General features: G+C 42.1%; 6 protein-coding genes across 9 annotated transcripts; 1 reads left to right on the forward strand and 5 right to left on the reverse strand.

Moving 5' to 3' along the window:
- Window positions 1-2,033: 2,033 nt before the first annotated feature.
- Window positions 2,034-21,146, reverse strand: LOC113144912 (NLR family CARD domain-containing protein 3-like). The gene is made up of 6 exons (XM_026331224.1): window positions 21,096-21,146; window positions 17,534-17,762; window positions 17,177-17,229; window positions 3,400-3,617; window positions 2,354-3,277; window positions 2,034-2,263 (listed from the first exon to the last, which is right to left on the reverse strand). The coding sequence occupies exons 1-6, from the start codon at window positions 21,144-21,146 to the stop codon at window positions 2,071-2,073; spliced, it is 1,668 nt and encodes a 555-aa protein (XP_026187009.1). The 3' UTR covers window positions 2,034-2,070.
- A 4,396-nt stretch (window positions 21,147-25,542) lies between these two features.
- On the reverse strand, window positions 25,543-37,902 carry cdk15 (cyclin-dependent kinase 15). Of its 2 annotated transcripts, XM_026293436.1 has the most exons (13): window positions 37,672-37,902; window positions 37,054-37,185; window positions 36,718-36,812; window positions 31,650-31,729; window positions 31,480-31,574; window positions 30,994-31,056; window positions 30,383-30,506; window positions 29,897-30,017; window positions 29,708-29,801; window positions 29,559-29,622; window positions 28,976-29,024; window positions 28,600-28,742; window positions 25,543-25,655 (listed from the first exon to the last, which is right to left on the reverse strand). In XM_026293436.1, the coding sequence occupies exons 1-13, from the start codon at window positions 37,867-37,869 to the stop codon at window positions 25,543-25,545; spliced, it is 1,371 nt and encodes a 456-aa protein (XP_026149221.1). In that variant the 5' UTR covers window positions 37,870-37,902. The 2 variants fall into 2 exon arrangements, with proteins under 2 accessions (XP_026149221.1, XP_026149213.1); XM_026293428.1 differs by lacking the exons at window positions 25,543-25,655; window positions 28,976-29,024 and having other exon boundaries at window positions 28,623-28,742; window positions 37,672-37,875.
- Window positions 37,903-48,830: 10,928 nt separating this feature from the next.
- snapc2 (small nuclear RNA activating complex, polypeptide 2) lies at window positions 48,831-66,270 on the forward strand. 2 transcript variants are annotated; one of them, XM_026299178.1, is made up of 7 exons: window positions 48,831-48,886; window positions 49,026-49,277; window positions 58,773-58,943; window positions 59,192-59,327; window positions 64,139-64,780; window positions 64,881-64,969; window positions 65,546-66,270. In XM_026299178.1, exons 2-7 carry the CDS (start codon window positions 49,062-49,064, stop codon window positions 65,771-65,773), a joined length of 1,482 nt encoding a protein of 493 aa, XP_026154963.1. In that variant the 5' UTR covers window positions 48,831-48,886; window positions 49,026-49,061; the 3' UTR covers window positions 65,774-66,270. The 2 variants fall into 2 exon arrangements, with proteins under 2 accessions (XP_026154963.1, XP_026154964.1); XM_026299179.1 differs by lacking the exon at window positions 58,773-58,943 and having other exon boundaries at window positions 48,866-49,277.
- A 2,348-nt stretch (window positions 66,271-68,618) lies between these two features.
- Window positions 68,619-83,647, reverse strand: LOC113121775 (uncharacterized). 2 transcript variants are annotated; one of them, XM_026292568.1, is made up of 5 exons: window positions 83,482-83,647; window positions 82,802-82,963; window positions 81,915-82,003; window positions 80,245-80,360; window positions 68,619-68,796 (listed from the first exon to the last, which is right to left on the reverse strand). In XM_026292568.1, exons 1-5 carry the CDS (start codon window positions 83,640-83,642, stop codon window positions 68,722-68,724), a joined length of 603 nt encoding a protein of 200 aa, XP_026148353.1. In that variant the 5' UTR covers window positions 83,643-83,647; the 3' UTR covers window positions 68,619-68,721. The 2 variants fall into 2 exon arrangements, with proteins under 2 accessions (XP_026148353.1, XP_026148344.1); XM_026292559.2 differs by lacking the exon at window positions 68,619-68,796 and having other exon boundaries at window positions 80,120-80,360.
- A 100-nt stretch (window positions 83,648-83,747) lies between these two features.
- On the reverse strand, window positions 83,748-99,343 carry LOC113144951 (mucin-17-like). The gene is made up of 8 exons (XM_026331287.1): window positions 98,991-99,343; window positions 98,764-98,879; window positions 95,215-95,279; window positions 95,019-95,064; window positions 94,880-94,935; window positions 94,219-94,340; window positions 84,064-84,126; window positions 83,748-83,755 (listed from the first exon to the last, which is right to left on the reverse strand). Exons 1-8 carry the CDS (start codon window positions 99,241-99,243, stop codon window positions 83,748-83,750), a joined length of 729 nt encoding a protein of 242 aa, XP_026187072.1. The 5' UTR covers window positions 99,244-99,343.
- A 32,691-nt stretch (window positions 99,344-132,034) lies between these two features.
- LOC113145145 (uncharacterized) lies at window positions 132,035-142,145 on the reverse strand. The gene is given in 6 exon segments (XM_026331549.1): window positions 132,035-133,472; window positions 137,504-137,655; window positions 137,658-138,421; window positions 138,423-139,906; window positions 139,908-140,084; window positions 140,142-142,145. Coding segments are annotated over 6 exon segments (5,985 nt in total). The 3' UTR covers window positions 132,035-132,068.
- Window positions 142,146-144,179: the final 2,034 nt, after the last annotated feature.

The raw sequence follows: 144,179 nt of genomic DNA on the forward strand, positions 1-144,179 counted from the left end.
CTCAGTGTATATTGTGTATACTATTTCAATGACTCAGCATTTGATGTGAAAGAAAGGGTCAAACTGTAACATTTAGTTTTTTTTATTCATGTATTGCAGTTTCACAGTGCTTCTGACAGTAAACATCTTAAACTTACCTGCTGACTCCTGGGTGTTTATTGAGGAACCTATTTAGCCATCTGTGAAGCTAGAAACCAGGGCAGAATACATGCTTTTATACTATTGTATTAACTCGTTAATTCATCTAGGTTGTCTGTTCAATTCTCCCTCTGTTCCCCCCGTATGTAAATAGTATGTATGGACCATGTAAATAGTTGAATAAATCTTTAAAAGAAGAAGAGTACTTTATTAATCCCCAAGTGGAATTCTATTATTAAAGCACTTTTTTTTGGAGGGGGAGTGGGGGTGGGTGTATGTGTGTGTTGTCTGCGTGCGTGTGTGTGTATGTGGTGTGTGTGTGTGTGTTATTGTTTATATTGTGAAATTATATGTCTTATGGCCTTGGACACAAAAGACTCTCTCAGTCTTGGCTTTGGCTTTGAACTTCCCATTCACCACAGTTCCTCATGAAGTGGGTGGGCAGAATTGTCCTGTATGGAGTTGATTTTGTCCACCACCCTCCTCTCTGACACAACCTCCAGACTGTCCAGTTCCAGTCCAACAACTGATTTTGCCTTCCTGATACACTTGTTTTGTCTTTTGGCCTCACCAGCCTTGATGCCACCTCCCCAGCACACAACTGCAAAGAACAGTGCACTTGCTACTACAGACTGATTGAACATCTTCAGTAGCTTGTTGCACACGCCAAAGGAGCAGAGTCTCCTGAGGAAAAATGGAGACAGGGACTGGGGTCTTCCTGCTCCTTCCTAAAGTCCACCACCAGTTCTCATCTCATATGTGACTGGCATCATTGATGGTATTTCACACAGTAAACCCATCACAGATTAAATAAAAAGTGATGATTTGTTTTCGATTTGAATTGTTTCATTTAAAAGAAGACATTTCAAGCTTTCTAGCCATATATTTCTTATTTTTATGAGGAAAGTATCCGCTGAGATTCAGGCTGTTTTATTTATGGGTCTGTGAAGAGAGTAAACAATAACAGAAAAGACAGAGAGCGCACCCTGTCTACTTTCTTCATTTAACCCAGCTTTTTGTTGTTATTATGAGGGTATACAACTAAAACTAGACCCTTTACAGATTCGAATGATATATTGCTTTTATCTGTACCATCAAAACTGACGGAGTAATTTAAGTTTGTTTCGGCGTTATCAGGTGAAGATGCCACAAAACATGCCAGCGTGTTCGTCGACCACTGAGGGTTAATAGTAAAAGTGATGGTGATGACACTGAAAGCGGAGTTCGAAGCTTCTGTCGCAAATGTTCATTTCTACAGAGAAATTCTGAATTTTGTTTGAATCCAATGCAAAATGCAAGTCCATTAATGCAAAAAACTCATTTTTACTATAATTTATTCCCTAACCCAAAGAAAATCAATAAGGAATCTAATCGAAAACTGAGAATAAAGGAATTCAAATTGACAATTAGTTTTTGAAGGGTTTTAACATCAATTTTGAATCTTGTTTTAGTCACTCTGTTCTTACCTTTGCCTTTATCATTCTATTTTTAGATGTCTCTCAGAAACAAAATCAATAGAAAAGTATTGTCAATGTATGCACAAAGACTACAGGTATTGACTAAGGGATCTTGGCAATTTGTATAGTGTCAGATTGTGGTTAAAGCAAAATCCTGCCTGACAGAATTCATCCTCAGCTTGAATTCCTCTAGAAAAGGGTGCAGGTCATGACAATTCTAAATTCTATGTTCTTATATATAATAATTCTATGTGTGTTTTTTTGTGTGTGATTGCTTGTAAATGTTATTGGCTATACAGCAAAGTTCCCCTCAGGGATAAAAAGTTATCTGAAATTTAAAAAACTGAAACATTTATTAAAAATTGAGTTGTAGGTCTTTGTACTACCAAAATGTCATAAAATCATATTAGCAGACATTCATCCTCATTTAGCCAAAAATTTAAATCAAATCTTAAATGGTCAGTAGCTGAAGAATTCAGAAGAAAAATCCTGACCTGAGAGTTCCCAGTGTACAGTGTGGACTTTTCAGTCCAGAAGATAGCAACTGAATGCCTGCATCCTGTAGATCATTGTTACTCAGATCCAGTTCTGTCAGACTGGAACATTGGGAACTGAGAACTGTGGCCAGAGCTTCACAGCTTCTCTCTGAAAGGTTGCACCCAGTCAGTCTGGAGAAATAACAGGAAAGAAAAAAAGTGATGAAATATTTGTTTTTCTCTCCAAACTTAGGAGAAAAGGCAAAAGGAAATGCCACTTACACAGCTTTGTTGGAAGCTTTAACCACTGTCAACAGCCTGAGAAGAGCCTCCTCTGAAGCGGAATATTTCCTTAGGTCAAACACGTCCAGATCTTTTTCTGATGACAGTAAGATGAAAACCAGTGCTGACCATTGAGCAGGAGAGAGTTTATCTGTAGAGAGACTTCCTGAACTCAGGTACTGTTGGATCTCCTCCACTAAAGAATGATCATTCAGTTCATTAAGACAGTGGAACAGACTGATGCTTTTCTCTTGAGACATATTCTCATTGATCTTCTGCTTGATGTATTCAACAGTTTTCTGATTGGTCTCTGAGCTTCTTCCTGTCTGTGTCAGCAAGCCTCGTAGGAGAGTCTGATTGATTTGCATTGAAATACCCAGGAGGAAGCGAAGGAACAAGTCCAGGTGTCCATTTAGACTCTTTAAGGCCTTGTCCACAGCACTTTGGTAGAAGAATGTCTCTGCAAATTCACATTGTTTTGTTGAACACATCTCAAAGGTTGATTGCTCTTCTGAAAGCAAATTGACTCCAGAGTTGATGAAAGTGAGATGGACATGAAGTGCAGCCAGAAACTCCTGAACACTCAGATGGACAAAGCAGAAGACGCTATCCTGGTACAAGCCTCTCTCTTCTTTAAACATCTGTGTTAACACTCCTGAGTAAACTGAGGCTGCTCTGATATCGATGCCACACTCTGTCAGGTCTGATTCATAAAAGATTAGGTTGCCTTTCAGCAGCTGCTCAAAAGCCACTTTTCCCAGAGACTCAATCATCTTCCGGCTCTCTGGACTCCAGTGTGGATCAGTCTCTACTCCGCCATCGTACTTGATGTTCTTCAGTTTGGCCTGCACCACCAGGAAGTGGACATACATTTCAGTCAGGGTTTTGGGCAGCCCCCCTCCCTCCCCAACACATCTTCCAGACCTGTGGCAGTGATCCAGCAGAAAATGGGTATGTGGCACATGATGTGGAGGCTTCGTGAGGTCTTGATGTGGGAAATAATTGTGCTGGCCTGCCAGACATCTATGAATCGCTTCCTGAAGTACTGTTCCTTCTGTGGGTCAGTGAACCCTCTGACCTCTGTCACCATGTCAACATACTTAGGAGGGATTTGATTGGCTGCTGCAGGTCGTGTGGTTATCCAGAGGCGAGCAGAGGGAAGCAGTTCCCCCCTGATGAGGTTTGTCAGCAGCACATCCACTGAGGTGGACTTTGTAACATCTCTCAGGATCTCAGTGTTGTGGAAGTCCAGAGGAAGTCGACACTCATCCAGACCATCAAAAATTAACACAACTTGGAAATCTTCAAATCTACTGATTTGTTTGGTTTCAGTGAAGAAGTGATGAACCAGTTCCAGCAAGCTGTACCTTTTCTCTTTTAGCACATTCAGCTCTCTGAAAGTGAATGGAAAAATGAACTGGATGTCCTGGTTGGCTTTGTCTTCGGCTTTATTTTATACTAACTATAGAAACTTTCCATACTACGCTACAAACTTTAATAAACAGTTTTATTGACATAAAATACACAAGAAGGTATATAGCAGACAGCAGATTTTAATTTAGTTTTAGTCATAGTCTTTTGGCTAAAATGCAATTTTAGTTTTAGTCATATTTTAGTCATCTGCTTTGTTTTAGTTTAGTCTAGTTTTAGTCGACTAAATAGCATAAGATTTTAGTCGACTAAATCTACTATAGATTTAGTCGACTAAAATCTATTGGGTTTAATTTAAGTGTAATTTAGTAAAACTATTGTAATATACAAAATATTCTAAATTAAAATTAAATGAAAAACAAGTTTCATTAAATATATATGGAATATGGCCTTTCCATAAAAGACCAAAAATTAGATATGCATCGTTTATCACCCCAGAAGGAAACACACTGTCACAAAAAATAATTGCTGCAATTCAAAATGTTCCTAAGCCAATTACTAAAAAACAAATGATGAGTTTTGGCATGACATCATTTTGCAGGCAGTGGATCCCGAATTACTCGCTGCGTGAAGCTCCCCTGTCTGCTGTGGTGCATGGTAAACAACTCTCTGCACATGACAAATCATGTGGACTCCTGAAGGAATAAAAACCTTTCTTGATCTAAAGGCACCACTGACTGTAGCTCCCACACTGGGTCTGCCTAATCCTAACCTAACCTTCACTTCGTTTGTTAACCAGAAGGATAGTTACATGACTTCTGTGTTATGCCAACCTCACGGCAGTAAACTACGACTCTGAGAGCTGTCGCTGCAGCAGAGAAAGCTGTTCTAGCATCACCCAATTTTGTTGGCTATTCTGGTCTGACATTGATGGTTGTTAAGTTCCATCCAGGCGGGGACGTAACATAAATGGGGCTCTTCCGGGATCCATCTCGCATCAGGTCAGTAATTTGCTCGGTATAATAGATGCCTGGTAGAAGGCGGAACAAAACACGTAATTCTTTTGGTTACATTTACAAAGTAAAGGTGAAAAATGGAGACTAGTAATTTCACACGCTTTATCTCTGCACCCTCTTTGAGAGTATTGGAGCAGTGTAAGAAAGTAGAACTAGTTGAAATTGCCTGGCATTTTTGCATTCCCTTTCCCACACAGTCACGCAAGACGAATATGAATTGACACATAAGCCAAAACACGTGTTTTATTCCTCAGGTAGTAACCGTCCTCTTTCAGCTCCTATCTCATCTCTCACTGAAAGTAGCCGCATGCCCTAGGGACATTTCACATTGTTTTTACTGTCATAAACCTGGACACCTTATCGCAAAATGTCCGAGTCTACAGAAAAAGGCCCAAATGCAAAAATCTTCCCAGCCAAAAGGGGAAGGTTTAGCATGTGTTCATATACCCACTACTTCACCTAGGTTTTCAGTGTTCCTTCCTCAAGCTTGTAAACCTGACAGTTGTTTCCAACCTTTTATTCATGAGGCAGCTGTATCGCTCTCTGGTAAAAACACTGATTACATCACAGTTAAAATGCTTAGGGACACCGGTTGTTCAACTTCTATGATACTTGCTAACGCCTTGTCCTTCACAGAAAACTCGTCCTGTGGATACTCCAGTGTACTACAAGGTATAGATATGCAGCTTTTGCCCACACTCATGCACTATGTGTATCTCAGTTCCTCCCTGGCCACTCGAAGATTCCCTTTTGCCGTATGCCTACTGCACATTCCTGCTCTTTGGCTGTTGGTTGGTGACATGTGATGTGCGCCAGCTAAAGTGCATCAGCCAATCATTTGTTCTGTTTTTAAGGACCGGAAAAGCCTTACTCAGTGCAGACTGGGATTTGATGTGAACAGTTTGCCATTCGCCAAGCTTCTGAAATTGTTTATGCCTTATTGTAGTCTAAGTGTTGTTTGCAAGACCTGTTGGTCAGAGTACGCTGAACGGGTCGCCGACCATTGTTCCTGTTTGTTTGTCTTACATATTGCCGCGTTAGTTTTGTTGTTTTTCATTTGTAAATAATCACTAGTCTCTTTATTGTCGTTCTTTTCCACTTGTAAAATAAAGGTAAAATAAACGCCAAACCTTTGAGCATTACGTCAGCTGTTTTCACCTCCTCCTTTCCATTTCCCCTTCCCTTTTACACTGTTAAGTTCCGTCCAGGCGAGGACGTAACAGGCAGTAAAGGTGGAGAGACGTGCAATCAGCGATGAATTATGGCAAGATCAGCAGATCACTCAGTAATTCACCTCCAATACCAGACTGACAAGGAATACGACTGAACCTGAACATTTGCTCAACAGACACAGACTGAAGATATTCCGACTACATTGACACCAGTACTTGGGGCTGGTTTGATGCTATGTTTGGAAAATGGAAAGCTTTTCTTGTTTCTTTCTACAGTTTGAGCTGTCTCTCTGTGTTAGCTCTCTCTGTACCTTCTGCAGTTGTCCCTGGTCCTGGAGCTGTATATTACTGATGTGCAGTTACTTGCACCACCAACCTGCAGTGTCTACTTGTTGTTTAGTGTTGCTGTTCTCTCTCCTCTATCCTCTCACCCCAACCGGTCAAGGCAGATGGCCGCCCAAACTGAGTCCGGTTCTGGTGGAGGTTTTTTCTTCCGTTAAAGGGAGTTTTCCTCTCCACTGTCACCAAGTGCTTGCTCATAGGGGATTTTGGGGTTTTGGTTTGATTCTTGCAAAATCCCTTGAGATGATTGTACTGTGATTTGGCATGATACGACCATTACTCAATGACAATGCCTCCCCGTGTATCTCTTCTCTCATCTCTGATTGGGAAGTTCTTTTTCATGAAGAAGACAACATCAGTGTCTAGCCCTGAGCATTATTTCTGGGAAAATAATGACGAAATGGTCTGTCTGTCAGCTCCCTATGTTAATGCAACAGACAGTACGTCTCCCTATGTGACCTGTGTGAATTCAACAAAGACTTTTGACACTGCTTTCTATTTCATTAGGAAGCACACGAAAAGACAGGTAGTCACATGGACACGCTAATCATATTACGTATGTTGCCATACCGGCATAATTTACTCTGATGTGTAAATTAATACTGCTGAGCAGATATATAAGTTGGTCATTTTCATTGTTCGGGGTCAATCGGTATTGATCTGTTCTGCAGATCGTATGCTCTGCTGTGACTCTGCCACTTTTGCCTATTAAATACCTAAGTACCTCAGCACTAGAAGGCAGGTCTGCTTGTGGTTCCCAGAGTTTCCAAAATTAGAATAGGAGGCAGAGTTTTTAGCTATCAAGCTCCTCTCCTGTGGAACCAGCTCCCAGTCTTGGTTCAGGAGGCAGACACCTTCTACACTTTTAAGGCTAGACTTCATTCAATCAATCAATCAAAGTTTATTTATAAAGCACTTTACAACAACACAAGGAAGACCAAAGTGCTATACATCAAGTAAACAATAATAAAATGCAATAAGCAGAAAAAGACATGACATACTTTTGTGTAATAAGTTGTACTACTAAGAGCTAAAGGCTAGCCTGAACAGATAAGTCTTTAGTCCGGACTTAAAAAGAGACAGGTCAGTGAGTGCTTGCAGTTCCAGGGGCAGAGTATTCCACAGTTTGGGAGCAGCAACAGCGAATGCACGATCACCCCACTGTTTATACCGGGATCTAGGGACCTCCAGTACAGTCTGAGAGGACAGACGAAGAGGCCTACTGGGGCGGTGGAGGGTTAAAATCTCCGATAGATAAGGAGGAGAGCTAAGAGCTTTAAAAACAAAAGTCAAAATTTTAAACTGGATGCGGTAACGAACTGGTAGCCAGTGAAGAGAGTAAAGAATGGGAGTGATGTGATTGGATCTAGATGAGCCAGTTAAAAGGCGTGCAGCTGCATTTTGCACCAATTGTAATCGATTAACTAGGGACTGTGTAATCCCAAAATACAGTGCATTACAGTAGTCAATGCGTGAACTAATAAAAGCATGAACAGCTTTCTCCAGATCACTGCGAGATAGAAAGGGTTTCACTTTGACCAGAAAACTGTGGGATTTTACGACAGAGCAAATGGTCACTAACTTAAACCAATGTGGGGGTTGAATGCTTGCTTGACCCTTTCATGGTATGTGGTTCTATCTGTTTTATTGTTTTAGTGTTTTAGGGTAGGAAGTTGTAAATAACTGCCAACAATTTGTTTCTTTGATGGTAAGAAGACTGAAGATAGTACCTGAACAACCAATGTGGGGGTCTGTTCAAGATTAGTCCACCCCTTTCTTGTCAAAATGTATATAAACTGGTCTTTTAACACAGACGGGAGAGGACCTCTGAAAGGCCTCTCCGGGCCGGTGATTAAACTGAGATGATTCATCACACTTGTGGTTGTTTTCTGAGAATTAGCAACTCTCAAACTTAAAAAAATTTCTACCACAATTTGGCGACGAGGATGGGATGGACATGCCACTGACTGGCGCCTGTTCTAGACCGAAGGAAACCACCGGTGGTAAAAGTTAAACACAGGGAAAATTCCGCTCGGACAAACGGAGGACCTGGATCCCGCCTGAGGTCAGAACGGGTGGCGGACAGTGGATGCTCCATTCATTTACTGAGTGAGTACAGTGTTATGAATCATTTCTTCTGTATGTTTTTTGGTATGTTTTTGGTCTGCGTCAAAGAAAAACCCTAGGTGTGTGTTTGGTAATCACGTGATCGTTGTAATCCCTCCTGGTAATGAGACCAGTGTGTCTGCGGGACAGACGCCAGATGATGAAAAAATAATCCTAAAAAACAAAAACCAAAAAAGAATAAAAAAACAAGAAACAACGAGAAAACCCCACTGGCTGAGGATTACAAACGTAAGTCTTCCTTCGGGAAGCCATATGGTTTATTAAGGAAACGACCCGTACGTGGCAAACATGAAAAAATTAAGACAGTACTGACGAAGTAAGCTATGATTGTTAATGGAAAACGATGTTGTTTTTTGAAAAGTAAGCTGTTATTGTTAATGTTGTTACTGAGAAGTAAGTAATGAGGAGTAAGCTATTATTGTTTCTGAGGAGTGAGGGTATTATTGTCTATTATTCTCATCCATAGAAATCATCCCATAAAATAAATTGGGCGTGTGAATGTGGTGATAATTTTATAAGCTTTGTGGTGACTCCTTCAGTGTCTTGTATGCACAATGTGTGTACAGTAAGGGTACGTTGCTCGGAACGAAAGTGTCAGCCAGGTACAAACTACCTGGCTGAAGAAAGTTACCCAAAGTTAGTGTTTGTCTGATAAGATCCGACCATACGATGAGATGGGAAGATCAGAGTGAATGAGAATTTATTGTGTGTGTGTTATAAGCCCAATGAAAGTGTAAGCACCAGTCCCAGTGAGTCTAGGAACATGGGGAATAATCCGGGGAAATTAGAAATCCTACCTGACCCTCTGACAGGCTCTGCTAAAATAATGACAGAGAAATGGGGTAAATGTGCAGTTGAGGAGATTCCACTATGGCACGCCATTACTGAAGGGGTGTTTCCATTGCAAGGCACACTTAGCACAGACTGTTTGAAGCGGTGTAGAATATTGTTGGAAGAAAGAGAAGCGGAAGTGACAAAGAAAAGAAAAGGGAAGAAAATAAATTGGCACTCTTTCCAGAAATGGGAAAGGGAGGCAGAGGTGAAAGAAAAGAAATCCACTGCAGGGTTGATGGTAAACTTAGCAAAGTCTGATGGTGAGGAAGTTAAAAAGGGAAAACAGAAACGTAGAGTAAGAAAGGGTAACCTGCCTCCTCCATATGCTGTCGCTATGCCCGTGGGGGGTCCAGCAGCAGCACAGCCTATCAGAGCCCAGGTGGCTGCAGCAGCAAGTGCCCAGTCACAGGGAAGCTCAGACGAAGAACAAGAAAGTGAATCTGAGCAACTCTATCCTGACCTGTCTTCTCTTTACATAACCCCTCAACCAGCGAAAACCCAGACTGAGAAAAAAACTCAAATTTCACCTGATCCTTTGAGCAGAACAAAGTCTCCCCTAGCAGCTACGTTTGACTACTGGCTGAGGAGCCAGACCAACAAAGGGGAAATACACCAGATGCCCATGATGACGTTCCCTAACCCTCAGCCTATGCCACAAGACGCACAGGCACAGGCCAACTGGAATCCAGAAGTGCTCGTCTACAGACCATGGCAGCCAGATGAACTGAAGGAGGTTGCGGATGAACTACCGGACCCCCAAAAAACTGGCGGTGAGAAATGGGTAACAGCAATGCAGCAATTACTCACTATGTATAACCCTACGTTACAGGAAGTAGAAGCTGTGTGTCGCAGGTTTTTCAAACTCCGGTGGGCAAACATCAGACCCACAACATGGTCAACCACAGCAACAGTGGGGTCCCAACAGTTCACCACCATGATGGACACCCTGTATGACGCTGTGCGAGCTGCGTTTCCTTTGAGAGTCTGCTGGCCTGAGATTCACAATACCAGACAAAAAGAGGGGGAGTCAGCAGCTGATTATCGCACCCGCATGGAAACGGTATTCGCTGCTCATTCAGGAATCGACCCAGGTAATGCGGCATACACCCACCTGTTGAAAACTGCATTAGTAAATGGTCTTTATCCTGGCTTAAGGAGCTGCGTGATGACATCATGTGTAGGCTGGGAAACAGAGACTTTGCCAAATGTATGGACACATGTCTTACACGCAGAAAGAAACCGAGTGGAGGCTCACATGAACCAGGTAAAGACTCTCCAAACTGCTCAGTTGATGTATTACCAACAGGGAACGCAAACCCTCAGAAGGGGCCTGAGGCCACGACACTACACTCCAAAAGGCCGAAAATTTCTGCAGGATCAGCGTCAAAGAGGACAGCCTAACACAGAAGTACGGTGTTACACTTGTGACGGATATGGACACATATCCCGTAACTGTCCTACAAACAGGAGGAGGACTTCACAGGACACACAAGTGCAAGAGAAACCCTGGCCACATGCTCTGCCCCAGGGACTTGCTGTGCATTCACCAGGGTTCCAGGCTCCTCAAGCATAGGAGACAGGGGAGGCAGGTCAGGACATCGCACTACACGGAGACACACATACAGTTCTACAGCCACACACTAATAGACCAGCTGTTACATACCATCAATACATACAACTAACATCAGACTCAAAAACACCACCTAGATTAACTCTTAAGATACAAGGAGTGAATGTAACATTCTTAGTAGATTCAGGAGCAGAGATTTCTGTCATTCAATCTAAATTGCTCCCAAATGCACAGAAAACAACACAATACCTTAAGACAATAGGAGCATCAGGCATTCCTGGTCTTGAACCACTATCAGAGCCACTTACAGTATGTTTTGGTGATTACAGAAGTGACCATGTGTTCCTTTTGTCAGATGTATGTCCTGTAAATTTAATGGGCATAGACCTCATGTGTGCACTAAGGGTTGATGTTAAATGTGAGCCCACAGGCATTAACATAACTTGTGCAACAGCCGGTCTCTATCCCTTCTCTTTGTCACAACCTGCCTGTTATTACTCATGGGATCTCATACAGTTCCCTGACATAGATGAATTATATTCAATGGTGCCACAGATAACACAGGCAACTGCAATCCTACAATGTATTTCTCATGTTTCGGCAGAAAACAGAGATATCACATATGAAGAAGCTTGGACTACAACTGACAAAGACACACTGGAAATAACCTCAGTATTAATTGGACACAACTGTACAGCAGCTGTAGTAAGCCTCTCTAAGTCACAATTAGCTGTGTTTACAGAAAGGGGTTTTGTCCCACACATTGCATTAACAAAGCAACCATATCAGTCCTGGGAAGAGATAGCTGCGTGGGTTAAAACAGCCCTAGAGGCTACAGACTGGCAGCCAGATTGTGATGGTAGATTACATTGCAAATCATTGAACATTACATCCTGCTCCTTACATATCCTAGTACCAGTTATACGGTCTATTCATAGGTTGTATTCACAGCATAAAGAACCGTTACTCCTTATGCCTCTGACGGCTGATGAGGAAGCATTACTTTCAACAGTACCTAGCAAATTGTGGGCTACAAGTAAGTTTGATTTTGGGGAAATAAAAGGTGCAACTCCTGTTGTTGTACAGCCAAAGTCTAATTTTAGGCCTTGTAAAAAACAGTATACACTGAGTCCTGAAGCTGTTGAAGGCATTGCTCCTGTCATTCAGTCACTGATAGATAAAGGTGCTATTGTGGAATGTCCTCAGTCACCCTGCAACACCCCAATCTTGCCTGCAAAGAAACCAAATGGTAGTTGGAGGCCGGTTCAGGACCTCAGAGCCGTGAATGCAGCTGTTCACCAAGTGGCTCCTACAGTACCAAACGTAATAACACTAGTGTCTCAAATTCCGGGGGATACTCGTTGGTATTCTGTTATTGATTTAGCAAATGCATATTTTAGCATTCCTGTTCATCCTGACTCACAGTTCTGGTTTGCATTCACTTTCAATGGTAAACGCTACACATGGACTCGCATGCCCCAAGGGTTTTCTTCAAGTCCTACTCTGTTCACAGGGGCAGTGGCTGAAAACCTCTCACATTGGGAGAGTCCATGTGGTAGCACACTAGTTCAGTATGTTGATGATTTGTTAATATGTTCCCCAACAAAGCTAGCATGCCAAACAGACACAGTGTCTCTACTAAGTTTTCTGGCAGAAAACGGCCACAAGGTTTCAAAAGACAAATTACAACTTGTCTCACAATCTGTGCGCTATCTTGGCCATATTTTAACTCCGGAGGGTCGCAAATTGGGTCCTGAACGCATCCAAGCAATTCTGGATGTACCAAAACCGCGAAATAAAAAACAAATGATGTCATTTTTAGGATTAGCAGGCTATTGCCGTCCATGGATTCGTAACTATGCGGAGATCTCCCAACCCCTTAATGACATCACACATGGGGGAAAACATTTGGCCATGACTGACGATTTGACTTGGACTTTGACTGCAGAGACTGCTTTCACAGAACTAAAACAGGCCTTGTCAAGCACACCCTGTCTAGGACTTCCAGACCACACTAAACCATTTAATTTATTTGTATCTGAACGAAATGGCTTCATGTCTGCTGTCCTCACCCAGCAACATGGTGACAAGCAACGACCCATAGGTTATTATTCAAAATATCTTTCTATAACAGAGAGAGGTATGATACCATGTTTGAGAGCAGTAGCAGCTACTACTGAAGCTGTCTTAGCTACAACTGATATTGTTGCCATGAGTCCTCTTACAGTACATGTCCCCCATGCAGTCCACTCTCTCATTCTGCAAGCAAAAACAGCTCATCTTACACCAGCTAGACAGATGCACTGGCAGAATATTTTATTAACAATGTCACATGTTACTCTCAAACGCTGCACTGTTCTTAACCCTTCAACCTTGCTCCCTAAAGCTGAAGACGGAGAGCCTCATTCATGCTTAGAGCTTGTAGAAGCTACAGCTAATCCACGTGATGATTTATTTGACACACCTTTGGTTAATGCTGAAGCTGTATTCTTTGTTGATGGGTCTTCAATGAGGAACCCATCAAATGGGGCACCATGTGTGGCTTATGCAGTCTGTACTGTATATGATATAATTGAAAGTGCTAGATTGCCCTCTCACTTATCAGCTCAGGCTGCAGAGTTGTTTGCCCTAACCAGAGCTTTCATTTTGGGTACCGGAAAACGCATCACAGTCTACACTGACTCTCAATATGCATTTAATGTTTGTCACAACTTCCATGCTTTGTGGAAGAACAGAGGTTTCCTCACCTCAACGGGTAAACCTATTGCTCACAGAATTCTCATTATTAATCTTCTGAATGCCTTATTGCTCCCTACTTCAGTAGCAGTGTGTAAATGCCAGGCCCACACTGGTGCTACTGATCACATCTCGCAGGGGAATGCAACTGCGGATGGAGCAGCTAAGGCAGCAGCAAATTCACCTGTCTCCCCAATTCTACAGATGCCCCTGTCTATTCAGGAAAATGTTTTTTCCCTTGATGATGTCTCCTTATTACAGACAGGAGCTGATGTGGGTGAGCAAACTGCCTGGAAAAGAAAAGGGTGCACACAACTTCCCTCGGGTATCTGGGTTAGCCCTACTGGGCTCCCGGTGCTCCCTAGATCCATATTTCCCTTCTTGGCAAAATTGACTCATGGGCCTGACCATGCGTCAAAAGGGGGGATGGTGGATATTGTAAATAGATTTTGGTATGCACCAGGATTTTCAGTGTTTGCTGAAAATTTTTGTAAAAAATGTGTGATTTGTGCTACTAACAATATAGGTAAAAGTTTAGAAGTAACTATGTCTGCGCATCCAAAACCAGAAGGCCCATTTGAACACTTAATGATGGATTTTATTGAACTCACTCCATGCAATGGCTACAAATATTGCTTAGTAATACTGGATATGTTTTCGAAATGGATTGAGTGTTTTCCATGCAGAAATGCTACTGCTGTTTCAGTGGCGAAGGCAGAACTGAAAGAAATCATTCCACGATGGGGACTCCCTTCCAAACTAAGTAGTGATAATGGGTCACATTTTGTAAATAATGTGATACAGAGTCTGTCAGTAAGTCTTCAGATTAATTTGAAGACACACTGTGCATACCATCCATCTAGTGGTGGTGCAGTTGAGAGAGCTAATCAGACACTGAAAACCAAACTTACAAAATTAATGGCTGAAACACAATTGTCATGGGTAAAAGTCTTACCTTTAGCGCTAATGTTTATGAGAGGCCGCCCACATAAAACAACTGGGCTCTCTCCTTATGAGATACTCACTGGACGACCCATGCGAATGACAAATACGCCTTTTCCCCAGAATAAGTTAACTTTAACAGGAATGGATGATGAGATGTTACAATACTGTTGTGCACTTAACCAGACTCTCAAGCTCATTTTCCCTAAGGTAAAAGCTGCCCTTCCTGAGCCTGTGGGAGGACAACTCCATGCCATCCAGCCAGGAGACTGGATAGTGGTTAAAGACCTTAGGAGGAAGCATTGGAACCAGCCCCGTTGGACAGGACCATACCAGGTGCTACTGACGACCCCAACGGCTGTCCGGATTGCAGAGAAGGATACGTGGATTCATGCATCCCACTGTAAACCCTTCCCACAGGGTGCCACCGATGAGACGACGACGAGGAGCTGAGAAGATGCACGGACTGTGGGTGCTGTTAGCAGTTGTCATCACTGGAGTGATCACCACTGCAGCCATAATTCAGACTGCATTCAGAACAGACAAAACCACGAAAGGAAGAACCAAAGACATGTCATCCAGACTCCCAGAAGATGACATCTTACAGGAAAACAAAGAACTCTTAATAAGACGCAAAAGACAGTTGTTCGAACAGTCCGAGTGGAAACCTTGGGGGTTTGACGCAGAGGAAGTGTTATCTCAACCCACTGTTCATGTTAATAGTTGGTATTCCTACATTCAGTGGCATAAAAACAACCTTTACGGACCGTATTCTAACATTCTAGCTATTCAGGGTCCTCCTGAAAGTTGGCATTCTCTTTTTAAATTAGAAACACAGCATTGCCCTTGTTTGGACCCTGTTATTAGTTTAGTACAGTCTTTTACAAAATATACATCTGTAAGCGAACACAGCAGGCAATACTGTAAATATTCCCATCGAATGTGGTATGGTGCAACCGCAGATGCATATGGACATACACAGGAACAGAAATCTATTTATTTATCATGTGTAGATTGGTTTTGTGATCACATGTTGCCTGCACCATTTCCATTGAATTCTACTATAGCTGACCCTGTGGAAGTACCTTTGCAACCCACAAATATTTCACATTCGGTGTGTTTGTGTTCAAATGGCACAGGGCAGTTTATGGGAATATCACAATGTACAAACCCTGTTGCAGGTCTTACAAGTCGAACAATTATGACTGCACATGGGACTGAGCACCAGCCAGCTTCTGGTTCAGTTAATATCACTTTCAAAGATGGACAGACAATATTAGTAAATGATTACCTTCATGCTCCTGCATATATGGGTATACCACCTATTGGAAATTTTTATTGGCTTTGTGGGAACAGAGCATTTCTTTTCCTACCGTCAGGATGGTCAGGGTGTTGCTATTTTGTTAATCTTACAATTGTTAACTTAGCCTTAGTTCCTGTTAATTTAATGCATAGTGTAAACCACATTGAGAAGTGAGAGATAGCAAAATTCTCAACCCTTGAAGCTTTCCATTGGCGTATTTCTTTAGGTGAAAAATGGGGAATTGGGTTGTTACCTTGGTACGGTGTAACATTCTTAGCCGATCACATTGACAATATTACCTATTCAATGTCTGCATTTGCCAATGAGACTATAAAAGGGTTTTATTTACTTCAAGCAAATGACAAATCTCATAGACTAACATTATTAAAACATGAAATGGCTTTAGACTATCTTTTAGCCAAAACTGGAGGCCTGTGTTTAACTTTAAATTTGACAGGAGATGCTTGCGTCACTCTCATTCCTGACAATTCTGATAATATGACAAATGTTATAGCAACACTACAACGGATTCGGGATGTTTTTGGGCCATCCGAGTCTTCGGGTTTCAGTTTTAGAAATTGGTTATCAGATAAGTTTGGTCCTTGGGGTGCTGGAATTGTGCAAATTTTAATCCCTGTAGTTATTATGTTTAGTATGCTCCTGTGTTTTTGTACATGTGCACTCACTTGCATGCGGGCCCTGATGTATAAATGGTTAGGAGGAGTACTTGGAGGAGAATACACTTCACTTTATGTTAGCTTACCAACTGAATCGACAAATACTGCTGAAATACAGTTAAATGATTGGGCCCCGGGAAACCCATACACTGACAGTGATCTAGATATAGAAAGACCCTGACTAATGATGTAATATTTTGTTAATGTTAATGTCTTGTCTTAAAATGTGTTGACACTTTGTGTCAAAAGGGGGGAATGTGGGATTTTACGACAGAGCAAATGGTCACTAACTTAAACCAATGTGGGGGTTGAATGCTTGCTTGACCCTTTCATGGTATGTGGTTCTATCTGTTTTATTGTTTTAGTGTTTTAGGGTAGGAAGTTGTAAATAACTGCCAACAATTTGTTTCTTTGATGGTAAGAAGACTGAAGATAGTACCTGAACAACCAATGTGGGGGTCTGTTCAAGATTAGTCCACCCCTTTCTTGTCAAAATGTATATAAACTGGTCTTTTAACACAGACGGGAGAGGACCTCTGAAAGGCCTCTCCGGGCCGGTGATTAAACTGAGATGATTCATCACACTTGTGGTTGTTTTCTGAGAATTAGCAACTCTCAAACTTAAAAAAATTTCTACCACAAAACGCAGCTGGAAAAAGCTGGCTTTGACCACAGCATTTATTTGTTTGTCCAATTTCAGCTCGTTATCAAAAATCACTCCCAAGTTCCTCACAGATTGACCAACATGCAGTGTCAGAGCACTGAGATCAATGTTGCGGTAGGATCCTGGGGGGCCAAACAAAATACACTCACTTTTACTTTCATTAAGGTGAAGGAAATTTTGGGCTAACCACTGTTTAATGTCTGAGATGCAGCTAAATAAAGAGTCCACTTAAAACCTTCCTTTATGACAAAGCATATAGTTAGGGCTATGGGATGGTTCAGGGTTACCAGGGTTACCTGAACCATCCCTTAGTTATGCTGTATAGGCCTAGACTGCCTGAGGACTCTATCAGTGCACTGAACCCCACTGTATTTGTATTTGTATACAGATTTAAAGAATTATAAAACTTTATAGAAATACTCTTACTGCTCTGCAGACAGTCAGCCAGCTCCTCTTGCTTCATCATCCTCAGAAAGTTCAGTGTTATGTTCAGAAATGCCTCACTGTTGCTCCTCCTCTGCTCTTCATTCTCACAATCCAGCACCTCCTTGTCCTTCATCTGACGCTGTAAGCATTCTGGGTAATCTGGATTCATAAGCTTCTGCATCTTCTTCAGCTCTTTCTTCACAAAATTAACAATGTTCTCTTCCAGCAGCTGAAACAGAAAACTGTGTGACTGATACAAGCAAACTGAAACGATGTAGCTAAACATGAGGGGTGTATTTGAGAAAGCAGGTTTAACAAACTGTAAATGTATTCCTGAACTCAGTTGTTAACCCTGAGATGGGAAACTCAGTTTTCAGTTCTTGAACAGCAGAGTTCAACCAACTCTGAGTTATCAGCATGCACGAGGACTGGAAAAAGCCATCATCACTGGAGCAATGATACAAAGATTCTCCATAGCCACAATGGAAAAACAGTTGGTGTTCTTCACACAAGTAGAATTAGAAGTTCGTATGCAGAACATCAACATTTTTTGTTAAGAAAAGCAACACAGCTGAAGCAACAAAGGTGAGGGAGTCATATTTTTCATGTTAAAAACACAATTACATTATGCATATTTTGAGTTAACACATACCACACTGTTTCTTTAAACAGTGGACTACAGATGAATATGAATATAATATATATGAATATAATATAATATGAATATTGCTTCTTACTGGGACATCCAGATAGTAATGAGTTACAGTAATCTAGCCTTGACATAACAAATGCATGGACTAATTTTTCTGCATCATTTTGAGACAGGATGTTCCTAATTTTGGCAATGTTGCGCAAGTGAATGAAGGCAGTTCTAGAGATTTGTTTTATGTGTGAGTTAAAAGACATGTCCTGGTCAAAAATAACTCCAAGGTTTTTCACAGTAGTGCTGGAGGCCAGGGCTATGCCATCCAAAGTAGCTATAATTTTAGAAAAGTTATTTCTGAGGTTTTTAGGCACAAATACAATAACTTCTGTTTTCTCTGAATTTAAAAGTAGAAAGTTACTGGTCATCCAGGCCTTTATGTCAAGGGTGTGATTAAAACAGTGGGTGGGTTTATTAACATTTTGAGTGAAACCAATTGAGTCTAATATTGAATTAAATGCAGTACTGAGACTATTATTTTCAACATCTACATGAATGTTAAAATCTCCCACCATAATGACTTTATCTGAACTAAACACTAAATCAGGAAGTCTGGAAATTCAGTTAAAAACTCTGAGTAAGGGACAGGTGGATGGTACACAATGACAAGTAGAACTGGTTTTTGTGTTTTCCAGTTTGGATGTGAGAGACTAAGAGTGAGGCTCTCAAATGAGTTATAACTGTTCTGAGAATGAAAGTTTAATAAGTTTGAGTGGAAGATTGCAGCTACTCCTCCACTTCGACCTGTGCTTCGAGGAACATGATAATTTTTATGACTGATTCATTCAGACTGACATATTCATCCTGCTGTAGCCAGGTTTCAGTGAGACAGAGTAAGTCAATTTGGTGATCAGTTATCAAATCATTTACTAACAGAGATTTAGATGAAAGAGACCAAATCTTTAATAATCCACATCAGACTGTTCTGATGTTATTAAAGTGGACTTTAATAAGTAGACTGTTCTGTTTTTCTGTTCGATAAGAGTGGTCTTAAATTGTATTAAGTTTTTATGAATAACTCCTCTTCCGTTAACTTCTGATTTATTTGATTTATATGTCGTTTGAGGGGGGCAACGGCTCTAAGGAAACTGCAGAGAGGCGTTTTAGACTGCGTCTCTGCGACCCAATCCCCACCCTGGAATGTCAAACTTTAGGTTGGCTAATAAGCTCGGCCAAATTTCTAGAGATGAGAGCTGCACCATTCAAAGTGGGATGGATGCCGTCCCTCGCTACCAAACCGGGTTTTCCCCAGAAAGTGGCCCAATTGTCTATGAAGCCCACATTGAATTGAAATTCCTTGAGTATCAGCTCTTTGAAACTAATAGCATGTTCTCAATATTCTCTCCATAACTGCTACTGGAATTGCAGCACTCTGTCCAGTATAGACCAGAATTCATTGCAAAGCTTATATTGAACTGTCTTTGCCAACAAAAAATGTACTAGTCTAAATTGAGTTTCAGACATCTGAAATGATCATTACAGATATCTCTGATTGTTTGTATGTGTGCCAAACCAATTGATATCTGTGGCATCATTTCAGATATCCAAAATAAGACTTCAAATAAGTTTAACACTTAAGTTGTCATTCTTAGTCAGATTACAATTGAAGATGTTTTGAGTTATAATTAATTCAACTAGTTGAAGTTGCCCTTTCAGATATTTAAAATATAAACAGACTTATACTCAAAGTCAAAATTATTATTTAAGATGGCAAATGGAAAAACTAATGTAAGATATCTACAATTCAGTTTTTACTAGCACTATGAATTCCTGATATTACATTTTGTTAAAGTTATCTTTAACAGAACTTCAACTAGTCAGAACTTCTTTTTGGATATCAAATACCTTTAAATACCTTTACACCATTCCTGACCTCCTTTACCAGTTTAACATGTTTCCTGATATGACCTGACAAGTTCTGTAATTTTATATTGTATTGTACATAAATTGTTCCTGTTATACCTCTACTTCTATTGCTAAATACGTAACCTATGTAACTATATAACCAAACAGCTCAAAGCATTGCCAGCAGAATATGATGGTTACATATAGGCTATTTAATTGTTTATCTGCTACTCGTGCTTGTGGCTATTTCATGTACCTGTGTGACTTTTATTGAGTTTGTTAAGTTGCTGAGTTATGACTCTAATTTACTTGGTATTACGTGTCAACAAAACTCAATTAAGTGATCTAAAAACGTATGTGTTTGAAACTTGTTTGGTTGACCAATTATCAGCAAGGATTGAGCACCTTCCCAGACCAAGCCAACCACAATGACTGACCAATCAGATAAATTAAATTCTTTCTTTTCATTTTTCCTCCTTTGTAAATAGTTAAATGCTAAGCAGCCTGGTATTTAGTTTTTCCTCTCCCCCTTCACCTTCTGCCCCTCTCTCTCACTGTGTGTGAGTAGGCATATGTGTATTCCTGCTGAAGGGTACATGACGGCTGATTAATGAGATGCACCTGATCCTCATCAAGCTGCCAGAGTGCACTCTACAACACTTCGGTGCCACATTGTACTTCCATCTTACATGGTAGCAAGTGATAAAGCCAGCTCCTTGTCGAAGCCATGCTTTGTGTTTTCCCCCCTGAGTAACTAGTTTTCTTGATTGCTTCCTTCTTGTCTAGTTCCATCACCAGACCAGTCACATCAAGCCCCAGCAGTGATCTCCTCCAGGTCTCTACAGCCAGCTTTTCTGAGCCACTGCACCTTCACCTACCTGTTGATCGAGTATCCTCCGTCTTCACCACTGCACCACACTCATCTATTCCTTGTTCTCCCCGGGTTTGACGCTGTGTACCTGAATCTTTGTGAAATTCTACGCATCTCTTCTCCAGTCTGAGTATCCTACTCACCTGTTCCTCATCTTCCCGGGAATCAACGCTGGCTACATCAGCTCTCAGCATGTTGACTGGACCCCCGTCTCTACCAAAATCTGTCTACTTTTTCTCCAACTACAATATACAACTCTCTGACCTGGGTCCACTGCTCTTCAACTAGAGACTTCTGGGGAAATTTATGGAAACTTAATAATAAATTAAGACTCCAAAATATACTACATATTTTAGTATATTGTATACATTATTATTATATAATGCAGCCTGGACAAAAAACTTGAGTGGTCTACCAATGTGGATGCAGTGTACAGGAAAGGGCAGAGCTGTGTCTTCTTCTTGAGACAGCTTGGTTCCTACAATGTCTGCAGTAACATGCTTTGCATGTTCTACCACACTGTCATGGCAAGTATACTGTTCTAATGCTGCTGTCTGTTGAGGGAGTGGTATTGTGGACAGGAACTGTAGGCGACTGAACAAACTGGTGAAAAAGGCCATTTCTGTGCTAGGAAGGGGGCTGGACCCTCTCAGAACTGTGGTGGATATCCCCTCCACGACATCCTAACTAAACAAAGTAGAAGCTGCAAGGGGAGGCTCATGGCACTGGGCTGCAAAACTGAGAGGTTCAGGAGATCCTTTGTCCCCATTAGATTTTTTAACATTAACTGTTGATATTGTATTTATGCTATTTGTTATTGACTGGGTGTCTTTATCTGTTTATTGTATACCGTGAAATTTCTGTGTAAAAGTAAATATATGCGCTGCTAGACAATCTGAATTTCCCCCCATGGGGGATGAATAAAGTTTCTATCTATGAAAAACCTGAAGAGATTATTGTATTCGACAGACTTATTCCAACAACTTTAAGCTTGTTTACAGAGAGTTTGACCTTATCAAAGTGTAGCTAGATCCTGAGAGTAAGTGGTGAATAATGTAAATATCTTTGACTCTGCATGTTTTGAGATTTGAATTATATGAAGACAGTAAATATAGGCTAAGAGAAAATATGTTTGATACAATAATGCACAATATATTGCTTGTTTTGACTGTTGAGTGTTTTCTTGCAATACATATTTATATTTGGGAGTTACCAACGATCTTCTCTTAGCCTCAGATAATGGACTTGTTTCTATACTTGTCCTCCTAGACCTTAGTGCTGCATTCGACACCATTGACCACAACATGTTATTACAGAGACTGGAGCATGTGACTGGTATCAGAGGAACAGCGTTAAAATGGTTCCAATCCTATTTATCGGACAGATTCCAGTTTGTTCATGTCCATGATGAACCTTCCACACGAACAAAAGTTAGTTATGGAGTTCCACAAGGCTCTGTGCTAGGACCAATTCCGTTCACCCTGTACATGCTTCCTTTAGGATATGTCATTAGGAAGCACTCTATTAATTACCACTGCTATGCAGATGACACTCAGTTATATCTATCTATTAAACCTGTTAACACAAACCAGTTAACCAGACTTCAAGCCTGTCTAACTGACATAAAGGCCTGGATGACCAGTAACTTTTTACTTTTAAACTCAGAGAAAACAGAAGTCATTATATTTGGGCCAAAAAATCTCAGAAATAACTTTTCTAAAATTATAGCCACTCTAGATGGCATAACCCTGGCCTCCAGCACTACTGTAAAAAACCTTGGAGTTATTTTTGACCAGGACATGTCCTTTAACTCACACATAAAACAAATCTCTAGAACTGCATTCTTTCACCTGTGCAACATTTCCAAAATTAGGAACATCCTGTCTCAAAATGATGCAGAAAAACTAGTCCATGCATTTTTTATCTCAAGGCTAGATTACTCTAACTCATTACTATCTGGATGTCACAGTATCGCCATAAAACGCCCCCAGTTAATCCAGAATGCCACAGCCAGAGTCCTGACAGGAACTAGCAAGAGAGATCATATTTCTCCTATATTGGCTTCTCTTCATTGGCTCCCTGTAAAATATAGAATAGAATTTAAAATCCTTCTTCTCACATACAAATCCCTTCATAATCAAGCTCCTTCATACCTTAAAGACCTCATAGTACCATATTATCCCAATAGACCACTTCGCTCTCAGAGTGCAGGTCTACTTGTGGTTCCCAGAGTTTCCAAAAGCAGACTGGGAGGCAGAGCCTTTAGTTATCAAGCTCCTCTCCTGTGGAACCAGCTCCCAGCCTGGGTTCAGGAGGCAGACACTCTCTGTACTTTTAAAGCTAGACTTAAAACCTTCCTCTTTGATAAAGCGTATAGTTAGGGCTGGCTTCAGGCAACCCTGAACCATCCCTTAGTTATGCTGCTATAGGCCTAGACTGCCCGAGGACCTTCGGTGCACCGAGCTTCCTTTCCTCCCACCTCATGTATATTCCACCATTGAATGTCACAAACCTTGTGCTCTCTCTCTCCCCTAGTTTGTGCTCTCTCCCTCTCTCTCTGTTCTCTCTCTGTACCTTCTGCAGGTGTCCCTGGTCCTGGAGCTGTATATCGCTGATGTGCAGTTACTGGTCCCACCAACCTGCAGTGTCTATTTGTTGTTTATTGTTGCTGTTCTTTTCTCTCTCCTCTATCCACTCACCCCAACCGGTCGAGGCAGATGGCCGCCCAAACTGAGCCCGGTTCTGCTGGAGGTTTTTTCTTCCGTTAAAGGGAGTTTTTCCTCTCCACTGTCACCAAGTGCTTGCTCATAAGGGAATTGTTAGGTTTTTAGTTTTTAGTTTTGTTTTTGTAAAGTGCCTTGAGATGATTTGTATTGTGATTTGGCGCTATACAAATAAAATTGAATTGAATTGAATATATTTTTTATTTATATATTTGCCTATTGAGGGTTGAGGAGGGTTGCTGTAATTATGGCTATGTCATGCATTTTAGCCTACTTCCATTACCTCTCTTTTTCTTGCAGTATCCTCTCCACAAGTCCAAAGGTTTAGCTTCATCTGGCGATGTCTTTTAATTTTTGTATTCTAATAGCCTACTTGATGAACCAGTCCACAGTCTTTAGTTAAACCCTCTTCTTTAGGTTTTGCTTTTAGAAAGGTTCAATTTTGCAGCTTAGAGCCCACCTCCTTGCCCATTAGGAGAATCTTATTTAAGTCAGTTCATAAAGCAATGAATCCGGAGGTTGTTGATATTATTACCTTCATGTAAAGAGATGTACCAGCGATCAGTTAATACAGATGATTATCTTGATGCAGTACAATGTCTTTACGGCACCCAAATAAAGTTCCATCCATCCATCTTCTTCTTTTTCTCTGGGGCTGGGTTGCAGGAGCAGTAGCCTAAGCAGGGATGCCCAGACTTCCTCCAGCTCCAGTGCTGCTGCCGATGTACTGATCCGTCTGTCTGGATGCCCAGACTTCCTTTTCCCTGGACACTTCCTCCAGCTCTTCCGTGGGGACACCGAGGCATTCTCAGGCCAGCCAAAAGACATAGTCCCTCCAGCATGTCCTGGGTCTTCCCTGGGGCCTCTTGCCGGTGGGACATGCTGGAATGCCTCCCCAGGGAGGTGCCCGAGCCACCTCAGCTGGCTCTCTTGATGAGCTCCTCACCCTATCTATAAGGGAGCAACTGGTCACCCTGTGAAGGAAGCTCATTGTATTGTATCCAAGATCTTGTTCTTTCAGTCATCACCCAAAGCTCATGACCATAGATGAGAATAGGAATGTAGATTAACTGATAAATCGAGAGCTTCGCCTTTCGGCTCAGCTTCATCACAACGGACTGGTACATCGACCACATTGCTACTGCCGATGCACTGATCCGTCTGTCAATCTCACATTCTGTCCATCCCTCACTCGTGAACAAGATCCCAAAGGTACTTAAACTCCTCTATCTGAGGCAGGATCTCTCCCCTGACCTGGAGATGGTAAGCCACCTTTTTTGGATTGAGAACCATGGCCCCGGACCTGGAGGTGCTGATTCTCATCCTAGCTGCTTCAGACTCGGTTGCAAACCGCCCCAGTGCACGCTTTATTATTTAGGCTAATAAAGTAGTTTTAAAAAATAACTTATTCTTTAAACTTGTTTTTTACTAATAATGAGATTCATTTGAGCATTATTCATCAGTTTTCTGTCTTCAAACAAATATCAAAGAACAACTTTTCATGTATGTCACAGATCAACCATCCACGTCATTAACTTTCTGTCAATTAAGATAATTGATTTTTAATTGATAATTGATAATTATCCAGTTAATATTTATTTACTAATATTTATACATGAACATGGTCAAAAGAACACACCAGGACCAGTATTTGGTTATTAAGGTGTCTTTGTTTTAATTTGACATTACCAGTAAATTAGTTTAACTTTCACATGTATTTCCGTCTTTGCTAACATTTACCATAAAAGTATAATTTTCCATGATGACTACGGGATTTAATTTTGATCAGTCTTCAATATTCTGCAAACACATGCTAACAGAAAGGAGGAAAATAACCCTTCTGCTCATCTCATTAGGATGAAGGTTATTACCAGTATTTAGCAGCAAGTTGCAGAGACGGTCTGATCTTCTTTGCAGAGTTGAATATGTCTCTCACCTCTGGTTCCAGATAAACACCTGGAACTTTGAATATTGACACCGCTGTAACACACAGAAGCAAAAGTTCATTTTGTGTAGTTAGCCAGGTAGCATGTGTGTGAATATCTTAGCATATGTATGATCATATTAGCATGTTAGCGTTTGTAACTTAGTATCACCATATCATGTATCATACAATACTGTATAGGGGTGTGTTAGCATGCAATTCAGTTCAACTTTCAATTATTTTTATGTCAATTAGGTGAGAACCTCAACTTTTTTCTGTGAAAAACACCAAGCTACCCTGTTTTAATGGTTATTGGCTTGTGGCACTGCCATCAGAAATGTGCTTTGTGTCGTCACAAAAATATGAGAACTGACAGAATACAATTTACAGGATGGTAAGTTTAATAAGCAAACGACAAATACGAGCAGTACATCTGGACAGGTTGATTTGATCGACTAAGACTGCAGGTTTTCTGAGGGTTTTATAATCACTGAGCAATTGAGTTACAAAACATGTAAATCGTGTTTATACAGCTGAATGGTCAATGTAATTGGCAACAGCTGTGTCTTCCTGCTTCCTGAAATCCTCTACTGAATACACATCAGTGGTCTTTGTTGAGTTCACACAGAGAGGCTGTCTGTGCTGGAACAAAGGTGGCATCTTATATCGTATGAAAATTCCCCCCCCCATTTTGAAACACTCATAAAAGGATTTTCTGTTTATCACTATCCAACTCAATAGATCCTCTCCATTTTGTCTCTGAAGAAGTCCTATCATCCAGTTTGTCCTCTCTGATAATATAACTGCCTGGTAGGCTGTAGCCTCACTACGTGAAACTCTTGACACTGTGGCCACCCTGAAAAAGAAGTTAGTGAATCAGAGGAATCAGAGGAGATTAGAGGAGATTAGCTCCATGGTGGAGATTAGCTCCATGGTAACATATATGTATATGTTAGACCACTATATATATACATATAGACCACTATATATATACATAAATTTAAAAAAAAATTCCCGTCTCACCCCTATGGGTGGGGTGTGTCTTCCTCAATCTCGGGTCCTCTACCAGAGGCCTGGGAGTTTGAGGGTTCTTCGCAGTATCTTAGCTGTTCCTAGCACTGCGCTCTTCTGGACTAAGATCTCTGATGTTGTTCCTGGGATCTGTTGGAGCCACTCTCCCAGTTTGGGGGTCACAGCCCCAAGGGTGCCGATTACCATGGGGACCACTGTTGCCTTCACCTTCCACATCCTTTCTAGCTCTTCTTTAAGCCCTTGGTATTTCTCCAGCTTCTCGTGTTCCTTCTTTCTGATGTTGCTGTCACTTGAGATCGCTACATCTACCACTACGGCTTTCTTCTGTTGTTTGTCCACCACTACTATGTCCGGTTGGTTAGCCATCACCTGTTTGTCGGTCTGTATCTCGAAGTCCCACAGGATCTTAGCTCGGTCATTCTCCCTCACCTTTGGAGGCGTGTCCCATTTTGACCTTGGGACCTCCAGCCCATACTCGGCACAGATGTTCCTGTAGACTATGCCGGCCACTTGGTTATGGCGTTCCATGTACGCTCTGCCTGCTAGCATCTTACAACCTGCTGTTATGTGCTGGATTGTCTCAGGGGCATCTTTGCACAGCCTGCACCTGGGGTCCTGCCTGGTGTGGTAGACCCCGGCCTCTATCGATCTTGTGCTCAGGGCCTGTTCTTGTGCTGCTACGATCAGTGCCTCTGTGCTGTCTTTCAGTCCAGCTTTTTCCAGCCACCGGTAGGACTTTTCGATATCAGCCATTGCTTGTATCTGTCGGTGGTACATGCCGTGCAGGGGTTTGTCCTGCCATGATGGTTCTTGCTCTTCTTCCTCTGCATTGGGCTTCTGTTGCCTGAGACATTCACTAAGTATTCCATCGCTTGAGGCCATCTTCCTGATGTACTCATGGATCTTGGTTGTTTCATCTTGGATGGTGGCTCTGACGCTCACCAGTCCCCGGCCTCCTTCCTTCCTCTTAGCGTACAGTCTCAGGATGCTGGATTTGGGGTGAAGTCCTCCATGCATTGTGAAGAGCTTCCTTGTCTTGACATCAGTGGCTTCGATGTCCTCTTTTGGCCAGCTTATTATGCCAGCGGGGTATCTGATGACCGGCAGGGCGTAGGTGTTGATGGCTTGGATCTTGTTCTTCCCATTTAGCTGACTTCTTAGGACTTGCCTTACTCTCTGTAGGTATTTGGCTGTGGCTGCTTTCCTTGCGGCTTCTTCCTGGTTCCCATTTGCCTGTGGGATTCCAAGGTACTTGTAGCTACCCTCAACATCCACTATGCTGCCTTCTGGGAGTTCAACTCCTTCAGTCCTGACAACCTTCCCTCTCTTTGTTATCATTCGACCATTGGAGCTGTATATTGCTGATGTGCAGTTACTGGCACCACAAACCTGCAGTGGGATCTATTTGTTGTTTATTGTTGCTGTTCTTTTGTCTCTCCTCTATTCCTCAGGTGGCTGAGTCCAGTTCTGCTTGAGGTTTTTGCTTGCTCATAAGGGATTTATTGGGCTTTGTTGAGTTTCTATGCATTGCAAATGCATTGAGATGACTGATTTGTGATTTGGCACTATACAAATAAACTGAATTGCATTGAATTAAGAGTGGCATCAGTATGAAGTGACTCTGTGATGATGCAACACTGTCAACAAGATATGTGACTTGTGTGGCAGTAAAGTTAAGTTGGCTGCCCTCTTCTGTGCTGGCATTAGTGAAATAAATAATAATAGGCATGTAATTATTGATCATTTCCTATGTTTTGGCCCAAATCTGTAAATTCTGACATTATTGAATGCTATTTTAAATGTTATGGTCAGACAAAACTGTTTTGGGGGCTATACAATTAAATAACAGTTTTAATTGCCATAGGTCAGAACCGGAACATGGCTGTGTTACCTCTGTTAGCCAGAGGTTTTTATCCAGTCGCAAGTAGAATGAGGCTGCCATGTTTTAGCATACATCTCGATCCTTACTGTCTCTTATGTGCATGATGGTTGGAGGAAGTGTGCTGAAGTACGGGTGCTGCAGAGACTCTTGAGCTGAGATCCGGTGAGTGGGGATAACCTTCAGCATCCTCTGGACCAGGTCCTCAGTCTTACAGGGCAGCTGATTCAACCTGAAGCAGATCAAGACAAGTTCTTTTTAGCAGTAGTTAGCATACTGGATATGGTGCTTGTTTGTAAGTATGTCTGGCATATTAGCTTCTAACATGTGCAAACCTGTTAGTATGCATATGGTTAGTGAGTTACCATTCTCATAGCTGTGCTGGTATCTATTTTATTTGGCATATCAACACACATGCTAGCATAGTTTGTACTAAGCAGAATCTGTCCTATCATTTTAGCATACCTTTTCCAAACGGTCCTAAACTGTTTTGGCTCTGAGTGAACAAACCACTCTACAGAGAAAACCAACAATTAATAAGTGTTATTTAATGCAGTAAAATAACTTTACATTGCACTTATAGGGCAACCTGTGAACAGGAACTATAGTTGGTTGCTGAATTAGCTGTGGGCTACAACTTCAGTCTTGTGTTGTTTCATTTAGTCAAAGTGTCTGATTAAAAATAACTAAATGAGCTGTGATCAACTCTTGTTGTATAGGCAACTAGCCATGGATTACTTTAAAAACATGATTCTGGATGGAAATCTGAAATAATGTGTCATGGTCAAGTACTTCTAGTCACTAGTGATATGTGACTAAAACAGTGAATGAAATAATTACCTAGATCTAAACAAATAAACAGAAAAGAAATATTCATATATTTTATTTAAAAAGTAATAAAAAATATTGTGTAAAATGTGTTTTGAAAAAAATATTAAATATTAAATAGCTTCTAACTTGTCCTCCAAATATTAAACATTAAAGTAATTACGAATAAATGAATAAACATAACTACTGCAAATTCAGGCAATGGGCAGAGTTAACTCACCTGCTTTATAATTAGGCAGCAGACTTAATCCAGGCCAGCTGTCCTCAGAAGGAATGCCCATGACCTGCAGACATATACAGCCATCATTATAATTATTTCTTAATATTATTAATAGTAGTTGTAGTATTTATTGATCATTATTTCCTCACCATCCAGATCTTCTGTAGTTGTTCATACACATCAGATACTCCTGGAAATGCAGGCATCCCTTGGAGCATTTCGATGAAGATACACCCCGCCCCCCTGCTTCAAACACAAACTTTATTCAGATTTACTGAAGTGACCACCTGTCCAGAAAATTGACTGCTTTTGAATGATGTTTTTTTAACAGCACTGACCACATGTCCAGAGCAGTAGAGTAATCTGTGGATCCCAGCAGCACATCAGGCGGCCGGTACCACAAAGTTACTACCTCTGAGGAGAAGGTCTGACTGGGGATGGACTTGGACCGAGCCAGACCTGAACTCAGAACCAGAACAAAAGAACAAGAATCCAGAACCAGCACTACAAAATAATTCAAATTTGTGATGTTTCTCTAAATAGGCATGAGCTCAGAGGTCTGAAGAGTTTTAACTGTCTCTCAGCAAAAATCTGCTACAGAAAAATTATTGTTCTTAAAATGTCTTAAAATCCTAAAATGATCATGATCTTAAAATCATACCTTAAATACGAACTATTAAAAGCCAATTTAGTGTAACCCTGCATTGTTATCCATCATCACTGTGTGAGGTTTTGTGTCTATTTGTGTGTGTGTGTGTGTGTGTTGTTTTTTTTTAATTCTGGTGGTTTTGAGTCTCTCTGTTGTAGGTCTTCTCATTCCTCACCAAAGTCAGCCAGTTTGAGTTCACCCAGGGAGCTGATGAGTAGGTTCTGAGGCTTCAGGTCTCTGTGGAGGATCTTCCGACTGTGGATATAGCAGAGACCTCTCAGCAGCTGGAACATGAAGATCTACAACCACACCGCAGAGAGGCAGAGCTCAACTAAAGTCACATTTACACATGCGTTGCACTATGTTTACGTTAGCTGTAGTTACTTTACAGATTAATATTTATAAATATTATGCTTGAAGTACTACAGTAAATACAAGTACAGCAGAGATGATAAACCAATTAATTAATAAAGTTATTTATTAGCTCTTATTTTCTAATTATTTTTCATGAAAAATCCTTACATTTTTTACTTGACAGTAACAATTTGCTGATTTTGTGTGTAAAATTATTTTATTTTTTTAAATAATGCTGAGTTTTGCACTGTTTGTTAGTTTGGGCTCTGTACATTTTCCTCTGTATATAAAATACTCATACATAATGGATACATAAGAAACATTTTATTTTTTTGTTATGGAGTATTTTCACAGTACGACAGTAGTACTTTTATTACAGTAAACTATCTGAGTACTTCATGATATTTAGGGTTCAGATGAGTCCTGATGTACCCGGATATTGTGTGATTGGAGACCTCCAGGGTGCTGTGTCATGTACTGGGCCAGATCTGTCTGCTGCAGCAACAACAACAAAAGAAGAAGAAGCTGTGAAAAACTGAATATGAATTATTATGTGATTTTTTTTTTACTCATCTGCACCTGTCATTTAGAAACACTTGTTTTATACAAATGTTCCTTTTTTTCACATTTTCTAAAGTAGACCTGTGTCTAACAGTTTGTATTTGTACATTAATACTGGACAATTAAATAGCCCTCCCTAAAACTGTTGCCTCTCACCGCCTCATTCCAAAGCATACACTATGTGAAGATGGACAATACATCATGACTAAATCCCCAAGTAAAAGTGAAATAAGAAATAGTGAATATTCATATATTCACTATTTCTTATTTCACTTTTATATTGCTTTTGTGATGCATTAAAGTGCCATTGTACTTCACTGCATTACTAATATTACAATTCTTTAAAGTGTTTCTCACCACGTATTCAAACACAAAGTTCAGTGACTCTTTAGTGTGGATGATGTCATGGAGGAGGACAATGTTGGCGTGTTTCAGATGTTTGAGGAGAGATGCTGCAAACACACATACACATATATTAATGCACCTACTATGTTATTGTGTCTTCAATGTGAGAAAGTAAAAACCACCTTCTCTGATAGCAGTGAATGGGACACCCTCCTCCATCTTCATATGAATCACCTTAAGAGCCACAAGCTGTCCGCTTATCCTTCACAGAGGAAACAAGAAGAGACATTGCCAGTAAACCGCAAGCATTTCAGTAAAACTAATTTCTTTACTTAGAAACTACTCCAATTTTATCTTCTGAAAACCAGCTGATGAACATATGCACAAAAATCTATTGAGAAACTCAATGAGCATTTACACCGGCAGCATTTACAGTTGCAAATTATTGTAGAATTTTAACTTTTGGTGCTCGCTCATTAGAAATTGAGACATTATCTTATTTTATAATATTTAAAGAACTTTATCAGCCTGTGCTTGGGTGGGTTTCCTCCAGGTACTCTGGTTTCCTCCCACAGTCCAAAAACATGTATGTCAGGTTGACTGGTTATTCTAAATCGTCCATAGGAGTGAGTGTGAGCATATGTGGTTATTTGTCTATATGGACTGGTGACCTGTCCAGGGTGTACTTCTGTCTTTCACCCAAAGAGAGCTGGGATAGGCTCCAACAGATCCCCTTGACCCTAAAATAGGAATAAGCGGATATAGGTAATGGATGGATGAATGCAAGATAAACTTTATTCCCAAAGGGAAATTCAGGTAGTCTTTTAGTTAATTATAGTAAATTAGTAAGTCAAAAGTGAGAGTAGTCAGTACAGTGTACAGTGTGTACAAGACTGGAGCCAAATCCCCTGTGGAGTCCCTGGGCTGGGCTATTAAAACTGTACCAGAATTGCAGTTTCCCAGCCTGACATACTGTGGCCTTTCTGTTAGGTAATCTGTGATCCAGGAAACAAAGGAGAGGTCCCTTTAAGCTTTTTTCTGAGGATGATTGGTTGACTGGTACTGAATGCACCTGAAAAATCACACAACACAATCCTCACATAACCTCCAGGTTCTTCCAAATGAAACAAAACACAGTGAAGCGTGTACAAGACAGTATGATGTTCTCTGTACGCAAGCAGTGGGGGGCATCTTGTGTATTTAACCTCAAGTCTATATAGACGGAGAAACATCTTCTTCAGGACCTTCATGATGTGAGATGTAAGAACCCTTGGCCTGCAGTCATTTAGCTGATCTCGACCCGGACACAAGATGTTTTCCACAGACCCTCCTCAACTGAAGACTCCTGCCTGTATGAATAAAGTGCTTTGTCTGCAATGGGTCCAATTAAACTTTAATTCATACCTCTCATGACAGCTGTGAAATTAATTTTGTGTTTAAAATTAAAGCAAGTGTCATGAGGTGGCAGTATTGCCCTCTCAGGCCCTTGTGTTTGTCTTTCCCTCTTCCTCGTGTGTGTTCTCTTTCTCATTTGTTTGTTTTCTAATTAGCAGGTGCAGTGAGGAGACTGGGCACAATTACTCACCTCGACCAAAGGACTCCAGCTCTTCGTTGAATCTTCGCTGGTTTTCCTCATGCGATAGTGAAGTACAGTTTCTGTCTCTGAACCAGCGCATGCTTGTGGATTACTACTTACCTGTACTTTTTGCAACAGGTCTCCTGCAACTGTGTCTTTGGCCAAGTGGCTGCCTCGGACGGTGTGGTCCACTTCAGTTTATTCCTGCAAGAAGTTCCCTGGTGGAACCAGTGATTTGGGTGCATTTGGGTCCTGAACAAATTGGCCACAATGGACCCAGCAGATTTGCCCCTGGAGAGGACAGTGTGCAACGTCTCGCTCCAAGAGGCACTGACCCGGCAGGGAGCCCTGCTAGGCAAGCATGAACATATGCTGAGAGGTTTGGTTCGAACCTGCCATAAGCTAACCTCACAGTTAAGCCATCTCACGTTCATGCGGAGTTCATGCGGACGCTAACTCCCCAGTTGCCTAACACGTCAGCACCTGCGAATGAGCCTCCCATGCCTCAGCTACAGATGCCAGCTTTGCAGCCACACCCTTCCTCGCTGGAGTTTTTGGACTTTCCCGTCGCTGATCCGGACCCCTACCATGGGGACCCTAAGGGATGCCAGGGATTCATTCTCCAGTGCACTGATGTCTTCGAGATGCACCCTCATCATTACGCATCAGACGATTTATTGTGGACTACTTCGTGGTAGGGCTTTTGCCTGGGCTGAGGCCAAGTTCTCCTTTATCCTCATTAACTATTGAATAGTTTTTAAAACTCTTTAAAGAGGTTTTTGACCATTCAGACCATGCCAGGGAATGCAGCTAAACATCTTCTCTCACCAAGCCGGATGTACTCTCCTGCCAATTCACATAACTGGAGCCTGAGTCTGAACTGGAGCCCATCCTTCCCTTCAGCTGCATGGTAGCCATCGCCCACTGGGAGATCAAGGAGTGATTTAGACAAGCCCAGGGTATTGAGCCCGATCCAGGTACTTGCCCCAGTAATCATTTGTTAGTACCTAGTTCTCTCCATAACCAGATCCTGAAGTGGGTGCACCCAGACGGGTTTGCATGGGGATTGCCCGCACCATGGACCTAGTCAAGTGATGGTTCTGGTGGCCATCTATGGACAAGGATGTCACAGACTTCTTTACAGCTTGCTCAGTCTGTGCCCAGGGGAAGTCGTTGCATTGGCCGGCGGTAAGACAACTTCTGCCTCTTGCAACACCATCTCGATCCTGTTCCCACGTAGCCCTGGACTTTATTGCAGAGCTTCCTCTATCCCAAGGTAACAACACTATTCTAACAATTGTGGATTGGTTTTCTAAGGCAGCCCATTTTATCCCTCTCCCTAAGCTCCCCACTGCTCTAGACACTGTGGGCCTACTGACCCAACATGTGTTCCGGCTCCATGGCATTCTGCAGGACATTGCTTAGGACCAGGAGACCCAATTCACCTCCCAAGTGTTGAGGTCGTTCTGCCGGTCCCTCTGTGCCACTGTCAGCCTGTCATTGGGGTTCCACCCACAGAGTAATGGCCAGACTGAGCGAGTTAACCAGGACCTTGAGGCGGGCCTCGGGTGTGTCACGGCATCCTGCCCTTCCTCCTGGAGTCTAGAAGTTGAGTCATGGCAACTGGACTTCTAGTTTTTAGGTTTTACTTGCCATGTTAATTGCCACGATGTAGGGCAGCTGAGCCAGCTACGAAACTCCATCATCCCAATGCATTATCTTCTAGCTCAGCTTTGAGAAAGTCAAAGTAAAGAAACAGCTCTCAGCTGGACCTGCCAACATTGACCACAGCCATTGCAGGAGCCCCAGCACCTCCTCGACAAACTCCCATGGTTTTTGTCTGGTATGTGGCAGCCCAGGTTCACTTCTCAGCTCTGAAGAAATATGAGGAGCATCCAGAGTTGTATGCTTTCTTTATTTAAGCATGTCTTCTTTATTATGAACTTAATCTAGCAATATTCTTGATGGAGAAGCTACCATCCTCCTTTCTGGCAATGGCTGGGTTCTTTTTTGTACAAAAGAAAGATGGTGATCTGAAGCCCTGATTGATTAGCAGGGGCTGAATGCCACCACTGAACTGCTACTCACTCCCATTGCTCTCAGCTTAGTTAGCTCTTTCATTACGCTTATCATCTTGTCCACATCTGAGACATGGATGAGTGAAAAACAGCCTTTAATAAACAGAAGACGTTACAAGTATTTGGTTATGCTCTTTAGCCAACATACCTGCCATTTTACTTAGTCTCATAATGATGTTTTGGGCAATGCTGGGGAATAGAGTCTATGCTTACCTGGATGATATCTTAATCTACTCCTGCTCCTTGGCAGAACATGCTCCATTGGTGAGGACAGTCCTTCATCACCTGTTGCAGAATGAGCTTTCTGTAAAACTTGAGAAAAACAAATTCCATGTCACTACTGTCTCCTTCCTGGGCTTTATGATTTCCCAGGGAAGGGTTCAGATGAACCCACTGAAGCTGGCTTTGAAAGAGTGGTGGCACTGGATGGAGGGTGCTGAACAGCCATTCTGGACTATCCATCACAATTTGTTGTACCTGCAATCTGCATGTGGCTGAATGATGGCCTGGTGATCCAGTTTGACCAGTTCAGGTTCTCCCTTTCCTACTGCCTGGGTTCCAAGAACATCAAACCCAATGGCCTCTCCCCGCAATTACAAGTAGAAGAGGAGTCACAGGACATGGAGACAACCCTAGAGGTTGGCAGCATTTTGTGGACTGGGAATTGTATGGTCCAGAGAAACGGTTGTTGGTCTTAGCTAAGGAGTTCTTGAATCACAGAATTATCAGGATTTTTGGTGCGGCCAACCTAGAGGGTCTTCTGGAGCTCGGGGGAAGGAATGGGGTGTAGTGTCACAGAGGCAGTGGAAGGTGCCATCAATCCACCCAAGAGCAAGGAAGCAGGACATTGCATGTCATGTGATACCAAAGAAATACATATTCTCAGCCTAAGCAGCATTCACTAGCCATATTATTCCACAGGCCATTTTTCATTGCAATCATTTTTTGTATATATTCTGACTGTTCATAGTTTCTTAGACTCTTGATTGTTTTCTGAATTACCTCTGTGGTTGTATTGTTTGGCTTTGGATTCTTTCTGACTTTTCTGAAAGTTTCCCTGGATTATAGACTTGGTTTGTTTGCCCATTTCCCTGCTCAGTCCTCAGACCTCTTATCCCTTCTGCCCAGCTACATCTAAAAGAAACCATTTTAGATATGCTAGCATGGCTGAATGGGAGGGCCATCTGAAGATTCAAAATGCACAAATATCATATTTATCCTTAGAAGCCTGCCTGTCCTGCAGTATTACTTCCTGTGTCTCACACACTGTGGTTACTGTGATTGTTTATGGATTTACTTTAGATCCCAGCTCATCTGTATACTAGATTTGTATGTACTATGACTAAATTATAAGTCGTAACATACTAATCAAGCATGTTTTATATAATATTTTGCTAATTCCACAGTTAATTTACTTCAGCCTAGCTGTTAGCTTAGCTAATAACATTCGTTTCTCTAGCGATACTTTAAATAAAATTAAGATTTTTGTAACATTGGAGGTGAGAGTCACTGAACTGGAAACATGGCTCCCATGTCTCCAATATTGAGACCAAACTGAAGCCCTTGGTTGAAAGCAGATCATGTTGTGGTTCATACCTGCTGACACCTTTATACACGGAGGAGTACGCTCCTTCAGCCAATTTCTCGAGACTCACATAAGACTGCGCTGCTCCAAACTGTAAACCTGGTTTCTAAACATAGTACACACATTAAAAACATAAATATAATTATTTATAATAATAATGTCAACACAACAATGTCATGTACCAGTATTATCTGACATTAGATAACATCTCACAATTTTATCATGTCATATTTGAGCTGTCAGTCACAGTGTATCTCAAGTCATATGTTACATGCCATGTTCTGTCATATCGTGCATATCTAATTATGTCATGTGTAAGATGTCACATTATATATAGTATGTCAGACCCAGGTGAAATGGTCTTTATTGCCCTTCTCTCCCAGTGGGTCGCTGTTGCTGCGTCCTCTCTGAACACGAAGTTGTCTGACCTGCAGAGTTTGGAACCACTGAATCTGAGACCCAGATTGGTCTGGATCCAGCTGGAAAAAAAGAACAGGAAGTGGACACCTAAGATCTCTGAAACACTTCAAATCATGAATACCACTTTAAATATGTATGAGGAAAACAATGTACATCTTCACTTTACACTAATATCTAATTTGAACAAAGATACACTGTTAAAAAAAGAAATCATAATCAGACATATGAATAAGCTATTTATTTATTTAAATACACTATATCTATTTATTTATGCTAAAATATTGCATTTGTTTTCAAATCTGTCATTTAAACATAAAAAAAATGTCTATACATTTTAAACATAGGGATATATTGTAAAACAATTGTCAGGCACTATATTGCACTATAAATAAAAAGCCATCAATAAACTGAACTTTTTAACCAGGCCAAGTATTCACTGTAAGACATTTAAATCACATATTTTAAAAGGCTGAAATGAAAACTTTCCAGCAAACATTGCTATATCACAGCGATAGCTGTCATGTTATTTGAGTTTTATGAGATACCTTATCAGGAGGGAGCAAAGTTAAACTTTTTCTGAAGCTGGACTCCTCTTCAATCTCCACCACCTCATGCTTGTCTTGTTCCTCCTCATCACCTTCTTCCCTCCTTCCTTTCTCCTCCACATCCACTGTATCCTCACCACCACAACACCTTCTTACCCACCAACCAGCCTCCCTAACCCATTGGGACAAGCTCTCCATCTTTTCTTCTCCTCTCTGTAGTCCACTCCTCTTCCTCTTCTATTTGTGTCTCATATGACTATGGCTCACATGGTTGAAGACAGGGTCCCATGACTGTCTTTACATCATCCACCCACACAACCCCACACACATTCCTCCAGTTTAAAACAAGTGTTCATTCAAATCAATGTGTTTTCTTCCTGCAGTTGTCCCTACCTCTGATATTTATTTCAATTCAATTCAAGTTATTTGTATAGTGCAAAATCCCAATAAAAGTGGAATTATCTTGTTATGATTATAAGAATAAAGTTAAGAATTTTCAAAAACAAAAAAATGAGATTTTTAGCAAATAAAGATGAATATTTTAACAGTATCAGTGGCGGATTTATACATTATTCATTGCACATATTTTTTAGAACAAACTCTACAAACTGTGCAAAAACAAGTACAAACATGAAAATATGAAAATGAAGGCTCACGTCACTGTAGCTGGGCATCAGTGGCTGTAGTAAGCCACTTGAAAAACACAACAAACAGAGTGATCTTCATCTCATACCATATTCTCTGTCAGTCCAAGACTAAGATATGCGTCGTCATATTTTCTTGTATTGGATTTTGGTGGCGAATCATCATTCACATTAGCTGTCATTGTATTCTTAGTTCCGGAAACATCGCATGTTTTTCTTTTCGCCCCAGTGAGATACTTGTTCATTGTTCAAACCTATGTTACAGCCCAGCCTGTGATGTCCTTCAGGTGGCTCAATACCAGTGTTCAAAGATTTCATGACCACAGACATCAGGGCGACAGGCCTATAGTAATTTAATCCTGTGATGGAAGACTTCTTAGGGACAAGAATGACTGCGGCACATTTGAAGCTGGAAGGCACTTCACATAGCTCCAGAGATCGGTTGAAGATCCTGGTGAAGATGGGCACCAGCTCATCAGCACAGACTCTCAGGCAGGATGGGGACACACCACCTGGGCTTGGAGCCTTCCTGATCTTTTGTCTCTGAAAGAGCTGTTGAACAACCTCTTTGCAGATCTTTAGTCTAAGGCAGGGGTGGCTAACTCTGCCCTACCGACTGCTGATTACTTAGATCAGGTGTGTTCAGACAATCAGAACCTGGAAGGGCATGGATTTTGGGAAAACAAGCAGGGCAGTGGCTTTTGAGGACAAGAGTTAGCCACCCATGGTCTCAGGTTTTCTTTAGTGGGGAGGGATGGTCTCCTGTAGTTGGCAATGTGCAGCAGTCCTCTCCAAACTCACAAATGTCACTTTTTCATTATACAGTTTTAGCACTACTTGGCTTTGCTCGACTTAGCACTACGTGGCTTTACTTGCACAAAATTGGCTCACTTGGAACCTCAGCTGTTGAAATACTAAAAAAGACTCTCAGAGAGTCGTAAAGCAGCACAGGAAACAGAGCGATAAGCGTCCTTTAAATCTGTGTAACAGTGCTCCAGTGTGTTTATGTCCCTGGTGGGACGTTAATATGCTGTCTGTATCTGCTTAAAGTGTGTGTCCTGTGTCACCTGGTTTTATCCCAGGTAGCTTTGTGTTCATCTTATTTTATCAGAATAATATTAGGACCTGACTGCGGCCAGGTTGAGGGGGGTTGGAATCCTCTCAATAATGCTAACCTTCCTCTGGCATATAATAATGACCAACTGCATGATAGATTAACTACGTTATTAACTCAAGTAATAACTTACTATGTTGAAAGGGCGGATTGGACAAAAATTTCAGTGCCAAGAAGAAGAAGAGGGTGTGTTGAATTACTTCAATAGATTGTAGGAAATATTTAACACCCAGAGTGGGATCCCAGTGCTTGATAGTGCAGAACAAAACTTCAATGGGCTGTATGCACAGCTGCTAAAGAATGCATTCCTGAATGGCCTTAAGCCTGAAATTTCTGTGTTCATCCGAAAACATTTGCCATTGCCTGGCAAACATGTGCTTTAACTGATACTAAAAATGATGTAATTCATGCGGCCACTGTTCCCCAACAAAAATCTAAACTACAAAAGAAAAGCACAAAAACAACTTAAGTGTTTTATGCTGATTATGATGAAAAACCTGTTTCTGAGTACTATTTTCAGAGTAGCAGACCCTGGATTGGGTTCCGAGGATGGGGACGAGGATGTGGTCATGGTGGAGGGGGACCTGGCAGACAGAAACAGCCCAGTCTGTGACTGCTGTTATGTCTGTGGTAAAACAGGCCATTGGATGCAAACATGCCCACAGAATAGGAGATGCTTTGAACCACAGGAGGGCGCAACATAGCACTAGGCGTGATTGACCAGTGAAACAGGTCAGGTGGAAAACACACTGACTCAAAAGCAGGGAGACATACAAGAACTGCAGGTAGACAAAACAGACATTCTGAGTTTAGGTGGTGTTGCTGAAATTTTGCTTTATGAAGAAAACATAAAGCAAACTTGCTAGTGTAAGGCTTGAAAATAAAAATCCTTTGCGATACAGGAACTTGTAAATCAGTTCTTAGATATCCAACAGAAAAACCTAAAATAGTGATTCAAGAACACATCCTGGTGAGTGCGGCTGATGGGGGTTTGCATGTTGATCCCCTAACAGTTCCATACAAAGTGTATGATCAAGAAACACCAGTTTGTGCTATCTAAGAGATGTTCAGTAAACCTGATAGGGAGAAATATACTGGCTCCTTTAAAAATAGGAATACACCCAATCGCTACGGGAATGAAAGCTGTCAGACTTGACAGTGATATTTTTGTAATGGAGAGATTTGTAACCCAGGCAAAAGAGACAAGCACTCTCTGGGAACCAGTTCCAGGGAACCCAGGTGTTTACTACAACTTTTTCCAAGAGTTTTAGTTATAGTAGAAAATTACACTGATACACAGTAGCAGAGAAAGCAAACATCTAATTGTTAGGGAATAAATAGAGGTTTTTGATTTAACTGCAGAAGAAAAGCAACTGAATAAAGGACCTCCACTGGCTGGAGGATAGTGCAAGATTTACAAGTTGTAAATAGAGCAGTAATACCTAGGGCTCATTTAGTACCAGATCCACATAAATTGTTAAATGATGTAGATCCAGATTCAAAATGGTTCACCATAATTGATTTAGCAAATGCATTTTTTCCCATTGAAGTTCACGCTGACTGTCAATTTTGGTTTGCATTTGGTTTTTGGGAAGGAGATGGACCTGGACTTGTATTCCTCAGGGTTATTGTGAGCCCCTGACCATGTTTTCTAAGGTGATGTCTGCAAATCTAGCAAAGTTTTCACCTCCTGAGAATAGCCAGATCCTTGTGTACATGATGATATTTTGTTAGGTTCAAAAACTCAAGAACAGTGTAAAACTGACACCATGGCTTTACTAAAATTTTTAGTTGAACAGGGACACAAAGTGAGTAAAAATAAATTGCAGTTGTGGAAAAAGGAAGTTAAGTATCTAGGCTACAATCTTCCTGATCCTACAATCACAACAAGGTAGATCTTTAGATACTAAGAAAAGAAGCTATCCTTAAAGCACCAAAACCACCGAATAAAAGATAGATGATGTCTTTATGTTCTTTATGATATTTCTGGGCATGACTAATTTTTGCAGAGCCTGGATTCCTAACTACTCTGAGCTGTCAAGTCAGTTGTTGAAACTAATTTATATCCTTCCATATTCTGGTCAAATTTAACCCCAACGTTTTTCACAGCAGTGCTGGAGGCCAGGACTATGCCATCTAAAGTAGCTATATTGTTAGAAAAGCTGTTTCTGAGGTTTTTAGACCCAAATACAATAACTTCTGTTTTCTCTGAGTTTAAAAGTAGAAAGTTACTGGTCATCCAGACCGTTATGTCCTTTAGACATGCCTGAAGTCTGGCTAACTGGTTTGAGTTATCAGTTTTTCATAGATGGATGAAGCTACAGTTATTGACCCCACCAACCTGCAGTGTCTATTTGTTGTTTATTGTTGCTGTTCTTTTCTTTCCCCTCTATACATTCACCCCAACCGTTTGAGGCAGATGGCTGCCCAAACTGAGCCCAGTTCTGCTGGAGGTTTTTTCTTCCGTTAAAGGGAGTTTTTCCTCTCCACTGTCGCTAAGTGCTTGCTCATAAGGGATTTGTTGGGTTTTTTGATTTGTAAAGTGCCTTGAGATGATTGTATTGTAATTTGGCACTATACCAATAAAATTGAATTGAATTGAATTGATAGCTGCTTAGCAACAGCTTTTTCCAGGAGAACCTCAGCAGGGACACCATTGTTGGCACACTGAGGTCTGGGAACTTGGGACTCGGGCGGAACTGGCAGGGGGAGGACTGGACTTGGATTGGGACGCTGGAGACAAAGATGGCCTCTTCTGGCAGCGCCGAGACTGCGGGACTGGAGATTCAGGCTGTGGACTTGGGAGCTCTGACTGTGGGCTTGGAGATGTGGACGCTCCCCTCCGACACCACCATTGTTGTCGGGCTGCCAGGGTGTCACTAGCGGCAGCATGGGTGACATCTATTGGTGGACCTGCCAAATGGCTCGAAGTTATGCTTATGTCAAAGTCAGGGGGTGCCGGCAGCAGAGACTGGAGACAAGACAGTGGTCTAGGATGTCCTTCTTCTGGGATGATTGTTCAGGAGAATCTCTCTTAGGAGAGCTCTTCTTTGGAGACTCTGATGGCCTCTCCACTTGGGATTCAAATGTCTCTCTGCTCTTCCATCTCTTCATCGGAGGCCCAAAAGGCCTTTTCTTGTCCACGCTTCCTCTTTGAGACAAAAAGGTTTTTGTCTCATTCCGTCTTTCTTTCTGAGGAAACAAAGGTGTCTTCTCATTCCACCTCCTTTCTTAATGCCTATAGGGCCTATACTGCATATACTGCCATTCAAAGGGTTCTTCCACATATTTTTCTCTATTTGTATTTTTACCACCGACGTCCGTTTTTCTGGGCTCTTTGACAAAGGAATGATAGATAGAATGTAAAGGAGGACCCAATTCTTGCCCATATTCCAACTCAGTGGGTAGCGGTAATGCACTGAGGAGAGAGAAATTTGTTGATTGTGTGTTAAAGCAGGGAACAGAGAGAGCGGGCAGCTGAATAAGAAGTCCTACTGAGTCTGGCTGGCTTGTGGGACTCCAGAGGCAGCTGAATGGTACCGGCAGGTCAAGCATGCTGAGGCAAAAACTCAGGTATGGGTGAGTTCGGTGAGGCCATGGAGAAGGACTACCAATTGGCCTCGAAGAGATTCTGGCAAAACATCTGGTGCCTCGACGGGAAAGCAGTTCTCTGCCAACAGTGTTTATTGTAGAGGTGGGGAGCTGCTGACCTTGACTGCAGATATTGTCAGACGGTGGAAGGAATACTTCTAGGATCTCCTTAATCCCACATGTGCACAGTATGTTGTGGGGAGGAGCCAAAAATTATTTTAATGGGGACACAGTGGAGCAGTTGTTGGAGGAGAAGAATATGGTGTGTTTAAATGATGGGAGAGGAACTCGTCTTGATGTGCAAACAGGGAACACCTCAATACTTGACTTAACAGTACTTGATTTAGTCACTAGGAATCTGGCAAACGTGTGAATGGGAAGTGATAAAAGAGACAAATGTGGGCAGTGATAATTTTTTGATGAAATGTCAAGTTTTATTACAAAGAAGCATGTCACAATGGGGGCTAATAGGGATAGGGAAATGGATATTTGGCAGAGCAAACTGGGAACTTTTTAGACATATTTGCAAGGAATTGATGAACAAAGTAGATACACAGTGGTGTGAAAAAGTGTTTGCCCCCTTCCTCATTTCTTATGTCTTTAATGTTTCAGATCATCAAACAAATTTAAATATTAGTCAAAGATAACACAAGTAAAAAGTGTGAAAAAGTGTTTGCCCCCCCGTTAAAACATAACTTAACTGTGGTTTATCACAAAAGAGTTCAGTTCCTTTAGCCACACCCAGGCCTGATTACTGCCACATTTGTTCACAATCAAGAAATCACTTAAATAGGACCTGCTTAACAAAGTGAAGTAGACCAAAAGATCCTCAAAAGCTAGACATCATGCCGAGATCCAAAGAAATTCAAAACCAAATGAGAAAGAAAGTAATTGAGATCTATCAATCTGGAAAAAGTTATAAAGCCATTTCTAAAGCTTTGGGACTGCAGTGAACCACAGTGGTAGCCATCATCTACAAATGGCAAAAACATGGAACAGTGGAGAACTTTCCCAGGAGTGGCCAGCCGACCAAAATTACCCCAAGAGCACAGCGACGACTCATCCAAGAGGTCACAAAAGACCCCACAACAACATCCAAAGAACTGCAGGCCTCACTTGCTTCAGTTAAGGTCACTGTTCATGACTCCACCATAAGAAAGAGACTGGGCAAAAATGGTCTGCATGGCAGACCTCCGACATGAAAACCACTGAAAGCAAAAAGAACATAAAGGCTCATCTCAGTTTTGCCAGAAAACATCTTGATGATCCCCAAGATTTTTGGGAAAATACTCTGTGAACTGATGAGACAAAAGTTGAACTTTTTGGAAGGTGCATGTCCCATTATGTCTGGCGTAAAAGTAATACTGCATTTCAGAAAAAGAACATCATACCAACAGTAAAATATGGTGGTGGTAGTGTGATGGTCTGGGGCTGTTTTGGTGCTTCAAGACCTGGAAAACTTGCTGTGATAAATGGAACCATGAATTCTGCTGTCTACCAAAAAGTCCTGAAGCAGAATGTCCGGCCATCTGTTTGTGACCTCAAGGTGAAGAGAACTTGGGTTCTAGGGCCAGACAATGATCCAAAACACACCAGCGAGTCCACCTCTGAATTGCTGAAGAAAACCAAAATGAAGACTTTGGAGAGGCCTAGTCAAAGTCCTGACCTGAATCCGATTGAGATGCTGTGGCATGACCTTAAAAAGGCTATTCATGCTTGAAAACCCTTCAATGTGGCTGAATTACAACAATTCTGCAAAGATGAGTGGGCCAAAATTCCTCCACAGCGCTGTAACAGACTCATCGCAAGTTATCGCAAACGCTTGATTGCAGTTGTGGCCCAACCAGTTATTAGGTTTATGGGGCAAACACTTTTTTACACAGGACCATGTAGATTTGGATTTTGTTTTCCTTTAATAATAAAAACCTTCATTTAAAAACTGCATGATGTGTTTACTTGTGGTTATCTTTGGCTAATATTTAAATTTGTTTGATCTGAAACATTGTGTGACAAACATGCAAAAAAAAAAGAAATCAGGAAGGCGGCCAACACTTTTTCACACCACTGTAGATGTGAATGAAGATGTTGAAACTATCAACAGAAAGGTAAGGACAAGAGTGCTTGGGGCAGCTACTTAGACCATTCTTGGGAGTAAGGGGAAAATGAAAAGGAAGGCAGTCCCGTGGTTGACAGAGGAATGTGATAAAGCAGTAAATGAAAACATGGAAGATTTTAAGAAGAACTTTAAACTATCAAAATCTTATAAAATACAATTAGCCACAAGTTATAGTACATAAGGCTGTGTGTTAAGCAAAAAGGTCAAGTTGGCAAATATTTTGTTATAAAACTGGTAGAACTACCCCAGTGGAAGAGGTGTGGGGCATGATAAATGAGACCAATAAACAAGAGGAAAGACAGCATCCAGTATTAAAAATAAGCAAAATAGCATTATCAGTTAAGGGAAACACTGAAATGATAGCAAAAGCATTCATTAAAAGACACAGTTCAGATAATCTGATGGAGGAGGACAAGAAAAGAAGAGAGGCAACAGTCAAGGTCAGCAGTTCCTGGTGTTCTTGAGAGGAGGGAAGACAGTGGAAGTGTAATGGATGCTTTGAGATGCAAAAGGCAGTGTTAAGATCTGGAGCCACATCTCCTGTAAGGACAACATTTGTTACAGCATGCTTAAACACTTAGTGCCTAATGCATCTATGAAGTTCCTGGGTTACTATAATAAGTTATGGGAAGTGGGTACACTGCCAAAAAGTTGGAAAAAAGGTGTGATTGTCCCTATCAGAAAAACGGGAAAGGATCTGTCTAACCCAATAAACAATAGACCTATTTCATTGACTTTGCATGGAAAGTAATGGAGAGAATGATCACGGAACGATTGATGCTCTATGTGGAAAGCAGAGGCATTCTATCACCTCACCAGAGTGGATTCAGAAGGGGCTGGGAAACCATGGACCCAGTAATATTCCTGGAAACAGAAGTTCGGAAAGCACAGGTTAGCAAAGAATCAATAATGGCAGTCTTTTTTATGATATGGTACGAAAGAAGGATTAATGAATCCTTCATATGATTAATGAATCCTACATATGATGGGTGTCACAGGTCAAACATTTAATTGGATTAAAAAAAATGATTTAATAGATACATGCAAGTTAGAATTGGGACAGCACTCTCTGAGCAGTACAATGTGGAAAACTATACTCCTCAGGGGAGTGTGATTAGTCCAGTTCTATTCTCTATTATGATAAATGATGTATTTGCACAGGTTGATGGTGGTATTGGGCGCTGCTTGTTTCCTGATGATGGATGCTTTATGGAAAAGAGGGAGGAATGTCCACCATGTTGCCAACAAAGTACAAGATGCAGTTAAAGTGGTTGAAAAATGGTCTTATTCATGGGGTTTTGAATTTTCTGGAGAGAAAACAAAAACTTTAGTGTTTACTAAAAAGAGAAGGGTTGTGTCATGAACTGCAGTGGTGTCGGAGTGGAAGTGCGGAGAGAAAGAGAGGCAGTAGGACCCAAATGCAGACCACAAAAGGTTTTATTCCTCCAGGGCAAACAATAGTACAACACAGGGAACCGGGTGAGACGGTAACTGAGGGAAGACCGGGTAGGACGGTCGTCATAAAACAAACTCACTTTCTAACAAACATCAACGATAACTATACTCCTGTCAACCACAACTAATGCTTCGCCAGGGAACAAAGGAAAGAGGGAGGTATAAATAGGGAGAAACACAACAGGTGATAAAACACAGGTGAACGGGATAAACAAGCCACAGGTGAAACTAATGAACACAAATTGCAAACGTGAAGCTACCGAGGACCAGTGCACAGGGAAAAGGAAGTCTCTAAACAATAAAGGTCCCCGGCAGGAAGTCCCAAACGGGGACTCATGACAGGTTGATGCACATGTTATGATATACAGTCAGGTATTTTAGCAAGTTACTGAATTCAAGTTTCTTGGGATGTGGATGGATGCTAGACTAACATGGAATGTCCATGTTAACAACATAATCTCCAAATGCAAGAAAGTTCTAAATGTGATGAGATTTGTTTCTGCAGTAGAATGTGGAACTAGTATAACACCCATGAAATGATCTATGTTGTAGTTATTAGCTCAATATTTGACTACAGATGTGTTGCATATGGTTCAGCTGTATTAAAGAAACTTGAGGTGGTGCAGGTACAGCTTTGAGACTGTATTGTGGGGCTTTTAAAACATCTCGTCATTGCTCTTCAAGTTGAGGGGGGTGAGAAACCCTTGCAGCTTAGATGCAAACAGTTAATGCACTATTAGGTGAACCTCCAAGGGCATTCAGAAAGTCAACATCCAACAATAGTACTATTACCATGTTGGGAGAGAGAGAGAGCAGGAGTGTTTTGCGTGGAGGTGTAATATATCCAATAACATAATAAGAAAAAATTTAGTTCTTCAGTACCATTAACAGTAACACCACCGTGGTTGTTCCCAGTTGTTTCAGTAGACCTCTGTATTTTGGAAGGTAAAATCCTTTAACCCTTGTGCACTGTTCAAAAACACTACCTTTCCTTATGTTCCGGATGAGAACATCCACTAAAATAAACTGCTGTAAAAATATTTTTTCAACTTTTTGTTGCTTAAATCTGTTAATCAACTTCAGTTGTGATCAGAACTACTAAATGTAAAAAAATATCCAGGATTTAACCCTCATGTACTGTTGGGGATGTTTTCATCCTCCAAAGGTCATTTTTCACTCTTAGCTTTCATAAAAATATGCTGATATAATCTATATAAAAACTCCATATAAAAGTCAGAATCTAAGCTTGTTATGCACAGGCCTATGTAAAAGGTTTATGAGGCCACATGGTTGTCAGCAGTCAAAATCACAAATTTTACCTCTTTCCAACAGGGGAAACCACCACCATCATGGCTGTGCAGTCAAAAAATGTCATTGTAATGGCAGTCAATGGGGCAAAAACATCCACGGACCGTGAATTAGTAAGAAAAAATTTAAATGTGATGCTGCACAAAAACTGCAATGTATCACAATCAGTTGTTGTTACTAAGCTTTGACATATCCAAGACTGTGATAGGCGGTAAAAAAATATCCAGTCCACAATCATTTTTTATATTGAAAATAAGTAATTTTGTGTGTTTTTTCCCCCCAAATCTGTGACATCACTTATTGGCATTTAAAGAGTTAAGCATGCTGGGAATGCTGCCGATTTAACTGAGGACAGGCTGCATACAGTATATAGCTCATTTATACCAGTATATACTAATGTCTGTAACATAGCTAGCACAGCATTTGATTTTACTATACCAACTCTACAGGTTTCAGTACAAAGAAAGTAGCCTTTATGGTTGAGTTGCTGACTATTGCAACAGCGTTGCAGTGGGTGGAAGACAAATAAAGAAGGTCATGACACGGGGACACAGCTAAGACAGGAAGACATTTATATACACTTCAAGGAACAGAGGGCACACTGAGGGTGTCCAGGGGAAATGACAAGGAGGAGGGAATACTTTCACGTTTAACGCTAGGCCATACTAGACTAAACAAAACATTGCACCTAATAAATACATAGACATACGACAGGGTTAGTAGACTACGTTTTTCTTAACTGCCAAAAATACTCCAGACCAAGACAAAGAATCGTAGAGGATGTAAAAAGACAGGGTCAGGAGGAGATCAGCCTCAAGAACGTAGTATTTTCTTTTCTGATATAAGGAATGATAGATAACGCTGGTTCACACTCCAACACAGTAGGTGGCGATAATGCACCTTTTATGCTGAATGCCATCCGCCATAAAATAAAAAGAAGAAGCAGCAGCAGCAGCAGCAGCAGCAGAAGAAGACCAAGAAATGAAAGTGTGTCCTATGCTGGGAGTCACAGAATTTAAATAATCGAAGCGTTAAAATCTACTTTATTTTCAGTAGCATAGTTTATGACTTAGTTCTTTCAGTTGCATGAGTCGAACTAACTAGTTTCTTTCGTGAATTTTTCCAGTTGTTAGGTTTGTATTATTAAACAGTGTGAGACGAGATGAAGCCGCCTCCTCGTACTCGAGCCAAACCAAATTGTAACCCGAAACTGGACCTCGTATCTCAGCGTTCAGATAAAGTGCCCTCCAAGTGGAAGCGAGCAGAGCAGAGGAAACTTCTGGATGCATTGAAAAAACTCAACAGGACCGCCGGAGGTCACCGAGACATTGACTATGCTTTCTTGAGGAAATACGTGACTACGCGATCCAATTTGGAGGTAAGTTATAGAAGAGTCGGAGGGATGTTATAATGCTGGATGATACATTAACATTTAGCCCCTGTGAGTGGCCTTAAGAATCAAAAACAGGACCGTACACAGATCTTTTGACGCCCCCCCTTCCGAGTTTTTTTTTTACAATGACAAATAAAACAAAAGCTTTATATTTATTCACTATTAATAACAATTGTATAGATAATATAGCGGGTTTCAGGGCTAAGCCAGCAATGAAAAATTAAAATATTGTGAAACATACAGTTGCAGTGAAAAGCTTTAATTGTGCCTGAGCTCTTCCCTTCCACACACCCACACCCCCACACACACCCACATACACCCACACACACCCACACACACACACACACACGTTGCTATCACTTGGGATTGCTACATCTGCCAACTATGGTTTTCTTCTGTAGTTTGTGCACCACTATGTCCGGTTGGTTAGCCATCACCTGTTTGTCGGTCCACAGGATCTTAGCTCCTATGGAGGTGTGTCCCATTTTGACCTTGGGACCTCCAGGGGTTTGTCCTGCCATGATGGTTCTTGCTCCTTTTCCCCTGCATGGGGTTTCTGTTGCCTGAGATATTCATTAAGTATTCCATCTCTCGGGGCCTTCCTGATGTACTAATGGATATTTACTGTTTCATCTCGGATGGTGGCTCTGACACTCACCAGTCCTCGGTGTCCTTCCTTCCTCTTAGTGTGCAGTCTCAGGGTGCTGGATTTGGGGTGAAACCCTACATGCATTGTGAGGAGCTTCCTTGTCTTGACATTAGTGGCTTCTATGTCCTCTGTTGGCCAGTTTATTATGCCAACGGGGTATCTGATGGCCGGTAGGTGTTGGACCTTGTTCTTCCCATTTAGCTGGCTTCTTACTCTCTGTAGGTATTTGGCTGTGGGGGCTTTCCTTGTGGCTTCTTCTTGGTTTCCATTTGCCTGCGGGATTCCAAGGTACTTGTAGCTTCCCTCAACATCCGCTATACTGCCTTCTGGAAGTTCAACTCCTTCAGGCCTGACAACCTTCCCTTTCATTGTTATCATTCAACCACACTTGTCTAACTTCTCTCTGTGCTGTCCTTATTTTTGCCTCCAACCTCCTTCTCCATGCAAGATGCTGCTCCTTGGTGGTGGTGCATATTTTGTGGCCAAGCATTTCAAGGATCACTGTTACCGTGGTGTATATCAGCTTGTTGGTCTCAGTATCGTTTGTTTGTAATGCTGCATTCACATCTTCCAGAAGACTTTCAGTAGGTACTTCACTTAGTCTTGGTAACCAGCTTAGAGAGTTTCCAGGTGTCCATCTTACTCACGATTTTCAATCTCAGGACAGCTGCTCTTGTGGGGGCTTGTTATTGGGGCTTGGTACCCAATCTCGGGTGGGTATTGTTTCCCCCCTGACCTTGCGTCCTGGCTCCCCCTTGCCGTGTCGTATCTCTTCAATCTCCAGTTGTGATAGCAGTTGCCATTTGAGGATGTTGGAACACTGAGGTACTAGTTGTTTTGGTTCTGGTCTAGATGGTGGGTTTCAAAGTTTCTATGGGTTCCACATCGTCTTCATGTAGCCCCAGCTATAGGGGTTGCATGAGGAGGATCTGTCACCTATGGAAACTATTGGCATTCCAACAGTTCTCTATCCTCAGCCCTCATCCGTAGCCAGTAGCCCATTTCATCAGGTTGCTAGCCCTTTTCATCAGGTTGCCCTGGTCCCCTGACATGGACCTTGTTGACCCGGGCAATGACTCCTGTATTTCTAACGCTCATTTGTAATGAGGTAGGCTAGTAGTGTTAAGGTGATGGCCTGGTCGGGATTTGAACCCCCGATCCTTTGATCTCTTAAGTGTAAGCTATTGGCTATGATCAACTTCGATGACAAATGCTAGCCCTCTCTCTCTCTCTCTTTCTGGTCCAGTCTCAGACTTCAAATGCATAAAATACGAGCCTTTATAGACATACTAGTGTTTCTAGCGTAAAGACATCGCTGTACAACAAGATATTTACCCTTGCAAGACATTCAGCTGGTCTGCTGTGGAACTCAGTCAGGACAGCTGGTGGAGTTATGACGTTGATTGAGGTGGCATATGAGGTAGCATTGATTTATTGAGGAACGAAAAAAAAAAAGGGCACTTCGGAGTGTAAGGGAGTGTAAGGACAAAAAGGGAAAAAGGGCATGTGCACAGGTTGAGCCCTACCTCTGCACGTGCCTCATCAAAAATGACCTAAACTAAGGCTTCAGCTCTCTTTGTGCACCTATGCCACATGACCTTACAGTGTGTGTCAAGCATGGATAATCCATGCGTATGATAGGAAAATGGAAAAATAACAGTTATGGCACAAGACGGCGACAAACACTCTACTACTTTGTGCCTTTCTTTTTGGGGAAATGGGGGTTGCATTGGCAGGGCTGGTGTTCTACTACTAAATACCATCAATTGTAATAAATGATAGATGATACAGGAACCGCCTCCCCCAAGTGAACTGCCTCCCCAAGGGGGCCCCCCCAGAACTGACCACCCTGCTGAGGAGACCGCCTTCCCCTGATTTCCCCTCCCCATGGAGACCCCAAACAAACTGACCAACCCCCCTTAAGCAACCCCCAACCCCAAAATAGGGCGTGGTCCAATTGGCTTTTTGATGAGGATGCCTTGAAGAATGCTTGTGCCGAATTTGGTACAGTTCTGACAAAGTAAGTGCATCTATAGTGGTTTTCTTAAGTCACATGGGTTCAGGCCGGTGAGGTCTACAATTCATCAATTGGTCCAACTGAAATCTGACCATGCGTTTGTGAGTTATCACAATTTGAAGTTGGCAAATACATAGGTCAACATCTGGGGTCCAGCAAGGGAAAACCATGAAAGTTGAAAATTTGGATAACTTTAACTGCCCCACATGTCTAGATGATGCTGACCAAGAATCAGCTCATTCAGTCAAAAGTCTTAGGATGAGTTTGTTCAAGTACAAGGTGTGCAAAAACTATCGTGAATAGTTTAATCAAATGGGTTCAGGGCAGCAGGGACTACAATTCATCAATTGGTCCAATTCAAATCCGACAATGAGTGTGCGAGTTATCACACGTTGAAAAGTTGTTGGCGAGCCAAAAACGTACGTCAGCTGGTTGTTGGCATCAAAAGAAAACCGTGAAAGTTAGCAAAAAAAATTTGGATAACTTTTGCAGCCCCACATGTCTAGGTGACGCTGACCAAAAATGAGCTCAATCGGTGAAAAGCCCTAGGATGAGTTCAAAAGGATCTGAGTTGAGCAAAAACGGCAAACTCAATGACCTTTAGATTAAATCCAGACTGGCTCTCCATTCAAATTTTTGCAAATTTTCAAATTGTTATAGAGGGGGCGCTATTGCGCCTACTGTGATTTTGTTCAATCACCTAGATTCAGGCCCCCGGGGTCTAAATGCAAATTTTGGTGAGTTTTCACGCACTTTCAGGGGGTCAAATTTGAGGGAGTTTCGGAACATGAATAATAATAAAAAATAATAATAATAATTATAATAATCCTAACAATTTCCAGGCCCACGCCCGCCCAGCACCCGCATATTATACATTTTCGGAAAGGTCTTGTGGGTAAACGCTAGATGATGCCTGAATGAGAGTTGCTAATTCTCAGAAACAACCACAAATGTGATGAATCATCTCAGGTTTAATCATGGGCACCCGGAGAGGTGTCTTTCCAGAAATCCTCTGACTTAGTGTTACAGCATCAGGTTAATGTATCTTTGTCAAAAGGGGGTGGACTCATATTGGAAAAGACCCTACATGTTTGTTCAGGTGTGCTCTATCTTCAGGCATCTACCGGCACTAAACAAATTGGTGGCAGTTAATCACAAGCCTCTAAAACCATAAAACACTAAAAACCACATAGCATGCATGGGTTAAGTAAATATATCCAAGTGACCCTTTGACATGGTGTAAAACCCCCACATTCCCCACTTTTGACACAAAGTGTCAACACATTCATCATAAGACATTAGCAATCAGAGGAAACAAAATGTTACATTGTTAGTCATGATATTTCCATATCTAGATCACTGTCATGGGTTTCCTGGGATCCAGTCATTCAACTGTATTTCAGCAGTCTGTTGATTCAGTTATAGGATATGTGTCTATGTCCTTTACAATGTTAAACTCTCCTCTTTGAAGCTGATTCTGCAGAAATCCTTGATTCCTCTGATGTCCTCTTGTATTGTTCTGTCGAGATTGCAGGCTCCTTCTGTGAAGTTGTGTAGTGTTGTGTAGTTGTGTATTTTTTCGTCATCTGGTATCTGTCCCTCAGACTCACTGGTTTCGTTACCATGAAGGGATTACAAAGATCACGTGACTGCCTTGTCTCTTAAGGCTACCAAACACACACCTAGGGCTTTTCTATTCGACACAGACCAAAAAAATACCCAAAACATACCAGGTTTCCTTAAATCAACACTTAGCAGACATACACAAGAAATGATTCATAACACTGTACTCACTTATTAAATGAATGGAGCATCCACTGTCCGCCCCCGTTCTGACCTCAGGCGGGATCCAGCCCTGCGTTTGTCGGAGTGGAACTTTCCCTTTGTTTTTAAATTTTACCACCGGTGGTTCCTTCGGTCTAGAACAGGCGCTGGTCAGTGGCATGTCCATCCCATCCTTGTTGCCAAAACTGCTCTGTTCAGTGAATGGCTGAGAAACGAGCAGTGCATTCTGTTCAACGCACAGCAGCTGACATAGATATGAATGAACTGCGCATGTGCACGCTGTGTTGCCACAGACTGTAATGTAATGCACGATACCAACATAAGGCTTATCACATTCCGAACTGATTTATTCTGCCGAATCACTCAAGACATATACATACAAGTATGAGGGGGAGGAGTCACTACACAACTATAGTGTTCTGTGTGTTTCTTAAAGGCATACTGTCACAACAATCGCCATACATTACATCTCCCCTCCTCAGCTAAAATCAATTGCAAACAAATACAGTGGGTACGGAAAGTATTCAGACCCCTTTTAAATTTTTCACTCTTTTTTTCACTCTTTGTGTCAAGAACCCAAAGATCACTGTGGCTGAGCTCCAGAGATGCAGTAGGGAGATGGGAGAAAGTTCCACAAAGTCAACTATCACTGCAGCCCGCCACCAGTCAGGGCTTTATGGCAGAGTGGCCCGATGGAAGCCTCTCCTCAGTGCAAGACACATGAAAGCCCGCATAGAGTTTGCCAAAAAACACATGAAGGACTCCCAGACTATGAGAAATATGATTCTCTGGTCTGGTGAGACCAAGATTGAACTTTTTGGCATTAATTCTAAGCGGTATGTGTGGAGAAAACCAGGCACTGCTCATCACCTACCCAATACAATCCCTACAGTGAAACATGGTGGTGGGAGCATCATGTTGTGGGGGTGTTTTTCAGCTGCAGGGACAGGACGACTGGTTGCAATTGAAGGAAAGATGAATGCGGCCAAGTACAGAGATATCCTGGAAGAAAACCTCTTCCAGAGTGCTCAGGACCTCAGACTGGACCGAAGGTTCACCTTTCAACAGGACAATGACCCTAAGCACACAGCTAAAATAACAAAGGAGTGGCTTTGGAACAACTCTAGGACCGTTCTTGACTGGCCCAGCAAGAGCCCTGACCTAAACCCAATTGAGCATCTCTGGAGAGACGTGAAAATGGCTGCCCACCAACGTTCACCATCCAACCTTACAGAACTGGAGAGGATCTGCAAGGAAAAATGGCAGAGGATCCCCAAATCCAGGTGTGAAAAACTTGTTGCATCATTCCCAAGACGACTCATGGCTGTCCTAGCTCAAAAGGGTGCTTCTACTCAATACTGAGCACAGGGTCTGAATACTTATGACCATGTGATATTTCAGTTTTTCTTTTTTAATAAATTTGCAAAAATTTCTACATTTCTGTTTTTTTCTGTCAAGATGGGGTGCTGAGTGTACATTAATGAGAAATAAAATGAACTTTTTTGATTTTGGCAAATGGCTGCAATGACACAAAGAGTGAAAAATTTAAAGGGGTCTGAATACTTTCCGTACCCACTGTATATAGTCATTATGAATGTTAAACAAATTTCTATTTGCACATATGCATATGACTTTAAATCTTAAAGTGTTTTGTCTTCACATTTAATTGCTATTAGAAAATGAACAAAATTAAATCAAATTGAACTAAATCAATTGTGAATTGTTAATGATACATATAACAAAAACAATTAAGCATCATATTTAGGTATTCTTCCTCAATGAGTCTTCATCAATCCATTCCCTGATTATAAGCAAAGTCTATCTGGAGGTTTCACAATCCTGCCTGTCCTGGTAACATACTGTCCTGTAGGCAGTGATTGTTTGCTTGATGAAAGAGCTTTTGGAGGTGATTGAGGTAAACCAGACTGTGCATCCAGTTTATTTCCATCTTCACTCAAAGACTCAGACAATTCAGTCCAGTGTTCCATGTTAACTCTGTGACAAGCCATGTTTGCTTTTGCTGAGCTTTTTCAGAGATGCTGCATGTTGTGACGATACTCCTTAACTCCGCTACATGCTGCCTCACCGCAACGCCTGGGGTCCACTTGTGATTTCCAGGATATGGTTGCATTCGCACCTCATCTCCTGGATTCAAAGCAGGATGAGGACCACTCGCTCTTTTGAGGTCATAGTAAAACTTTTGGACGCTTTTACTTTTGTCCAGTTGACGTTTTACTTTGAGAGAGTCATATGCACTTGGTGTGAGCAACTGACGAGCAGCAGGCAGGTTGTTACGAGGTCGTCTGCCCATTAGCAGTTGCGCTGGTGACAGGCCAATTGACTCAATGGGTGTTGTCCTGTAGTGAAGCAGAGCTAGATGTTTGTCTGTTGCGTTGTACCAGAGCTTCTTGACAGTCTGCACTGCTTGTTCTGCTTCACCATTGGAGTGTGGTGTGTGTGGTGATGTTTTGTGTGTAATTCCATAGCTTTGGCAGAAGTTCTTAAACTCCTCTGCAGCACATTGAGGACCATTATCCGTTCGAAGAGTGGATGGGATACTGTGTCTGTTGAACTGAGCCTTGAGGGCTTCCACAACAGCTTTGGAATGTAAACCTTTCAGCTTATCCACCTCAATGAATTTTGAAAAGTAGTCCACCAGTAGAATATAGTGATTACCTTCAAACTCAAACAGCTCTGAGGCCTCTACCTCAAATGGGAGATCTGGCGTTTCTGTGGGCTTCAGCGGTTACCTTCATAACCAATTCTGGAAATCAGCACACTTGCTGTAGTTTTTAATAATCTCCTCAATTTCCGCACTCATGTCTGGCCAGTATAGAACTTTTGAGCTCTCTGTTTGCTCTTCACTATTCCTAAGTGAGACTGATGTATGAGCTTCAGCATGTCATTTTGCATGGTAGAAGGAATTATTATGCATAGACCCTTATAAATGATTCCATCCGTAGTGACAAGTTGACTCCTAGAGTCCAATATGGTTGAACTGCTGGTACCTCACACCTGTGTTCTGACCACCCTTACTGAATAATTCTTAGTGCACTCTTTGAGCTCTGAATATTTTTGTAAACAAAACTGAGCATTGAGATACACTCCAGGCCCTCGATTTCGGACTTTTTCTCGGGCATTTGTGCTCTGGACAGTGTGTCGGGCAGCTCCATATCCTTCCCTCGCCTGTATTTGACTGACAGGTCATACCACTCGAGCCGAAGACGCATTCTTTGGATGCGCATGGGTGTGGAGAGCAGTGGTTTCTTAAAAATGTCTTCCAGAGGCTTGTGGTCATTGTACGCTGTGACATGATTTCCAAAGATAAAGTTATTAAATTTTGTACAGACATGAACTATTGAGAGCATCTCTTTCTCAATCTGCGCATAGCGCGTTTCTGCGTCTGTTAGTGACCGAGATGAAAAGGCAACTGGATGATCATCTTGCAGCAGAACAGCACCCAAGGTGCTGCTGCTGGCATCACAGAAAATCTCAACCGGTTTGTAGGGATCATAGTATTTCAGCACTGGAGACTGCGTACACAAGTCTTTTAATTTGATGAAAGCGTGTTGCTGCTCAGGCTGCCATGCAAACTCAACATCAGACTTCAGTAGCTGTCTCAGTGGTGCATCCAGTTCACTGAGATTGGGCAGAAACTTTGACAAGTAGGTGACAAATCCTAGGAAGCGACAACTCCATCCTTGTCTGTTGGTGCTGGCATCGACTTTACTGCATCAATTTTTGCTGGGTCTGCTTTTAGGCCATCTGATGTTATCAGGTGACCTACATATGGCAATGATGATTGCTTGATGTGGCATTTATCAAAGGTAAAGGGTAGGTGGTAACTCGTGGCTCTCTGTATCACCTTAGCAGGATTTCATCATGCTCCTTTTTGGTGCATGCTGCTATCAGGATATCATCCATAATGTTAATAGCACCACTGATCCCCTCAAGCATTTCATCCATTATTCTCTGGAAGATCTCTGCAGAGCATTTCAGACCAAAAGAAAGCCTCAGCCACCTGAACCTCCCAATGGGCGTGTTGAAAGTCATCCAGCTCTATCTGTAAGAATGCAGATTTCACATCCAGGACTGAAAAGATTTTGGCAGCTGGGATCGCAGACACAACTTCCTCTATGGTGCGCATGGGGTGGTCCGTGAATAACAATTTTACCATGTTTACGATTAGCCTTAGCCAGCAGCTTCAAATTTGACTTGATGTCGCCCTCTCTGGCCCCAAGAATGCATTTGACTATGGTTGCTGGTGTGGTTGCTATGACTATGACTATGACTATGGTTGCTCGGTTACTCAGTGGGTGTGTTGCTGAGCTGGGAAAATCAGTTAGAACTGTGAACAGGCAGGTGATGAGCCGTGAGCTTCTGCTTAGGAGTATGTTTCCGTTGGACCATCACCCATGCTAATTTTCCGGGCTGCACTGAAGTTGCCTTTAACTAATGTTAACAGACCCCGAGCTCGATGGCTCCACACCTGCTAATGCGGCTAGGCTAGCTGGCTTTTGTTCGGAGGTGCAGTGATCCTTGCCTCCAAAGCTAGCAGAAACTTACACTCTTCACATGTATCATTATCACTAAGGGAGGCGGAGGAATAACTAAACATGTGGCACACAGAGCAGCTAAAATATATGTTAATATGTTCACTAAAATGGTGAAATTAAAAAATTGGTGATCATTTTATACCTCATGCTTTATAAGCAGTCAAAACAGAATGGGTAAATTTGACTTGGGAGGACAAAAGGTGTGTCGTATTGTCTTCGAATTTGGTAGGGGGAAACATTGAAGCAGAACTGGTTTACTAATTTATTAGCCATTTATATCAATAGGAAAAGGTACATTTTAGGACCTCATTGAAAACACTACTTTGTGTACCTCTTTGTACTGTTGCATGTACAGTACTAGTCAAAAGTTTGGACACACTTTCCTATTGAATTCAGTGGGAAAGTGTGTCCAAACTTTTGATTGGTACTGTATGTATATAAAAATGTGTGGACTGCCCCTTCCACTCCTTTAGATACACTCACTGGTGGAATTTCTGAAGAATAAAGTGATGTCATGTGCAAGTTTAAAACTAAAAAAGACCTGGGAGGAGAAGAATGTTATAAAGCCTATTGAAGCATGGACCTGTATGGCTTCTGCTGTGGCTGGGAGCCTTGAAGAACCCATCTCCACTGCTTTCTCTCAGGTAAAAAATAAAGGTTGGGGGTAGTTTTTTATTATTTTGCTTCTGATTTTTGTTCCTTTGCATTCTGATCAATGAAATGCATCCATACCTTACGTTTATTTTATGCTTGTTTGGTTATGGTTGCTTGCTTTCAAAAAAGGATGAAATGTTTCAGACAAACTTGTATCTACCTACTGTCATGGAGAATTGGCAGCAATAGGAACAGTTAATCTCTTTCCCATTATCCCCTTCTTTTTGTCTTTTCTCAGTTGCTGGTAGTGTCCTCTACAGAGCCTCAGACTCTTACAAACTGTGACCCTCCCCAGGTTCAAAAACCACCCACCCAAGACAGGAAGGCTGGTCGCACCATCCCTTTGAGACCAATGCCTGGTTTGCGAGCCCAAGGTAATTTGGGTGGGGGGGGGGGGGGGGGGTTTCTGGACAGTAAAAAGATATTAAGAGCAGACAACATTTGAACGGAGCTACACATATACAGCCTATAAAACATGTCTTTTGTTTTGTTTTTATATATCCTCTTCGATTTTACATATTTACTTTTTGCTTCAGCATTCAATAATTATTACTGTTAACAGTTTACTGCATCTTAAAGCTGTTAAAAATTAAAAAGAATTAGCATTGTAGTGGACAGGTTTGGTTGAGTATTATGCTTTTTAGTAGTAATAGCACCAATAGAAGAATGACTGCAAGTTCTCTATTTTTACATGTATAACCATGAGGGGTCTCGACCATAGTCTGTGATGCAGTGTGTAAGATGAGTTGCATGCCTCCTTGGTGTTGGCATAAAATATATCCAATGTCTTATTGTCTGTTAGTTCAGGTAACATACTGGGTGAGTGTGGAGAGAGTGGAGGACAGAGACAAATGGTTCCAATCTTATTTATCAGTGAGATTCCAGTTTCATCATGTTCATGATGAAACTTAGTTATGGAGTTCCACAAGGTTCTGTGCTAGGGCCGATTCTGTTCACCTTGTACATGCTTCCTTTAGGCAATGTCATTAGGAAGCACTCTATTAATTACCACTGCTATACAGATGACACTCAGCTATAGCTATCTATGAAACCTGATAACACAAACCAGCCAGACTTCAAGCGTGTCTAACTGACATAAATGACTTTCAAATTCAGAGAAAACAGAAGTTATTGTATTTGGGCCTAAAAACCTCAGAAATAGCTTTTCGAACAATATAGCTACTTTAGATGGCATAGCCCTGGCCTCCAGCACTACTGTGAAAAACCTTGGGAGTTATTTTTGACCAGGACATATCCTTTAACCCTCTGGGGTCTGAGGGGGTTTTTGGGGCCTGGACAAATTTTGACATGTCCTGACATTTGTGCTTTTTTCAGTGTTTTTTAAACATATTAATGTCTAAAGTCTAATAACACTGTAATCAGCACAAAATTGGCTACAATAATATGTGAGCAGCAAGTTTATACATTATTGTGTTTTTGAGAAAAAAGTGTTTATGCATGGCTAGTGAAAAACTACAATTTTTTACTCACTGAAATAAGACCATAAAACACAAACAGAACATTGGTTCACAAGACTTTGGAGACCAGCATGTTGTAGGCTAAAGTGTTTACTTCAGAGTGCTGTGAATGTCATCTTGTTCACACATTCACAGTAAACAATACACTGATTTAAATTTTCTAAGACACTTTTTGTCCAGAAAGGCCATATGCAAGAGGGTGTGTCTGAGGATGAATAGTCATGTGATTTACCTGAGAACACAAAAGACGCACTGAACGTCCAGACAAAGGCGCGCATAATGAGCCTTTCAGTCAATGTAGATGGGACGGATTAGTGCAGCACAATACAACACAATGAGGAGCAAACGATCCTCATTTGAGTTAAAATCAGTGTTTTTACTCTGAGGACAAGCTAAACTATTTGTCTCTGTGTGGAATGTAAGGAGCGCCGCTTCACGTGCGTAACGCGCCATCATCCAAACGGGCCGAAAAAGTGAGTAAATTCTATGATGAAGTTTGATATTTTGTGTCATTTCTCGGGGGCGTGCACATATTTACCTGGTTCACCTGAGATTATTTACATGTGAACAGTGGACAGTGTACAAGGCGGGACCGCATTACCTGTAATGAGGTGAGACAGGAAAAAACGGACTTCTCCTTACGTTCATACGGATTAAATAAAAAGTGATGATTTGTTTTCGACTTGAATTGTTTCACTCAAAAGAAAACATTTCAAGCTTTCTAGCCATATAATTCTTATTTTTATGAGCCAAGTATTCGCTGAGATTCTGGTTGTTTTATTTACGCGTCTGTGAAGAGAAATGGCAGAGACAGAAAAGTCCGAGAGCGCACCCTGTCGGCTTTCTTTATTTAAAAAAAGCACAACGTTTTGTTGTTATTATGATGGTATACCACTAAAACTAGACCCTTTACAGATTTGAATGATATACTTCTTTTATCTCTACGATCAGAATTGACGGAGTAATTTAAGTTTGTTTCAGCCTTATCAGAAAAAGATGCGTCAAAACGCGCCGGCGCGTGCGTCGACCCCAGAGGGTTAACTCACACATAAAACATATCTCTAGAACTGCCTTCTTTCACTTGGGCAACATTGCCAAAATTAGGAAGATCCTGTCACAAAATGATGCAGAAAAATTAGTCCATGCATTTGTTACTTCAAGGATAAATTACTGTAACTTATTACTATCAGGATGTCCCAGTAACTTCATAAAAAGCATCCAGTTAATCCAGAATGCCGCAGCCAGAGTCCTGACAGGAACTAGCAAAAGAGATCATATTTCTCCTATATTAGCTTCTCTTCATTTGCTTCCTGTAAAATCCAGAATAGAATTTAAAATCCTTCTTCTCTCTTCATGATAGGATTGCTACATTTGTCAGCAAATTAGTTTGACAGTCTGTATCTGGAAGCCCCACAGGATCTTTGCCTGGTCATTTTCAACCACCATCAGGACTTTTTTCCATTTTGACCTTGGGAGTTTATTCCAAACTTGGCACTGATGTTTCTGTACACTGTTGGCCACTTGGTTATGGTGTTTCATGTATGCTCTGCCTACTAGCATCTTACATCCTGCTACATATGCTGGATTGTCTCAGCGGCCTCTTTGCACAGCCTGCATTTTAGGGGATACTGCCTGGTCATCCTCTACTGATCTTGTACTTAGAGCTTGTTGTGATGACATGATTAGTGCCTCTGCTGTCTTTCAGTCTAGCTTTGTCCAGCCACTGGTGGGATTTACATTTTTTCTATCTGTTCTTTTTCATCCCCTCTTGATTCTGCTGCCTGAGATATTTACTAAGCTCACCATCACTTGAGGCCACCTTCTTGATACTCATGGATTTTTGCTGTTTAAACCTAGTGCTAGTCCTCAGCTTCCTTCCGCTTTGTGTACGCTGGCTTCAGGTTGAAAACCCCCATGCATTGAGAGGAGCTTCCTTGTCTTAATGTCAGTGGTATATACCCCCTATTTATTATACCAATCTGATGACAGGCTGGGCTACACAGCCCTTTTACTTCACATTCAGCTGCCTTGTAAGGACTTGCCATACTCTTTGTAGATATCTCCTGCTCTCTTTGTAGCCTCGTCTTGTACTTCTAGCTGTCCTCAACGTCCGCTATGTTGCCTTCTGGTGGTACAATTCCCTCAGTTCTGCCTCTTCTACAATCTTTTACAATCTGACCACAGTGACCAATCTGGATGACATTCCATTGTCAATGTAGATCCTGGTGGTATGGATCAATGAGTCTGTTCACTCCTTGCATGCAGCGTCATCCGTGGCTGATGGTTGCTTCATTCTGTAATGAACTTTTGATGATCTCATCAGGCCTATGCAGCAGTGACAGTCCTTGGTAGATACCCTTATTAGGGTATTAGAAATTCCTATTCCTGCCAGTAACTATTCCTGCCGGACCTGAGACTCAAACCTGCAGTTTTCAGGTTACAAGTGCGACTCCCTATCCATTAACCCTCTGGGGTCGACGAACGCGCCGGCACGTTTTGACGCATCTTTTTCTGATAAGGCCGAAACAAACTTAAATTACTCCGTCAATTCTGATCGTACAGATAAAAGAAGTATATCATTCAAATCTGTAAAGGGTCTAGTTTTAGTGGTATACCATCATAATAACAACAAAACGTTGTGCTTTTTTTAAATAAAGAAAGCCGACAGGGTGCGCTCTCGGACTTTTCTGTCTCTGCCATTTCTCTTCACAGACGCATAAATAAAACAACCAGAATCTCAGCGAATACTTGCCTCATAAAAATAAGAAATATATGGCTAGAAAGCTTGAAATGTCTTCTTTTAAATGAAACAATTCAAGTTGAAAACAAATCATCACTTTTTATTTAATCTGTATGAACGTAAGGAGTGGTACATTTTATCCTGTCTCACCTCATTACAGCTAATGTGATCCCGCCTCGTACTGACCTCACCGTTTATATGGAAATAATCTAAGGTGAGCCAGGTAGTTCTGTACACGCCCTAGAGAAATGACATAAAACGTCAAACTTCACTTTTTCTGTGCGTTTGGATGATGGGGACGCTACGCGGGTGAAGAAGCGCTTCTTATGTTCTAGACAGAGACTAATAATTTACTTTCTCCTCAGAGTAAAAACTCATTTGCTCTGTATTGCACTAATTCCCTCTCAGCCACATTCCTGACTGAAAGGCTCATTATGCGGGTCTTTGTCTTTTCAGGTAAATCACATGACTATTCATCATCAGCCACACCTTCCTGCATATGTCTTTTCTAAATAAAAAGTCTCTTAGAAAATTTAAATCAGTATATTGTTTTCTATGAATGAGTGAACAAGTTGTCTTTCACATCATTTCACATCATTTCCAATGTCCTGTATGTGTTTTTCACTAACCATGCATGAACACTGTTTTCTCAAAACCACAATCATGTATAAACAAGCTGCTCACATATTATTGTAGCCCAGTTTGTGCTGATTACAGTGTTATCAGACTTTAGCCATTAATATGTTTAAAAGCAACTGAAAAAAGCACAAATGTCAGGGCAGGTCAAAACTTGTCCAGGGCCCCAAAACTCCCTCAGACCCAGAGGATTAAATAGTGTCTTTAATCCTGACCCACAGATAAGCCTCGATGCTCAGATGTATTTTTACTTTCCTTCATGTTAATGTGGAAATAAATAGCGTAGTAATAACTAGTACAATGTAAAAACCTTTTTTTTTTTACTCCTCAGGTGAACATTTGGGCACCAAGACAAACTGTCCTCTCCTTGTACTGAAGACTCCAGCACCAACCATGGGTCCAGCCAAAAGACTCCCCGCACCATCCAAAGTAGTTAGAGTGCCAATCAGAAAAATCACTGCACCCCAGCAACATCTTAGTACCATAGCTAGAATCTCATCTGTTGCCACCTCCTACCTGCCAGCTACAAAAAGACTTGTTTTGTCCCCTGCAACTACACAGCCTGCTTGGAGGAAAGCAGGAAAGCTTACACGCAGTTCTGTCCTTGCAGCAGAGTCAAACATTCAGATTGTTGGCAGCTCTGTAATTCAGGCTAACCAGCAGCCTTCAGAGCAACATCCCACAACCGACTCCACCACATCTACTTCAAAGTCCACTTCATCCAGTCCTCAAACACACCATTCTTTCTCCACCAGTAGTTTTCCCCTGGTGTCTAGTACTGCCTCTTCCAGTTCAACCACCTTGTCCACTGCTGCCCCAGAATTTCGAGCAGGGTTTGGTTGCAACAGCAAATATTCTACAAAAGACAATCCCAGGGCATTTGGTGTCAAGGGTGTAGTGGACTTCGAGAGAATCTATCGCTACCTGAGCCTCATCCACAAGCCAAATGAGGAATGTTATCTGACCCCAATGGGTGAGTTGGGGGATTCACAACTAATGTAAAATCACTTTGAGCGCACAATATTTTAAACAAAAATGTGTCTTTTTATATAATTTTGTCCTTTGTCATCTAGAGAGCGCTATATTGCTGGACCTATTGATGTCTCTTCCAGAGGAACTTTCCCTGCTCGACTGTAACAAACTTCATAAACATTTAATCCAGGTAGAAAATTAAGCAGTTTATTATTAATGACAATACTATAATATTAGTAAATATTAAACCACAAATATAGAAATTTGAGGATAGTTTGTGTTTATTTTTTAATCTGTGTCACATTAAAATTATATAGCACAGCATGCCAAATATGCCCCACTGGGCTTCTCGATGTGTATATCAGAAACAGCACCCTCTTTACTTAGACCTATTAGACCTCAACCAGGATAAAAAAAAAAAATACAGGAACCACATGGAGAGCAAAGAGGAAGGATCCCTTTTTAAAGAGGAGACAGACATGTGCTGTATCAATCAAGATGATAAAGAAATATGGAGAATGTAACCTGAAAGGACATAATGCTAATTCCAGGTGTCTTCATCAGACAAAACTTGCATCACACAACCGAATCTTCACAAACACAAAAGGCAATATTCAAACAAACCATTGGAATATATAAGTGAGGCAGAAAGGAAACAAACAATAGTTGTGTAATACATACTGAACTTACAGAAGTATGATACAAAAGATTTGATTATTCATTTAGTACAAGCTATGCATTAACCTGACCTCTGTCTATGTTTCAGGTGTACCAGTATCTTTCATCCCCTGCTGATTCTAGGATTGCAAAAAGAATGTTTAAAGACCTCGAAGATGCATTTTCTACTCAGACAGAGGCACTCAGTAGTCAAGACAGCAATAGAATAGTCAGTCACCAGAACACTGCTAGCCAATCTGGAGATGCAGATATGATGGAACTGTGCCCCCCCCTCAACCCTTTCATGGTGCCAATACAATTGTTGATGCGCAGATAGGTTGAGTTTACAACCTGCAACAGTTTGTGTGGTATTCTTTATTTTCACAAACTATTTGGTCGTTGTCATTGTTTGTCAGTTTACTTACTAGCTTGCCTATCAAACTGCAATATTTATTCAAGTATTTTTAGTTCTTTGATTTGATAGTTCCTTATGCATTTAAGAAGACTTAATTAAGGTAAAATTTGCAATAACTAAACACTTGCATGCATTTCCATGTTGTCCAGTGAAGACAAGACTTGAAAATATAGCCATTGGTTTTCAAGAGGAGGTGAAAGAGGTTTTTCTTGTTTTTATTATGGAGACAAATTGTCCAGTCAAAAGTAATCAACTGTCCAATCATAGCCTGGACTTTTGGTAGTAAAACTATGAAATATAGTAGACATCTTTAATTTGTTTTCTGTCTCATGATTAGATTTTTAATGTGACATTGAAAAATCATGTGACAATGAAAAACAGTTAATTCGTTTATTAAAGACCAAAAATTGTGTTTTTCAGCCCTATTGGTTTATGGTTTTATTTGTTTTGTGGTTTTTTTTGGGGGGGGGGTGAGTTTGCATGTTCTCCCCATGCTTGCATGGGTTTCTATGCGGCCCTGTGATGGACTGGTGACCTGTCCAGTGTGTACCCCTGCCTTTCACCCAAAGAGAGCTGGGGTAGGCTGCAGCAGATCCCCGTCAACGGTACGGCAACACCAGTGGGACAAACCTTTTTCTTGGCAGCTTGAAACAAGCAATCAAAGGTGCCTACTGCGACCTACTGTACCGGAGTGTGTATCTTTAGGGTAAGTAAGCGGGACAAACCACATGTAAACAAGCATAATGAACACAGTCAATTGTCTTTTGGTTTTAAGACAATTTCTCTGCAAAAGTAATGAGTAACGAGCCAATTTATAGAAATGTAGTGGAGTAAAAAGTATTATGTATCTTTCAAATGTGGTGGAGTAAAAGCAAAATGTTTCCCCAAAAAATACTACTCAAGTAAAGTACAAATTCTCAAAAGCTGTACTTAAGTACGCTACTCAAGTAAATTTACTTTGTTACTGTCCACCTCTGGTTATCATGTTGCCAAAACAGGATGAAGTTATCAATGAAATGCACTCTTGTCTCACAGGCCTTGGACAGTCATGTTCAGTACAAGCAGCAGTCTGAATTTATTAAACCTGTTGATGTTTGGGAGAGGTCCACTAATAAGGTCCACTGGATTTTCAGTTTATCAAGTTTCTTCAATAGTTTAGAGATGCTGTGTTTTAAAATGTCTGATTCTCCCTTTCTGGTCTCCACTGCACCCACATGCAGGATCAGCTGTTTGACTCCTTGGTGTTTCGAGATCACATGTAGCACTTGCCACAATTCTGCTGTTGTTTATGTCAGTGATAGCACCGTCTCTAAGCAGCAGGATATCTCTGTCCTTCACATTTGGCACAGATTCTTTGTCTCTGTCTCTGTTTCTGCCTAGTTTCATGACTTGTTTCTCAGTCACAGCAAACATTTCTTGCTCATTAAAATTGAGTTCAGACAGTGGTTGAAATCTGTTCCTGAGCTGGATGTTTGGTGATGCTCCATATGCTCCTGGAGGTGCCAGAATTCTTCTTTCTAATTCTGTGACACTTTGGCTTGGCACCAAGTTTATGCCAGGTGGCTTCATTCTGATCTGGATTCACTGTTTAGTTTGGACTGATTTCCTGTTTCTGTCACTTGTTTAGACCTGGATTGCACGCAAGTATTTCTGTTGAATTGGGTTAAATAACCTGTTAAACTTTATCTGCCTCCATGTGAGTGCCTTGCATTTGGGTCCTCAATTCTCGTCTTTGCCCTTTCCATAAGAACTGTAACATCTATCTATTATATACACCACATATCCTGTCGAGGGTCATGGGGGGCTGAAGCCAATCCCAGCTGACAATTGGAAAGAGGTGGGGCATATTCTGGACAGGGTGCCAATCTCTCAAGGCTGACACAGAGACAGACAACCATCACATACACACCTAAGGGCAATTTTAGTATTACTATTCAACTACTACTACTACTATTAATGTGTTTTAAATGTGGGAGGAGGAGTCCCTGGAGAAAATGTGCAGGCTTAACCCACAAAGGCACTAATCAGCCACGTGGTTTGAACCAAGAACCCTTTTTATCTGCTTCATAAATATTGCAGTAGGTACTGTTGTATAATTATAAAGTGAAATACAAAAATTACTGAGTTTAGAAAGACTATAAAGAACGTTAAACAGACCAGTTGCCAAAAAATCTCAAGATCTATTTAGTCACTGTTTTTCAGTTTTTATGAATTGTATTTGTTCAGATTTGATTATTTTAAACTATCAAAAGTGCAATTATAGTCTCAGTATCTTCTGTATACCATCAGAAATCAATAGTTCAAAAGATATTTTGAGATATCAAACAGCCTCACAACATAAGGATTAAGGTGGGGTACGCACTGGACCACAAGTCAGCTCTAAAAAATTCATTTTTAAATGCATGGAACTTTTCGCTCAATGACAGGAAGTAATGTCACAATATATATATAGACCAAGTAACGTCTGATTGACTCACCTTATTATTTTATTCTTAATTTTGTTCTTACATACTTGTACATAATAATAATCATTACTATTATTATGTTTTTCCTCAGTATTTTAGTCCACTGTGGATCTGTAGAATACATTTCAACATATATGTCAGAGAAAATTATCCAATGCAATGCTGCAATTTCAGTCTTTACTGTAAAGGAAAGGTATTTTACACTACGATCACAGAATCAGAAATAGATATGTTGAATTTTATTTACTAACACCTTGCTGTCATTTTACAAAACAAATAAATACATTAAATAGTGCTCTCAAACTCTGAAAAGTAGCAGGTATAAATAAGAAAGCATGAATTTTGAAAAGAGTCAACAGTTGGGCAGAAGAATTGAGATCCTGTCCCTAATGATGCAGTTGCGACTCAGCTTTCATCCCACTTTTCAGTTGTCCAGGATGTCCTGATCTGAGGCCTGTTGATCTTCATATGTGGCTGAGGCTATGATGAAAGAAAGAACAAAAGATGAAAATGACTGAATGAAATATAGAATGACTGGGAGAAAACTTTGTTGAAATAATATTTTGAAACCAAAGGAGCAAATAAAATAACATCAATGTAGTAAAGATATACACTGATTTAGATAAGTGTTTCTGGGGCAGGATGGTAGACAGTAGGCATCCAGTCTTGGAAAATAAGAGCAGTTGGGTGTTAAATGTGATGTGAAATACCCACTTTCAGTATGACAAACTCTGTTCTCTCATGTCCTAAGAAGACTTTTGACATGTTTGTGTAAAGAGTTAACAAGGATCATCCACCGCAGGCCACCTCTCAACCTGCCTATTAGCAAGTGATCAGGAAATCACTCATTTTGTATGTGTGTGTGTAAATAACTATACTAACTGCACTCCCTCGCTGGGTGTGTTGAAGCCCAAGCTACCATAAAAATAGCAATGCAGTATTGATAAGATATGGCTGCAAGCAAAAGCGCAACACTGCAACTAACATTTGAGTCCAACCCAGAACAAGACAAGGCATTCGAACCAGTTGGGCCATCTCAGCTTCAAGTGCATGTTTTGGCAAGGTTAGTTATTAACAGTGTCATTTATATTTTGTGTTTCGTACATTAGCCAGTGACTGTGCTATTTTATGTTGTTAAAACAAGGACAGCTGTGCATTAGTAGGAAAATTGTTATGAAGTCAAACAAATGATCACTGACAGTAAATAAGGGCGGTTTCTGTTTGCCAAGCATTTGAATTAACTGCACATAAAAACTATGTAAATTTTAGTTTCTTTTTGTAGACTAAAATACGTGTCTTACAACCAGCTTTTAGTATTTTTGTAGTGATTTTTATGTGACTTTACCTGACTTACCACAGGTCTGGGAAGGGTGGGTCTGATATTTTTTTACTAGCCTTGGCCAGCCAGACCCACTCCTTTCTTGGTGAAAAAATATGGGTCTGGAACCCCTTCCATACTGAGGTTTTTCCTCCGGCCTCAAAGAGCCAGGCCAATTACAGCCATTTATCTGCAATGGGGTGGGCTTTACCTTCCAGTCGTCCAATCAGATTTAAACAAGCCTTGCACCTCTGCTGTTATGGTTTGTATTTCTGATTTCTGGTATGGACTTTTATTTTGATTCCTGAGTTTCCTATGTTAGTCATAGGTGGCTTTATGTTAGTAAAAATTTGTTTCACCTGTTTTCTATGAATTATGTCCTGAAGGCATAAATACCTGCCCCTTTTCTTTGTTTCTGATTGAAGTTAGTTTAGTTATGGTCATTGCCTGACGGCGAGTGGTGAATTATGCCTGTCCTGATGCCGAGTGGCGAGTTTAATTTGTTTGTGCCTGAGCCTGGCCCAGGCCTGAGTGCAGGCTAATAAAGAACTGTGTCCTTCACTTGGGTCCTACGTTGTGGTCATCCTTTCCACCGTAACATATGCACTAACTCGTTCGTAACGTTGCTCAGTGCCAGTCCCACATCCACAGATCTTTTTACAACTGGCTTTTGCTGTTTACTTCATTCAAAAATATGCACAGAACTGAACAAAAACAACAACTAGCTCATGGTAGCATCTCTACACTACCACATACCATTCACCGGTCTCACTGTCGCTTTGCTTGCATCATATCGTCTGTTTTTCTGATTGGATTATTCTGCGTCCGTTGGCTCACCTCCCGCAGATCCATCTCAACCAAAGAGATTCCAGACTAATTCTTTGCATGGAATAGGGAATAGTTATTCTGGCTGGCCAGGCTAATTCTTTTCTTAGTATTATTATATTAATCGAATTTTGATTTTGAATTTTGGTCTCCGCGATCACAAAAACTATGTAGTTGAGAAAAAACGATTATTCCGTTTTTCAAGTTATTTTGGCCTGCGTTCTTAATGATGTGCATGTGCAATGCGTACTGGCTCAAGTAGAGTACTGTACACTAGAGAGGAACTGTTGGCCCTGTTGAAGATTGGACACGGAGTAACTAACCCACTCCCGACTATGCTGAGGAGACAGTTTCGTAGACAACAGAAAGTGGAGAGATACAAGCCTTTTCTCCCCTCTGTGCTCATGGGGATTGTTAACTCACTGAATAACAAGTGTGACGAACTGGAGACGCTTGTGAGGAACCAGCGGCTGTACAAGGAGTGCAGTTTAATATGTCTTTCTGAGTCCTGACTCAATGACAACATACCGGACTCGTGTGGATACACCTGGCTTCACAGCTGTACGAGCGGACAGAAACCTAAGGACGAGCGGAAGGACGAAAGGTGGGGGAGTTATCCTATTTTTTTAATCAGAAATGGGTTAACCCCCGAAATGTGACTGTGAAAGAGAAGGTTTGCTGTCCGGACATTGAACTGGTCTCAGTTGGTTTCTGCCCATACTATGTGCCAAGGGAGTTTGTGCCATTGTTGTTTACATTCCATCGAAGGTGGCACCTGCAACGGTATGTGACGTCATACATGATGCTGTTGCTAGGATACAGACCCAGCACCCTGACACATTCATTGCAATTACAGGGGATTTCAATCATGTCTCTCTGTCCTCCTTCCTGACTGACTTTGTACAGTATGTAGACTGTCCAACACGTGGAGAAAGGATGTTAGATCTGTTCTATGCTAACGTCAAAGAAGCCTACAGGGCTGTACCACTTCCACCACTAGGTAGATCTGATCACAACATGGTCTTCAGCCTACATAGAGACCTTATGTGCAGAAGCTTCCTGTCACCACCAGGTCTTTCAGGAAATGGTCAATAGAGGCAAGGGTTTCATTGAGAGACTGTTTTGAGTGCACAAACTGGGATTTACTGATGGAGGAGCAGGAAATGGACAATGACTTGGACAAGAGAGTCAACATCATCACTGTCTACATTCATTTCTATAGAGACACAGTACTCCCAGTTAGTAGAGTACGGTGCTATCCTAACAATAAACCATGGATCACTAGTGACATTAAAGACCTCCTGAACCAGAAAAAGAGGGATTTCCTGGACAGGGATAAGGAGAAACCAAGGAGTGTACAATTGGAGCTCAAAAAGACACTGAGGCGAGCTAAGGTGCAGTACATGAAAAAGTTGGAAAAACAGCTGGAGAACAATAATATCAGGGAGGTGTGGAGAGGGATAAGGACCATCACTGGCTACAAACTGAGCAAATCTTAGCCTTTGGATGGTGATGTGGACAGAGCCAATACCTTCAACCAGTATTACATCAGGTTTGACAATGTGGCTACTTCCACCTACATCTCTACAGCTACTCTCTCCACCACCACCCCAGCAGTTGCTCTCTCCACTTCTGAAGACCCTCATTACACCTCATTGTCTATGTCTGCTCCCTCCACCTCCACCTTCACCTCTGCTGCTGCTTCTTGTACCTCCATGTCTAAAACTGCTCCCTCCACCATTGCCTCTATGGCTGCTCCCTCCACATATTCAGCTGTCTCCTCCACCTCTGTGGATGCTTCCTCCACCTCCACCCCCACCTCTGCAGCTCCTTACTATACCTTATACACTATGGCTGCTCCCTCTTCCTCAACCATCCCGGAAGAGTTTGGAGCTGAGCTCAGGTTGACTTCGGCCAGGGAAGGCAGCTGGACCAGATGGAGTATGTCCAAGGCTTTGACATCCCATATCATGAAGACCTTGGAGCGGCTCCTTGTCCGTCACATGAGGCTGCAGGTTGAGGAGGATCTTGATCCCTTTCAGTTTGCCTATCAGAAGCACTTGGGAGTGGAAGATGCGGTGCTTTACATGATGCACATGATAGGCATATGCCTATCTGGATGTGCCTGGTTCATATGTGAGGATCATGTTCTTCAACTTCTCCAGTGCTTTCAATACTATCCGGCCTCCCATACTGAGAGACAAGCTTCTATGTATGGGGGTGGCCCCCTCCCTGATGTCATGGATTATGGACTATTTGACATCCAGATCACAGTATGTCAGACTGGGGAGATGTATTTCTGGGACACTGAATGCAGCACTGGGGCTCCACAGGGGACTGTTCTTGCTACTTTTCTGTTCACAGTCTAAACTTCAGACTTTAGGTATAACTCAGAGTCTTGCCACATTCAGAAGTATTTTGATGACACAGCTGTTGTGGCATGTGTCCGCGATAGATGGGGGGATACAGGGACCTAGTGGAGGCTTTCACTGACTGGGGCGAAAAGAACTATCTTCACCTGAACACCACCAAGACTAAGTAACTGGTGGTGAATTTTAGGAGACCAAAAGCACCATGCCAGTCAGTCTGTGTTGATGGACAGGAGATAGACTGTACAGACCTTCAAGTACCTGGGGGTGGTACTGGACGAAAAACTGGAGTGGTCTGCCAATGTGGATGCAGTGTACAGAAAAGGGCTTCTTCTTGAGACGGCTTGGTTCGTACAGTGTCTGCAGGGACATGCTATGCATGTTCTACCACACTGTCATGGCAAGTACACTGTTCTATGCTGCTGTCTGTTGGGGGAATGACATTACGGACAGAGACTGTAGGCGCCTGGACAAACTGGTGAAAAAGGTCAGTTCTGTGCTAGGCAGGGGGTTGGACCCTCTCAGAACTGTATTGGAGCAGCAGATGTGGAGGAAGCTGCTTTCTATATTGAACAATAATAAACATCCCCTCCACCACATACTGACTAAACAGAGTAGCAGCTGCAGTGGGAGGGTCATCTCACTGCGCTACAGAACTGAGAGGTTGAGAAGATCCTTTGTCCCCACAGCTATTAGATTGTTTAATAGTAATTATTAGTAATTAATTATTATTATTATTATTATTATTATTAGTAGTAGTAGTAGTAGTAATTGATATTTAATTGTAATTGTTGATAGTAATTGATCCCTTATTAGTAATTGATATGTTATTGATATGTTATTTATGCTATTTATGTTCTATGTTATTGATTTAAGTACCTTTATCTGTTAATTATATTTCATATTTTATTTTATATTTTATGGTGGAATCTCTGTTAAAGTTATTTCAAGAGCTACAGGACAATCTGAATTTCTCCAATGGGGATGAATAAAGTGCCTGCCTGCCTGCCTGCCTGCCTTTCTCTCTCTCTCTCTCTCTCCCTCCCAGTTTGGGGTTTCACAACCTCGAGGGTGCCGATTACCACGGGGACGACTGTTGCCTTCAGCTTCCACATCTTTTCTAGCTCTTCTTTCAGCCCTTGGTATTTCTCAAGCTTCTCATGTTCCTTTTTCCTGATGTTGCTATCACTTGGGATTGCTACATCTATCACTACGGCCTTTTTCTGGTGTTTGTCTACCACTACAATGTCCAGTTTGACAGTCTGTATCTGAAAGTCCCACAGGATCTTAGCTCGGTCATTCTCCACCACCTGTGGAGGTGTATCCCATTTTGACCTTGGGACCTCCAGCCCATACTTGGCACAGATGTTCCTTTGCCAGCCACTTGCTTATGGCGTTCTATGTATGCCCCGCCTGCTAGCATCTTACAACCTGCTGTTATGTGCTGGATATATGATTTCATCAAAAAGTTGATTAAAAAGTGAAACTCATATACCAATTTATTACACGCAGACTGATATATATTTCAAGTGTTTGTTTCTTTTAATTTTGTTGATTATAACTTATAGCTAATGAAAACCCAAAATTCAGTATCTCAGAAAATTAGAATATTACTTAAGACCAATAAAAAAAGGATTTTTAACAGAAAATTTGGACTACTGAAAAGTATGAACATGAACAGCACCCAATACTTGGTCGGGGCATGAATTACTGCAGCAGCGCGGTGTGGCGTGGCATCATCTGTGGCACTGCTGAGGTATTATGGAAGCCCAGGTTGCTCTGATAGTGGTCTTCAGCTCTTCTGCGTTGTTGGGTCTGGTGTCTCGCATCTTCCTCTTCACAATACCCCATAGATTCTCTACAGGGTTTAGGTCAGCGTGTTGCTGGCCAATCAAACACAGGGATACCATGGTCAATAAACCGGGTATTGGTACTTCTGGCAGTGTGAACACATGTCAAGTCCTGCTGGAAAATGAAATCAGCATTTCCATATAGCTGGTCAGCAGAGCAGTGGGAAGCATGAAGTGCTTAAATAAAATTTACTTTCATCTGAAAAAAGGACTTTGGCCCACTGAGCAACAGTCCAGTCCAGTGTCACTCAAGATGGTGCCACGGAAGGCTGCTTCGGTGTTTTGGTGCGCTCTACTTTGCCTTGTTTTGTGTTTTTATTGTTTTCTGCCACAGTTCTGATGGCTCCTATTCCAGGGAAGAGCTCATGAACATTTCTGACTTCTACTGCAGATTTACTGGCTATTTTGATCAAGGAGGCATGTAACAAAGTGAGGCCCCGCAGAAGAGGGAAACGCTCAGGTGTACTTGTGGGTCTCTGCTGGCGCAGATTACGCTCCTCGTGATATTCCTGTCTAATGTGCGCTCAAACACAAGCTGACCCTGCTGCTGAATAAAAGCAAAGACTTTTCCACATCCTGTGTATTGTTCTTCACAGACATGTGGCTCTGTGATCTTATACTGGACTCTGTGCTACAGCTGAGTGGATTTTAACTCAATAGAGAAGACAGACCCACAGAGCTTTCCGGCAAAATAAAATATTATATTTTATTATTTATTTGTACATGCTAACAGTTTATTAAGTGCCCAATCAGAGAGTGGAACGTACTGGACCACTGCTACTCCACCATCAACGGTGCCTATCGTGGCTGCACTGGGCCAGTCCGAAGACATCATGATGCATTTGATTCCTGTATACAAGCAGATATTAAAATTCTGCAAACGTTTTTGTATGTTTTTAGGTGTGCCACCAACAGTCTGGATGAGTACACAGACACTGTGATGTCCTACTTCTGTGAGGACAGTGTCATTCCATCAGGCACCAGGGTGAGTAATAACAATGACAACAAACCCTGGTTTACAGCTAAATTCAGACAGCTTAGGTAAGAGAAAGTGGGGACATTCAGAAGTGGGGACAAAAAAATACAAGGAGGCTAACTACAGATTTAGCAAGTAGGTGAAAAGAGCTAAATCAGCGAATGAGAGAATGGAACAGCAATTCTCAACCAATGACTCTGCCTCTGTCTGGAAAGGGCTTAAGGCGATCACCAATTACAAGCCTAGAGCCCCCCACTCTGTGAGCGACCTGCACCTGGCCAATAGCCTGAACGAGTACTACTGCCGCTTTGAAAGATAATGGGACAGACCTGACCTCCCCCAGTCGACCCCCCAACAGCCATTAATCAGCAGAGGCCCCATTTCCATTCACATATCTGGATCACCTGCACAGCTCCATACCTCATCGCCCTCCTCCCCCTACCCCTTACACCTCTCTCCATCAAAGAGGGAGATGTGAATAGACATGTTTAAACACCTGAACCCCGTCAAGGCTACAAGCCTGGACTCTATCACCCCCTCCACCCTACAGCACCATGCCAATCAGCTGTTCCCAGTATTCACAGACATTTTTAACACCTCACTGGAGACCTGTCATGTGCCAGCCTGCTTTCAAGACCTTAGCCATCGTCCCAGTGCCCAAAAACTGTCATGATCTGCATTTTTGAGTTTCCTGTTTTTGGACTTTTATTTTGAATGATCATAACGGACCTAGTTTTGTTCTGTTCTGTTCCTCTTTACTTTGCCCTGATTATTGTTATTGTGTTCACCTGTGCCTTGTTTTGTTTCTCTGCTTTATATACCTTTGTTCAACTACAGTTGCCGGGTTGTCTGCCAAAGCCTGCCGAAGATTAACCACAGTCCTCTGCCTGACTAGATGCCTTGTTTGTTTACCACGTTCCAAGCCTGCCTTGTTTTTTCCCTTTCACCCCTGGATTTCCCTTTTTGGATTTTGGTTCATGGACTGCCTTGTTTCAGTTAAGTTTCCTGTTTCTCCTTTGTGTATGTATTTTCTTGATTCCCTCCTCATGTCTCATGTCTCATGTTCATGTTTAGTTCTCTTCATTCATGCCATAGTCTTGTCCTGCTTTGTCCCTGTAATTCATGTTTCCCTGTTAGTCTGGTGTGTCCCCAAATGCGTGTTTGACCCAGATCTTCCTGCTTTGTCCCTGTAATTCATGTTTATGTTTCCCTGTGGTCTGGTGAGTCTCCCTTAGTGCATGTGTGACCCAGACCCTCATGCCTTGTTCCCCTTCCCGTGTTCTTGTCTCCCTGTAGTCTGGTTTGTCCCCGAGTGCGTGTGTGACCCAGACTCTCATGTTTTGTTCCCCTTGTCCATGTTCATGTCCTGTCAAGAAGTTCGTGAATCAGAGGAGATTAGCTCCATGGTACAGTTTACATATTCGTACCTTAAAGCAGGCATCACGAAGGCTGGAAAGGAAGTGGTGTTCCACATATTCAGAGGAATTTTATCTACCTGGAAAAACAGTCAACTAACATATAAAAAAGCTCTCCGTAAAGCCAGAACTGCATAGAGGAAAATAAGACCAATCCCAGGTTTCTTTTCAGCACTGTAGCCAGGCTGACAAAAAGTCACAGCTCTGTTGAGCCCAGTGTTCCCTTAGCTATCAGCAATGATGACTTTATGAGTTTCTTTACAAATAAAATCACAACTATTAGAGATAAAATTCATCAGATGCTTCCTATAGCTGCCATAAATTAATCTTCTACTACAATAACTCTTGAATCATCTGTAAGACCTCAGTTATGTCTAGACTGCTTCTCTCCCATAGATCTCTCTGATTTCACATCAGTAGTTGCTTCATCTAAGTCATCAACGTGTCTCTTAGACCCCATCTTGACTAGACTACTTAAAGACACCCTGCCATTAATTAAGTCATCTTTATTAGACTTGGTAAATTTATCTCTAGTACCAGGCTACATACCACAGGCCTTTAAGACTGCAGAAAATCAAACCCTTACTCAAAAAGCCTAGTCTTGATCCAGGAGTCTTAACAGAGATTTAGATGAAAGAGACCTGATATTTATTAATCCACATTTGACAGTTCTGTTTTTCTGTTCAATAAGAGGAGTGGTCTTAATTTTTATTAAGCTTTTATGAATAACTCCTCTTCTGGTAACTTCTGATTTATTTGATTTATATGTTCGAGGGGCAGACACAGTCTCTATGTGGTTTGAGGGGGACGGCGGCTCTAAGGAAACTGCAGAGAGGCGTTTTAGACTGAGTCTCTGCGTCCCGGTCCCCACTCTGGATTGTCAGGCTTTAGGTTGGCCAGATTTCTAGAGATGAGAGCTGCACCATTCAAAGTGGGATGGATGCCGTCTCTCGCTACCAGACCAGGTTTCCCCGAGAAAGTGGCCCAATTGTCTATGAAGCCCACATCGTTTGCTGGACACCACCTAGACAGCCAGCGACGGAACGACGACATGCGGCTAAACCGCTGGTCAGATTGGGGAGGGGTCCAGAGAAAACTACGGAGTCCGACATTAATTTAGCAAAGTTACACACCGACTCAACATTAATTTTAGTGACCTCCGATTGGCGTAATCGGGTGTCATTGCTGCCGACGTGAATAACAATTTTTCCATATTTACGATTAGCCTTAGCCAGCAGCTTCAGATTTGACTCGATGTCGCCCGCTCTGGCCCCAGGAATACATTTGACTATGGTCGCTGGTGTCTCTAGCTTCACGTTCCTGACTATGGAATCGCCAATTATCAGAGTCGGTTTTTCAGCGGGTGTGTCGCTGAGCGGTGAAAATCTATTAGAGACGTGATATATACAGCGTGGGCCTAATTCCGAAATGTGTTGTTTACTGTTACGCTATTGGTGTGGTGTCGGTGAAGGAAAATAGTGAGGACCCAAATGCAGGACACAGGCAGGTTTATTCCCCTGGATCATCCAGGGCTCAGGCGAACAACAGATATCTCCACCGCTCGGCGGGCAGGCAGACAGGGACACAGAAACGCTCTTCACAGTTTGTATTAGCATTAGTAAATGCTCTGGCCGGGAACAAAGGAAACCCGGGTACAGATATAGACGGAACTCAGGACACAGGTGAACGTAATCTAAACTAATAAACACAAAACACAAAACTGCCTGGGATTAATACAACAGAACCGGAAACACAGGAAACTGACCAAAATAAAAGACAAACAAGAAACAAGACTCAGGGCCTAACAGTTTACTATGATCTGCTATCTGTTTATATCATAGTTGGGATTTATTTAATTGACTAGTAAAATGCCACTAGTAAAATAGCCCAATGGTAAAAAATGAAAATGCACATGTATTTATCCGCAGGTTCAAAAGGTTTACTTACTCGAATTTACAGCACAATGTTAAAGTAAATCTTTATTTCTAATGTCTACATGTGCATAAACAAAGTCTAACAACTGGCAAATGCACTGGAAGGGTCGTAACTTCTATTTCTGTAAAAAAAAAAAAAACAGCCTTAAACACTTTTAAACAAATTAGTGATTATTTTTATGTATTTATTGAAGTTGATTTTTATGAAATGCATATTTAAATTGGTATTTTGTGGACACATTTTCCTCCCTACTCTGGACTGGCCTGTCATAAAGTCAAAGTTTTCTGTTTCTCCTCTGTTCCCCTTCTTTTTTTCTTTTTGTCCCTTCTCTCTTCAGGCTTTCTAGCCATATGTGTTTCATATTTTAGCATCTTGTTTTCATAATCGGCTCTGTGAGAGTTCTAGGGAGAAGATGCGCCTACCATGGAGCAAGCCATTCCGGCTGAGTCCCAGTCAATGCTCAGAGAGAACTTCCAACCATCTTCGGTTCTGGGGATACCAGGGGACAAGCCAATGCAGCTAGGACGAACCAGGTTATGTCTGGAGTAGTGGCATCACAGCAGATAGGATGGGAGCTGTCTCCATTGTGATCAGCAGGGAAACTACAGACACCAGTGCCCCGAACAGCCAAAGGAGTCAACTCACTAGGCTCCAGAACCAGTGAGTCAGACTGTTGTGGACCCCTCCTGTTTGTCACGGATCGGCTGGACCCTCACATCAATCACACACGCCGATCCAATTCCCCTGAGTTCTGATTGTTTTCACTCACCTGTGCGGTGTATGGGGCACGAGCGCTCTCCCTCTCTCACCCGCTACTGAGTTACGGCGGTAGCTGCTAGCACCCTGCTAGCCGTATAGTTCAGGGACAGTGTTCAGCTAGATTAGTTTAGCTCTAGCGATAACCCACCAGGTTGTTACAGTATGTTTTTTCTTAAAAGAGTAGGATATGTGGTGTTCTGAGTAAACCTCTAGACGGAGCTCTCATGTGTGAGTTATTTTGGTGAGAAGTAAAAAATGAAGAGTAGTTCATGAATGGTGAATTAAGAAGGTTACACTGACTTTGACATGAAGTGCATTTGCTTTTAATTGAGACACTCAACACCTAGCTACATGAAGCACCCAAATATATGCACATACTACATTAAAAATCAGGATTTTCATCTCATGTCCCCATTAAAGTATTGTGTCTATGCGATGTGTTTGACATGGTGTACACATTGTGCAGTTCATTGATACTCACTGATGGGCTCAACTGTGTGTTGTCTGTATCCAAAGATGGTCGAGTCGACTTGTAGCCAGGTACAGGTTGTCTGTAAATCTCTGGCTTCTCTTGGTAGGCAGGATTGCTGCAGTCACCTAACACAACAGTGAGGATCACATATGATATAAATGTCATTTTATGCCCACAAAATAGTGCATTATAAAGATGATATAGTTTAAAACATTTTCTCCATAGTGTTTTTTTTTTAATGCAGCACAAATCAAATATTACTGACATTGTAAAAAAGGTTGCTCATAGTGATCAGCTCAGAGAATTCTAACAGCAGATACAATGAACTCTACAGGATATTTAAGCCTGTTCTAGCTTATTTTAGCACATCTTCTTTAGCCTTTTTGCTCCAGTCAGTGAAGGCCTCCACTAGGTCCCTGTATCCCCCTCCTGACCTGTCGCACACATGCCAGAACAGCCGTATCATCAGAATACATCAGAATGTGGCATTTAGTTATACCTAAAGTCCAATGTGTACACCGTGAAAAGAAAAGGAGCAAGGACAGTCCCCTGTGGAGCCCCAGTGCTGCATTCTAGTGTTCCAAAAACACATCTCCCTAGCCTGACATACTGCGGTCTGGATGTCAAATAGTCCATAACCCATGACGTCAGGGAGGGGGCCACCCCCAGACATAGAACCTCGTCTCTCAGTATGAGAGGCCGTATAGTATTGAAAGCACTGGAGGAGTCAAAGAACATAATCACATATGAACCAGGCACATCCAGATAGGCATATACCAGACAGTATGTAAAGCATTGCATCTTCCACTCCCATGTGTTTCTGAGGGGCAAACTGAAGGGGATCAAGATCCTCCTCAACCTGCAGCCTCATGCGACGGACAAGGAGCCGCTCTAAGGTCTTCATGATATGGGATGTCAAAGCCACCGGTCTATAGTCATTCAGCTCCACCGGCCACCCTGTTTTGGGTACCGGTATTAAACAAGAAGTCTTCCACAGCACTGGGACTTCCAGCCGAAGACTCATATTAAAGAGCCTCTGAAGAGGGACAGCTAATTGTAAGAAAAAGATGGGAAAAAAAACTCCAGAAAACTTAAAAAAAACACAGGAGCTATTCAGACTTGCTGCCATTAAGGTTGGCGAATTTTGAAATGCGTATTAGTTCGCAGTTTCCCTCAGTTTTTAAAACCATAGGATCAAAAGAACAACAACAAAAAAAAGTGTCACAGTGTCAACTCTGCCCACTAACACTGAACACAGGCACATGTGGTGAACATAGTGATAGCATAGAGCATATAGTTCTTATGAGTTGCTGTAGAGTCAACCAGAGTTAGAGTGAATACTGGAAATAAACACCACTTCAAATACAGTTGGTATACAGTAAGTATGGTAAGAAGTTGAGACAGTTTGCAGTTTCCTGATTTTCTGCAAAAATTGGGCAGAGGTCATCTTCACCAAAGTCACAAATATCAACAAACACTATCTTTCTAAGCAGATAAAACATCATCAGTGGGGAGTAGAGGTTGTGGTGACCATTTTTAGGACATTTAGCCAGTTCACACGTTTCCAGACTATGGTTAGAAGTTAGGTTTAGGGTAAGGGTCTAGGAAATGCATTATTTCTAAAAGTGTCCTAATAAAGACAGAAATACGAGTTTGTGAGTGTGTGTTAAATACTTTACCAGCATTATGATTGTCAGTGTTTGATCTGGACCATTCAAAATCCTCATTCAGCCACTGGTTTACCAGCTGCTCTCTAATGTCCCTTTTCCTGCAGATACAACAGTGCAGGTTTTATCATATCAGCTTTCACTACAAAAGAAACAATAATTTAAAAGGCAAAATTCAGCTGTGGTCTCCAGCAATAAAGTCAGACCTGTTTCAAAATAATCTATCATCTCAACTATCACACCTTGCTTTTAACATCACTACATAAAAAGCTCATAACTTCTTCCATATGCACTGACTTTGCTATAAACTGTGTAATTGATTGTCATTTTCAAAAATTATAATCTCAAATTGCTTCTTAGCTGGATGTTTCTGGTGCAGTTGCTGGAACAGGTTCAAACAGCACACCACTTCCTTTTTAAAGATGTAAAATGCTCATGGCACTGTCTTCTAAAGTGCAACACATTCCTGCTGTGTTACATAGGGTTATGTGATTTGACCAGTATGCAGTGCAGGCAGAAGATAGTTAGCATTTTAGGATGTGCTAATCTGGAGAGCAAATGGGAAAAATGTGCTTTTAAATGTAGAGTTAATGCACACATACTGGGAAATTTATTTTGGGAAAGTAACAAATTACATCCAGTTCTAGCAGTCAGTCATTTAAAATATAAATAATTATATTTACACATATAAATCCTGGATTTTCCCTTCGGGATGAATAAAATTTATTCAATCCCATCTAATTATTTATTTGATTGTCAGCTATCCAACACTGTGGTCAAACAAGTGTTCATTTTGTTGCTGTGAGAGAAATTACTGAATATATGGTATATAAAATTATTAACTATTCAATCACATCTTTATGCTGATGCTCAGCAAATAATATCAATATCCAGCCTACCTCTTTTGCTGTTGTTTGTTTCTTTGTAAGAATGCAGTCAAGACTCCCACTATCACCAACAGACAAGCAAAGGTCACACTCAAGCCTATATAGAAAGCTGTTGTCTTTATAGGGAGGCTACAGTCATCACTCAAGTACCAAGTCACATCCACATGTTGACATCTGAAACAGGAGGAAAACAAGTGAAACTGTGAAGACTGCTGTAGCAAAAGGCAGCCGTTCTTCCTCAAGCTATTTGTCATTCTCAAGTTTCATTCAGCATATTCAGACAGGTGTCCTAACATTTTTGCTGAGTACCACAACTGTGTATATAGGCAGCGTGGGAAATGACAGGTACTACACCTTCTGAAGCATTATTTATACAGTGCAGGAAGTAGATTTTGCTATTATAATGGTTACAACAAAGTAATTAACAAAGGGATTCAAAATAATGAACCAAAATTCTCTTACAGTCAGTGTAAGAAAAGAACAAGAAGGATGTCTTCAAATGAAGGAATGGTAGCACAGATTTGTTGGGAAAAAACAGTGCTATGTAATCGTACCACTATGGCAACAGTCCCACTCACACTACAACTGCTTACCTCTGTATGCACATTGTTAAAAGCAAGTATGTCATTAACTTTACATGATCCAGCACTGTAATAAAAATGTAATTAATGGCATAGGACCAATCAACTTACTCGCAAAAAGGTCCAGTGGATAGGTACACTCTGCAGATGCCCTTGTTGTAGCATTGTTTATGATGTGAATGTTGCCTGTGGCAAATATTCACACATTTTATCTTTCCATAAATAGGCACAGCTTCATAGTATTGAGCGATATCAACATCTTCAGCAAACATTTCACAGACAGCTGGTGTACCACAGGAAGATAAAGAGATTAAGAGTTACATTAGCATGTTGTTAAGTCCAATTGTGTTATAAATATACAAAAAGGGTTTATTCAACTACTGGTCTAACAAATGGCAATAGGTAGGAGACTTTTAAGCTATAATGTATTAAATGTGTTTATTGTTATAATAATGTTGGCAAGACGAGTAAAAAACTCCAGTGAGTGTTTCAAAATACTTTTAAGATGAAATTGTCATTATAGTGCCACTGTAGGACTGTCAGGTGCCCTTTAAATATGTCTCAAATCACCGATAATACTGATAATCTCAACACAGCTCATCAATGTATATTAGTAAAATTACAGGCATGCAAAAATGCACCTCATCTGAGCCTGAATAAATAAAATGTGCCTTTTAAGGAAATTGTACTGACATCCCAAATCAGGTTCCATTGTATTCACGGTGGGCAGAGCTGTGATGTTGAAATTAGGGCATTCTGAAAGTAAGATGAGATAAGATCATATTATAAGTCATATTAAGTACAATATATACATTATGCTGTATTCACAGATCTGGGGATGCAATTTATTTCCAGACTTAAAAGTAACTACTGGATGGATTGCCATGAAAATTAGTACTGCAGACATTTATGTTCCCTTGAGGATGAATCCAAACGACCTTGTTGAGCTTCTAACAGATCTAACACTACCTGGTAAAAGTTTCCAACTCTGTAGAGAAACTGCTGAATAGCTATTAGAGGGTTTGGTACAAGTTAACATTCATGTTTGATAATGAAGCATTATAATGATTTTTGCCATTCTCTCTCTCTTATTGTGAAGGGGATGATCTGTGTTTTCCAGGATGGCCTGTACCTTTTTCTGTTTGCATCTCTCCACCACAGTCTCCAGTGAGTCCAGCCGTGTTCCAATCACTGAACCAGCTTATTACACCTGCCCAGGAGGCTTGTATCCTTGTGCTTTATGCTGCCTCCTGGTTTTGGAGCCGGTTTTTGCAACCGACGGCTTTAATATTTTACCTGTACTCTTTTTTTTGTCCATTCCTCTCCACTGTCGCATTGTGCTTGCTCATAAGGGACTGGTTGGGTTTTTGTTTTTTGTAAAGTGCCTTGCGATGACTGTATTGTGATCTGGTGCTATAGAAATAAAATAAATTGAAACTGAATTGAAATCAATTACATCAGCGGAAAAATTAGCTGTTACTCCTAGTGGAATATAAACAAGTATGGCGATGTTATGACTGAACTCTGCAGTGTTATTAGCCCATTGACTTAGTCATGGCGAAGGTACTAAGTGGGCATCTGCAGAGTGTACAGTGGGTACGGAAAGTATTCAGACCCCTTTAAATTTTTCACTCTTTGTGTCATTGCAGCCATTGTCCAAAATCAAAAAAGTTCATTTTATTTCTCATTAATGTACACTCAGCACCCCATCTTGACAGAAAAAAAACAGAAACGTAGAAATTTTTGCAAATTTATTAAAAAAGAAAAACTGAAATATCACATGGTCATAAGTATTCAGACCCTTTGCAGTGACACTCATATTTAACTCACATGCTGTCCATTTCTTCTGATCCTCCTTGAGATGGTTCTGCTCCTTCATTGGAGTCCAGCTGTGTTTAATTAAACTGATTGGACTTGATTAGGAAAGGCACACACCTGTCTATATAAGACCTTACAGCTCACAGTGCATGTCAGAGCAAATGAGAATCATGAGGTCGAAGGAACTGCCCAAGGAGCTCAGAGACAGAATTGTGGCAAGGCACAGATCTGGCCAAGGTTACAAAAGAATTTCTGCAGCACTCAAGGTTCCTAAGAGCACAGTGGCCTCCATAATCCTCAAATGGAAAAAGTTTGGGACGACCAGAACTCTTCCTAGACCTGGCCGTCCAGCCAAACTGAGCAATCGTGGGAGAAGAGCCTTGGTGAGAGAGGTAAAGAAGAACCCAAAGATCACTGTGGCTGAGCTCCAGAGATGCAGTAGGGAGATGGGAGAAAGTTCCACAAAGTCAACTATCACTGCAGCCCTCCACCAGTCGGGGCATTATGGCAGAGTGGCCCGACGGAAGCCTCTCCTCAGTGCAAGACACATGAAAGCCTGCATAGAGTTTGCCAAAAAACACATGAAGGACTCCCAGACCATGAGAAATAAGATTCTCTGGTCTGATGAGACCAAGATTGAACTTTTTGGCGTTAATTCTAAGCGGTATGTGTGGAGAAAACCAGGCACTGCTCATCCCCTGCCCAATACAATCCCTACAGTGAAACATGGTGGTGGGAGCATCATGTTGTGGGGGTGTTTTTCAGCTGCAGGGACAGGACAACTGGTTGCAATTGAAGGAAAGATGAATGCGGCCAAGTACAGAGATATCCTGGTGCTCAGGACCTCAGACTGGGCCGAAGGTTCACCTTTCAACAGGACAATGACCCTAAGCACACAGCTAAAATAACAAAGGAGTGGCTTCGGAACAACTCTGTGACCGTTCTTGACTGGTCCAGCCAGAGCCCTGACCTAAACCCAATTGAGCATCTCTGGAGAGACCTGAAAATGGCTGTCCACCAACGTTCACCATCCAACCTGACAGAACTGGAGAGGATCTGCAAGGAAGAATGGCAGAGGATCCCCAAATCCAGGTGTGAAAAACTTGTTGCATCATTCCCAAGAAGACTCATGGCTGTACTAGCTCAAAAGGGTGCTTCTACTCAATACTGAGCACAGGGTCTGAATACTTATGACCATGTGATATTTCAGTTTTTCTTTTTTAATAAATTTGCAAAAATTTCTACGTTTCTGTTTTTTTTCTGTCAAGATGGGGTGCTGAGTGAACATTAATGAGAAATAAAATGAACTTTTTTGATTTTGGACAATGGCTGCAATGACACAAAGAGTGAAAAATTTAAAGGGGTCTGAATACTTTCCGTACCCACTGTACCTACTGTTTTATGTTACTCTGCGTTTGCCACTGATAATGGTTTTCATAAATGTGATTTTATGGGAATGTGACTTTTGCAAGTCACTGTATAAGGTAAGAGAATCAGTCCATGTTTTTTTTTTAGGCTGCAGCCAACAGTAGCCTGTGTTCTATTGTTCTAAACCTAAAGTGGTAACTGATGGTAGCTGCTTCTTTATTCCGGGAAGCTACATTTCACTGTGTGTCTGTTGAGCTAGGAGCTAGCTTGGCTCATTACTCATCTGTCTGCCCCAGTGATGACTGCTGTCCCAGCTGAGGCTGTGCTCCAGTTGCATGGACCTCAGTGATCAGCTGATCCCATCGCCCATTGCTGATCCCATCGCCTTTGCTGAACCTCAGTGGGCCAACAAGATCTTTACCGCTGAGACCTTATTAGGTCTCCTGAACCTCAGCGGACCGATGAGGACGTCACAGCTGAGGCCATGTTCCTGTTTCCCGGACCTCAGCGCTACGACGAGGATGTCACTGCTGAGGCTGCATTCCTGCTACCCGGACCTCAGCACTCTGACATGGGTGTCACCACTGAGGCTGTCCTTCCTGCTTCACGGGCCTCGGCACACCGACATGGGTGTCACTGCTGAGGTTGTGTTCCTGTTCCCCAGACCTCAGCGTGTCGACGAGGGCGTCTTAGCTGAGGCGTCACCTCAGCTCCCCGGGTCCCAGAGTGCCGATGGCAACTTTCCCCTGGAGATCCCATCTCCAGAGCCTGGTCTTCACTCCAGTGAGTTGCTGGATCTGCCGATGCCACTGTCTCTGGACTCTGAATTCTATCCTGGTAGATCGGCTGGGCTGGTCAATGCTACTGCACCTCCAGACCCCGTTTCACCACGAGGGGATTCTGTGTCACGGTGCAGTTTAAAGTCAGCAAATCACTCATCAAACTTTCGCTGCAGGTTTTCAATAGCAGAAACATATTTCATCACCACTTAAAGCTGTGCCCTCTTCTACCAAAGATCTGCATGCAGCAAAATGACAGAGGTTTTCTGCAGACAGTTTTTCACAGTCTCAGTTTTGTGGAGAAGACTTTCACACTCTCATAGGCTATTGCAATAAGCTGACCAGGGCCCTGCAGCCTTAGGTTCAGAATGTTTAGTTCCTGTGTTATGTCCACAAGGAATGCCAAAACCATTATCCATTTTGGAATGGATTCAGTCCGCCATTTTCCATGAATCTCTTCACTTCAGCTCTTAATTCTCTTCAACATGTTTTCCCTGCTTAGCCAGAGCACCTCAGTAAGGAACAGCACATCACTCTATGATGCCTTGATTTCTTCCAAAAAAGCCCAAAACTGGCGGTGTTGTAAACCTCTGGACCTGGTATAATTTACACATTTCAAGATGACAGACATCAAATTTGAAGCATTTGCTGCACAGTGCTGCTGTGTTAATGTATAATGCAGTGCAAAAAAATAGCTGGATCTGCTTTTTCCTCCTCTAACTACTACCAGTCTGTTTTTTCCTGCCAGTCATGGGCGGTGCTCCATCTGTGATAATGCCCACCAGTCTCTTCCACAGCATCCCAAGCCGCTCAATTGCACACACAGATGCTGAAATATACAGTGGGTACGGAAAGTATTCAGACCCCTTTAAATTTTTCACTCTTTGTGTCATTGCAGCCATTTGCCAAAATCAAAAAAGTTCATTTTATTTCTCATTAATGTACACTCAGCACCCCATCTTGACAGAAAAAAACAGAAATGTAGAAATTTTTGCAAATTTATTAAAAAAGAAAAATTGAAATATCACATGGTCATAAGTATTGTGCTCAGTATTGAGCTGAAGCACCCTTTTGAGCTAGTACAGCCATGAGTCGTCTTGGGAATGATGCAACAAGTTTTTCACACCTGGATTTGGGGATCCTCTGCCATTCTTCCTTGCAGATCCTCTCCAGTTCTGTCAGGTTGGATGGTGAACGTTGGTGGACAGCCATTTTCACGTCTCTCCAGAGATGCTCAATTGGGTTTAGGTCAGGGCTCTGGCTGGGCCAGTCAAGAACGGTCACAGAGTTGTTCCGAAGCCACTCCTTTGTTATTTTAGCTGTGTGCTTAGGGTCATTGTCCTGTTGAAAGGTGAACCTTCGGCCCAGTCTGAGGTCCTGAGCACTCTTGGAAGAGGTTTTCTTCCAGGATATCTCTGTACTTGGCCGCATTCATCTTTCCTTCAATTGCAACCAGTCATCCTGTCGCTGCAGTTGAAAAACACCCCCACAACATGATGCTCCCACCACCATGTTTCACTGTAGGGATTGTATTGGGCAGGTGATGAGCAGTGCCTGGTTTTCTCCACACATACCGCTTAGAATTAACGCCAAAAAGTTCAATCTTGGTCTCATCAGACCAGAGAATCTTATTTCTCATGGTCTGGGAGTCCTTCATGTGTTTTTTGGCAAACTCTATGCAGGCTTTCATGTGTCTTGCACTGAGGAGAGGCTTCCGTCGGGCCCCTCTGCCATAAAGCCCCGACTGGTGGAGGGCTGCAGTGATACTTGACTTTGTGGAACTTTCTCCCATCTCCCTACTGCATCTCTGGAGCTCAGCCACAGTGATCTTTGGGTTCTTGTTTACCTCTCTCACCAAGGCTCTTCTCTCACGATTGCTCAGTTTGGCTGGAGGGCCAGGTCTAGGAAGAGTTCTGGTCGTCCCAAACTTTTTCCATTTGAGGATTATGGAGGCCACTGTGCTCTTAGGAACCTTGAGTGCTGCAGAAATTCTTTTGTAACCTTGGCCAGATCTGTGCCTTGCCACAGTTCTGTCTCGGAGCTCCTTGGGCAGTTCCTTCGACCTCATGATTCTCATTTGCTCTGACATGCACTGTGAGCTGTAAGGTCTTATATAGACAGGTGTGTGCCTTTCCTAATCAAGTCCAATCAGTTTAATTAAACACAGCTGGACTCCAATGAAGGAGCAGAACCATCTCAAGGAGGATCAGAAGAAATGGACAGCATGTTTGTTTACACTGTAAATAAAGAGTCCAGTGCAGATCTGTCGTTGTGTACCACAGGCAGATAGACCTGGAGGTCATCTGCATAAAGGTGGAATGAGAGATGATGTTATAAATAATAATAAATAATATAATAATAAAACCAAGCGGCAGCATGTACAGAGAAAATAACAGTGGCCCCAGAATGGACCCCTGTGGCACCCCTGAAGACAAAGGGGCTGGTGGGGAGGAGTGGGCATTAATCATCACAGTAAAAGTCCTATCGGTTAAGTAGGAGCGGAACCACTGCAGAACTGTTCCACGGAGGCCAACGTGTTGTTCTAGTCGAGAAAGGAGCACTGAATGGTCCACAGTGTCAAAAGCTGCTGTGAGATCAAACATCACCCACAGCACAGGCTTTTTGGCATCCAAGGCTAAAAGAATGTCATTGTGCACTTTTAAAAGAGCCGATTCTGTGCTGTGGCGTGATCTAAAACCCGACTGAAATTTTTCTAAAATAGTGTTATTTTCTAAAAAAGACTGCAACTGAATAAAAACAAGTTTTTCTAAAACCTTCAATAAAAAAGGTAAATGAGAAACTGGTCTAAAATTGGATAAAACTGCAGGGTCCAGGTTAGGTTTTTTCAGCAGTGGCCTGACCACAGCATGCTTAAATACCTCCGGGACAGAACCCACATGGAGACAACAGTTCATAAGCACAAGCAGACAAGACCCGACAGTGTCAAAAGTCTGTTTGAGCACCTTTGATGGAATAATGTCCAGGGGGCAGTTTGTGGGTCTCAACTGCTGAAACACCTCAGAGAGAAGAGACAGCGAAACTGGCTCAAACACTTCTAAAACAGCCGGGGGCGTTGGAGATGCATGAGAATTAGCACCCTGATTGCTGCTGTTATTGATTGGTCTAATTGAAGCTATTTTATCCACAAAATAATGGAGGAACTTCTCACAAGTATCCTCAGAGACATTATTTAAAACATTTCTAGGTGGATCAATTGCTGACCGTATTGTGGCAAAAAGGACGCTGGGATTATTGGAGCTGGTGGAGATAATATTTGCCAGATATTGTCTTTTCGCTTCATGAACTGTTTTTTGATAACTATCTAGGCTCTCTCTTAGTATCTGCAGTGACACCTGAAGCTTGTCTTTTCTGTTCCTGCATTCGGCCTGTCTACAGCACCGTCTAATTTCATGGGTGGCCTCGTTTAGCCAGGGTTCCGATTTAGTTTTTGCAGATTTCCTCCTAAAGGTGCAATTGTGTTGAGAATGTCTAAACAGGCAGTATAAAATGAAGAAATTAAATTGTCTGGGCAGCAAAGGAGCGCAACCTCAGACCGATTGTATAAATCAGTTTTCATAAAAGCAGTGGAAAATTGGCCAACAGTGCAGGGAGTAATAATGCGGCGATGAAGCACTGGAGTGATAGGTCTAGAATCCCGGGGTGGAGCTAAAAAGTCAAATAAGATGCATCTGAGATGCAGGTTTGAAATATTTTGTGAGATACACGGTGAGACCATAGGATATAAAAAGGTCCAAAGTATGCCCTAGTTGGTGTGTGGGGCTAGAAACTGATTGCAATAATCAAATGAGTTTAGAAGACTGAGAAACTCACAAGCAGGTTGAGTGGATGGGCAGCATACATGGATGTTAAAGTCGCCACAAATTAGGATATTGTCATATTTTGGAACATTTTCAGCTAGGAATTCTGAGAATTCCTGTATAAAAGCCTTATTAAACTTTGGGGGGCGATAGACAAGAGCAACCAAGATAGAAGGAGAACGATCAAGCAAGCAGTATTTCAAAACTACTATAGCAGTTCGTGGAGAATGGTCGACAGTTATGAATGTCCTTGTGAACAGTAGCCAGCCCACCCCCACGACCAGAAAGCTGCGGTGTGCTGAGGTAGGAATAGCCGGGAGGGAGGAGCTCCGAAAAGGCGTTATTATCACCTGGTTTTTGCCAGGTCTCAGTCAAAAATAAAAAATCCAGATCATGAGAACAAATAAAATCGTTCAAGATAAAAGTCTTGTTTGAGAGTGACCGGGCGTTGAGCAGCGCTGTGCGCATCCATTTTCACTGGTTGAACACAGCTCGTTGCAGCGGGAGAAGATTTCCCAGAGTGCAGCCCTGGCCCTGGATCCTTACAGGCCGACGACGCGGATGCGGAAACGGAGACCCGGCGCCTAGGCCGACAGGACGAAGCCACTGGTAGCAATAATCCAATGAGCGCCGAAGGTCGAAAACACCACGATCCACCGGCGAATCACTCCGAACAACATCAGGATAATCCACACCAGAGGAAGCCAGGTAGGCTCTGAATTTGATGTGGATGCTGCCTCTCATCCCGCGTCTTCTTCTGACTCTCTTGTGGCGAGGCAACGGGCAAACAGGATGCCACAGATGTAGTGGCACAGACGCCAAGAGAGGTGGTGGCGTATTTGAATGCCCACTGTTTGTTTGGACGGGCCAGTTATCAACAGAATCCCAGATCTTTAGCAGCGTCAGACGATCATAAACCAACAATGATGTGACATTCTCAAGTACAAACAGTAAAACCAAGAGACATGTAAACTAGAGATGGGCAAATGATACCGAGGCTTCGGAGCTTGTGTCACTCTTCCTGAAGTGGAGTGATTCGAAACACTGTGTCGAGGCTTGAATCAAAATACCAGTGTCACGTGATTGATGACGTTCGAGGCTTCGAATGTCATCACTGTTTCGCTTCGCGCTTCATTGCTTCAAAATGTTTCAAAGCTTTTCATTGGCTCATAGTCTTTCAGTGTGTGTCATTGGCTCATGGCGTTTCAATGCATTCTGAGGCAATGACAGCTTGACGGGATTGACAAATTTGAGTGGTTTGGTGCCATACCAGCTATATAACACGCATCATTCTGCTTCAGGATTTGGAGAGTGAGAGTGAGAGTATTTTGGCAAGTTTCACGGCGAGTCCCACCAATAAGCGACATTCTAAAGTTTGGGATCATTTTGATTTCAAGAGGTCTGAACTTTTATTGCTGTCATGGGATTGAAACAGTGCCAGTGCTTCAGTCGTGCTCTTTAGAGGTTGCTATGGCTTCAGTTGTCCACCAGATGTCACCGTCACTGAAGTCTTGAAGCTTTGAATCTTTTTCGGCACAATTGTGTGCTTCATGAGGCTTTCACTTGCCCATCACTAATGTAAACAAACTCAGCAGACGTTGACGGCGAGCCAAATACAGCGGCGCCATCTTGAATATCCAGTGTCTATGACGGGAACGAAACCACAAATGACAATCGACAAACAACCTGGCAAGGACTGAGGGAGACAAAGGGGTATTTAACTAAGAGGGAGAAAACAAGACACAGGTGAAACAAATCAAAATCAAAACAAGGTGAAACGAATAGAAAAAGTGGATCCTGTCTGATCCTTCAAACTAAAAGTCCATAACAGGAAGTCCATGGCAGGATCCTGACAGTGTTTGTTTTGCTTTTCACCGAAGTCCCCAAATACTGCCCTGTTCTTTATTATGCCCGTTTTCCTACCTTTTATGATCTTTCTTAGCACTTGCTCTGTTGACCACTTTGTAAGGATACAATAGCAGGGGGAAAGAGGGGAGAAGAGAGAAAAGGGAAGGATAAACATGTACCTTGCTAATGTGTCACAAATGACCCGATCATTGTAGCTCAGACATGCTAATGCTCTGTTAGATCTTGGCCATGGTACACTTCTTATTACATTTTGTTACTGTCGTTTCCAATTCTGTGGGTTCAAACCCAAAAATCGTTTCCATACACACAAAAACATTCCTGACTCACACATAACACACCCACCTACTTTTATTGTAAATGTTTGTCCAACTTTGTAATGACTTGATGACACTGCTTTTGTCTGAATTCCTACTCAATTATGTCACAATTGAGTAGGAATTCCTGAGTATCAGGAATAGTCATATTGTTGTTATGAACACATCAACCATTTCTACACTGTCAAATACTCAATACAACTCAATCAAAATTTGGGATATTTTATCCATCCATCAAAAAAATACCATTTGGCCCAAAACATATTTCAAATAAGTATGTGGATACATGACAATGCCTGGACCAATGAACATTTCTGAAGTACAGGAAAAATGCACTCTTATCTCTGTGAAGATTCTTAGTTGTCCAAGTCAAGTTATCTAAAGGGTGAGTCATGGCAACTGGACTTTTAGTTTTTAGGTCGAAACATTTCACTACAGTCTGACTGATGAAGCTACTTGGATGAGTAGTGAAATCCAGTTGCCATGACTCAATCTCTAGATGCACTCTTATGGAAAGATGGAGATGATCAAATTCAGGTTTAAAAGGGCAGACCACTTGAAGCTCAGAACCTTCACATGGTTGTTGCAACCAAAAGTTAATTCAAACAGAAGGGGTCATCTTTCTCTTGTTGTTTCATGACTGAATCTCGTGGTTGGTCTGAATTAGGATTTTCAGGACACACACTCAACAGGGAATGTTTTTGTGAATTAAGGCTTTAGGTATTCTTTGCCATGGGAAATGTTCACTGAGGATTATTTTTATTTTAATGTTCCATGATTCTGGCCTCATTTAATGTTTTACTTACTATCATGGTCTCATCTCATGTTTTACTGTTTAGATCACTATATAATATACAGTATACATAAAAAAATCTGTCTTACCTTCTGTGCAGCTGAGAAGGGCATCAGCAGCCTCTTTAATTTCTCTAACATCTTCCTCATATATTTGTCCAGCACTGGCATTGTTTGGAATTGCCAGAATTACATCATGTGTGACACTGACACTGAGACAGAAAGAATTTTATAAATGTTAAACCCACAGAGATTAAAATTCTCTGCTAAAACAGTATACTCACTTTGAACATTATGTTATTTTGTAGTCTATACAATAAAATGCTTGTCATAGTTTCTTTCATAACACTTCCAGCTGCTGTATTTTTATGTAGCAATAATTTATTAGTAATAAATTGGGTGACATCACCTCAAAAATATCTGTCAAAAGCAGAGGGCCATTTTCAGGTTTGAGTGGTATAAGAATCCAATGAAAAAAAGTGCTAACAGGACAAATAAGTGTTACTTATGCTAAATAACTAGAATAATCTTGTAACCAAGAGCTCTAACGCATCAAGTGGAAAGCTGCTTATATCTGAGAATTAAGGATCTGATTTTCTACATATATAACTGCATTACCGTTCATGTATTGTTGCCATGATACAAATGCCAGTGCAGCTTTACTAAACCAATATTCATTATACTGTTTCTAGAAACCTGAAATAATTTTATTCATATAAGAAAAACAGTCTTTTATGTTGTCTTCATTTACCCCACAGGTCCTGGTGGGACACTGTAGACAGCCATGGTTTCACCCCATAATCTTATCTGAAATACAGATAAAGCAATTAGTGACTAAATTTTATATTTTCTCTCAGTATGCAGTTGGAGAGGTATTTGAATTGCTTTACCGTTTCAACAATGTTATTTGAAGATCTGATCAAAGGGTCACCACGACTAGTGGAAAAAAGAACAGAGAAACTATCTTGGTAAAAAGAAGCTTGGTAACTTAAGAAATACTGCATTAAAATGATGTACAAAGTCAAACTAATTTGTGGCTATAAAATAAATTCCATAATATCTTTTGTTTCCATAAAAGCACGTTACCTAACCCTAATTACCACTACTTCTTTAAGGTTTGGTATCTTCCTTGCCAGGTAATATGTCTTCATCTGAAAAAAGTGACAAAATACATATTGTCTTAATGATAATTGCATGGATTATATGAAGTTGCATGTGATAATTCTCTTGGACAGATAAAGGACCTTAGGGAGGGGAGTGTAGATATATAGTTAAAAAAAGTTATCTGCTCTCTAAATGTGAAATCCCTTCTCCATGTAGTGTTCTGAGCTGGCTGTGTTGCAGAATTGCTAGAGAAATTATGGTATAATCATGCTGTAAAAAGCAGACAGGTAGTATGCAATCTCCTTCCCCTGATTTAACAAATGCAACTGGTTTTCATCCCATGAAAAGCAGTGGTTACGCTGTGCGTAACCAGTGACTCGTCAGTCTGTACTCTGTGCTTTGTGACAGTTTACTCTTTGTACAAGTAAAATTGACTTAAACTTTGAAGTTCGTCCTCTGAGTCTATTTTGTTAAGAATTTCTGTGCTTACTGAATACCTCAGGCAGGAGAAACCCGTGGAGATGGACAAGGAGGAACAAGAACCATTATCTTTAACCTCTGCATGATATGTATCACCAGCACATAGAAGAAACAGTTGATATCTAAAAATCCTACCACTGGCTGGACAAAACTGGACTGAAAGACAGCACAGAGGCACTAATCATGGCAGCACAGCAGTCTACCACACAAGGCGTGACCCCAGATGCATGCTGTGCAAAGAAACCCCTGAGACAATTTAGCACATAACTGCAGGCCTGTAACTCCAACTTTGACTCCACTGTTCATTTCTTCAAAGCCTGGGGTAAGTACTCCTAAAGCTCCTAAAGTAGTATGTGGATGACACCATAGTCATTGGTCTGATCCAGGATAGTGATGAGTCCATTTACAGGTGGGAGGTGAAACAGCTGGTCCACTGGTGCAGTTAGGCAGAGGGTTCAGCCAGATGTTCCCAGCAGACCCTCACAGTTTGTCTAGGTCTGCCGTGTCTGCCTAGCTTTCTCCACCACCAGTGGATCCATCTCACCACCAGGTGGTGATCAGTTAACAGTTCAGACCCTCTCTTCACCCGAGTGTCCAAGACATATGGCTGAAGGTCAGATGATGCGACCACAAAGTCGATCATCGATCTCCAGCCTAGGGTGCACTGATGAACACCCCTATGCTTGAACATGGTATTTGTTATGAACAAGCTGTGACTAGCACAGAAGTCCAACAACAAAACACCACTCGGGTTCAGATCCTCCCAATCACGCCCCTCCAGGTTTACTGTTGTTACCCACGTGAGCATTGAAGTCCCCCAGCAGAATGACAGCGTCCCCAGTTAGAGTACCTACCAGCACCCTTCCTTTGAACGCCAAGAAGGCTGGGTACTCTGTACTTTTGTTTCGTCCATAGGCCAATACAACGGTAAGAGACTATCCCTGACCTGAAGGCGCAGTGAAACGACCCTCTCATTCCCCAGGAAAAACTCCAACACATGGCAGCTGAGCTAGGGTGCTATGAGCAAGCTCACACCTGCCCACCGCCTCTTACCACGGACAACTCTAGAGTAGAAGAGGGTACAGCCCCTCTCCAAGGAGTTGGGATCCAGAGCCCAAGCTATGCTTGGAGGTGAGCCTGACTATCTCTATTAAGTACTGCTCAACCTCCAGCACAAGCTCAGGCTCCTTCCCCCCCAGCGAGGTGATATTCCATGTCCCTAAAGCCAGTTTCAGTATACAGGGATCGGGGTTGTCAAGGGCCCTGCCTTCGACCACCACCCGTGGTGACACCTTATGGCTCCTCCTGCGGGTGGTGGGTCCAGAGGAGGACAGCCCCAAACCACCTTTTAGGCTTTGCCCGGTCTGGACCCATGCCTGTCCACCAGGCGCTCACCTGTGAGCCCTGTGGGCCTGGTTCCTGGGTGGGGCCCTGGCTCCGCCATGCCGGGCAGCGTCTAAAAAGGTGAACTTTCCGTTTATCCATAAGAGGACCTTGAACCGCTCTTAGTCTGACCTGTCACCTAGGACCTGTTTGCCTTGGGAGACCCTACTAGGGGCATGTAGTCCCTGACAACATAGCTCCTAGGATCATCTGGGCACTCAAACCCTACACCACGGTAACATGGCGGTTCAAGGAGGGATGGGTAGGGTTATAATTTTTAATACACTATGTCCATAAGTGTCCCCAGCCATGCTGGAGCTTTCCATTCACATTTCAATGCAGTTGTCAAAAGGTATTCACACCTTTTTAGGTGGAATACAATCGCCAAGATAACATCCTCCCCCCTCCCCTCTGTTTAATTGTTCATTTTGGGGAATTGACTAAGATTTACCATGAGAAAGAAAGAATGTTATCAGTACATTATAGACTATAGACACCTACAATGGTACCTTATTTATTAATATTAATAAATACGTTTACTCTACACGACCAAAGAACATACACAGAGGATGGAATGTGACAGAACATAAATACAGATTCACTAAAACACAGTGCAATACTGTACAGCACAGTAGTTCCTGTCAGTTTATATGCTCTGCTCTGCTCTCTTACAGTGTTTTAGGTTTTGGTTTGCTTTTGTTTTGTTGGCTGCTTTTGTGACATTTGAACTGTCTGTCAGTTTCTGTCATCATATTGTGTTTTAATGAAACCCAAGTGACAATATTTTTGCTGATAAAATTAACATGGACATGGACAACATATAGTTGTTACAGCAGCTGTGTGATTCATCAAATAAGTATTCACAAAGATGTTTTAATTCTAGCAAACTTTACATGGTGTACTGGTACTGGTACATGGTTTACTATTTCAGTAACTTATGGTGTTGTGCTCTATGTTTAATAGATCTTTGACTAAATTAGGGAAACCTGGTGTAACAGATTATCTATATATTATACATTATATTTGTGCATCCACAAACAGGCAGAAAGGAGAATTGCACGTTAGATTTGTTTTTAGCCTGGCGCAGGATTAAAACCACTGCATTCCTGAGGCACCACCAAGGCACTACAAACATACCGCAATAAAAACAGTGACATTTTGAATTGGTATAATTGTAATTTTACTATTCGATCCATCCATTTTCTATACCCGCTTATTCCTTAACCAGGGTCACGGGGATCTGCTGGAGCCTATCCCAGCTGTCTTTTGGGTGGAAGGCAGGGGTACATCCTGGACAGGTCACCAGTAATTTTACTATTATACACCAAAATAGTAATATTTATGCTCATTAAACCTGCATAAAAAGAGAAGATTTATATGTTTCTTTGAGTATCTAATAGTCAGGGTGTGAAATCCTGACTAGATAAACCACTGAGAGTTGAGTTCACAAAACTTTTTAAATAGTAAAATTTATTTTAAATAGTGAAATTTCTTATAGAATTGAAGGCACATTGTTCTCAGCTCTCTACTAAAGTTTACAAAGATTCTCTAGACAATAACAAATTACTGTGATCTGGACCAAGACCAATGCACTGTACAGTACTTTCCAATGTAAAATGATGGGGTACTTTTGATTTTAAAAAAACTTAGTGTAGCCGTGTATCTCACCTGGTGGGTGAAGTTTCCAACAAAATCCTTGTAGTAACTTGATGTTGTATCATCATATTTGTCATTATATTTCTCATTGATGACCACATTAACCAAGACTGATCTGTTGAATGTAACTGTAAAGATTAATAAATACATTTAATAAAGGTGAAATAAGGCAAATATTCAGATCTCACAGACACGCAATTGCATGTTAAATTACAGCTTAAAAAGGCAGTACAACTTACCAGGCTCAACATAAAGTTCAACATATTGGCAAAGCATTCCATTTAGCCCAACAGGACACGTACAATTAAATCCATTAAAAGTACCACCATTCTGACATTTTAATGGCTCTAGAGTTGGTGGATTAGTAGAGGGTTTAGTTGGACCGGTAGAAGGTTGCTGAATTGGTGGGTTAGATGATTGTGTGATTGGCAGTAAAGTTGTGGGTTTATTTGTGAGGTGTGTAAATTGAACTGTTGAAGATTGAGTGGACATCCCAGATATTGGCTCAGTGGGTGGTCTGGTGGGAAGTTTAGAAGAAGAGATGGTCGACTGTTTTGCCTCGGATGTTTTAATCTGTTCAGTTGCTGATGTGCCAAAAGTTGGGCCAACAGAAACATCCGTTGTAATAAGTTGACCAATTGTAGAAAGTGACTCAGTAGATGTGTCTGTTTGAGTAGCACCAGTTTCATGATTCGCTGTGGTGCCAGTGGGCGTTACAATTATTATATCAGTAACACTAGATAGATCAGTAAATGATGTGCCAAGACTAGTTCCAGGAATAATGTGTGTGGAATGAGACTGAACTGTTGGGAAACTGTCAACACTTGTTAAGTGATTTGGATGTGTCTGAACAATTGTTGAGGTGCCATCTCTAGCCATAGTGGTTAGATCTGTTACTTTTACCTGAGTGGTACCTAACTCATGAGTTGTTGAGGTGCCAGAAGGTGGCTCTGATGTTAACTGAGATGTTCCAGTCTGTTCAGTTGTTGGTGTGCCAAAAGTCAGGCCACCGGTTACCTCAGCTGTACCAGGTTTATCGGTTGTAGACATTGAGTCAGTGGATTTAGTAGTCTCTACCTGAGTTGTAGCACTTTTATCAGTGGCCGTGGTGCTAGTAAGTGGCACCGTCGTTCCCTCGGTTATACCAGATATGTCAGTTATTGATGTTGCAAGACTTGTTCCAGTTGTTATGTATGTTGAATGAGGTTGAACAGTCGGGGAAGTGCCATCAGTTGTGAATTGAGTTGTATGAATCTGAACAGTTGTTGTGGTGGCATCGTTGGCCATAGAGGTTAGCTCACTTATATCAGATTGATCAGATGTGAAGGTGGAATCTGTTAGCTCAGTTACTTTTTCCTGAGTGGTACCAATATCGCCAGTTGTTGAGGTGCCAGAAGGTGGCTGAGTTGTTAACTGAGATGTTCCAGTCTGTTCAGTTGTTGGTGTGCCAAATGTCAGGCCACCGGTTACCTCAACTGTACCAGGTTTATCGGTTGTAGACATTGAGTCAGTGGATTTAGTAGTCTCTACCTGAGTTGTAGCACTTTTATCAGTGGCCGTGGTGCTAGTAAGTGGCACCGTCGTTCCCTCGGTTATACCAGATATGTCAGTTATTGATGTTGAAAGACTTGTTCCAGTTGTTATGTATGTTGAATGAGGTTGAACAGTCGGGGAAGTGTCATCAGTTGTGAATTGAGTTGTATGAATCTGAACAGTTGTTGTGGTGGCATCTCTTGCCAAAGTGGTTAGCTCACTTGTACCAGATTGATCAATTGAGGTGCCAGAAGGAGACTCACTTATTACTTGAGATGTCCCAGACTGCTTAGTTGTTGATGGTCCAAAGGTTGACTGAGCAAATACCTCAGTTGTACCAAGTTGGGCAGTTGTAGAAAGTGATTCAGCTGACCTAGTTGTGCCTATCTGAGTTGCACCAGTTTCATCAGTGGCTGCGGTGCCATTGGGCGACAACATTGTTATATCAGTTAGACTAGATAGATCAGTTACTGATGTTCCAAGACTTGCTCCAGGTGTAATGTATGTTGAACGAAGTTGATCTGTAGGGGAAGTGGCGTCACTTGCAAAGTGATTTGTATGAGTCTGAATAATTGTTGAGGTGCCATCGTTGGCCATAGAGGTTAGCTGACTTATATCAGATTGAGCAGATGTGAAGGTGGAATCTGTTAGCTCAGTTACTTTTTCCTGAGTGGTACCAATATCGCCAGTTGTTGAGGTGCCAGAAGGTGGCTGAGTTGTCAACTGAGATGTTCCAGTGTGTTCAGTTTTTGATGTGCCAAATGTGAGATCCCCAGTTACCTCAGCTGTACCAGGTTTATCAGCTGCAGAAGTCGAATCAGTTGACTTGGTATTCTCTACCTGAGTTGCTCCAGTTTCATCAAGGGCAGGTGTGCTACTGGGTGGCAGTATTGTTTCCTCAGTTATACCAGAGATTTCAATTATTGTTGTGCCAAGACTTGTTCCATGTGTTATGTGTGTAGAATGAGGTTGAAGTGTTATGGAAGTGGCGTCACTTGCAAAGTGATTTGTATGAGTCTGAACAATTGTTGAGGTGCCATCGTTGGCCATAGAGGTTAGCTCACTTGCATCAGATTGATCAGTTGTGAAGGTGGAATCTGTTAGCTCAGTTACTTTTTCCTGAGTGGTACCGATATCGCCAGTTGTTGAGGTGCCAGAAGGTGGCTGAGTTGTTAACTGAGATGTTCCAGTCTGTTCAGTTGTTGGTGTGGCAAATGTCAGGCCACCGGTTACCTCAGCTGTACCAGGTTTATCGGTTGTAGACATTGAGTCAGTGGATTTAGTAGTCTCTACCTGAGTTGTAGCACTTTTATCAGTGGCCGTGGTGCTAGTAAGTGGCACCGTCGTTCCCTCGGTTATACCAGATATGTCAGTTATTGATGTTGCAAGACTTGTTCCAGTTGTTATGTATGTTGAATGAAGTTGAACAGTCGGGGAAGTGTCATCAGTTGTGAATTGAGTTGTATGAATCTGAACAGTTGTTGTGGTGGCATCTCTTGCCAAAGTGGTTAGCTCACTTGTACCAGATTGATCAATTGAGGTGCCAGAAGGAGACTCACTTATTACTTGAGATGTCCCAGACTGCTTAGTTGTTGATGGTCCAAAGGTTGACTGAGCAAATACCTCAGTTGTACCAAGTTGGGCAGTTGTAGAAAGTGATTCAGCTGACCTAGTTGTGCCTATCTGAGTTGCACCAGTTTCATCAGTGGCTGCGGTGCCATTGGGCGACAACATTGTTATATCAGTTAGACTAGATAGATCAGTTACTGATGTTCCAAGACTTGCTCCAGGTGTAATGTATGTTGAACGAAGTTGATCTGTAGGGGAAGTGGCGTCACTTGCAAAGTGATTTGTATGAGTCTGAACAATTGTTGAGGTGCCATCGTTGGCCATAGAGGTTAGCTCACCTGCATCAGATTGATCAGTTGTGAAGGTGGAATCTGTTAGCTCAGTTACTTTTTCCTGAGTGGTACCGATATCGCCAGTTGTTGAGGTGCCAGAAGGTGGCTGAGTTGTTAACTGAGATGTTCCAGTCTGTTCAGTTGTTGGTGTGGCAAATGTCAGGCCACCGGTTACCTCAGCTGTACCAGGTTTATCGGTTGTAGACATTGAGTCAGTGGATTTAGTAGTCTCTACCTGAGTTGTAGCACTTTTATCAGTGGCCGTGGTGCTAGTAAGTGGCACCGTCGTTCCCTCGGTTATACCAGATATGTCAGTTATTGATGTTGCAAGACTTGTTCCAGTTGTTATGTATGTTGAATGAAGTTGAACAGTCGGGGAAGTGTCATCAGTTGTGAATTGAGTTGTATGAATCTGAACAGTTGTTGTGGTGGCATCTCTTGCCAAAGTGGTTAGCTCACTTGTACCAGATTGATCAGTTGAGGTGCCAGAAGGAGACTCACTTATTACTTGAGATGTCCCAGACTGCTTAGTTGTTGATGGTCCAAAGGTTGACTGAGCAAATACCTCAGTTGTACCAAGTTGGGCAGTTGTAGAAAGTGATTCAGCTGACCTAGTTGTGCCTATCTGAGTTGCACCAGTTTCATCAGTGGCTGCGGTGCTATTGGGCGACAACATTGTTATATCAGTTAGACTAGATAGATCAGTTACTGATGTTCCAAGACTTGCTCCAGGTGTAATGTATGTTGAACGAAGTTGATCTGTAGGGGAAGTGGCGTCACTTGCAAAGTGATTTGTATGAGTCTGAACAATTGTTGAGGTGCCATCGTTGGCCATAGAGGTTAGCTCACTTGCATCAGATTGATCAGTTGTGAAGGTGGAATCTGTTAGCTCAGTTACTTTTTCCTGAGTGGTACCGATATCGCCAGTTGTTGAGGTGCCAGAAGGTGGCTGAGTTGTTAACTGAGATGTTCCAGTCTGTTCAGTTGTTGGTGTGGCAAATGTCAGGCCACCGGTTACCTCAGCTGTACCAGGTTTATCGGTTGTAGACATTGAGTCAGTGGATTTAGTAGTCTCTACCTGAGTTGTAGCACTTTTATCAGTGGCCGTGGTGCTAGTAAGTGGCACCGTCGTTCCCTCGGTTATACCAGATATGTCAGTTATTGATGGTGCAAGACTTGTTCCAGTTGTTATGTATGTTGAATGAAGTTGAACAGTCGGGGAAGTGTCATCAGTTGTGAATTGAGTTGTATGAATCTGAACAGTTGTTGTGGTGGCATCTCTTGCCAAAGTGGTTAGCTCACTTGTACCAGATTGATCAGTTGAGGTGCCAGAAGGAGACTCACTTATTACTTGAGATGTCCCAGACTGCTTAGTTGTTGATGGTCCAAAGGTTGACTGAGCAAATACCTCAGTTGTACCAAGTTGGGCAGTTGTAGAAAGTGATTCAGCTGACCTAGTTGTGCCTATCTGAGTTGCACCAGTTTCATCAGTGGCTGCGGTGCCATTGGGCGACAACATTGTTATATCAGTTAGACTAGATAGATCAGTTACTGATGTTCCAAGACTTGCTCCAGGTGTAATGTATGTTGAACGAAGTTGATCTGTAGGGGAAGTGGCGTCACTTGCAAAGTGATTTGTATGAGTCTGAACAATTGTTGAGGTGCCATCGTTGGCCATAGAGGTTAGCTCACTTGCATCAGATTGATCAGTTGTGAAGGTGGAATCTGTTAGCTCAGTTACTTTTTCCTGAGTGGTACCGATATCGCCAGTTGTTGAGGTGCCAGAAGGTGGCTGAGTTGTTAACTGAGATGTTCCAGTCTGTTCAGTTGTTGGTGTGGCAAATGTCAGGCCACCGGTTACCTCAGCTGTACCAGGTTTATCGGTTGTAGACATTGAGTCAGTGGATTTAGTAGTCTCTACCTGAGTTGTAGCACTTTTATCAGTGGCCGTGGTGCTAGTAAGTGGCACCGTCGTTCCCTCGGTTATACCAGATATGTCAGTTATTGATGTTGCAAGACTTGTTCCAGTTGTTATGTATGTTGAATGAAGTTGAACAGTCGGGGAAGTGTCATCAGTTGTGAATTGAGTTGTATGAATCTGAACAGTTGTTGTGGTGGCATCTCTTGCCAAAGTGGTTAGCTCACTTGTACCAGATTGATCAGTTGAGGTGCCAGAAGGAGACTCACTTATTACTTGAGATGTCCCAGACTGCTTAGTTGTTGATGGTCCAAAGGTTGACTGAGCAAATACCTCAGTTTTACCAAGTTGGGCAGTTGTAGAAAGTGATTCAGCTGACCTAGTTGTGCCTATCTGAGTTGCACCAGTTTCATCAGTGGCTGCGGTGCCATTGGGCGACAACATTGTTATATCAGTTAGACTAGATAGATCAGTTACTGATGTTCCAAGACTTGCTCCAGGTGTAATGTATGTTGAACGAAGTTGATCTGTAGGGGAAGTGGCGTCACTTGCAAAGTGATTTGTATGAGTCTGAACAATTGTTGAGGTGCCATCGTTGGCCATAGAGGTTAGCTCACTTGCATCAGATTGATCAGTTGTGAAGGTGGAATCTGTTAGCTCAGTTACTTTTTCCTGAGTGGTACCGATATCACCAGTTGTTGAGGTGCCAGAAGGTGGCTCTGATGTTAACTGAGATGTTCCAGTCTGTTCAGTTGTTGGTGTGCCAAAAGTCAGGCCACCGGTTACCTCAGCTGTACCAGGTTTATCGGTTGTAGACATTGAGTCAGTGGATTTAGTAGTCTCTACCTGAGTTGTAGTACTTTTATCAGTGGCCGTGGTGCTAGTAAGTGGCACCGTCGTTCCCTCGGTTATACCAGATATGTCAGTTATTGATGTTGCAAGACTTGTTCCAGTTGTTATGTATGTTGAATGAAGTTGAACAGTCGGGGAAGTGTCATCAGTTGTGAATTGAGTTGTATGAATCTGAACAGTTGTTGTGGTGGCATCTCTTGCCAAAGTGGTTAGCTCACTTGTACCAGATTGATCAGTTGAGGTGCCAGAAGGAGACTCACTTATTACTTGAGATGTCCCAGACTGCTTAGTTGTTGATGGTCCAAAGGTTGACTGAGCAAATACCTCAGTTGTACCAAGTTGGGCAGTTGTAGAAAGTGATTCAGCTGACCTAGTTGTGCCTATCTGAGTTGCACCAGTTTCATCAGTGGCTGCGGTGCCATTGGGCGACAACATTGTTATATCAGTTAGACTAGATAGATCAGTTACTGATGTTCCAAGACTTGCTCCAGGTGTAATGTATGTTGAACGAAGTTGATCTGTAGGGGAAGTGGCGTCACTTGCAAAGTGATTTGTATGAGTCTGAACAATTGTTGAGGTGCCATCGTTGGCCATAGAGGTTAGCTCACTTGCATCAGATTGATCAGTTGTGAAGGTGGAATCTGTTAGCTCAGTTACTTTTTCCTGAGTGGTACCGATATCGCCAGTTGTTGAGGTGCCAGAAGGTGGCTGAGTTGTTAACTGAGATGTTCCAGTCTGTTCAGTTGTTGGTGTGGCAAATGTCAGGCCACCGGTTACCTCAGCTGTACCAGGTTTATCGGTTGTAGACATTGAGTCAGTGGATTTAGTAGTCTCTACCTGAGTTGTAGCACTTTTATCAGTGGCCGTGGTGCTAGTAAGTGGCACCGTCGTTCCCTCGGTTATACCAGATATGTCAGTTATTGATGTTGCAAGACTTGTTCCAGTTGTTATGTATGTTGAATGAAGTTGAACAGTCGGGGAAGTGTCATCAGTTGTGAATTGAGTTGTATGAATCTGAACAGTTGTTGTGGTGGCATCTCTTGCCAAAGTGGTTAGCTCACTTGTACCAGATTGATCAGTTGAGGTGCCAGAAGGAGACTCACTTATTACTTGAGATGTCCCAGACTGCTTAGTTGTTGATGGTCCAAAGGTTGACTGAGCAAATACCTCAGTTGTACCAAGTTGGGCAGTTGTAGAAAGTGATTCAGCTGACCTAGTTGTGCCTATCTGAGTTGCACCAGTTTCATCAGTGGCTGCGGTGCCATTGGGCGACAACATTGTTATATCAGTTAGACTAGATAGATCAGTTACTGATGTTCCAAGACTTGCTCCAGGTGTAATGTATGTTGAACGAAGTTGATCTGTAGGGGAAGTGGCGTCACTTGCAAAGTGATTTGTATGAGTCTGAACAATTGTTGAGGTGCCATCGTTGGCCATAGAGGTTAGCTCACCTGCATCAGATTGATCAGTTGTGAAGGTGGAATCTGTTAGCTCAGTTACTTTTTCCTGAGTGGTACCGATATCGCCAGTTGTTGAGGTGCCAGAAGGTGGCTGAGTTGTTAACTGAGATGTTCCAGTCTGTTCAGTTGTTGGTGTGGCAAATGTCAGGCCACCGGTTACCTCAGCTGTACCAGGTTTATCGGTTGTAGACATTGAGTCAGTGGATTTAGTAGTCTCTACCTGAGTTGTAGCACTTTTATCAGTGGCCGTGGTGCTAGTAAGTGGCACCGTCGTTCCCTCGGTTATACCAGATATGTCAGTTATTGATGTTGCAAGACTTGTTCCAGTTGTTATGTATGTTGAATGAAGTTGAACAGTCGGGGAAGTGTCATCAGTTGTGAATTGAGTTGTATGAATCTGAACAGTTGTTGTGGTGGCATCTCTTGCCAAAGTGGTTAGCTCACTTGTACCAGATTGATCAGTTGAGGTGCCAGAAGGAGACTCACTTATTACTTGAGATGTCCCAGACTGCTTAGTTGTTGATGGTCCAAAGGTTGACTGAGCAAATACCTCAGTTGTACCAAGTTGGGCAGTTGTAGAAAGTGATTCAGCTGACCTAGTTGTGCCTATCTGAGTTGCACCAGTTTCATCAGTGGCTGCGGTGCTATTGGGCGACAACATTGTTATATCAGTTAGACTAGATAGATCAGTTACTGATGTTCCAAGACTTGCTCCAGGTGTAATGTATGTTGAACGAAGTTGATCTGTAGGGGAAGTGGCGTCACTTGCAAAGTGATTTGTATGAGTCTGAACAATTGTTGAGGTGCCATCGTTGGCCATAGAGGTTAGCTCACTTGCATCAGATTGATCAGTTGTGAAGGTGGAATCTGTTAGCTCAGTTACTTTTTCCTGAGTGGTACCGATATCGCCAGTTGTTGAGGTGCCAGAAGGTGGCTGAGTTGTTAACTGAGATGTTCCAGTCTGTTCAGTTGTTGGTGTGGCAAATGTCAGGCCACCGGTTACCTCAGCTGTACCAGGTTTATCGGTTGTAGACATTGAGTCAGTGGATTTAGTAGTCTCTACCTGAGTTGTAGCACTTTTATCAGTGGCCGTGGTGCTAGTAAGTGGCACCGTCGTTCCCTCGGTTATACCAGATATGTCAGTTATTGATGTTGCAAGACTTGTTCCAGTTGTTATGTATGTTGAATGAAGTTGAACAGTCGGGGAAGTGTCATCAGTTGTGAATTGAGTTGTATGAATCTGAACAGTTGTTGTGGTGGCATCTCTTGCCAAAGTGGTTAGCTCACTTGTACCAGATTGATCAGTTGAGGTGCCAGAAGGAGACTCACTTATTACTTGAGATGTCCCAGACTGCTTAGTTGTTGATGGTCCAAAGGTTGACTGAGCAAATACCTCAGTTGTACCAAGTTGGGCAGTTGTAGAAAGTGATTCAGCTGACCTAGTTGTGCCTATCTGAGTTGCACCAGTTTCATCAGTGGCTGCGGTGCTATTGGGCGACAACATTGTTATATCAGTTAGACTAGATAGATCAGTTACTGATGTTCCAAGACTTGCTCCAGGTGTAATGTATGTTGAACGAAGTTGATCTGTAGGGGAAGTGGCGTCACTTGCAAAGTGATTTGTATGAGTCTGAACAATTGTTGAGGTGCCATCGTTGGCCATAGAGGTTAGCTCACTTGCATCAGATTGATCAGTTGTGAAGGTGGAATCTGTTAGCTCAGTTACTTTTTCCTGAGTGGTACCGATATCGCCAGTTGTTGAGGTGCCAGAAGGTGGCTGAGTTGTTAACTGAGATGTTCCAGTCTGTTCAGTTGTTGGTGTGGCAAATGTCAGGCCACCGGTTACCTCAGCTGTACCAGGTTTATCGGTTGTAGACATTGAGTCAGTGGATTTAGTAGTCTCTACCTGAGTTGTAGCACTTTTATCAGTGGCCGTGGTGCTAGTAAGTGGCACCGTCGTTCCCTCGGTTATACCAGATATGTCAGTTATTGATGTTGCAAGACTTGTTCCAGTTGTTATGTATGTTGAATGAAGTTGAACAGTCGGGGAAGTGTCATCAGTTGTGAATTGAGTTGTATGAATCTGAACAGTTGTTGTGGTGGCATCTCTTGCCAAAGTGGTTAGCTCACTTGTACCAGATTGATCAGTTGAGGTGCCAGAAGGAGACTCACTTATTACTTGAGATGTCCCAGACTGCTTAGTTGTTGATGGTCCAAAGGTTGACTGAGCAAATACCTCAGTTGTACCAAGTTGGGCAGTTGTAGAAAGTGATTCAGCTGACCTAGTTGTGCCTATCTGAGTTGCACCAGTTTCATCAGTGGCTGCGGTGCCATTGGGCGACAACATTGTTATATCAGTTAGACTAGATAGATCAGTTACTGATGTTCCAAGACTTGCTCCAGGTGTAATGTATGTTGAACGAAGTTGATCTGTAGGGGAAGTGGCGTCACTTGCAAAGTGATTTGTATGAGTCTGAACAATTGTTGAGGTGCCATCGTTGGCCATAGAGGTTAGCTCACTTGCATCAGATTGATCAGTTGTGAAGGTGGAATCTGTTAGCTCAGTTACTTTTTCCTGAGTGGTACCGATATCGCCAGTTGTTGAGGTGCCAGAAGGTGGCTGAGTTGTTAACTGAGATGTTCCAGTCTGTTCAGTTGTTGGTGTGGCAAATGTCAGGCCACCGGTTACCTCAGCTGTACCAGGTTTATCGGTTGTAGACATTGAGTCAGTGGATTTAGTAGTCTCTACCTGAGTTGTAGTACTTTTATCAGTGGCCGTGGTGCTAGTAAGTGGCACCGTCGTTCCCTCGGTTATACCAGATATGTCAGTTATTGATGTTGCAAGACTTGTTCCAGTTGTTATGTATGTTGAATGAAGTTGAACAGTCGGGGAAGTGTCATCAGTTGTGAATTGAGTTGTATGAATCTGAACAGTTGTTGTGGTGGCATCTCTTGCCAAAGTGGTTAGCTCACTTGTACCAGATTGATCAGTTGAGGTGCCAGAAGGAGACTCACTTATTACTTGAGATGTGCCAGACTGCTTAGTTGTTGATGGTCCAAAGGTTGACTGAGCAAATACCTCAGTTGTACCAAGTTGGGCAGTTGTAGAAAGTGATTCAGCTGACCTAGTTGTGCCTATCTGAGTTGCACCAGTTTCATCAGTGGCTGCGGTGCCATTGGGCGACAACATTGTTATATCAGTTAGACTAGATAGATCAGTTACTGATGTTCCAAGACTTGCTCCAGGTGTAATGTATGTTGAACGAAGTTGATCTGTAGGGGAAGTGGCGTCACTTGCAAAGTGATTTGTATGAGTCTGAACAATTGTTGAGGTGCCATCGTTGGCCATAGAGGTTAGCTCACTTGCATCAGATTGATCAGTTGTGAAGGTGGAATCTGTTAGCTCAGTTACTTTTTCCTGAGTGGTACCGATATCGCCAGTTGTTGAGGTGCCAGAAGGTGGCTGAGTTGTTAACTGAGATGTTCCAGTCTGTTCAGTTGTTGGTGTGGCAAATGTCAGGCCACCGGTTACCTCAGCTGTACCAGGTTTATCGGTTGTAGACATTGAGTCAGTGGATTTAGTAGTCTCTACCTGAGTTGTAGCACTTTTATCAGTGGCCGTGGTGCTAGTAAGTGGCACCGTCGTTCCCTCGGTTATACCAGATATGTCAGTTATTGATGTTGCAAGACTTGTTCCAGTTGTTATGTATGTTGAATGAAGTTGAACAGTCGGGGAAGTGTCATCAGTTGTGAATTGAGTTGTATGAATCTGAACAGTTGTTGTGGTGGCATCTCTTGCCAAAGTGGTTAGCTCACTTGTACCAGATTGATCAAGTTGAGGTGCCAGAAGGAGACTCACTTATTACTTGAGATGTCCCAGACTGCTTAGTTGTTGATGGTCCAAAGGTTGACTGAGCAAATACCTCAGTTGTACCAAGTTGGGCAGTTGTAGAAAGTGATTCAGCTGACCTAGTTGTGCCTATCTGAGTTGCACCAGTTTCATCAGTGGCTGCGGTGCTATTGGGCGACAACATTGTTATATCAGTTAGACTAGATAGATCAGTTACTGATGTTCCAAGACTTGCTCCAGGTGTAATGTATGTTGAACGAAGTTGATCTGTAGGGGAAGTGGCGTCACTTGCAAAGTGATTTGTATGAGTCTGAACAATTGTTGAGGTGCCATCGTTGGCCATAGAGGTTAGCTCACTTGCATCAGATTGATCAGTTGTGAAGGTGGAATCTGTTAGCTCAGTTACTTTTTCCTGAGTGGTACCGATATCGCCAGTTGTTGAGGTGCCAGAAGGTGGCTGAGTTGTTAACTGAGATGTTCCAGTCTGTTCAGTTGTTGGTGTGGCAAATGTCAGGCCACCGGTTACCTCAGCTGTACCAGGTTTATCGGTTGTAGACATTGAGTCAGTGGATTTAGTAGTCTCTACCTGAGTTGTAGCACTTTTATCAGTGGCCGTGGTGCTAGTAAGTGGCACCGTCGTTCCCTCGGTTATACCAGATATGTCAGTTATTGATGTTGCAAGACTTGTTCCAGTTGTTATGTATGTTGAATGAAGTTGAACAGTCGGGGAAGTGTCATCAGTTGTGAATTGAGTTGTATGAATCTGAACAGTTGTTGTGGTGGCATCTCTTGCCAAAGTGGTTAGCTCACTTGTACCAGATTGATCAGTTGAGGTGCCAGAAGGAGACTCACTTATTACTTGAGATGTCCCAGACTGCTTAGTTGTTGATGGTCCAAAGGTTGACTGAGCAAATACCTCAGTTGTACCAAGTTGGGCAGTTGTAGAAAGTGATTCAGCTGACCTAGTTGTGCCTATCTGAGTTGCACCAGTTTCATCAGTGGCTGCGGTGCCATTGGGCGACAACATTGTTATATCAGTTAGACTAGATAGATCAGTTACTGATGTTCCAAGACTTGCTCCAGGTGTAATGTATGTTGAACGAAGTTGATCTGTAGGGGAAGTGGCGTCACTTGCAAAGTGATTTGTATGAGTCTGAACAATTGTTGAGGTGCCATCGTTGGCCATAGAGGTTAGCTCACTTGCATCAGATTGATCAGTTGTGAAGGTGGAATCTGTTAGCTCAGTTACTTTTTCCTGAGTGGTACCGATATCGCCAGTTGTTGAGGTGCCAGAAGGTGGCTGAGTTGTTAACTGAGATGTTCCAGTCTGTTCAGTTGTTGGTGTGGCAAATGTCAGGCCACCGGTTACCTCAGCTGTACCAGGTTTATCGGTTGTAGACATTGAGTCAGTGGATTTAGTAGTCTCTACCTGAGTTGTAGTACTTTTATCAGTGGCCGTGGTGCTAGTAAGTGGCACCGTCGTTCCCTCGGTTATACCAGATATGTCAGTTATTGATGTTGCAAGACTTGTTCCAGTTGTTATGTATGTTGAATGAAGTTGAACAGTCGGGGAAGTGTCATCAGTTGTGAATTGAGTTGTATGAATCTGAACAGTTGTTGTGGTGGCATCTCTTGCCAAAGTGGTTAGCTCACTTGTACCAGATTGATCAGTTGAGGTGCCAGAAGGAGACTCACTTATTACTTGAGATGTGCCAGACTGCTTAGTTGTTGATGGTCCAAAGGTTGACTGAGCAAATACCTCAGTTGTACCAAGTTGGGCAGTTGTAGAAAGTGATTCAGCTGACCTAGTTGTGCCTATCTGAGTTGCACCAGTTTCATCAGTGGCTGCGGTGCCATTGGGCGACAACATTGTTATATCAGTTAGACTAGATAGATCAGTTACTGATGTTCCAAGACTTGCTCCAGGTGTAATGTATGTTGAACGAAGTTGATCTGTAGGGGAAGTGGCGTCACTTGCAAAGTGATTTGTATGAGTCTGAACAATTGTTGAGGTGCCATCGTTGGCCATAGAGGTTAGCTCACTTGCATCAGATTGATCAGTTGTGAAGGTGGAATCTGTTAGCTCAGTTACTTTTTCCTGAGTGGTACCGATATCGCCAGTTGTTGAGGTGCCAGAAGGTGGCTGAGTTGTTAACTGAGATGTTCCAGTCTGTTCAGTTGTTGGTGTGGCAAATGTCAGGCCACCGGTTACCTCAGCTGTACCAGGTTTATCGGTTGTAGACATTGAGTCAGTGGATTTAGTAGTCTCTACCTGAGTTGTAGCACTTTTATCAGTGGCCGTGGTGCTAGTAAGTGGCACCGTCGTTCCCTCGGTTATACCAGATATGTCAGTTATTGATGTTGCAAGACTTGTTCCAGTTGTTATGTATGTTGAATGAAGTTGAACAGTCGGGGAAGTGTCATCAGTTGTGAATTGAGTTGTATGAATCTGAACAGTTGTTGTGGTGGCATCTCTTGCCAAAGTGGTTAGCTCACTTGTACCAGATTGATCAGTTGAGGTGCCAGAAGGAGACTCACTTATTACTTGAGATGTCCCAGACTGCTTAGTTGTTGATGGTCCAAAGGTTGACTGAGCAAATACCTCAGTTGTACCAAGTTGGGCAGTTGTAGAAAGTGATTCAGCTGACCTAGTTGTGCCTATCTGAGTTGCACCAGTTTCATCAGTGGCTGCGGTGCTATTGGGCGACAACATTGTTATATCAGTTAGACTAGATAGATCAGTTACTGATGTTCCAAGACTTGCTCCAGGTGTAATGTATGTTGAACGAAGTTGATCTGTAGGGGAAGTGGCGTCACTTGCAAAGTGATTTGTATGAGTCTGAACAATTGTTGAGGTGCCATCGTTGGCCATAGAGGTTAGCTCACTTGCATCAGATTGATCAGTTGTGAAGGTGGAATCTGTTAGCTCAGTTACTTTTTCCTGAGTGGTACCGATATCGCCAGTTGTTGAGGTGCCAGAAGGTGGCTGAGTTGTTAACTGAGATGTTCCAGTCTGTTCAGTTGTTGGTGTGGCAAATGTCAGGCCACCGGTTACCTCAGCTGTACCAGGTTTATCGGTTGTAGACATTGAGTCAGTGGATTTAGTAGTCTCTACCTGAGTTGTAGCACTTTTATCAGTGGCCGTGGTGCTAGTAAGTGGCACCGTCGTTCCCTCGGTTATACCAGATATGTCAGTTATTGATGTTGCAAGACTTGTTCCAGTTGTTATGTATGTTGAATGAAGTTGAACAGTCGGGGAAGTGTCATCAGTTGTGAATTGAGTTGTATGAATCTGAACAGTTGTTGTGGTGGCATCTCTTGCCAAAGTGGTTAGCTCACTTGTACCAGATTGATCAGTTGAGGTGCCAGAAGGAGACTCACTTATTACTTGAGATGTCCCAGACTGCTTAGTTGTTGATGGTCCAAAGGTTGACTGAGCAAATACCTCAGTTGTACCAAGTTGGGCAGTTGTAGAAAGTGATTCAGCTGACCTAGTTGTGCCTATCTGAGTTGCACCAGTTTCATCAGTGGCTGCGGTGCCATTGGGCGACAACATTGTTATATCAGTTAGACTAGATAGATCAGTTACTGATGTTCCAAGACTTGCTCCAGGTGTAATGTATGTTGAACGAAGTTGATCTGTAGGGGAAGTGGCGTCACTTGCAAAGTGATTTGTATGAGTCTGAACAATTGTTGAGGTGCCATCGTTGGCCATAGAGGTTAGCTCACTTGCATCAGATTGATCAGTTGTGAAGGTGGAATCTGTTAGCTCAGTTACTTTTTCCTGAGTGGTACCGATATCGCCAGTTGTTGAGGTGCCAGAAGGTGGCTGAGTTGTTAACTGAGATGTTCCAGTCTGTTCAGTTGTTGGTGTGGCAAATGTCAGGCCACCGGTTACCTCAGCTGTACCAGGTTTATCGGTTGTAGACATTGAGTCAGTGGATTTAGTAGTCTCTACCTGAGTTGTAGCACTTTTATCAGTGGCCGTGGTGCTAGTAAGTGGCACCGTCGTTCCCTCGGTTATACCAGATATGTCAGTTATTGATGTTGCAAGACTTGTTCCAGTTGTTATGTATGTTGAATGAAGTTGAACAGTCGGGGAAGTGTCATCAGTTGTGAATTGAGTTGTATGAATCTGAACAGTTGTTGTGGTGGCATCTCTTGCCAAAGTGGTTAGCTCACTTGTACCAGATTGATCAGTTGAGGTGCCAGAAGGAGACTCACTTATTACTTGAGATGTGCCAGACTGCTTAGTTGTTGATGGTCCAAAGGTTGACTGAGCAAATACCTCAGTTGTACCAAGTTGGGCAGTTGTAGAAAGTGATTCAGCTGACCTAGTTGTGCCTATCTGAGTTGCACCAGTTTCATCAGTGGCTGCGGTGCCATTGGGCGACAACATTGTTATATCAGTTAGACTAGATAGATCAGTTACTGATGTTCCAAGACTTGCTCCAGGTGTAATGTATGTTGAACGAAGTTGATCTGTAGGGGAAGTGGCGTCACTTGCAAAGTGATTTGTATGAGTCTGAACAATTGTTGAGGTGCCATCGTTGGCCATAGAGGTTAGCTCACTTGCATCAGATTGATCAGTTGTGAAGGTGGAATCTGTTAGCTCAGTTACTTTTTCCTGAGTGGTACCGATATCGCCAGTTGTTGAGGTGCCAGAAGGTGGCTGAGTTGTTAACTGAGATGTTCCAGTCTGTTCAGTTGTTGGTGTGGCAAATGTCAGGCCACCGGTTACCTCAGCTGTACCAGGTTTATCGGTTGTAGACATTGAGTCAGTGGATTTAGTAGTCTCTACCTGAGTTGTAGCACTTTTATCAGTGGCCGTGGTGCTAGTAAGTGGCACCGTCGTTCCCTCGGTTATACCAGATATGTCAGTTATTGATGTTGCAAGACTTGTTCCAGTTGTTATGTATGTTGAATGAAGTTGAACAGTCGGGGAAGTGTCATCAGTTGTGAATTGAGTTGTATGAATCTGAACAGTTGTTGTGGTGGCATCTCTTGCCAAAGTGGTTAGCTCACTTGTACCAGATTGATCAATTGAGGTGCCAGAAGGAGACTCACTTATTACTTGAGATGTCCCAGACTGCTTAGTTGTTGATGGTCCAAAGGTTGACTGAGCAAATACCTCAGTTGTACCAAGTTGGGCAGTTGTAGAAAGTGATTCAGCTGACCTAGTTGTGCCTATCTGAGTTGCACCAGTTTCATCAGTGGCTGCGGTGCTATTGGGCGACAACATTGTTATATCAGTTAGACTAGATAGATCAGTTACTGATGTTCCAAGACTTGCTCCAGGTGTAATGTATGTTGAACGAAGTTGATCTGTAGGGGAAGTGGCGTCACTTGCAAAGTGATTTGTATGAGTCTGAACAATTGTTGAGGTGCCATCGTTGGCCATAGAGGTTAGCTCACTTGCATCAGATTGATCAGTTGTGAAGGTGGAATCTGTTAGCTCAGTTACTTTTTCCTGAGTGGTACCGATATCGCCAGTTGTTGAGGTGCCAGAAGGTGGCTGAGTTGTTAACTGAGATGTTCCAGTCTGTTCAGTTGTTGGTGTGCCAAAAGTCAGGCCACCGGTTACCTCAGCTGTACCAGGTTTATCGGTTGTAGACATTGAGTCAGTGGATTTAGTAGTCTCTACCTGAGTTGTAGTACTTTTATCAGTGGCCGTGGTGCTAGTAAGTGGCACCGTCGTTCCCTCGGTTATACCAGATATGTCAGTTATTGATGTTGCAAGACTTGTTCCAGTTGTTATGTATGTTGAATGAAGTTGAACAGTCGGGGAAGTGTCATCAGTTGTGAATTGAGTTGTATGAATCTGAACAGTTGTTGTGGTGGCATCTCTTGCCAAAGTGGTTAGCTCACTTGTACCAGATTGATCAGTTGAGGTGCCAGAAGGAGACTCACTTATTACTTGAGATGTCCCAGACTGCTTAGTTGTTGATGGTCCAAAGGTTGACTGAGCAAATACCTCAGTTGTACCAAGTTGGGCAGTTGTAGAAAGTGATTCAGCTGACCTAGTTGTGCCTATCTGAGTTGCACCAGTTTCATCAGTGGCTGCGGTGCCATTGGGCGACAACATTGTTATATCAGTTAGACTAGATAGATCAGTTACTGATGTTCCAAGACTTGCTCCAGGTGTAATGTATGTTGAACGAAGTTGATCTGTAGGGGAAGTGGCGTCACTTGCAAAGTGATTTGTATGAGTCTGAACAATTGTTGAGGTGCCATCGTTGGCCATAGAGGTTAGCTCACTTGCATCAGATTGATCAGTTGTGAAGGTGGAATCTGTTAGCTCAGTTACTTTTTCCTGAGTGGTACCGATATCACCAGTTGTTGAGGTGCCAGAAGGTGGCTGATGTTAACTGAGATGTTCCAGTCTGTTCAGTTGTTGGTGTGCCAAAGTCAGGCCACCGGTTACCTCAGCTGTACCAGGTTTATCGGTTGTAGACATTGAGTCAGTGGATTTAGTAGTCTCTACCTGAGTTGTAGTACTTTTATCAGTGGCCGTGGTGCTAGTAAGTGGCACCGTCGTTCCCTCGGTTATACCAGATATGTCAGTTATTGATGTTGCAAGACTTGTTCCAGTTGTTATGTATGTTGAATGAAGTTGAACAGTCGGGGAAGTGTCATCAGTTGTGAATTGAGTTGTATGAATCTGAACAGTTGTTGTGGTGGCATCTCTTGCCAAAGTGGTTAGCTCACTTGTACCAGATTGATCAGTTGAGGTGCCAGAAGGAGACTCACTTATTACTTGAGATGTCCCAGACTGCTTAGTTGTTGATGGTCCAAAGGTTGACTGAGCAAATACCTCAGTTGTACCAAGTTGGGCAGTTGTAGAAAGTGATTCAGCTGACCTAGTTGTGCCTATCTGAGTTGCACCAGTTTCATCAGTGGCTGCGGTGCCATTGGGCGACAACATTGTTATATCAGTTAGACTAGATAGATCAGTTACTGATGTTCCAAGACTTGCTCCAGGTGTAATGTATGTTGAACGAAGTTGATCTGTAGGGGAAGTGGCGTCACTTGCAAAGTGATTTGTATGAGTCTGAATAATTGTTGAGGTGCCATCGTTGGCCATAGAGGTTAGCTCACTTATATCAGATCGATCAGATGTGAAGGTGGAATCTGTTAGCTCAGTTACTTTTTCCTGAGTGGTACCAATATCGCCAGTTATTGAGGTGCCAGAAGGTGGCTGGGTTGTCAACTGAGATGTTCCAGTGTGTTCAGTTTTTGATGTGCCAAATGTGAGATCCCCAGTTACCTCAGCTGTACCAGGTTTATCAGCTGCAGAAGTCGAATCAGTTGACTTGGTATTCTCTACCTGAGTTGCACCAGTTTCATCAAGGGCAGGTGTGCTACTGGGTGGCAGTATTGTTTCCTCAGTTATACCAGAGATTTCAATTATTGTTGTGCCAAGACTTGTTCCAGGTGTTATGTGTGTAGAATGAGGTTGAAGAGTTATGGAAGTGGCGTCACTTGCAAAGTGATTTGTATGAGTCTGAACAATTGTTGAGGTGCCATTGTTGGCCGTAGAGGTTAGCTCACTTGCATCAGAACTTTCAAATATCTCTGTTATATCTGATAACTGAGCTACATCAGATGCCCTGTTTTCTGAAGACGGTAGCAATCCATCAGATAGGTTTCCTGAAGTCTTTGGAGTCTTTTCTGACCATTCAGAATTTCCTGTAAGACATTTTAAACATGTATTTTTAATTAGCATAAAACTCCATACTTTGTTTTTTATTAGGTTTTGTGTATATGTAGTTTCTAACATTACACCACAGGAGATGGAGTTCTGACAATGGTCTTAATAAAATTTAAGAAATAAAATAACATATTATCCAGACTATTAATGACTTTTACTTTTTTAGTCCTCCGACTTGGAAGTTATACAGCAGTATGATCCAGGGAACAGGTGGGGAATAGGTGTGTCTTATTACCAAAGAGAGATAAAGAAGCAGAGTAGACACAGTTGAAACAATTCAAAGCGGATAAACATAAAGCTACCTAGGGCTAGGCCAGGCGAAATAGGAAATAAAACCACAATAAAGTCCCAAAACAGGAAATGCAGAATACGGATTTTGGCACGTATGCGAAATAACCCCTTAAATGATGATTTCTGGGGAAATTTGTGGAAACTTATTAATCCATTAATAATATACAAAAATATACAAAATACTGTATACATCATTATTATATACTACAGCGTATTATTGAAAAACCAAAAGAGATTATTATATTCGACACACTTATTCTAACAACTGTCTACTTAAGTCTTCAGGGAGTTTGGCCTTATCAAAGAGTAGCTTGCTCCTAAGAAGCAATAAGCTTTGTAAATATCTTTGTCTTTGAGTTTGCATTTTTTGAGATTTGAATTATGTAGGCTAAATGAAGACAGTAAATATGGGCTAATAGTGTATGTAGTGTAATAATAAAGTTCAATACTCGTTTTCACTGTTGACTGCTGTTTGTTCTGTTGTAATACATATTTATATTTGGGATATATATTTTAAATTTATATTTGCCTACGGTCGAGGAGGGTTGCTGTAATTATAGCTATGCATTTTAGCCTACCTCCATCACAGCTCTTTCTACAGTCTAACGGTTTAGCCTCATATGGCAAGGTCTTTTCATTTTTGTATTCTAATAGCCTAACAACTCGAAGAGCTATTTTAATTTTAGCCAGTAGTCTCAAATGCAAAAAACTGGCTTAACGATAGCATTGATTTGCTCATCAAATGTAAAAGCACTGTCAAATAAGACACTCAGGTTTTTCACCGTCTTATTATATGAGGCCAGAAGGCCAAGATTAACAGTTTCATTTGGCCCAAAAATGATAATCTCTGTTATACTTTCATTTAATTTTTAAAAGTTTAAAGATATTCAGCCTTTGATATCCTTCACACAATGTAAAACAGGGGTTAGAGTATGCTTGTTATTCTGTTGTAACGGTAGAAAAATCTGCATATCATCTGCATAGCACAGACAGGTTCAATTTTGCCGCTTAGTGCCCCCCTCCTCCCTCGTCAGGAGAATTTTAGTAGTAGTTCATAAAGCAACGAATCCAGAGGCTGCTGAGAGGCAGTTATTTCATGACTTCCGTTATATGTGCCTTGGAAAATATACAGGGGTCAGGACCTTGGTGTCCTCAATGGTGGGTATGGCCATGCTTATGTTCACGCTAAACTATAACTCCTAGTGTAAAACAAGTGAAAATGCTGCCCAAAAGAAAGAGCTATACTGCAGACTTCAAGCTGCAGGTAATAAAGTCTGCAGCTGAAACAAAGTTTGGAGTGACTGTCAGCATACAGCCAACCTGAAAGATGAGGAAAAGACACTGTTTCATCTCCCCCCACCCTGATGTTGGCGCAGATGTTTAACATTACTTGACACAGATGAATGATTATCATAATGCAATTCTACTTGTTGTTATTCGTAGCCTATGTTCTTCATAGGCTAATTTAGACTATAATTAGTATAACAATATATGTATAATTAATATATATATAATATATATATATAATATATAATATAATATATATATATATATATATATATATATATAATTAATAATTATAATTAATATGTATAATTAGTATAATTAGAAATGCAATGTTTAACGTGTTTTCTGTTCAACAAGGATGTTTTTGCGTAAAGTAACATGTACTCTGGTGCGATGTATAACTCAGCAAATACAGTATATTTTCATTTACTTTTACGCAATGGGCCAACACAGTCGACGGCAGCTGCCTTAATTTTATTCCTACACACGTTATTTAGTTCATAGTGCTATAGCATTACTACATAAAATATTTGATACTGCTGCGGCCCCTCTGAAAAAGAAGGTAGTGAATTAGAAGAGACTGATTCTATGGTACAGTTCATCCACACCTTAAAAGCAGGCATTGCAAAGGCTGGAAAGTAAGTGGCATTCCACATACTTAGAAGAATTTCACCTAGCCTGGAAAACCAGTCTTACTGAAATGTTGAAATGCTCCCTGTAAAGCCAGAACTCCATACTAGTCACTAGTCATGCTGATGTTATATGTACGGTACATTGCTGAATTTGGCAGGAGACTGGACTGAGTGTTTTGACAAATCACCAGGTGTCAACTCTGATTGTGGAGGGTGTGTTTGTGGCGTGTGTGGTGTATGGTTGGAGAAGGTTCTTGTAAGTGTATTGGTGTTCTGAGAGTCAATGTCCTCAGAGGTGTGCCGTGATGGAGGAGGCTCTGCAACAGGAAGAATATGGCGTTGATTCCTCCAGTATGTTCTCCCTTTGCACTGAACAGTGTCAAAACAGAGCTCCTTGTTCCCAATTTCAGTTGCTGCAATGAAGCATCATAATACTGCTTTTGATAAGACATGCAGTGATTTACTGGGCATGTTTGGTGGGCTGGCTCCAGCAATTTAGAATTAATAGGAATAATTCAATTCAATTCAATTCAATTTTATTTGTATAGCGCCAAATCACACTACAAATCATCTCAGTGCACCGATGGTCCTCGGGCAGTCTAGGCCTATAACAGCATAACTAAGGGATGGTTCAGGGTTGCCTGAAGCCAGCCCTAACTATATGCTTTGTCAAAAAGGAAGGTTTTAAGTCTAGCCTTAAAAGTACAGATAGTGTCTGCCTCCTGAACCCAGGCTGGGACCTGGTCAGGACTCTGGCTGCGGCATTCTGGATTAACTGGAGGCTTTTTATGGAGATATTGGGACATCCAGATAGTAATGGGTTACAGTAATCTAGCCTTGAGGTAACAAATGCATGGACTAGTTTTTCTGCATCATTTTGAGACAGGATGTTCCTAATTTTGGAAATGTTGCGCAGGTGGAAGAATGCAGTTCTAGAGATTTGTTTTATATGTGAGTTAAAGGACATGTCCTGGTCAAAAATAACTCCAAGGTTTTTTTCAGTAGTGCTAGAGGCCAGGGTTATGCCATCTAGAGTAGCTATAGAGGTATAGAGAGGTATAGAGGCTATAGAGCTATTGAGAAAAGTTATTTCTGAGATTTTTTTGGCCCAAATATAATGACTTCTGTTTTGTCCGAGTTTAAAAGTAAAAAGTTACTGGTCATCCAGGCCTTGATGTCAGTTAGACAGGCTTGAAGTCTGGTTAACTGGTTTGTGTTAACAGGTTTAATAGATAGATATAACTGAGTGTCATCTGCATAACAGTGGTAATTAATAGAGTGCTTCCTAATGACATATCCTAAAGGAAGCATGTACAGGGTGAACAGAATCGGTCCTAGCACGGGGCCTTGTGGAACTCCATAACTAACTTTTGTTCGTGTGGAAAGGTTCATCATGGACATGAACAAACTGGAATCTGTCCGATAAATAGGATTGGAACCATTTTAACGCTGTTCCTCTGATACCAGTCACATGCTCCAGTCTCTGTAATAAGATGTTGTGGTCAATGGTGTCGAATGCTGCACTAAGGTCTAGGAGGACAAGTATTGAAACAAGTCCATTATTTGAGGCTAAGAGAAGATCATTGGTAACTTTCAACAGTGCTGTTTCTGTACTATGATGTGCTCTAAATCCTGATTGAAAATCTTCAAATAGTTCATTCCTGTGTAAGTGGTCTGATAGCTGCTTAGCAACAGCTTTTTCTAGGATTTTAGAAATAAATGGCAGGTTGGATATTGGTCTATAATTAGCCAAGACTCCTGGATCAAGACTAGGCTTTTTGAGTAAAGGTTTGATTACTGCAGTTCCACAAGGTTCTGTGCTAGGACCGATTCTGTTCACCCTGTACATGCTTCCTTTAGGATATATCATTAGGAAGCACTCTATTAATTACCACTGCTATGCGGATGACACTGTTTATTGTTGCTGTTCTTTTCTCTCTGCTCTATCCACTCACCCCAACCGGTCGAGGCAGATGGCCGCCCAAACTGAGCCCGGGTTCTGCTGGAGGTTTTTTCTTCCATTAAAGGGAGTTTTTTCCTCTCCACTGTCGCCAAGTGCTTGCTCATAAGGGAATTGTTGGGTTTTTAGTTTTAGTTTTTGTAAAGTGCCTTGAGATGATTTGTATTGTGATTTGGCGCTATACAAATAAAACTGAATTGAAACTGAATTGAATTAAGTGGACAGGACAAGGCTTTGACATAGTGGAAGAGGAAAAGTTGGAGGATAGGCCCTCAGCACAGAGAGCAGAGATAGTAGCTGTAATAGCAGCACTAAAGTTGGGAGCAGGAAAGAAAGTTAATATCTACACAGACTCCGCATATGCAGTGGGAGCTGCACAGGTAGACTTGGGACAATGGATCAGGACAGGGTTCCTCACCGCGGATCAAAAGCCTATAAAACATGAAGAAGAAATGAAGGAACTGGCGGAGGCATTGAAGTTGCCGCAGGAAGTGGCTATCATAAAGTGCAGAGGACATGATCCCTCGGAAGGTCTCATAGCAAGAGGAAACAGAGTCGCTAATGAAGCAGCAAGAAAGGTAGCAGGATACCAGGTCCGACTACAGATGATAAGTACTGAATCTGTTCTCACAGAGCTCCTACCACCCATAACTTTAGATCTGATTAAGCAAGCACAAAAGGGGGCCTCTCCCCAAGAGAAATCAGTATGGACATAAAGAGGAGCCACAGACACGGATGGGTTGTGGAGAAGTCCGGATGGCAGGTTGGTCCTGCCCCCAAGACTGAGGAAGAGTGTGCTGGAGGAAGCACATGGGCTTGGGCACGTCGGACACCACCAAATGGACAGAAATTTGGCCCATTCATGACAGACACGACCAAAAATTTTGTGAAAAGTTGTAAGCTATGCACAGAATATAACCCGAAGCCCATAGTGAAGCCTCATATGGGAGCATTTCCCATTCAGGTAAGACCAGGACAAGAGGTGGTGGTTGACTTTACAGATATGGGAGAGAGAGTGCAAGGGTACAGGTATGTATTGGTGATAGTAGATGTCTTTACAGGTTGGCCGGAGGCTTGGCCTACAAAAAGAGAAGACAGCAAAACAGTCATTAATGTCTCATAAACCATTACATCCCCAGACATGGCTTCCCCGAGAAGGTTAGGTCAGATAATGGTACTCATTTTAAAAACAGTGACCTGCAGGATGTGGAAAAGGCATTGGGGATAAAGCATGCATTTGATACAGTGTATCACCCACAGTCCCAAGGAAAGGTTGAGAGGATGAATCAAAACCTAAAAACCAAATTGGCTAAAATCTGTGCACAGACCAAATTGAACTGGGTAGATGCACTCCCCATAGCCCTTATGGCAATTCGGAGTTCGTTGAATCAGGCCACAGGGTTCACTCCCTATGAGCTCTTAACAGGAAGACAATTCCCAGGCCCAAACTCAAGTACCAAGTTAGAAAAGCAGGTTGAACAGTCACACAAGTACCAACCATATTTTAATGAGCTCAAAGCTTTGGTGTCAGCTTTTGCATTACAGGTAAAGGAGAACCAGGAGGGGGAGAAAGGAGCTGATCCACATACGGCAGAGTGGGTTCTGTTAAAGGTCATCAAACAGAAGTGGACAGAACCCCGGTGGACAGGCCCCTACCGAGTGGTGGAACGTCCCACGCTGTCCGGCTGGACGGCAAAGGAGACATGGTTTCATTGGAGCCAGTGTGTGCCAGCGCTGGAACCAGGGCGCACCCTGCAGGACATCCAGAAGGAGCAGGAGGAGAGTGCATCTCAAAAGGGGGACTCGGCTGAGTCTCCCATTCAGTCTGGTCCTCAACAAAAAGGGCAGAATAATCCCTTGGACCAGGCTCTGGCTGGGGTAGTCTACCCCCAGACCAGCAACGTGCCTGATTCGGACGGGTCGGGCTGAAGAACAGAACGTTTTGACGCATCTTTTTCTGATAAGGCCAAAACAAACTTAAATTACTCCGTCAATTCTGATCGTACAGATAAAAGAAGTATATCATTCAAATCTGTAAAGGGTCTAGTTTTAGTGGTATACCATCATAATAAAAACAAAACGTTGTGCTTTTTTTAAATAAAAAAAGCCGACAGGGTGCGCTCTCAGCCTTTTCTGTCTCTGCCATTTCTCTTCACAGACACGTAAATAAAACAACCAGAATCTCAGCGAATACAGGCCCCAAAAACCCCCTCAGACCCCAGAGGGTTAATCTTTTCTAACCTGAGTTTTAAGAGAAGGTGGTGTCAACCATTCTCTATTTTACAAGCCCAGTACATTTTAATATAACATATCAGGTGTGCTCCAGTCAAGTCCGTGAAAATCACCGATCTGACACAAATAAAAGCGCAATAACTACTCCACAAAATAACATGATTGCACTATTTGTCTATTCACCCACTCGCTCATACATTCATATACCGGTGAAACAGCCATCAGTGGCAACTTGGGGTTCAGTGTTTTGCCCAAGGACGGCTGTGGACGGCTGTGGACAAACTTCATTTCTTGATTCATCAAACAGTTACAATATCACACAATCCTGAAGTTTCAATGATTCTGTCAGTTCACCTTTTCTCAAGCTGCCACAATATGGACCCAGCAAACAGATTTTGAGTTGCAGGTTTTCTGGGCAGTGGTACAGTAGATTATTTAAACCACCACCCTAAGGAATTGGTGCTTGCTCCCACATACAAAAGATGTGTGCAGGCTGATCATGCTGACTCCTCTACAAACTCAACAGACAACAGCATTGTCCTCAGCCCGATCTGCCACACAGCATAATGACATAATGAGTGTCAGGTCAAAAACTGTCAACAGCCCAGTCAACTCACCCAAAAAAAAATTTAGTCAGGAGACACATCTGTTGCAGTTTTTTACATTAGGTCTTGTCCGTAATATGTAAAGTTCCTAGCGATCATCTTTCATGGTCATTTGGTGCGATATAATTTAATAGAATTAAAATTAAATTACTACTGAAAAGTATATATCTTAATGATAAATATTTTTATTTCTGCTGATATTTTAGGAGATGATTAGTTATTTGGATGAAACTTAGATTTTTTTGTTACTTTCTAAAAGAGCAAATAGAGTCAAACAATTTCAGTGAAATTGTGTTTTGTCAAGAGTGATTCATGTTGTGTAATTTTGAGACATGCATTTTTTTGTATGCTGTATGTTTCTCCAGCATAATGGGCCTATATTGTTGTGAAGATTGAACTGTATTTTCAGTAACACATTTTTTAAAATTTTAACTGTTTTTACATAATAATCTTTAGCAACTAAAAAAAGTTATGGATTATTTAAAATGTATAGTCCGATTATGAAAAGCTGTGAAATTTTTGAACAACCGATTCTACAAAAAAAACTGCTTAACCCTTCTTAGGAAGACAGGGTTTTCATATTTACTTTTTAAAACAAAGAAACTGATAAATTAAGTTTAAATATTACTAAACTATTTTTAAAAACTGTAAAAATTAACCAATTTTAACAATTATGTTAAAAATGTTATACACCATATTTTGTCATTAGAATTATCTACTTTAGTTATTTTTGTAACTATTTTCTATTTTCTCTGGTACCAATTTCTCTATCCATCTTTTTTAATGTACAAAGTTATAGATTTTTACAAGAGACATAACTATAAGGGAGGGTTTAAGTAATTATATTAGTAAGTTTATAATTCTTACCATGATCAATTATTTCAGCAGAACATGAGGAAGTCAGCAGGATGATCATTAAACTTGAGGAAAGTGCCATCACTAGATCACATCCCATTCTTCCAGTATTTCAATGATGAAAACCCAAAAATTCTTGAAACATTTGAAAATAGTCAATGTCACACAAATGTTGAATGACACCCATGGCTGCTTGCATACACTTCATAAAATGTCTTTCCATCACTTCTTTCCTGTTCTCCACATGCAGTGTCAAGGAGTGGCAATGTCACAGATTACCAGGATCCAAGATAACACAAAGCAGCACAATAAGCCTTTTGACCTTGATGCTCAAGTTTATTGCACACACCTTTCTCCATGTACCTCCAACCAACAGTTTTACACTCCTGCTACCAATAGCAGTGATTGACAGTGATTTGGTAGTGGCTCTCTGGATGTGCCTGTCCATCTTATTGTTCTTTTTAAAAAATCTTTTTAAAAAAATTTCACCAAACTAAAATAAACACAAAACATTAATGCATTTTATCTTCCAGAATATCACCATAAGAGAAGAACTAAGCATTTATTACATTAAAAGTCATGTTAAATATTTGATTTTAATATGATTTAAACCATCATGTCTATATTGAAATGCAAAATGAATTGCAGTTTCTTTTCCAGCTTCACACCAATGAACAAAATAGCTGTCAAAGCAATAAATCAAAAGATTTGTCACTGTAAATAATGCTAATAAAATAAAGATATATCGCTAAACAAGTGACTTAATGCTAAACATTTCTAATGCTGAATAACTTGGCTGTATCAAATCCTGGAATCCTGATTTCTAAGACTACAAGGTAAACATGCAGACCCCTTTAAATTTTTCACTCCTTGTGTCATTGCAGCCATTTGCCAAAATCAAAAAAGTTCATTTTATTTCTCATTAATGTACACTCAGCACCCCATCTTGACAGAAAAAACCAGAAATGTAGAAATTTTTTCAAATTTATTAAAAAAGAAAAACTGAAATATCACATGGTCATAAGTATTCAGACCCTGTGCTCAGTATTGAGTAGAAGCACCCTTTTGAGCTAGTACAGCCATGAGTCTTCTTGGAAATGATGCAATTCTTCAAAAATTCTTGTTTTAACCATAAACAGGTTTATAGTTTTTGGGTAGCATCTAAGGTGGTTCATTGAGATATTGCTCCACAATAAAAGGGGTCAAAGGTATATGTTTATACCTGTATATTAGGATTTTACAATGTCTTGTGATGTCATGTGATTAATCATACCTCCTGTATAGAGTCTATAGAGTCTAAACTTAATATTCTATGAACATTCACATAAATTAACATTAACCACTTCCTCACAGCTTGAAAGATCAATGCTTTATGGAAGGTTCTGCTACAATAAAGTGAAGTAACCTGTTACTGTATGGAAAATAAACTTGTATTACTACAAGGTGGAGTTAAGTTTCATTTTATCTGATGCTCTGCAGTTCTGGTGTGATCATATTTTTTTAGTTACGTGGCATTTACTAGTGTCAAGTCACTGAGCAAGAGGCGGGATACACCCTGAACAGATTGCTTATCACAGGGTGTGTCACATAAAGCCAAACATTCATATTCATACTGTTGGAACTGGTATTTTCTCCCTCAGTTCCGCGTGTTCGTTTGATTGATGAAACGGAGGAGATGAATATGGTCTCAAATAAGCCGTTTAATAAAACACACTGAATAAAGCAGTTACAGAGCTCCGGGTCAAACTTTCCCTTGCCAATAACAGTTTCTGTCAGGGCACAAAGTCTGACTGACTATTTTTCTCTTAACCCGGTGATAATATTACAAAATGAAATGTGCAATCTTTAGGAAGCTGGCGTGTTCTTCTCCCATAGGTTGAAAACGTTGGGATGTCCCGAGGTATCCACCTGTTGCTATGCCTCCTGGCAGAGGTCAACCTGCCCTGTAAGACAGAGTTCAACAACCAAAACACCAGGCACATCCTATCTGGTGTTACAGTGGGTACGGAAAGTATTCAGACCCCTTTAAATTTTTCACTCTTTGTGTCATTGCAGCCATTTTCTCATTAATGTACACTCAGCACCCCATCTTGACAGAAAAAAACAGAAATGTAGAAATTTTTGCAAATTTATTAAAAAAGAAAAACTGAAATATCACATGGTCATAAGTATTCAGACCCTTTGCAGTGACACTCATATTTAACTCACATGCTGTCCATTTCTTCTGATCCTCCTTGAGATGGTTCTGCTCCTTCATTGGAGTCCAGCTGTGTTTAATTAAACTGATTGGACTTGATTAGGAAAGGCACACACCTGTCTATATAAGACCTTACAGCTCACAGTGCATGTCAGAGCAAATGAGAATCATGAGGTCGAAGGAACTGCCCAAGGAGCTCAGAGACAGAACTGTGGCAAGGCACAGATCTGGCCAAGGTTACAAAAGAATTTCTGTAGCACTCAAGGTTCCTAAGAGCACAGTGGCCTCCATAATCCTCAAATGGAAAAAGTTTGGGACGACCAGAACACTTCCTAGACCTGGCCATCCAGCCAAACTGAACAATCGTGGGAGAAGAGCCTTGGTGGGAGAGATAAAGAAGAACCCAAAGATCACTGTGGCTGAGCTCCAGAGATGCAGTAGGGAGATGGGAGAAAGTTCCACAAACTCAACTATCACTGCAGCCCTCCACCAGTCGGGGCATTATGGCAGAGTGGCCCGACGGAAGCCTCTCCTCAGTGCAAGACACATGAAAGCCTGCATAGAGTTTGCCAAAAAACACATGAAGGACTCCCAGACCATGAGAAATAAGATTCTCTGGTCTGATGAGACCAAGATTGAACTTTTTGGCGTTAATTCTAAGCGGTATGTGTGGAGAAAACCAGGCACTGCTCATCCCCTGCCCAATACAATCCCTACAGTGAAACATGGTGGTGGGAGCATCATGTTGTGGGGGTGTTTTTCAGCTGCAGGGACAGGACAACTGGTTGCAATTGAAGGAAAGATGAATGCGGCCAAGTACAGAGATATCCTGGAAGAAAACCTCTTCCAGAGTGCTCAGGACCTCAGACTGGGCCGAAGGTTCACCTTTCAACAGGACAATGACCCTAAGCACACAGCTAAAATAACAAAGGAGTGGCTTCGGAACAACTCTGTGACCGTTCTTGACTGGCCCAGCCAGAGTCCTGACCTAAACCCAATTGAGCATCTCTGGAGAGACCTGAAAATGGCTGTCCACCAACGTTCACCATCCAACCTGACAGAACTGGAGAGGATCTGCAAGGAAGAATGGCAGAGGATCCCCAAATCCAGGTGTGAAAAACTTGTTGCATCATTCCCAGGAAGTCTCATGGCTGTACTAGCTCAAAAGGGTGCTTCTACTCAATACTGAGCACAGGGTCTGAATACTTATGACCATGTGATATTTCAGTCTTTCTTTTTTAATAAATTTGCAAAAATTTCTACATTTCTGTTTTTTTCTGTCAAGATGGGGTGCTGAGTGTACATTAATGAGAAATAAAATGAACTTTTTTGATTTTGGCAAATGGCTGCAATGACACAAAGAGTGAAAAATTTAAAGGGGTCTGAATACTTTCCGTACCCACTGTATGTCTAATTTACTTCTCATCCCGTGGGAAACTCTGCAATTACTGAAAAACAAGTTCATGTCTAAACTACTACTGTTTCACACCTACTAGAATGCTTCATGATTATATGGTAATGATGCCTTAAAATCCATAATATGATAAATGTAAGCTAATACTACCAAAATGTAAGCTAATACTACCTTGTACCTTGAGCTATAATATAATAGAAGTTATACCTTAAGCTGTAATGTAATAGAAGTAATCTTGCGCTGTAATATAATAGAAGTTATACTTTAAGCTGTAATGTAATAGAAGTAACGATTCCCACAATTCCCCCTTTTGGTCTCTCCTCCGAGAGACCAACCCACACATATGGAAATTTTATTGTACAGCCATTGTGACGTCTTCCTCCTCAAACATCACCACCTTCCCCTTCAGAGTAAGCAGGGGCAACTGGGGAGCCACCTGCTGGCTCTCAATGGTAGTCACGATGAGTCTGTGACAAAGAGATCTAATACAGGGGATACAACAACAGCCACACAATACCAGAGCAGTGACCATACCAGTGAGGGAGAGAAGAACAGAAACTATTGCAGTTTTCCATTTACCAAACATGCGACTGAACCAATCATCCAATGGGTCATTAATACCTGATTGTTCCTGCATCTCCCTCGACAGGGCCCTCAAGCGCGCCAGAGCCTTAGCAACGGATCCATCTGGAGCTGTATCGTTAGGAATGAAAGTACAACACTGACCCCCAAACATAGAACATACACCCCCTTTTTCAGCCAATAACATATCCAGTGCCATTCTGTTCTGTACTGTCATCAGGGAAGTGGGACCTAATTGCTCTGCGAGGGCCTCAATCGCATCCCTGGTAATGTTAGTTAATCGTAGCAAATTGTAATGTACATAATTGATGCGGTCTACATTTTTGTTGGGGGTGACTGGAAAGAATGCTGAAATTATAGGTAAATTTTCAAACCCTGTCGCCACTTGGTCTGCCAATTTGAATTCATCAGGTACCCCCCTTGGAACCCCAATTGCATCAATGTATGTGGGGCTGCCCTGGGTGAGATCGAAGTCAGGCATACGTTGCCCAGAGAGGAGGACGTTTCGTCGTCGTCTCTGGGTGAGTGCCGCTGAACGTGAGTGAGTGAGACCTAAGGGAAACTTAGAAGCATTATTCACATGCCCGATTAGTGCTACTGGAACCCCTAAACGAACCATAGCACAGGTGCCCTGCCAAGATGAGGGCAAACGGACGTGTAACCTACCTCCACCACAGAACCAGTACAAGTCACCTCGGGCCCAACAATGTAGCATTTACCGTGATGTTCCTCCCACACCATGAGACCGGCAGATGACCCAATGGAATTCCTGATTGACTAGAAACAAAGCATGTATAATTAGCTGCTTTTGGAGTGAAAGTCGGTGCCCTAGTATCATTCAAAATAGGTGGAAAGATTGCCGCTAAGGTAGTGCACTTAATGGGTGAGGCCTCTTTAGTGAGTGCCAACATACAATGAAAGCCCCACTGGTCAACATCTGGGTACAAAGGTACTTTCTGTAAAAAGAATTGGCCTAGGTGCAGAACAGGCCACACAATCCCCCATCCCTCTTTCTTTAACTGTACCAATTAACCAATCCAACCATAAATTTTTATCCCCATACCCAGTTGCCAATTGGACTACATCAGTAGTGGTAATTTTACTGTAATCTAACGCCAGGACTGTACCTGGTACCTCAATTTCTGTGTCAGGTGCGGGCTTACCTGATGGAACTGCCGGTGTCGTGATGTGGGTCTGGTTAAGTGGAGGAGGGTCTATCAGATTAATTTTAATGACGCCCATTGGATCAGTGACAGAAACATCCACTCCGAGGACCAAATAGACATATCTCTGTCCCTGGCCCTCTAAAAAGGGGTAAGTGAACGACTGGCCAATAGTGAGCCCCACTGGATTTTTGTCGTGGGCTCCATTATTGCGGAAAAATCTGATCTTACTTTGCCACCGTGGATCCATGCCACGGGGAGTGGAGGGTAACCAATGTGGATCAGTTGAAGCTGCTACCGCCCCCCAAGTTGGACACATGCTAGGAGAATCCTGATTACGAAGACACATATCATTAAAACCATAGTAGCCACACAGATAACGATCATACCCTCTCCACGCCGCCGGGTACCTGCCGCAGGAGATGACAGAACACAGGTCAAATTGAAAAGTAGTCGGAGAGCCCCTGACATACGTCAGCTCAATCCCTCCGTAATTGAGCAAACAGTAATCACTGATTTTCACAGATCTCTTACCTCTCGTCTCAGTGGTCTGGTCACTCTCATGTTTCTCCCAAGAAAATATTCCCAACACTATCATTAGGCTAAGACCTACTACAGCAACTATGGTTATTTTCTTATATGGCAAATCCATGCTGCCCTACTGTGAGATTAATAAAAACACACTGATTCGATTATAGAAAAAGCAGGCAATACAAATGTAGCAAAAAATATAAAAGTATAAAGATATAAAACCATAAAATCAGAATAAAAATGCTGGCGGTATGGTTTAGCAAACAGTCTTTCTGGACTCAAAGTCTTATTTCACTCTGTGTCTCTGTCCGTCACTGAAACAACAAACTTCAAACCTTCTCACCTATGATTTTGAGTCCCCTTCTGTGTTTGCCTCAGCACCAAGAGCCTCTTTGATGTCACTTAATTGTTTACCTGGCTCATCTGCTGGTGTGCACATACTCCAGTGATACCATACATCACCTTTCCCTTGCAGTCTCACTGCATGAGATGTCCTCTCCACCACTCTGAACGGTCCCGTCCAGCGCGGTTCCGACCACTTGCGTTTGATGACCTTCAGCAACACCCACTCGGCCGTATGAGGCCCTGCTCCTGCGTCTCCTGTTCCCTTTGCTGCTTCTGTGATCTGTGTGGAGAAAGCTGAGACAAGAGCCTTTAGTTGATCATAATACGGCCTATAGCCTCTCCTAGGAGGCTCCTCAAACCTTAGTCCAGCTCCTGGTCCCAGGAGCTGGCGCCCTGTCAACAATTCATATGGAGTGAACCCTGTAACCCGATTTACAGCCCCCCTTATGCCTAGTAGGGCTATAGGGAGCGCTTGTATCCAATTAAGTTTTGTCTGTGCACAGATTTTAGCCAATTTAGTTTTCAGAGTTTGGTTCATGCGCTCCACTTTTCCCTGCGATTGTGGATGATACACCGTGCCAAATGCATGCTTTAAGCCTAGCATTGTTTCAACCCTTTTCAGGTCCTCATTTTTAAAGTGAGTTCCATTGTCAGACCTGACCTTCCTAGGAAACCCATGCTGTGGAATGTAATGGTTAGTCAAACATTTGATAACAGTTTTGCTGTCTTCACTCTTTGCCGGCCATGCCTCTGGCCAACCTGTGTAGGCATCCACCAGGACCAACAAATATCTCTTACCTTCCACTCGTTCTCCCATATCTGTGAAATCAATAATTACCTCGTCTCCTGGTCCTGTATTAATGGGAAAAGTGCCTTCCTGTGGTCTTACTGTAGGCTTTACATTATGTCCTCGGCAGATGTCACAAGCCTGGACGTACTGCCGAGTCATGTCTGGAAGAAACGGATGCCACCAATGTGAAAGATATCGATCCATTTGCTTATGTCCCAAGTGTGTCAATCCATGTGCTTCAGCCAAAACACTGTCTTTTAGTTTTGGTGGCAAAACCAGTCTTCCATCCGGTGCTCTCCATAGTCCTCCATTTTCTGTTGCTCCTCTGTGCTTCCATACTGATTTTTCCAACGGGGAGGCTTCCTGTTGTGCTTCTTCGATCAGGGCGCTGGTCAGCGGGGGCAGAATGTCCGTTACCCCCCTCCCTGAAGTGAGAACCATCATGTGTGCTTGATAACCTACCACTCTCTTAGCCTCCTCATCTGCCCTCTGATTCCCCCACGCTACTCTGCTTGTGGCCCTGTCATGTCCCTTACATTTGATGATGGCCACCGCTTGTGGTCCCATCAGTACTTCTGCCAATTCTCTCATTTCTTCCTCATGTTTGATAGGCTATTGAAAGGCTGCTGAAATCCTGTTAGGACACACTGCTTAAGTTCTGTCTGGGCTGCTCCTACCACATAGGCTGAGTCTGTGTAGATCTTAATCCTTTTCCCTTCGTAGTTTTCTCTGGACCCCTCCCCAATCTGACCAGCGATGACATGTTTAGCCGCATGTCGTCGTTCCGTCGCTGGCTGTCTAGGTGGTGTCCAGCAAACGATGTGGGCTTCATAGACAATTGGGCCACTTTCTGGGGAAAACCCGGTCTGATAGCGAGAGATGGCATCCATCCCACTTTGAATGGTGCAGCTCTCATCTCTAGGAATTTGGCCGAGTTTCTTAGCCGACCTAAAGCCTGACAATCCAGGGTGGGGACCGGGATGCAGAGACTCAGTCTAAAACGCTTCTCTGCAGTTTCCTTAGAGCCGCCGCCCCCTTCAAACCACATAGAGACTGTGTCTGCCCCTCGAACATATAAATCAAATAAATCAGAAGTTAACAGAAGAGGAGTTATTCATAAAAACTTAATAAAAATTAAGACCACTCCTCTTATTGAACAGAAAAACAGAACTGTCAAATGTGGATTATTAAATATTAGGTCCCTTTCTTCTAAATCTCTGTTAGTAAATGATTTGATAACTGATCACCAAATTGACCTACTTTATCTTACTGAAACCTGGTTACAGCAGGATGAATATGTCAGTCTGAATGAATCAACCCCCCTCAGTCATAAAAATTATCATGTTCCTCGAAGCACAGGTCGAGGTGGAGGAGTAGCTGCAATCTTCCACTCAAACTTATTATTAAACTTTCATCCTCAGAACAGTTATAACTCATTTGAGAGCCTCACTCTTAGTCTCTCACATACAAACTGGAAAACACAAAAACCAGTTCTACTTGTCATTTTGTACCGTCCACCTGTTCCTTACTCAGAGTTTTTAACTGAATTCCCTGACTTCCTGTCTGATTTAGTGCTTAGATCAGATAAAGTCATTATAGTGGGAGATTTTAACATTCATGTAGATGTTGAAAATAACAGCCTCAGCATTGCATTTAATTCTATATTAGATTCAATTGGTTTCATTCAAAACGTTAATAAACCCACCCACTGTTTCAATCACACCCTTGATCTTGTTCTGACCTATGGCATCGAAATTGAACATCTAATAATTTTCCCCCCAAATCCTGTTTTGTCAGATCATTCTTTAATAACTTTCGAATTTAAAATGATGGATCATGCAGCGTCTGGAAGAAAATTCCACTACAGCAGATGTTTATCCGACAACGCTGTTAATAAATTTAAGAAAATGGTTCCATCTTTATTTGCATCTATGCCAAGTATAAACATAATGGAGGGCAGCTGCCTTAATCCTACTCCCTACCAAATTGATCATGTTGTTGACAGCGCTGTAACCTCACTGCGTGAAACGCTTGATTCTGTAGCCCCTCTGAAAAAGAAGTTAGTGATTCAGAGAAGACTAGCCCCATGGTATAATTTACATGTTCGTACCTTAAAGCAGGCATCACGAAGGCTGGAAAGGAAGTGGCGTTCCACAAACTTAGAGGAAATTTTTCTAGCCTGGAAAAACAGTCTACTAACATATAAAAAAGCTCTCCGTAAAGCCAGAACTGCATACTATTCATCACTAATAGAGGAAAATAAGAACAATCCCAGGTTTCTTTTCAGCACTGTAGCCAGGCTGACAAAAAGTCACAGCTCCGTTGAGCCCAGTGTTCCCTTAGCTCTCAGCAGTGATGAATTTATGAGTTTCTTTACAAATAAAATCACAACTATTAGAGATAAAATTCAGCAGATGCTTCCTATACCTGCAATAAATGAATCTTTTACTACAGTAGCTCTTGAATCATCTGTAGGACCTCAGTTATGTTTAGACTGCTTCTCTCCTATAGATCTCTCTGAATTTACATCAGTAGTTGCTTCATCGAAATCATCAACGTGTCTCTTGGACCCCATCCCGACTAGACTGCTTAAAGGCACCCTGCCATTAATGAACTCATCTTTATTGGACTTGGTAAATTTATCTCTAGTATCAGGCTACGTACCACAGGCCTTTAAGACTGCAGTAATCAAACCTTTACTCAAAAAGCCTAGTCTTGATCCAGGTGTCTTGGCTAATTATAGACCAATATCCAACCTGCCATTTATTTCTAAAATCCTAGAAAAAGCTGTTGCTAAGCAGCTATCAGACCACTTACACAGGAATGAACTATTTGAAGATTTCCAATCAGGATTTAGAGCACATCATAGTACAGAAACAGCACTGTTGAAAGTTACCAACGATCTTCTCTTAGCCTCAGATAATGGACTTGTTTCGATACTTGTCCTCCTAGACCTTAGTGCAGCATTCGACACCATTGACCACAACATCTTATTACAGAGACTGGAGCATGTGATTGGTATCAGAGGAACAGCGTTAAAGTGGTTCCAATCCTATTTATCGGACAGATTCCAGTTTGTTCATGTCCATGATGAACCTTCCACACGAACAAAAGTTAGTTATGGAGTTCCACAAGGTTCTGTGCTAGGACCGATTCTGTTCACCCTGTACATGCTTCCTTTAGGATATATCATTAGGAAGCACTCTATTAATTACCACTGCTATGCGGATGACACTCAGTTATATCTATCTATTAAACCTGTTAACACAAACCAGTTAACCAGACTTCAAGCCTGTCTAACTGACATAAAGGCTGGATGACCAGTAACTTTTTACTTTTAAACTCGGAGAAAACAGAAGTCATTATATTTGGGCCTAAAAATCTCAGAAATAACTTTTCTAAAATTATAGCTACTCTAGATGGCATAGCCCTGGCCTCCAGCACTACTGTAAAAAACCTTGGAGTTATTTTTGACCAGGACATGTCCTTTAACTCACACATAAAACAAATTTCTAGAACTGCATTCTTTCACCTGCGCAACATTTCCAAAATTAGGAACATCCTGTCTCAAAATGATGCAGAAAAACTAGTCCATGCGTTTGTTTCCTCAAGGCTAGATTACTGTAACTCATTACTATCTGGATGTCCTAATATCTTAATAAAAAGCCTCCAATTAATCCAGAATGCCGCAGCCAGAGTCCTGACAGGAACTAGCAAGAGAGATCATATTTCTCCTATATTGGCTTCTCTTCATTGGCTCCCTGTAAAATATAGAATAGAATTTAAAATCCTTCTTCTCACATACAAATCCCTTCATAATCAAGCTCCTTCATACCTTAAAGACCTCATAGTACCATATTATCCCAATAGACCACTTCGCTCTCAGAGTGCAGGCCTACTTGTGGTTCCCAGAGTTCTCAAAAGCAGAATGGGAGGCAGAGCCTTTAGCTATCAAGCTCCTCTCCTGTGGAACCAGCTCTCAGCCTGGGTTCAGGAGGCAGACACTCTCTGTACTTTTAAGGCTAGACTTAAAACCTTCCTCTTTGACAAAGCATATAGTTAGGGCTGGCTTCAGGCAACCCTGAACCATCCCTTAGTTAGTTATGCTGCTATAGGCCTAGACTGCCCGAGGACCATCGGTGCACTGAGCTCCCCTACCCTACCCCCCCCCCCCTTCTCTCCCACCTCATGTATATTCCACCATTGAATGTTACTAACCTTGTGCTCTCTCTCTCCCCTAGTTTGTGCTCTCTCCCTCCCTCTCTCTCTCTCTCTCTCTGTACCTTCTGCAGGTGTCCCTGGTCCTGGAGCTGTTTATCGCTGATGTGCAGTTACTGGCCCCACCAACTTGCAGTGTCTATTTGTTGTTTATTTTTGCTGTTCTTTTCTCTCTGCTCTATCCACTCACCCCAACCGGTCGAGGCAGATGGCCGCCCAAACTGAGCCCGGTTCTGCTGGAGGTTTTTTTCTTCCGTTAAAGGGAGTTTTTTCCTCTCCACTGTCGCCAAGTGCTTGCTCATAAGGGAATTGTTGGGTTTTTAGTTTTAGTTTTTGTAAAGTGCCTTGAGATGATTTGTATTGTGATTTGGCGCTATACAAATAAAATTGAATTGAATTGAATTGAATTTTCCCCATTTGAGTGCTTCGATCACTGCTTTCAGTTCAGCTAGCTGGGCCGATGGTCTTTCCCTAAGCCTTTCTGCCTTAAGAATCTCAAATCCCTCTTCTGTCTCCCTGATAACTGCATATCCTGCCTTCAGTCCCTCAGTGGGATGCCTGTAACAGCATCCATCTCCGCTTCTCCTTCTAACTCCATACTGCTAAGATCTGGCCTGATTTTGATCTCCCTGATTATTCTTTCCTCACACTGGTGGGGCTCACCCTCCATCATCTGTTCTGCCATGTTGATGCCCTCATGTGTGTAGGTGATGTGTGGACTGACTAAGATTTTCGCTATCCTACTCTGTCTCAAAGACGTCATGGTGAAGGCAGCCGAATTAACAAATGAGACCACACTGTGCGTCGTTAAAACGGTAAGCGCATGTCCCATTACGATGTGTGCAGTTTTCTGGATGACCTTTGCCACTCCTGCCGCATGCCTGGTACATGGTGGATGTCGTTTTTCCATGTTATCGAGCAGAATACTGATGTACATAAGTACTTTTCTACTCCCCCTTTGTTTCTGGAACAGAACACCGTTTACCGTGTGTTCAGCTTCAGAAACATCCAGAAAGAACGGCTGAGAGTAGTCTGGAATAGCCAAATCAGCAGCACGTGACAAAGCTCCTTTGAGGTCAATAAAGGAGCGTTTGGCAGATTCATTCCAATCAAGGGGTGCTGTTAAATTTTTAGGTCCCGCTTGCTGGATCATAGCACGCAAAGGAGCCGTATGCTCACTGTATGCCGGGATAAAATGACGACTGAACCCCGTAAGGCCCAGAAAGGATAACATCTGTTTAACTGTCATGGGCTTGGGATGATGAAGAATGGAAGTTCGATGCTGGGGCGACAGCCCTGAGCCAGACGCAGATATCAAATGGCCTAAAAAAGAAACCTGTCGGCAACTTAGATTTACTGACTTTAAAGCCAATGTCATGGAGCTTAAACAGCACGCGACGCGTACCTTCCAGGCAGTCCTCAGGAGTGGCAGCAGCCAAAAGCAAATCATCAACATATTGAACCAAAACAACGTTAGGTGGAAGCTGCAGACCTTCCATGAGCTGACGCAACGCATGATTGAAAAGGCCAGGTGACAAGAGAAAACCCTGTGGGAGTCTGGTGTATCGCAGCCGTTCGCCTCGGAACATAAATGAAAAAATGTCACGACATTCTTCTGCCAATGGCAAACAGAAAAAGGCATTTGCCAAGTCAATACAAGAAAACCACTGATACTCAGGGGATAGTGATGCCAAGGCAGTATAAGGATTTGGAACGGGGACAGTTGGTGTCGTCACTAACGCATTAATTCTCCGCAAATCATGTGCCATCCGAAACTGTTTTTCTACCGGGAGTATTGGGGTGTTCCAGGCCGCAGTGGAAGGCTCCAATACTCCAACACGCTTTAACCCGTCAATCGTTTCAGCGATACCTTCTTCAGCAACTGGTTTATGAGGATACTGAGGTTGCCAGATGGGAAATGTGTCTTTAACTGAGAAGGAGATAGGCTCCAACTCATGACAGAAACCCACGTCTGTGGGACCCGTCGACCATAATGAAACAGGCAGTTCCTGTAACATCTGGGGAACGAATTCATGATCAGATTTTTCCCTGCCATGATGGCGAGTGATGGTTTGATGTTCCAATAAGACCTGATCTTTGGCTTCCCGATTAATTTTGTAAGCGTTGTGAGTTGGAGAGAACCACACGTCCGGCAACTGGGTGGGAGCCCAGTCCATGGCCGACAGCAGGGTTTTAGTCATTGGGCCCAAATCTTTAGCCTGATGTTCGGGATGCAGCAAGAGAGACACATGTGGGCAAGCTTCATGCCCCATTTCATACCATACCTTTTGGTCCTCGTTAAGCTCCACCACTCCAACCACACCCTCTGTTCCCACCAAAATCGACGTGGTTTTAATATCCCACATTTTCCCTTCCAATTTGGAGTCAAAAATGGACTGATACCAATCCGTCTGATTTCGATCATAGAAAAGAGTCACATGCAGGGGGTCCGTTGGAGGAGCGTAGGGTGCTATTAGAGAGATCCAGGGCTTCCAGGACGAGAACAGGGAGAATAGTCCACCCCCTTTGGGGGTTTCAGGTCGTAATAAGCCCCAATATATGTCCGCCCCTGGATGGGGCGCTTGTGTGGCCCGGTCTTCCGCCAGTAGCCACTGTCCATTACTCATCAATCCATTCACAGAGCAGTTATGTGAATCGCCATTTGGAAAAGTCACAACCACTCCCTCCTGGGAGCACAAAACTGAAGCTCCCAATTTAATAAGCAAGTCTCTTCCCAGCAGGTTAGTGGGGGAATGTTCAGAACAGACAAACTGATGTGTGTGCGTCTGTGTCGCCACTGAGACACGAAGAGGAATGGTAAGTGGGCAGCTTTGTTGGTACCCCAGAGAAACCTACTAGGTCGACAGCTTCTGATGACATCTCCGTGCGCACCACCTTGGTGTTTAAGGTGGAGTAGGTGGCCCCTGTGTCCACTAAAAAAGGCAGCTGTTTATCCTCGACCTGGACTGTGATCATTGGGTCTGCCCTCCCAATGTCAGGTCTTCTCTGTGGGCCGCGTCAATACAGGTTCCCCTCCGCTTGGCTGAGGGGATATTGCCCTACTGGACCAGGTGGTGCCATGTTCGGGTTAGGAGCCTGATGTGTAGCTCTGGGTGGACCTCCATGTCCACGGCCTCTGTTTCCTCTCTGTGGGCCGCCTGGAGGACGTTGGTAATACATTGGGCATTCTCTGATGATGTGACCAGGTTGGCCACAGCCATAACATATCAGGCCACTGCCTCGCCCTGTTCCACCCATGAACCATCCTCTTGGGACGCCCCCGTATCCTCCAGCGAATCCCCCACGCGGTGCGTAGCCATAATTTATTGGATAATTCACTGCTGGATAATTTACTGGTGGAGGGTGGTGGTGTGGTGATGGAACCCAAGGAGGAGCTGGGAACTGGTCAGGAGTTTCAGCATGCACTGGAGCCGGCTGTTGCACCAGTTGTTTGGCTTTTTTGTCTTTGAGTTTCTCCTGATTAACCTCCTGCCTGGCTTTTCCCAGCTGTAACTTCAACAATTGCTTTTTCAGCTCCTCGACCTCCAAATTCTCCTGATCTTCCTCATCCTGCACTCTCTGCATGTGATGGAGAAAGTGCCTTTCCCAGACCGCTGAGTTACTCCCAGGTATATCAGGATTGTCTGCCATGCTGTCTCTCACGGACTTAGGGGCTCCTCCCAGCACCGCCTTCCGGAAAAGTTCCTCCTGAATTTTCTCTGAATGTGGATGAACCCCCACGGAATTAGTCCATTCGTCTTTACATCGATTAAGATATGTAGTTGGCCTCTCACCTGCTTTAGGGGCAAATGTGAGAAGGTGCGCAGCCCCCGCCGGGGCTGGGAACTTTACACGCATTGCTTTTCCAATTTGAGTAGCCAACTCAATAAATGGGGTGCAGTCTGGTGAGTGGATGCATCCAGCACTTTCTTCAATTTGATTGACATCCCAAACTGAGAGTACCTGTCCCATCAGAGCTCTCCAGTCACCTAAGGCCACTTTTTGTCCCTGTGTAATTTGTTCAAACTTATTTAACCACTTACCTCCTCCCTCTGTAGGATGTGGGAGTTTTTCCACTATTCCATTCATATCCGCAAATGACCATGGTCTGTACTGGTGCCTTCCCCCTTTCATCAAGAGGGGCGCTTGTATGGGTGGGGCTGGAGCATGGCTTCTCAACAGATATCTGGGTGCTTGCTGTGGCTCATGCACCTGCAGCTGACCTGTCAGGGTGACCCCCACCCCCTCTTGCCCATTCTCATTCTCCACTACATCTTCCTCATCTATCCCTAAGTCAATCAATGTCTCTTCCTCTCTATCCCACTGATTCTGTCTCTCCCTACGTTCCCTATCCTGTCTCACCTGAAATGGCTCCACCTTCTTCTGACTTACTGTTCCCTCGTCCCTTACACTGGCCTTATTCTCACTCCCTGTACGTCGGCCCTCCGCCTCTAACGGTGTGGATGTCCGACTCCCTACCTCCATCTTCCACTGCTCTAAATCTCCCAATAAATACCCAGTATCTTCCCTTTCTTCCTCCACATCTAACTCTCCTCCCCTTATCCGCCAGACCGGGGCCTGGATAGGAGGTGGTGGTGGGGGCGCTTCAGGGGGGGACGGACGAGCCTCCGTATTCTTTCTGTTCTTCGCACACTTACCTGTCTCCTTCTTATCACCTACTGCCGTCCGAGCCTGCATCGCTCTCACCGCAAGTGCCATATTATGCACCATCAGTCTGTGAGCTTCTTTTTCCTCCATTTCCTTCTTCCACTTCCTCTTCATCATTATTCCACTTGCTGTTGTCTTCTTTAGTTCTTCAACTTCCCTCAATGCTCTCTGATCCTCCTGCATCAGGAGGGCTGCCAAATCCGCAAAATCCTCGTCATGCAATCCGTACTTACTGATCACTTCCTCATATTTCTGCTGATACTTACCTTTTTGTTTTTTCCGTTCCTGTTCGAGAATACCACTCAATAATTGATTACGTGCCTCTACCCATTGCCACTTAAGAGTGACACACCAGCCTCCTTCTCCTCCACATTCTCTAATTCTTTCGTCATCCACCATTATATACAGCAGTGACAGCCAACCGGTTTGTATGGAGTACACCCGAGCAACCGGCCCAACTGAGTACTACTTCTCTCGACCACGAGACCACTGCTTCGTTAGCACCGTTAGGTTTCCACAAATGATCTCAGGCGGCTTTTCGTACTCAGGACACTGTCACTGTACACAATACACAAAGTACATATACATATACACCAAACAAAAAACAAAAACAAAAAAAACCCAAAAACAAACAACAACTACTTATTTATACTTACCAAAAAATTGAAATGAAGACAGAGTTCAACAACCAAAACACCAGGCACATCCTATCTGATGTTATGTCTAATTTACTTCTCATCCCGTGGGAAACTCTGCAATTACTGAAAAACAAGTTCATGTCTAAACTACTACTGTTTCACACCTACTAGAATGCTTCATGATTATACTGTAATGATGCCTTAAAATCCATAATATGATAAATGTAAGCTAATACTACCAAAATGTAAGCTAATACTACCTTGTACCTTGAGCTATAATATAATAGAAGTTATACCTTAAGCTGTAATGTAATAGAAGTAATCTTGCGCTGTAATATAATAGAAGTTATACTTTAAGCTGTAATGCAATAGAAGTAACGATTCCCACAATACCTACAACCTAGAGTCACCAATTAGCTTAACTCCAATGTGCATGTTTTTGAACTGTTGGGCGAAAGACCAGAGAAAGTCCACATAGACTTGAGGAAAACATATAAACTCCAGACAGAAATACCCTGGGGTCAAATGGTATTCCAACCTGGAGCCTTATTGGTGTGATGCAACACTACTAACCACTGTTGTGGTGCCCCTATTAAGTTATAAAAAGTCCAGTCAGGAAATAAATTTTGATAAGGGAGGCAATGGATGGTTCTGGAATTTCACTGGTGCTGTATAGTAATAGAAATCTTACAGCCTACATTCTAAAGGTCGTGAACACTAATCTACTCATAAACTTGGATAAACCATTGAGGAATAAATTCAAAATGTAACTCTGTTTAGAAATCTTTAAAAATATTGTACAGTTGTAAGCAGAACAACTAAATAAAGCAATAAAATACAGACAGCCTGAAGTGTATTGCCTAAATAATTTTGTACTTTTTCAATAGATAATATATAAGTAATTGTGTGTGTGTGTGTGTGTGTGTGTGTGTGTGTATAGCTCTCTTCACTCCATGGCATGGGGTTTGACTTTAAGCACACACTACTTTAACATGAAGCAGACAGCAGGGAGAGGCTGCATTTTACTGTTTCTTTATTTTTTGTATATTCTTGATTTTTGTTTCAGGTTATATTCATATACTGGTGTTTTTTTAATTGTTAGTTTCTATTTTACAATTCTTACTCTGTGCTAAGGAAGGTAGTATAGAAAGCCAGAATGATCCACAGGCCAGAGTTTACTGTCTCTTGTTTATGTGTTGAAGCTGTCTGTGATTTACGACTTGCAGTCCACTCCAACAGAGTCAGATCTAAGTCTAGATTTATAATTTAGAAGGATTGTCTACTTGGTGATAGAGAACAAAAGAGTGGGTTTCAATTTGGTACATGGTGAATTCAATGACAAAACTGGAGAGCTTTCTATTACTGCTTTCCAGACAGAGTGAACTAATTGAAGTAGTCATTAGTCCTAACCAGGGTGTAGGGTGTGTGTGAACAGGTGGCTGTGTTGGATAAACCATTTAAAATATTTTACTTTAGCTGATGTGACTGTACTATATAAGTTGTGAATGTGTTTTGCTGGACATAGAAAATATATTACAGATTCCTGGCCAAATTCACGTAAATGTGTGAATGTGTGAAAGCCAAGTCACATTCCACTTAAGTCATCATTGTTGTGTCTCTATTTAGTATAAGTTTTTAAAGTTCTCTCCTCTAAACTGCTATTATAGAAAGTGGACAGGGTTGTTGTTTTGTTGAAAGACAGAATTGCCAGATTTTGGGGATATCTTGGTGTTGTTTAAGATTTAATAATTTAGTTAATTTTTCACCACACTGACAGAATTGCAAGTATATTTAA

This window comes from Mastacembelus armatus, chromosome 18, assembly GCF_900324485.2.
Source record: "Mastacembelus armatus chromosome 18, fMasArm1.2, whole genome shotgun sequence".
Classification (NCBI taxonomy): Eukaryota; Metazoa; Chordata; class Actinopteri; order Synbranchiformes; family Mastacembelidae; genus Mastacembelus; species Mastacembelus armatus.

Coding starts and splice junctions, on each gene's coding strand:
- cdk15 (XM_026293436.1), bottom strand. CDS start 37,869: ATGGAGAGCTTGTCCCAATGGGTTAGGGAGGCTGGTTGGTGGGTAAGA. Junction 30,507..30,993: donor TCCAATCACACAATATCCGG/GTACATCAGGAC, acceptor GTGTGGTTGTAG/ATCTTCATGTTCCAGCTGCT. Junction 29,623..29,707: donor AACTACAGAAGATCTGGATG/GTGAGGAAATAA, acceptor ATATGTCTGCAG/GTCATGGGCATTCCTTCTGA.
- LOC113144951 (XM_026331287.1), bottom strand. CDS start 99,243: ATGTCCACTCAATCTTCAACAGTTCAATTTACACACCTCACAAATAAA. Junction 95,065..95,214: donor GTAGTGGTAATTAGGGTTAG/GTAACGTGCTTT, acceptor TTTTTCCACTAG/TCGTGGTGACCCTTTGATCA. Junction 94,936..95,018: donor CAAATAACATTGTTGAAACG/GTAAAGCAATTC, acceptor TCTGTATTTCAG/ATAAGATTATGGGGTGAAAC.
- snapc2 (XM_026299178.1), top strand. CDS start 49,062: ATGAAGCCGCCTCCTCGTACTCGAGCCAAACCAAATTGTAACCCGAAA. Junction 49,278..58,772: donor CTACGCGATCCAATTTGGAG/GTAAGTTATAGA, acceptor CCACTCCTTTAG/ATACACTCACTGGTGGAATT. Junction 64,781..64,880: donor ATGTTATCTGACCCCAATGG/GTGAGTTGGGGG, acceptor TTTGTCATCTAG/AGAGCGCTATATTGCTGGAC.
- LOC113144912 (XM_026331224.1), bottom strand. CDS start 21,146: ATGCTGAGAGCTGATGTAGCCAGCGTTGATTCCCGGGAAGATGAGGAA. Junction 17,230..17,533: donor GGCTGACTGTCTGCAGAGCA/GTAAGAGTATTT, acceptor TTGGCCCCCCAG/GATCCTACCGCAACATTGAT. Junction 3,618..17,176: donor CACTGCATGTTGGTCAATCT/GTGAGGAACTTG, acceptor GGTCTGGATGAG/TGTCGACTTCCTCTGGACTT.
- LOC113121775 (XM_026292559.2), bottom strand. CDS start 83,642: ATGTTTGCTGAAGATGTTGATATCGCTCAATACTATGAAGCTGTGCCT. Junction 82,964..83,481: donor TCCACTGGACCTTTTTGCGA/GTAAGTTGATTG, acceptor CTCCTGTTTCAG/ATGTCAACATGTGGATGTGA. Junction 82,004..82,801: donor AACAAACAACAGCAAAAGAG/GTAGGCTGGATA, acceptor TTGTATCTGCAG/GAAAAGGGACATTAGAGAGC.